This window comes from Rhizophagus irregularis, chromosome 12 (genome assembly GCF_026210795.1).
Source record: "Rhizophagus irregularis chromosome 12, complete sequence".
In the NCBI taxonomy this organism is placed as follows: domain Eukaryota; kingdom Fungi; phylum Glomeromycota; class Glomeromycetes; order Glomerales; family Glomeraceae; genus Rhizophagus; species Rhizophagus irregularis.
Genome location: NC_089440.1, coordinates 1480290 through 1583812, shown reverse-complemented (window position 1 = coordinate 1583812; position 103523 = coordinate 1480290). Strand labels below are relative to the sequence as shown.

Here is a 103523-nt window from a genome sequence, read left to right as displayed (position 1 = left end):
TAGATCCCAGTTTTACATATATTTTTTAGGGGTTTGATTGAATAGATAATTTAAAATTAATAAAATGTATATTAGTAAATATAGTGTTGGTAGTTTTAATTTTTATTATTATGATCGTATATAGTATATAAGCTCATCGGGAACATTTGCAGGTCGAGTGGGGTTAATGTTTATGATTACGTAAACTTATTACCATAATTAAATAACTAATTAAATATCGATCCCTATGAAAAATATTAGTACTGCGGGATGTGACTTTTTCTAGATTTATCAAGTGGAAATGATTTGCAATAAGGTCACGTGTCAGTTAATTTTTGAACGCGCGTGATCGACGTAAGATCTTGTGTAATAAAAAAAATTTTTTTGATTATCGAAGGTTAAATTATTTCAGTCATCGACATTTATTTAATTATGGCTTCTAAAGAAGTAATGTTAACAAATAATCCTATGGACATAGATACTGAAGAAGAAAAGTATACGATGCATGAAATCTGCTTATATGATCCTTTAAGCATAAATATGAAAGTTGCCTGTCAAAAATTATTATCAAAAATTGAACAAATCAATCAACAAAATTCTTCATTTTCTTCAATTATTTCAGAAGGACAATACGAGATTTTGAATTCTTATATAATAAATGATAATAAGAATGAAATTAATAATACTAAAAAATTATTAGATTGTATATCAAATTTACTTCTAATTCCATCATTAACTCTTAATATAGCTAATTTATTTCGTCCAATTTTAATCGATCTTGTTTCGCGTTGGTTATTATCAAACAATAATGATACTATGGAAGTTGATTATGATGTGATGTCTAAAGTTGAAAAAGTTGCTAATGCATTTAGTTTATTACTTCCAATTGAACCCCAGCTTTTAAGGTAAATAGCTTTTAAATCTAATTTTTTTCGTTTCAAACTAATTTGATCCTCTAATTTTCTTAAATGATTACTTTAGTTTTGCGGTTACATTTTTTTCACAAACATCCTCATTGCTAGAGAGACTCAATTTATTAAATCAAGAAGATATAAGCAATGAAGTATACGAATATTATAATTATAGACTTTATAATTAATTGCATTATTTTTTATTTATTTTTCTTTATGATTATCTAGAATTCCCAAGATTTGCAACGACTTTTATTAACAGCTTATCGACTTTTAAGATTTTCTGGGAGCACTTTTATAAAATTGTGGAATTGGTCACCACTTTTTCAATTGTTGATTCATGTTAATATAGCCATACGATATTTAACAGTTTTGTGTTTAAGTATTGTATTTAATATGAGTGATGAACAAAGAGAAAGTGCGTTTCATTATTGGGTTGGTGCAGATAATGAGATGATCTCAATTGAATGGGAGAATGGGAATACACAAGACATTGGAATGTTGTCGTAAGTTTGTTATTTTTCTTCGTTATTGTAATTATTTAGAACATACAATTAATTGATTATTATTTATTAAGACTTTTGGAACAAGTATCTCTTGCAAAACAACAATTAAAACTTTTACAAAATGATTTTATAGATCAAAATTCTTCTGAACTTTTTCAAATTAGTGAATTAGACTTGTCTCCATTGATAGTCAATATTTCTGGAGTATTATTACCAAAATCATTTACTTGTTCAGAGAAATCTTTCGTATCAAACAAGCAAAAACTTGTTTTGACAGATACAACTAAAAATAATTTATATTCCATATGTTTGGCAATTTCAATGGGCTCACCAGTTTTGCTTGAAGGTATTATTGGAGCAGGTAAAACTGCCTTGGTTGAAGAAATTGCAAGAGTAACTGGGCGTGATGACCTTGTGAAAATTCACTTAGGAGATCAAACAGATTCTAAAGTTCTTTTAGGTACTTACGTTTCTACATCCACTCCTGCTTCATTTCGTTGGCAACCCGGTGTCCTCACAACTGCAGTTCGTGATGGACGGTGGGTTTTAATTGAGGATATAGATCTTGCACCTATGGAAGTTATATCAATTTTACTCTCTTTGCTTGAAACGCGTCAGCTTTTTATTTCTAGTAGGGGTGAAAAAATTGACGCGAAGCAAGGATTTCAATTATTCGCAACAAAAAGCTTGTTGCCGATTGATGGAGGAAGAAGATCAGTACATCAACGTGTAAATGACTCGAACTTTGGGGAAACTTTGTGGACTCGGATAAAAGTCAGCCCGTTAAGTGTTGATGAACTTACTTGTGTTGTCAGAGATCGTTTCGTTGTTTTACAAGAATTAGTGCCAGATATTATGAATGTGTTTAATACTATAATAGCGATTCACCATGATTCAACATTTTTATCGAATTCAGGTCGATATATTTCGACACGTGATTTAATGAAATGGTGTGAGAGAATGAGGGTTCTTTTATGCTCAAGAAATAATATAATCACAACCCAGGGAATAACACAAGATATAAGAGAAGATTTGTTTAAAGAGGCGGCTGATTGTTTTTGCTCAATGATTTCCGATTATGAAAGTTGGATTGCGATTTTGGAAAAGATTGGTGATGCGCTGCAAATATCAAAGGAATGGGTTCACTTGTATGTGAATTCATATTTACCTGAAATGAAAATTGATGATAAAATAATATCTATTGGAAGGGTTAATTTAGTTCTATCAGATCGGAAAGAAGATATAACTAGACCAATACGAAAGAGACCTTTTGCTGTTACCGGTCATGCTTTGAGATTATTGGAACAAATTGCTGTGTGTGTCCATTTATGCGAGCCTGTATTATTAGTTGGTGAAACTGGTACAGGTAAAACGACAGTGATCCAACATCTTGCAAAAATTATGCATCAAAATCTTGTGGTTGTGAATTTATCACAACAAAGTGACAGTAGTGATCTTCTCGGCGGGTTCAAACCTGTTGATGCTAAAATTCTTGCAAGTCCACTTAAAGAGGAATTTGATAAACTTTTTGAAAAAACTTTTTCTATTCGACGAAATGTGCGGTTCTTGGAAACTGTTCGAAAAGTATATATTGCAAGAAAATTTGATAAGTTTGTGTCTCTTATGAAACAGGCTATTAAAATGGCGGGACAAAAATTCGATGAAGATTATAACCATGATATGGATGATCAAGATAGTAATTCGTTGCAAAAACATTCTTCTCGAAAGTCTTCAAACCCCGAATTACGGAATCGCTGGAAATTATTCGAAAACTCTATTATAGAGTTTGAAAGTCAACAGGATCAAATACGTAATAAATTCGTTTTTAGTTTTGTAGAAGGTTCGTTGGTAAAAGCTGTGACAAAAGGCGATTGGATACTTTTAGATGAAATTAATTTGGCATCTACAGAGACATTGGAATGCTTGAGTGGCTTGCTTCAGGATTCTCAAGGATCTTTATTATTAACAGAAAAAGGTGATATTGAACCAGTTAAAAGACATCCAAATTTTCGTGTCTTTGCCTGTATGAATCCTGCTACTGATGTGGGTAAGCGAGATTTACCTCCAGGATTAAGAAATCGATTTACCGAGTTTTATGTTCATTCACCTGATAAAAGACGAGATGATTTATTAACTATAGTCAAACAATATTTAGCTGGTTGCGTTCACGGTGATGAACATGCTTGTACCGATATTGTAGAATTTTATATAGCTGTCAAAGAATTACAACAGCGACATATAATTGCTGATGGTGCAAATCAAAGATTTCATTTTAGTATAAGGACGCTAACTCGTGCATTAAGTTATGTAGTGCAAATAACACCATCTTATGGATTAAGACGTTCTATGTATGAGGGATTTTGTATGACCTTTTTAACACAATCAAATAAAGAAAGTGAAATTTTGTTGAGGGGTTTAGTAGAGAAATTTTTGCTAAATGGTGTCAAAAATCCTAAAAATTTAATAACACAAATTCCTAAACAGCCTTTAAATGGTAATTACATCCAATTTGGATACTTCTGGCTCGAATTAGGAGATTATCCTGAACATATGCCCCATTATATTTTAACGTCATCTGTTAAAAAGAACTTGGACAATCTTTCAAGAGTTGTAATGAGTGGGAAATATCCTGTCTTAATTCAAGGTCATACATCTGCTGGTAAAACAAGCATGATTCAGTATTTAGCCAAACGTTCTGGGCATCGCTTTGTGAGAATCAACAATCATGAACATACCGACATTCAAGAATATCTTGGAACTTATGTTTCTAATTCTGAAGGAAAACTAGAATTTCAAGAAGGTGTATTGGTTGAAGCATTAAAGAAAGGATATTGGATTGTGTTAGATGAATTGAATTTGGCACCAACAGATGTTTTGGAAGCTTTAAATAGGTTATTAGATGATAATAGAGAGTTGTTGATTCCAGAAACTCAAGAAATTGTTAAACCTCACAAAGGTTTTATGTTATTTGCAACTCAGAATCCTCCCGGTTTATATGGAGGTCGCAAAGTACTTTCCCGTGCTTTTCGTAATAGATTTTTAGAACTACATTTTGATGATATACCGGAGGATGAATTAGAAGTTATTCTTTCAGAGAGATGTGAAATTGCTCCATCTTATTGTAAACGACTTGTACAAGTTTACAAGTATTTAATGGAAAGAAGACAAGGAACAAGAATTTTTGAACAAAAGCACGGATATATTACGTTGAGAGATTTATTCCGCTGGGCAGAGAGAGGTGCCATAGGATATCAGGAATTAGCAGAGCAAGGATATATGTTATTAGCCGAGAGAATAAGGAAACCTGATGAAAAATTGATCGTAAAACAAGTTTTGGAATCAGTTATGAAAGTAACAATCGATGAGCAAAAAATGTATGACTGTTCAAATATGGATGAGTTTAAAAAATACATATCCTTGAGACATGGCAAAACGGATATTGTTTGGACTAAGGCTATGAAACGTTTATTTACTTTAGTTACTCAATGCTTAAAATTTAATGAACCGATTTTATTGATTGGCGAAACCGGCTGTGGGAAAACAACAATATGTCAAATGTTGGCAGAAATAAAGGAAAAAGAATTACATATTGTTAATTGTCATCATAGTACTGAGACAGCTGATCTGCTTGGCGGCCAAAGGCCATTAAGAAATAAGGGAAATCTAAATAATGATCTTAAACGCGATCTAATCGACTTTTTAAGAAAATATGCTCCTCAAGAAAACATATGTTTAGAAGAGATAGATCTGAGTCAGTTGATCACTCTATTCCAAGATTTTTGTAAGGATGAGAAGTGGAATACATCCCCAACAGTATCTGATGAAAATATCACTGACTTAGTAACATCATTACGTTTAAGATGTAAGCAAGCTCGCACATTGTTTGAATGGCATGATGGTCCATTAGTTCAAGCCATGAAGCATGGCAATTTCTTTTTACTTGATGAGATATCCTTAGCAGATGATTCAGTTATCGAGCGCCTTAATAGTGTCCTTGAACCAAGTAGGACTTTAGTGCTAGCAGAAAAAAGTGGAAAACATGTCGAGGAATTAGTTGCGAAAAATGGATTCCAGTTCTTAGCAACTATGAATCCTGGAGGTGATTATGGTAAAAAGGAACTGTCACCAGCATTGAGGAATCGATTTACAGAAATTTGGGTTCCATCTGTTACAGATCATGAAGATTTATTACACATAATTGAAGAACAATTTTCACATGATAGTTTAGCAGGATATGGTCACAAAATTCTTGATTTTATAGAGTGGTTTTCACGCTCATTGAACAATAATCGTACCATCATTAGTTTGCGAGATATTTTATCATGGGTTTCATTTATGAACTCCACAGTAGAACAATTGGGACCGCATGAATCTTTTGTTAATGGAGGAAGTCTTGTATTTTTGGATGGTCTTGGTTCCAACGGTGCATCGGGGTCATTGTTATCCGGACAAGTGTTGAAGGAATTTAGAATGAGATGTCTCGCAAAATTATTGGAATTGGAGGGTGATGTTAAACAAGATAATGTTTTTAGCCAAAGCTTTACCAATGAAAATGAAAAAATTCATTATACAGAATCATTATTCGGAATCCACCCATTCTATATACCTAAAGGAACATTTGGCAATTATCAAATTACTTTTACTTTGCAAGCGCCAACGACATTGGATAATGCAATGCGTGTACTTCGAGCTATGCAATTAAAAAAACCAATATTATTAGAAGGAAGTCCTGGAGTAGGAAAAACAAGTTTAATTACAGCATTGGCCGCAGCATCTGGACATAAGCTTATTCGAATCAATTTATCCGAACAAACGGATTTAATGGACTTATTTGGTTCTGACCTTCCCGTAGAAGGTGGTAGTAATTGTGAATTTGCATGGCGCGATGCACCATTTCTTCAGGCAATGAAATCTGGTGACTGGGTTCTCTTAGATGAATTGAATCTTGCTTCTCAGTCGGTTTTAGAAGGTCTCAACTCATGTTTAGATCATCGCTGTGCTGTATATATACCCGAATTAAATAAGGAATTCTTTTGTTCTAATGAATTTCGTGTTTTCGGTGCTCAGAATCCTATACATCAAGGTGGAGGAAGAAAAGGACTTCCAAGATCCTTTATCAATCGATTCACACAAGTTTATATAGAACAACTTACTAAAACAGATATGCTTTTCATTACTAAATGTCTTTTCCCTCAAATTGAAGATTCATTATTGGAGAAAATTATAGAATTTAACGACCGAATGTACGAAGATACAATGATTAAATGCTTATTTGGTAGAAAGGGTTGTCCCTGGGAATTTAACTTACGCGATGTTTTTCGTTGGTTAGAACTTTTAACCAATGATAGAGGTCTCGGATTTAATTCAATTCCTGATCAATATCTAGACCTAATTTATTTGCGGAGAATGAGAACTATCGAAGATAGAATTCACGCTATTAATTTATTTAATGAAATTTTTGATAAAAATTATCAACAACCAAAAAATCCTTATTATCATATTAATTCGCGTTATATTCAGATCGGACATTCTCTTCTTCAACGTCAATCAAATTGTGGATATAAATATATAGAAAATTCATTTCATATTTTACATTCTCAATTGAGGCCTTTAGAATCCCTAATGAAATGTGTAGAATTCAATTGGATGGTAATTCTTACCGGACATGAAGCAACTGGGAAAACAAGTCTTGTTAGACTGTTGGCTAATTTAACTGGTAATCATCTTGAGGAATTTGCAATGAATAGCTCCGTTGATACAATTGAATTACTTGGTGGATTCGAACAAGTAGATTTAGCTAGACATCGACAAATAGTTATCGATGAATTAAGACGATTATCTATTGAAGTGACAAAGAAAGTTCTTATTGTTTCACATTCGAGCAATTTATTTAAGGATAATGATGCATTACAAGTATTGAAAAAACTTAATGATATATTATTTACTTTGGAAAATCATATTAAATTTAGTATCCAAAATTCAACAACTAATCGTTCTTCACTTCAGTTAGATTATACAGTGGTTGACCAATTGTTAGATATTCTACAACAAACAATGGCCAAGTATAACTTGTGCTCGCTCTTTGATAATGAAAAAAGCAATCTACTGGACAAAATCACAACACTCAAATTTCTCGAAAGTGGACCTATTACTGGTCGGTTTGAGTGGATTGATGGGGTTCTTATAAACGCACTCCAAAATGGTCATTGGTTGTTGATTGATAATGCCAATCTTTGTAATCCATCTGTATTGGATAGGCTTAACTCATTGATTGAACCAAATGGAGTCTTGATGATTAACGAGAGAGGTCTTATAGACGGTGACGTAAAAATTATTCAACCTCATAAAAATTTCAGGTTATTTATGACTACTGATCCGAGAAATGGTGAATTATCTAGATCTATGAGGAATCGTGGCGTAGAAATAGCCTTGTTGAAGACAGAACTTTTTGAAAATCAACAAGATATTATTAAAATTGCAAACGGACTCGGACTTCGTGTCTCAGAACTTGTTTCTTTTACGAATAATCCTCAGTTTAGTATAGAAGGAAATTCTTGCATGTTGTCTTTAAGACAAAATATGAGAGAATATATCTTATTTTCTCGATTCATTGTTGAGATGCTTCAACGAGGCGAAGGACTACTACAGGCTTTACATAAAGCTTTTCGACAAATTTACTTCATTGATTGCGTACCGAATGAAATGATGAAGTATCTTCAAGATTTTACAAAGAAATTCAATATGGTCAATGAAGAGAACTTAATCTGTACCTTATCTCCTACATTTAATGAGGGAATTTTTATTAAGGAGGAGGCAAGACTGTCTATGGTCCATCTTCAAGGATCTTATTTGATATACCTTTTATTTAAATATGGGGTTTCTAAATTAAACCATAATGACTTGTTGTCGTTTTCCTCATTACAAGAATTACTTGTATCTTGTGATTATTTTATTGAGAATATTTCTCTAGATGATGTTTCTTTGAGGAATCGCTGGCTTGGCTTTGTTTCTTATTTAATTCGGTCATTTAATTTGGTGGGGATTCATGAGATAAATATTTTAGAGTACATCAAATTCATGAACGATACCTTGATTGGTCATCCACTTGTTTCTCATCTTAATGAAATTAAAATTCAATTAGCTAAACTAATTGATCTGAATTTATCTTATATAATGTCTCAGGTGAGAGATATTCTGTCTTTACTTTAAGTGTCTCTTCTTTTAATAACATTTTAATATCTTCTTTAGCCTCTTGATATTACTAGCAATTACCCTTTGGTTATGTCAATTACTCGCTTCGAAAATAGGAAATACAATAGTGATAAGGATGAGACGATATATAACTTATGGAATCAATATTCTCTCAAGATTAAAGTGTTTAATCTTATGAAGAGACTGCAAAGACAAGATTATATTGAAAATTTATCTTATGAAAAGGCGACACGAATAAAAGTATCAAAGTTGACTTTATCCCAACAGTCATATTGTTATCATCACGGTAGAATATCGGATAACCAATTAAGTCATCTCGTTGTTGCAAATTTTTTTCCATTCTTACAAGAATTTAAAAATTTCGTAAAATTATGGATTAATCAAGGGAATTACGAAAAATCTGACGTGAGATCAATTATTAGCCTTGAAAAGATTTTTTTTTTTTTTTTAGAAATATTTAAAATAATTATAATTTTTGTTTAATTTATAATAGATTGTATTATTTGATAATTTACTTGATTATCATGAGTTCTTATGGGAATTTCTGCAACAAAACTCGCTTGATCTCGGTGAATTATATGTTTGCACCAAAATGGTTAAAAAAGCTCTGAGACACTTGATTGATAAATTTAAAGAACACGCGAAAAATTTGCTTAATATATGTGATAGCATAACTGAGGACACAGTATTAACGACAGGAAAATTCATGAACATTTTGTGGAAACATTTTCATCATATAACACTTTCAAGAATCGATCTATTTAAACTAAAAAACGAATTATCTGAAATCAATTTTAATACGAACATCGAATGTCAAGGTAAAGCATTTGCAATTAATTATATAGAAATTATTCACTTATTATTTTATTTCTAATTAATATATTATTGGTAGATAATAAAAAAATACAGTCACATGAGATAGATGTAGAGTTGAAAGTAATGTTGATAGATGCTGTTGCAACATTGTATTTTATTGATGAAAATCAAAATTTTGAATCAACGGATGAATTGTTAATTTCTATACAAAAGATTCCTCAGGCAAATATTGGAAATTTTATTTGTCGTTGGTTTATTAATGTGAAATATAATGGTAATTTATATTGACTTTATATAAAATTTTTATTACTAATAGTATATTCGAAAATATTTACGAAGTACGCAGAAGCCCATAATTCAAATTAAGCCTCTACCTTTAATGGACTATTTTAATTTAATTCAAGAGATGCAAATTATTTCACAATTGCAGTTAGCAGCTTCACAAGGAACCGATTTGAACAATGTAAGTTATCAAGAAAATGGTACATCCAAACAATTTCCAATTAACATTTACTTATTCATTTACTTATTTGTATCAAGGAAAATTGTCGAGCGATTCTTAATCAAATCTCAGAATTTCGGGACTTTGCTTTAAAAAATTGTTCCTGGTCTCCACTAGATTTTGTTCCTTATCAACAGCTTTTATGGATTTATGGACCTGGATCTAAAGGTTATTATAAAATATGATAGAAATGATATAAAAAAAAAAATATTTAAATTATAACGTAATAATTTGTTGTTTTATAGTACCGGATGACAAAGCCAGGGTCATATTCAACAATATTTTACAGGATATTATATATGGATGGCATAATAAACTATGGAATAATATGTTTAACAATTTATATATAAGTGAAAACAATTTAAGCGCCAATATATTTGTAGAGGCAATCTTTTTATTTTTTTTATATCTTTGTTATAATTTTTAAATTGCAATTCTATTGTTGATGTTAGATTATTGATTATTAATTTCAAATGTTTATAGAATACTACAGGGCCTGGGAGGATATTCCAAAGCGTTTTAAGCTTTTATTATTTTAATTATACGTAAGCGAAAAAAACCACATTTGATTTTTGGCAGATCGAAAAAAATGGTCTAACCTCTAAATTTCGTCTTTTTAAGTCGCCGAATACAATCTATATCTGTCGGTTCTTTTGACACTGAACTAGCACAACTTGTAGAATATGGAAAATTTGCGGGAGGTGATTCGCTATTGATTTATAAAATCAATCGGAAATGTTTAGACTTTATATTCCTCGTTCAACAAGTTAAACAAGTAAGTCAATAAATTTCATTTATTATACATTTGAAATAGATCCATCTTTATTACTTTGTTATAACAATCTTTTTTATAAACTAGATATTTATCCCATTAAAGGAAAGATTTTCACAAGAAATTTTTCGTGGAATTAATGAAAAACTTGATACTGTTATTAACGTTGTTAATTCTTTATCGAATAATGGCGTCATTAATAATGATTCATTATCACCATCGATTGCTGTAGAATCTCTTTACGTTGTGTCTAGTGGCTTGAAAGAAATAGTTGATCCCGCTTTGCGAGCTGTTTTAGATCGATGGATTATACCATCAATTCATTTACTGGTTCAAGTATTAGAAGAATATAATCCGTTACAATCGAATGCGGATGTTTATCAGAAAATAGGCAAAATTTGGGTCTTTCTTTCTCTGGGTTTTATTTCCTTATACATACCGAATTATCCACTTGATCCAACAGCCGAAGCACGTTCAAGATGTCATTTTCTTCAACTTAAACAATCTAGCTTAGAAATTGAAATTGATATTCGTACAAAAATTGAACAAAGTTTCACTGGTGAATGTGATAATCATAAGATAGAAGACTGTAAAAAAAGGTTAGAAGAAGTTAAATTACTTATCGGACGTACGTCGGTTAACTTATCTTTAAGACCGGAACGATCACAACTTAATGAACTTTTTAAGCATATTCATTATATTTGTAATAATGTTATAGACGAACAACATATATTTGGGTTATTGAATGATTTTGAGAATGGAAATGATTCAGCTGTTCTTCAACGGGAAAATTTGTTTCAAGAAAAAATATTTCAGTTTATTCAACGAATGACATCGAATTATCCCCTTTACCAAGATTTACTGCAGCCATTGTACGTCGCTCTCTTTCAAATTAAATATGGAGTTCGAATAATAGCTTCTTCATATAAAAATCTCGTTTCTACACGAGACAAATTAATATATAGTGTTATAAAATCTTTAGTAAACATTACCAAGCTAGGATGCTCCAAGAAATGTATTGAGGTTATTACGGCACAAGAATCATATGTAATTGTCAAAGATCTCATTTTTTCTCAGCAATCAAGACCAGATAAATGGGATCAATATCTCAAATATCTTGTCGTTATTTTGTATTGCGTATATTATCATATATCAAAACGCGGGAATATTATTTTCGAAGATTTTATCTCTATTCAACGTATCTTTGGTGAAATAACTGATATCTATGGCGCTGCCGAAGAGCAAAAAAACAAAATTGCTCAAGAGAATGAAAGTTTATATCGAAACAAGACAAAATTATACAATAAAGTCAATGAAGAACAATATTCTGAATATGAATTTAAGCAAATGTTTCCAGATTTTAATCACGAATTCGCAGATATAAGTGATGATATAGAAATTAATTCAAACAAAGATTTTTCTCAATTTGAGGAAAATATCTCAATTCTGAGTGAGGAAATTCTTTTTGAGATAGGCAAGTTATTTACAAAGCTTGTGACTGATTTCTATTTGAATTTACCACGGAAAATTTTAAATTTTGAGGTACCAACTACAGAAGTTTTCTGGAAATCATATGTCATGGCACAAGATTTATCGTTATTTGCTGGTAAAATCTTTCCAGAGGAATTTGATGAAGCAATTGTAACTTCCCAAATTTTAGGAACGTCTCTTTTGAAAAAATGGTTGATTGATGGTATCGAACCTGGGCATGATACCTGCAATATTATTAAAAATGCTGATTTGAGAATGTATGATTTTTATAATGATCAAAACATTATTGAAGCCAAGAAGTTGGCTCCAGTAATTTCAGATCTTCAAAAGCATGTCAAAGAATTACTTGAAATGTGGCCTGAGCATGCTATTCTTCAACAAATCGATAAAATATGCAATAGAATTCAAGAATTCACGTTAAACTCTCCTATTGCAAAATTTCTCACTGGCTTAGAAATCTTATTACAAAAAACAGAAGACTGGGAAGCTTATGCTAATCGGGAAGTATCGATAAAACTTCATAGAGAAAAGATTACTAATCTTATTGTGCAATGGCGCCAATTGGAACTAACTTGTTGGCCAAATCTACTTACTGCTCAAGACAAATATCATGAAAGAACTGCTTATAAGTGGTGGTTTCATCTCTACAATTGCATCGTTCATCCTGTTGATTCATTGTGTATCAAGGTTGCTACAAAAGAGAGGATCGATCAAAATTTCAAGGATCATATATCGGAAATAGTTCGAACACTTGATCAGTTTTTACAATCTTCAAAAATAGGCGATTTTAAGGCACGATTGGATTTGATACATGCTTTCTATGTATATCTTTGCATGAAAGATTATTATCGCGTGAGAAATGCTAGCGATCAATCTGCTTCACTTTACTCCAAAACTGCCGATGCATTATTAAATGTTTACAAGTATTATGGTCAATTTTTGGATCACAATACTAACACCTTAAAAGAACTTCGTAAGCCTATTGAAAAAGAATTGAAACAATTTGTGAAGATTGCTAGCTGGAAAGATGTTAATATTCATGCACTGAAACAAAGTGCTCAAAAAACCCATAGGCAATTAAATAAATGTGTTCGAAAATACAAAGATATCCTTAACAAACCGATCATGGATGTAATAACAGATTATCAGATTAATATGACGACGACGATTCATCCCAGAGAAAAGGATGTTATTGAACAAGCTATGACTCTTGAGAATTGGATTTCTAATTGTGAACCGGTTGAACCAATTGGAAGAATTTTAGAATTGCAAAATTCGCTTAACAGACAAAATTTTCCTGTTCCTGAACGTTTCTTAAATATTAGGAATACTTTGAAGAAGCTTCGTTCGTATTGCCAACAAGATATTTATACTAAAATAAATTTAACTTACAACCGAGCTCTTGATACTTTTACTACCGAAATAATTTTACGTATTAAAAAGTTTCAAGATGAGACGCCACATTTAATGAATGAAGAAAATAAGAACATTATAAAGAATCAAAAGTTAATTAAGAAAAAAACCATGGTAGACCTTTTGAGAGAACTGAAGCGTCTTGGATTATGTTATTTTCCTAATAAGAATATAATCGAACAACAGCAAAATATTGTTGGATATGTACTACAGCTTCGTAGAGTAGAATTGCAGAATTCTTTACCTATGATTAATGATTTTGAAATTCTTAAAGTTCCATCATCTGTTAGAGATGATGTAAGAGAATCCATTTCTACCTGGAAGAAAGCTGATGAATATTATTATAAGATTATTGCGAGAATGATTCATCTTCGGAATGTTGCAGCCAGTTATTCAAAGGATTTAACTTCACAGGAAGTTCAAAAAGGACTTGGCTTTTCTGAAGATTTGTTGTATCTTTTAATTCAAGAACGCAAAAATATACAAGCTCTTGATAAACAATATGTTAGACTTCTAGGAGTATTGATTCAATTCTCAAGAATTTACTCTTCACATAATGCTCAACATTCCTATTCAAAAGTATGTGAATATTTATCATTTTGCTCAATCGATGAACGTACAGTATGGAATTTCAAAGAAATTTTGGATGACTTGAATTCATTATTATTTCATTCATGTGTAATTTTTGATATACAAAAACAAAACGAACAGTCTAATTACTTAAGTCATTACGAAGAGATCGGTACAAAACTACACGATTGGCTTGATAAAATTTCTACAGTCCGTAAGGATTTTGTTCATTTGTTCGATCGGGAAATTTTGCTTCCAGAATATACAATAGGGAAAAAAGCACTAATCACAAAGGATATTATAAACCTAGTTAAAGATAATATTGTTTTGATTGATGGTCTTTATCAGTTTGCCAGAGATTATTCTTCTCGAATTAAATGTTTCTCTCATATCTTGGCACCAATTTGTGATTATATAAAAAATTGTATTGGAAATCTTTATTTAACTGAAACGGTTCATAATGAAATGAGCTTGAACAGTCAGACGACGACGGTTCTCGGAAATATTGCTAAAAAAGTCAATGATTTAATAGATGCAGTCCTTGTTGCTATTCAGGATTTACAAAAGTCATCTGCCGAACCAACCAAAGACGAAGATATTGATGATGATATACCTGATGGATATATACGCCAAGAACACGAACACATATTAAACCTCGGAAAACATTTACGTATACCTTTGGTTCTTGAAAGATTTATCATTCTCCATGAACAACTAATTAATTTAACGGATGACGAAAGGTTTAATAATTTGGATTGCCAAAATTTAATTTCAAATTTGTTACAAAGAATATTTCCATTTATTCAGCAATACTATTTAGTCGTTCAATATTATTTGAATAGCTTTATCTATCACCATAAGTCATTATGCAAATTAACCTACGTACTTTGCAATTCGTTTACTACAGTTTTCATGAAAGGTTATTGTATGCCACAAATGGAATCAGGTGATGATGAAATAGGAGATATCGAAGAAAATGCTCAAGGTACTGGTATTGGAGAAGGTGAAGGTACTAAAGATGTAAGTGAAGAGATTGAAGATGAAGAACAAGTATTAGGCAATCAAAATGAAATGAAAGACCATGACTCAGCTAATGATCGGTTGAAATTAAAGAAAGATAAAGGAATTGAAATGGAAAATGATTTTGAAGGAACAATGGAAGATGTGGAAGATGATGAAAATCAAGATGAGTCAGATGATGAAACTTCGGAAAACATAGAACAAGAAATGGGTCAATTTGATGATAATGATCCTGATGCTGTAGATGAAAAGATGTGGGGGGATGATTCTGCAGATGATGTAGAAGAAAGTAGAAAAACAACTAATACAAAACAAGAGTCTGGAGCTCAGGGTGAGACAGATATTGTTGCTAAGGAAGATCAAGAGACTACTATACAAGATTCTCAAGAAAAAAACATAGAAAATGGGGAAATGGATGTAGAAGGTGATAATCAACGAGATTCTATGGAAACAGAATATCAAAGCGATGATGATGATAACATAAACGAAGAATATGATAATTATGATAAAAGTGACCATTTTAATGTCGATATTCCTCAAGCTGAAACATTAGAACTTCCTGAAGATATGATGATAGATGACATAGAAGGAAACACAAATGAAGAAGAAATAAATAATAATGATCTTCCCTCAAATATGGATATTGATGAGTCAGAAGTGCAGGCAAAAGATACCATGGATAATACTCAAGATGGTTTTAATGAAGCAGCTTATGATGCAATGGAAACAGATGAAATCGATGATGATTCGATTTCTAACGAAACAAAAGATGGAAATAAAATGGGCGTTGAAAAGATTGAAAATAATGATGAGATTTCTGACGAGAATCAACAGGAAAGTTCTAAGGGTGAAGTACCAAAAGAACGACCTAATCATAAGGTTCAACTTTCTACTGATGATAATCAATTAGAAGATATGAATATTGAAAATGAAGATCAAAAAACTTCATCTAATCAAGAACAACCAAATTCTGATGCACCAGCAGAAAATTTATTTGGTGTTGATGGAGAATCAGGTAAAGCAAATATGGCATCATCTAAATCATCTGGAAATGGATCTGAACAATCTTTGCAAGAAACTGAGAATCAGGACTCTAATAATAATTCACAACGATATAAGTCTAAAGGTGAATCTAGCTCGAATAATACAGATGAGTTAAAAAAAAGCGAAAATACAATTGAAAACCAGAGTAAAGATCAAAGTAAAAAAGACGCCAATCCACATAGAAGTCTTGGTGATGCTTTGAAGCAATGGAAACGCCGTCTTGACAATATTGTTAAAGGAGGCGAAAACACATCTGAACAAGAGAACAATCTCGAACAGAATCAAATCGTAAATGAAGATCAAACGTTCGAATTTCTTGAAAATGATGATGATTCTCATGATCTTCAAACGATGGGAGCAGCAGCTGAGGATCAGATTGGAGCGATTGATAATAATGAACAGCACTACAATTACGAAACAAATTATGCAGTTGAAGAAAATGAAATAGATTATGATAATTCTCAGAAAGATGAAATAACCGATGCTCTTCCAACGAATGATTATAATCATAATAGTGAAAATGAAAAAGGAGCAATTCTTTCCCGGAAAATTGTAAAACAGGATGATGATCAACAATTGTTTGATGAAAAGTTTAATCCTCAGAGTATCTATTCTTCTCACTTCACACACGAACCTTTAACTCGGGAAGAAATTGAGAGTTTACGTCAAGAATTAGAAATCAAATTAACAGATTGGAGACAGTCTGGAAGAGATATTACTAAGGCTAGAGAATTGTGGCAAAAGTATGAAAACCTTACTTATGATCTAGCAAATGGACTCTGTGAACAATTAAGATTAATCCTTGAACCTACACTTGCTACAAAACTTAAAGGTGATTATCGAACTGGAAAACGACTTAATATGAAAAAGATTATACCTTATATTGCTAGTGATTTTAAAAAGGACAAAATTTGGCTTCGTCGTACTAAACCAAGTAAAAGGCAATATCAAGTCATGATCGCTGTTGATGATTCGAAATCAATGTGTGAAACTCATTCGATTCAGTTAGCTTATGAAACTTTGGCACTTATTTCGAAAGCACTTTCGCAGCTTGAAGTAGGAGATCTTTCAATTGTTAGTTTTGGTGAAAAAGTTCAATTACTTCATTCTTTTGATCGCCCATTTAGCAGTGAAGCAGGAGCTCAAGTACTACAACAATTTACATTTGAACAAAATAAAACATATGTTCGATCTCTCATGGAAACTTCTATCACACTTTTAGAGCATGCAAAGAATAATGGTACAAAAAATAAGGAATTATGGCAACTTCAGCTTATAATATCAGATGGTGTTTGCGAGGATCATGAAAGTCTTAAAGCTCTTGTCCGAAAAGCTGCTGAAGCACGAATAATGCTAGTGTTTATTATCGTTGATAACAAGCCGGGAAAGGATTCAATCATGTCAATGAATCATGTAAAATATAAATCTATTAATGGGCGCATGACAATACACATGGAAAGATATTTGGATACATTTCCTTTCGATTATTATGTAGTTTTAAGAGATATTAATGCTTTGTCAGAAACTTTGGCTGATGCGTTAAGACAATATTTTAGTATTATCAGTCAAAATAGCGAATAAAAATTATTTTGTTTTTTTCCGTAATAAATACTTTTTTTTTATTTTTATTTTTATTTCTGTGAACAAAGTTACAGTAAAATTACATAGATCCTATATACTAAGACCGAAAGTAACCCTAATAACTGATAACCAAATCGCGTTCAGCCCTTGCGAAACTGAGGCGATGCCACCTTGGTGATCAATAGGATAAGAACGGGTGTGAATCAAACCCACTGCCGGACTTTTCCCGTAATAAATACTTATTTCTCGATTATATTATGTGCACATTTCGTCTTCGTCACGTGATCAAGTCATTGATTGGTTAACCGTTTATTGACTTTCAAATGACTGGTCATGTCATTTGAGGTCATTCAAATAACCGATGCAAGATTATCCGCTAAAGATGAATTTGATTCAGTTGCTGCTCGAATGCTGAGGTTTTCGTTTACAAATACAACGAAACTGTTAAAATTAATAGCTTACTTTTTGACTTATTAGGGCAACTTTATTATTGTATATTAATGTCACGTTGATCATAATCAATTATATATAGCCATAAAATTTTAAATTAAGAAAATGTATTCAAGTAGAGAAGGCCAACAGTGGTTTTCAAATGATACTATATCAACAAATAGACGGTACTTTGCTCGAGGAATAAACACTGAATCGAGTAAACATCAACTAAGAGGAATTATTAATACTCTGAAACATGCCACAAAAACTTTACCTATTGAACAACAACTTGTTAAATTTTCTGAAATTCCCAAAACACTTGATGAAACACCTATTCCTGACATTATACATGGTACTTTATTGTTTTTTGCTGAACGGTTCAAAGATTGGTTAATATCCATTTCTCTTAATTGGTCATTTATCACGAAATTTAAATAATAACTAAAGATAACACTTTTTTAATGATAGTGATCATAATGTAATACGTCGATGTATCCTTAAAATCCTCAAGGATAGTGAAAAACATATTTCGCAAAATTCACAAAGCTCAGAACTTGAACAAACTATAAGGAAAATCTTTTTCTTATTAGAAAACCAAAGTAATGATCCTATTGCTCGTGCCCTTACGTTAAGGTTGAAATTTCCTTTAATTTGCCACTATTATGACTTAAATGAATTGATTATTAAACTAAAATTTAATTAGATGTCTTGGTTATATGTCAGTTTTATTAATAGAAAGACTTGATATACAACATGGGTAAATTCATTCACGAGAACATTTTTGATGAGATGCAAAACTTATAATCCTGATATGATTTCTATTTTTACAGAATACTACAACGTTTAGATTCGTCTGTTGAAATTGAAGCGAATGCGGCTATTTTTGCTGCAGACAAATTATGTTCCAAAACTGAAAAATTCTCGGCTCTTGCCTATGAGAAATTTGTTACATTACTTCAAGGTATAGTTATTGTGAAGAATATATTAATAAATAAGTATCTTTTTAAATTTAATTCTTATTTTTCATCAAAAGCTAGTCATGTTTCCCTAGCCTTTAAAACAAAGTTGGTGCGCATATTTCGCCACATGCACTGGGATATCAATTTAGCTCGTAAAGTAAAGTGAAATATTATCTTTCCATTTTCATCATTTCTTTATATTATGTAATGTTATCATGTTAAATAATTTATAACCTATAGACAAGAATTATATGCCTTCAATTACTTGAACAATGTTCTGATGATGAATTTGTTTTGACCATATTGAAAACGTTGACGTTCTTATCAAATCGCGCGCTTGTTGATAGAACTGATCAGGTGAGAAATTTTATATATGAATTGTTATTGAGTGAATTACTTTATAGGTGTTTATCTAAAAAAGAAAAAAGAAGAAGAAAGATTAAATTTCAAGATTAATCCTCCTTTAGATTAATTTATTGATTAAATATGCGCAAAATGACCCTCGTGGACATGTTAAGACAAGTTCGTTAGCATATTTGACTAATATTGCACCAAAAGATTTGACTTTTGAAATTTCACATATATTGGTAAATGTTTCTCTTATTAGATAATTTCAAATAATTATAATTTAATTTAATAATAGTAAAATTGGTATTAGATATTATTGAGTATTGTAACTAGTGCGAAGGAACTTAATGTTAAAGCTAAGGCATTATGTGTTTTGACTATATTGTTTCAACAAACAAGGCTTCTTTGCGAAATTGCATCAATAGACACAGAACAAGAAACTCGTTTAGAAGTACTTCATTATATTCAACAATGTGAAGACTTGATTCAAGATAAAGTCATTGAAATAAATGTTATTACGGTGAAGTTGATGTCTGTAATTATAATCGAATCAAAACGAATAGAGTCAATATCAAATATTTTAATCAGTCCAGAATGGGGTAGGATATTACAGTAAAAGTCTTTGTGCGTGCAGATGTCCTTACACTCATGAAATGTAAATTTAATTTCAAAAGAAACATATTTTAGCGAGCTCTCTAAAAGAATTGCAGAGTTAATATTGTCGAACACAAATCAATTGATAGAATTTATATCCATTAATCAAACTGAACGCGATAAATATATTAAACTGGTAATTTATGCGTTAGCATATTGGTTTTGCAATTCTTTTTCTTTTAACACAATAATTTATTTAATAATAGATGCAAGAATACCTAAAGTGTCTATTTTCAATTTGTTTGTCGGATAACAATTTAATCAAGGATACGTCAAAAATGATTATTAATATATTACAAGAATATATTGATATAAGTTATGGTAAATTCTTAATTTTAACTTTGAAATTCAAACGGTTTGATAAGTTATATCTATTTATTTATTTATTTTTGCTTAAGATGATGTATTTGCTCAGTTGTCCAAGTTTCTTCTTAAGATTTCCGAATATAAAGAATCAATAATACAGGAATTTAGAGAGGATATATTTTTTTTTATGAAATCTGAAGAACTTATCAATATGACTAATTCATTTGTAAGTTTATATTATAATTCTTATTACTTATATTTAATTTACACATGTAATTATCATTTTCTCGTTTTTTTTAGACTATGCTAGCAAAAACAGTCTTAAAAGCACGCCCTGAAAATGTGACTCAGGCGAAAGAATTTAAAGAATCGTTTATGGAAAGAATCAATCAATTTGGAAATTTCCAGGATGGAAGATATACACAAAATCAATGGAATATTTATTTAATAGGGTTAGAAGCCGGAAAATCTGGATGTTTTTCAATTATGGGTGCAATAGTAACTAATTTTGTAAATGAGGTTAGTTTTAGCAACTGATTATTATCTCTTAGATTCTAACGAATTTATTTTGAGAAGTTTTTTAGGTAGATGTTGAAGCACATCGCTTTTGGCTTAGAGCATTAAGTAATGCATCAAATGCAGAACAAATGATTTTGGAAAATATTGAAGGTATTCAAATGCAGCTTGATTTATTCGATGAAGGTGTTAAATTCTACTCGAAGTGTGATACCGAGTTAAGTGTAAGTATTATTGTTTGTTCATTTATGTTTTGTATTTGGTTACATTAATTCAAATTATTTTTATAGGGCTTGATGTCTTTGATTGACAATAGTGGAGTCCGTGTATTTGGAAAATGGTTTTGTCAGCTTAGGGCCAGATTTTTTTCTACTATGAAACTTATTTTAGCTCAGTTGAACTTCTTGTCTTCAAGAGCACCAAAATTACTTGATCCTGACGTTGTATGTAAATTCATTATAATATTATTGTTTATGAATGACTAAATAAATCCTTTTATAATTCAGGTAAATATTAATGAGTCTTTGATACTCTTGGCTCGTATGCATGATTTCGTTGCACATTCGTTTTTGGATATTGATGCCGAAAGTTTAGCAATCTTAGAGTCGTATCAGATATGCTGTTTGGTATTAGCGTATGCGATACAGTGTCTTCTCATTCCTTCATTTCAGAAGTATGTTTTAATTCAATTATTTAATTTATGTAATTTATGTATTAACTCGTTATTAATTTTTATTAGAGAAGAGTATATTAATCCTATGTTACTTCCATTGATTCGGCTTGCACATCGTGACGAGAATGATTCTATTCTTACAGGGCAGTATAACGATATGAATTCGCGAAAAAATAAAGTACAATATGTATTACGGGCAAGGTGCGTTGAAGTTTTAAGATCTATAGAAAAATGTCGTACCAGTGGAACATCAAATGTAAGAATTAAAATATTAATTCAATTCATTTGTTGGTCAATTAACTAAATATATTCTTTTTATCATAGAAAACTGCGACACAATTAAGTCAATTTGTTCTTTTCATTTTGAGTGTTCCAATAAATTTACCACCATTTTTCTTCGAAAACAAACAAGGAACTCATCTTAAGGTATTATTATTTTATATCGTATTTAATCATTAAAATATTTAAATTTTCCTTTTGCAAATAGTGGAGTAAAGTGCCTGCATTAGGCTGGAGTCAATCTGGGAGTAGAGTTTCCTCAACCGCTGTATCAGATAAAGAGAAAGTAGTTATCAAATTGGAAGGAGTTGTACAATTATCTAAAAAATTAGGTGAATTTAATAATATTTTATTCATATTTTATTTGATAATTTAACATTATAATAATTTAGTTTCCTATTATTATATTAGCTAAGAAACATTTAAAGAGTATTCAATTTATTATCTTTGGATCAAAGACTGATATATTTGAATTTGATGAATTTGAAGAAACTTTACAAGGAAATTTTAAATTCTCTGATTTAGCGTTGGCATATAAAGGAAAAAATATAAAACAGAAGGTCTTTATTTTTTTTACTCAATTTAATTATTTTTATATGAATTTTTTTGAATTTTTTTTTTGAACAAATAATATTTTTACTAGGATACTTCAGAAGCGAATTATGTTGCCACTACAATAGTACCTCTTATCAATAATTATTTTGCTACTACCGCACTCGTCCAATTTCCTATGGATTCAGATGGTACTGGATTTCTTAACATTCATACCAGAATCGTTGATGATAAAAATATTGTATGGACCATCGGCCCTGATTTGTAAGTTAAAAAGGTTCCTTATTTATTAGTTAAATGATATATACTTTTCTAAAAATTGTATTATTATCATTTATTATAGAATAATATCTTCTCCTTCAGAATATCAAAATAATCAATACATTTAATAGAAATTTGCTGCTTAGTATACTGAATTTTGGCTGCCATAGGTACCATTAAACAATATTGACCACAAAATCTGCGATAATGAACCTCATTTACTGTGTATCACATAAGATAATACTTCAAACATAAATAATTTTTTTTAACAAATTGCATTTATTATTTGTAATCATAAACATGATTTTTAAAGCGGTTTTGTTTTTATCTTTAAACTAAATAGGTTAAAATAATTAATGACAATTATTTTGCTCATATTCGGTATACCATGAAATTATAAAAATGATAATTAATCATGATCATAAAGGCTTGTCCGTTTTTTGAGTAGAAGCTATATCGTTATTCTCATTATCGTTTCCATTTCGGCTGGACGGTTTGTTGTTTCTGGGTTGTCTTTCAACTTTGACGTAGGTGCAAGCGTTGGAGTATTTCTTGCAGTTCGCGCAAGGGTTCCTGCCATCACATTTTATCTTGCGCTGACGACAAAAAGAACATGCCATCTGAACACGTTGACGTTTGATGAAAAAAGGATCATCAACCCATACAACGGTAGAGTAGGAAGAGAAACTCATTTTTTATGGTTTTTTTGATGAAAATATTTCTCTTTTTCATAAACTATTAAAGTTATAATTATTTAAAATTATTGTGAGAAAGAAAAAAAAAGGGAGAAACAGATAAGCCGAGATTTTGGGGTAGGGGCTACATCGATCACCTCAATATTAAGGATAATCAGTGTCCAATATGTTATGTATCACCCTATTAATTAATTATGTCTGCCGCAAATCAATTTCTAATACTGTATGTAAGTCAAAAAATATAAGTTCGTATTCTTAATCACCTATAAAGAAATTTCTAAACATACCTTTCAGGTTTCGAAATTGAAAGAAGTGACTATATTTGGATCTTATTTCAAAAACACCGAATCCCAAAATATCTATCTGACAAAGAGTCATTTAAAGCTACTATATACCATTCACATTTCATGAGTAAGTAACCCGATTTTGAACCGAATATGGTCTATATTTTTTGGCTTTATTGACTTTATACATGACAACTTGTTATATAACACTTGGTTTTTTTAAATTTATTTTATTTTATTTTCACAATTCACCGATACAAATAATTCTTAAATAGTTTTGGAATAATTACTAGTTATATTAATCAGTTACTAATTACCTACTGAGATAGTTGTTTATATTATTTTTATTTTATCTTATTTTACTCTTAGATAAAGCTATTTATAGTTTTGAAAACAAAAATCTATAGCTCATATGCTGTTATATCTATATTTAAAATCCTTTTATAGAAAGAACCGAAAGTCTGAAGTAAAAAAATTTGTTTTAGAATTTATACATAATAAATATAATCATATAAAAAACAGGAATTTAACTAATATTAGTATCTTAGTATTAAATATCCTGCTTTCCAAATATATATGTCATATAATAATTAATTTAATACATTTTATTTATAAAATTATAAATTTGAATCCTTAAATCACAATAATTTTGAACCTTAATACCATAAGATTCAAACATTTTCACTTCATCTCTTAAAAATAATAAATCTCTACTTTCTTCAGCAAAATCTTCTTTAATAGCTAAATATTTAACTCTCTTCTCTTTCATAATATATTCTTTTATATAAGGTAAAATATCTTCACTTCCTACTTGCATTTCATTTCTTATTAATAATTTCTTAATAAAAGTTCTTTGAGAACTTTTTAAAAATATTTTAAAATTACTTGTACTAGTCATAATAGATAAATTTAAATATTCTAATTTAACAGGAAGTAATTGACCTAATCCTTGTAGTACTAATTGATTATATATATCCAAAGAGAGGTAATTAAGATTATTTTCAGCATTTTCAATTAATTTAAATGCCAAATGAATATTTTGATCACAAAATCCGGGTAAATCAAAAAACCTGATTCTTGTACAATATTTTAAAATTATTTCGAATAATTGTTTTTGATTAAATTCACTACTTATTAACCCAATATTTTCTAAATAATTACCAGACTTTTGTAATAAGTATTGTAATGTTTCAATTTGAAATATTTCTAATTCATTAATAAATAAAGATTTTAATTTAAATGGTTTAGTGATCTTGATGATTTGTTGAATAAAATCAGAATTTAAAGAAAGGCAATAAAGAATATGAATAGAATCTAAAACATTTAATTGTTCAAATACTTCATTTAAGCCGACAATATTACTAAAATTAACATTATGAAATATGATAGTTTTTAAAGTATTTAAACAATTAGAATTTTTTAATGACAACAATGAATAATATAAAGGAAATTCATTAAAATCAAATAAAACCTTTTTAAGATTTTTTTGTGCATAAATTATTTGTGAAGAATATTTTTCAATTAATTTATCATTAAAATTCTTTTGAAATTGAAAAAAAATTGTTGAAATTGAATTGCAATTAGAATATAAAAATTTTAATAGGGAATAAATTTTTGTCAAATTCGAAACTTTTTCAAGTTTTAAAATTTTAATATTTCTAATAAAATTTGGATTTTGTAACAAAAATTCAAAAGATTCATTAAAACATTGAAAATCTATAACCCTATTTAATATAATTTCAAAAGCATTTAACCTAGCCTTATTCTCAACAAATACTTTCAACAATAACTTATAAATTAAAGTTGGTGAAGTCGAATAATAATAAATTGATCTTTTTTCAATTGGTGCAGCAACCCACTCTTCAATAGCATTAACAATTTTATGCGTATTTAAACATTTAATTAGACTAGGATAATTGAATAATGTATTTGAAGAAAAGAAGTTATTATTTTCATATTTATTCACATCTTTTTTATCATAATCATTTAAATTATGTAAATAAATTTCAATACAATTGTAATTTTGAGTAGGGATTGAAAATGGATCTTCCCATAATAATGGGATTGCTAAACGACACCATAATCGGTTAACCAAAACACATGAATGTAATGTTGAAAAGTCATCATAAAAATATTGTATAATGTCGTTTAATAATTCAGGTAAATCTCCTGAAAGTATTTTTGAACATGCCATGTCTATTTTGAAGGGAAAAAAAAATCCAGAAAGTACTTATATGACGCACATTATTGTTACACAATACGTAACAAACCTCATTATCAGATAATCAAATTGATCTACCTTTGGTAGATCGAATTTACGTGAAAATTGATTTAAAGCAAATAAGCCATGATTTATCATAATATAGTTAGTTTTCGATAAATAAATTAAACAAAAACCTGTTGTTAAGTCACACTTATCGGATATATCATACTATATAACAAAAAATCCAAATTTAGGTGCATACTTTCTATACTTTCTGTGTGTCCATATACAGTATAATTTATCTCTTTAATATAGTCTCTTTATCAACTGATATTGTATCGGTACGTAAAATATTCGAGCTTAACAGTAATGCGTAAGTTGATAATAAACTAGGTACATATCCTATCTTTCTCGTGGCTTCAGATCATTGCTTTCTCTACGAGCATAATAAAAGGGGTTGTTATACGTAATCGTGAGTTAATATTAGATTTTATATTTTGATTGAGAGTCGACAGTGTTTTCAAAAATTGTACTATCCATTATTACAATAAAAAAAATTTGGTTTGAAATTTTAAATTTTAAACTTCATTTTTTCATTTAGCAAAAATTGAAATTCTATTTTTTAGGTGGGTTACACAAAATTCCATCAACCGATTTATAAGTTTTGTAGCCCCTAACTTTTAGACATTAATTTTACAACGATTTCCAAATTTTCTCTAGCTCGCAAAAAAACTGGTTTTTGATAACTGACAAAACGAAACTGGATATGCAGTAAAATAATCACAACTGTGATTTAAGATAAAAAAATGCTGAAAGGTAATATTTCAATTTCTGATATCATTAAAATAACTAATCTGAATAATTACATACGATACATTTTCTTAACCTTTTTTTTTTTGATTAACATTTTTGTAAATAGCGGGATCCATCAGTTTTACAATATATAATTTGAAGAGCATTCTTGTTCCTATTGAAGTATAATTTAGATAACATAATGTATAATTCAACGTAAAATTTAACTCAATAAAAAAATGCGATTTTTCATAAATTTATTAACTTACAAGAAATATAAAATAATAAATAAGGTTTTTCTTCAGCTTAAGAATTTAATTTACTAATCTATAAAATTTTGTATCAAATCAACTTTTCATAATAATTTAAAGAAAATATCATAAAGAAATAATGACTAAACACATTCATAAATTAAAATCTGATTTGATTGGATTAAGCCTCAATTAGATATTAAATTTTCAATCCAGGAGACAAGTGTATAAGTTGCATATTTAAATTACATCAAAAGAGTCATGAATTTTCAACTAAGAAATTTAGTGATTTTTCAAAATCATAATTATTTTGTTCGAGAGCTTTAACAATTCTATCTCTGCTATAACCCATAACTAAAAGTCGTTTTACATCGTCAATATCATCATCTTCAATAGAGTTTGCAGGAGTAGTTGGCTGTAACTTTGGCTGAGATGATGTTGAAGCTTTTATTGACGTATTAGTCGTTGATTTTTTATCAGCTGGCATAAACTCTGAAAAGGCATCATCGAAACCAAAGTCGTCGAAATTTGTTTTAGAAGGTTCCGCAGAGATACCACCAAATGCTGCGTCAAGATTAGCTTTGGGTTTATTGGAAGATGGTGCGTTTGGTGGAAATGGATCAAAATCATCGAATAAATTTTCGTCTTTATCAAAATCTAGTGAAGATTTCGCAAAATTGTTAGTTTTAAAAGATGTAAGAGTATTGTTATTGCTAGTTGAAGATGATTTTGTAAGAGTTGTAGGTGTATCGAACGTAAAATTAACATCTTCTTCAAAATCCGCATCATCAAACCCAGTATCAAACTCAATTGGAGGAGTTTTGGTAACTTTTGCTTCAGTTAAATCACCAAAAGCTGCATCAAACTCATCTTGCGGTGCGAAAGATTTTGAACTTTCTATAGAAACCCAAGCATCAGGATCCTGAAGTGGTGGGAAAGCAGTTTCAGCAGATTCTGTCGAATCCGCCAAAATAGAAAAAGGTGATTCAGATTCCTTGTTAGAAGTATTGTTTGTATCTTTGTTATCAGTATTGATTTCCATATTATTTACCGACACAGCTTCCGCAGTAGTACCAATAGAAAAAGTATTGTCCGATTTTTCATTTTGAATCGTTTCCATCAAATTATTCACATTCATTAAGTTATCATCTTTTTTTTCATTATTGGTTATTAAACTATTAAAATTGTTATCAAACCCTGAATTAGATGCATTAGTCATAGAAGCTTCAAGTTCTTCTATGGAAGGAAATTCCTTTGTAAATGAATCAGAATTTAAATCATCATTATTCGAAACAGGCTTTCCGGGTGTTGGAACGTTATTTATATTTGCAAACGGATCTGCTTCACTTTTTTCACTTTCTTTAAATATGTCTTGCTTTGCCGTACTTTCTTCAGTATTTTGAATTGACTTATTAGTTTGATCATTACTAACCACACCAAAAGGATCATTGAAAGTAGAATCAAAGGGATTAACTTTATTATTTTCAGCATTGGCTGTAATCTCTTGTGGAGTATTCAATATTTGATCGCTTAAAAAGTTCTCGAATTCGGATGGTTTAGAACTTGCTACCGTTATAGGTTTATCAAACGAAAGTTCATCAGATTTGTTATTATTCAAAGGTGCTGATTTGATGCTTGAAGTTCCTAAAGTCGAATTAGAAGCTGTGGATGTATTTGACATTGATCTTTTTACACGAGATCCACTTATTGAAGATAGAGACCCATGGTGGCTATGATTAGATGGTTTTTGAAAATCATTGAAGTCAACAATCGGTTGAGAAGTTGAAATTCCTGGCCCTTGCGTGGTATTTGATGGATTAAATGCTAGAGGTGTAAAAGCCCCATTACCAAATGGATCATTAATTTCATCCGATGATAAGTTCTTGTCTTCGAAGCCTTGCAAGGTTTTAAATGCTTTTTCCTTTTCTCCTTCAACAGCCGATAACTGCTTCCTATTAATATCCAGAATTCCCTTTTGTTGTTTTTCATCTTTTTTGTACTTTTCTATCTCAATTTTAATTGACACAGTTTCCTCTTCTATAATTCTCATTCTTCTCTTGATATCAAGTGTTTCATCACGATCTTTCTGAATATTAGCTTGCAATTGATCTCTTTCTGATTGCAATGCTTTAAAGGCATTTTCTGCCTGTAAAAGTTCTTGTCTAGCCCGCTCGACACTTTCATGTTCTAATTCATATTTGGCTTGAACTTCTCGCATAGCTTTGGCTTCCGATTCATATAATGTACGAATTTGCGAAAGCTGTGTCATCATATCTTGCTTTTGCGTAACTAATGAAGAAATATTAGAGTCTACATTCTCCCGATTAGTTTTAAGATCGGTAATAGCTTTGTTCAAATTTTCGGACTGTAATTTGTAATTTTTTATTTCACCGCTCTCGAGTGCAATCTTGGTACTTATATCGGTGTCACCAAGCAAATCAAATTCGTTCCCGCCTGTCACAATTTGAGAAAAATAAGTATATTATTAAAGCTAAAAGTTACTTTATTAATTTAATATTAATAAATATGATAAGGAATATTTTACTTTGAGAAGCTGTACTTGAAAAAAATGGACTAGGTGAGGCAGCGGCGGTGTGTTGTAATGATTGTAATGATTCAAAAAATAAATCCGATTCACTTGGTTGAGAAGTATGTGGTCTACTTGGTTTATTACTCATCGTTGTTGACCTTTTTAAATCATTAAATGGGCTCGCTATACTCGGAGAAAATAATGAACAAATTTATACAAATATTAAATCTTGTGTAAAGAATGATAATGTAAGACAAAAACTTTATAAACCATTACCAGTCACAGGTCGCATTGATGGCGGAATTAGACTATCAGGTAAACGTGTAGGTAATGGTACACCAGCCATTTTTTTAGTAATTAAATGCATAGCGACTGCAAATTCATCTCTACTGAGACGACCAGATTTATTAATGTCTGCAAGATCCCTTTAAAAAGATTTAAATAATAAATTTTAATTTTTTTCTTTTTTCTTTTTAAATGATAAAAATAATATCAACCATATCTGAGCCAACTGATCGTGATGCAGTTTTGACTTCATAAAGAAATTTGCAGCCCCTTCACCTGTAGTATTTCATATTTTTCTAAAAGTTAATTAAAATACCCTAGCTTTTGCTATTCTTAAACTCTTAACCAAAGAAAAGATAGCACGACATAAAAACCTGTAATATAGCCATTTTTATTTTCTTCATCAAAAAGCCGATCAAATGATGCTTTCTCTCTTTCAGTCACATCCCATGAATTATCCTGAAAAATAGAGGGTGTTATTGTACCTGAATCTAATGTCATGTGTCTTGTAACTGGAGATTGTCCTGGTCTAGGTGAACTCAAATTTCTAGCAAAAATCGGCGGAGAAGCCGGAGTGTTTATTTCTGTCCCTGATGCCATTTCATAAAATCCGTTGGGGAGTTCAGAAGGAAGTGTTTTAATTGAACCCTTCATAGTTTGTTGTATAAGGTGCATAGCTATAATAAACTCTGGCAAATCCAATTTTCCGCGCACTTTCGTATCGGCCAATGTCCTTAATAATTAATTAAATAAAACAATTATTCATTTTAATGAAAAGAAAGTAATGCAACACTAAAATAAATACCAAATCTGACCAAGCTTTTCAACATTTAACTTTGATCTCATGAAAAATTCTTTAGCTTTTCCACCTGAATAATAATAGTGTTAATCAATCAAAGACAAAATAATTTACATATTTAAAAAACTGAAATACCCTCTAAAATGCCATTAATCGGATTAAGCTTATAAAACATGTCTTTATATTTTTCACGATCTTCATCTGTAATAATTTGTCCCGGCTTTTCATATGGTTCAATGTCAATACCCTCAAACCGAGGGACAGGTACTTCTAATATATAAACAAAAAAAAATCAAAATTTTATCGTATGTGCAATTATAATAATAAATATTGTCACAGTATTCTTATTTACCGGCGTTAAGGTTAGACGGATCAGGCGATTTACCACTTTGTACCTGAGCGATCAACTTTAAAGCAACACTAAAAGTTTGTTGTGTTAAAAAACCTTTATTTTCATTATCGGCAATTTGCCAGATCTATATGAATTTTATTGATAATCAAAAAAATTTTTTAGTCAGAAATAATTAAAATTGCATCAATTATATGCTAATCATTTACATACATTGCTAAGAACTGATGATGGCAAATGAGATTTCACAAAGAGTTTAACAGCATTTTGTCCAGAAATCACACCTTTGTTCTCTTCATCAGCAACTTGAAAAAGTTGGCTATATACACGTTTTTCTTCACTTGAAAGAGTAATTTCTGGCCCTTTTTATTAATAAAAAAAGAATTATAATTCAAATACTTTTCTTGAACGCTTGTTAATATATAAAAGCATTGTTTGTTAAGAAGTTATTCTTTTTCGCATACCCTTGGTTTTAATAAGGGAAGGAGACCGAGAAAGATCCATAGTAATATTATAAACGATATATTGTTTCGATCTTTATAAAAATGTTAATAAGCTTCAATGCCAAAAAGTAAATGTTCAATTATGATAAAAAGCTTATTGTTTACTTGCAATAAAAGAAAGTTGTAAGAGTTGGATTATGTAGTATAAAGATAAAAGTTTAAACGTCCTGATCTGCTCAAAATTTGATCGTCGACAAATTTTCTAGAATCTCGACTCAAAATGGAAATATTCTAGTAAACATTATAATTTAAGTTTAAAATCTAAATCAGTTATATTTTATGCTTTCATTATGGAAGGAACCAATTTTTCAACCGAAAAACTTTTACGTGGCAAATTACAAACTTTTCAAAACGATTTAAAGGATAACGTTGCAATAAAAGAATATTTTGTTCCTACTGGGACAAAGAATTCAAAAAGAGCAAGCATTTCATTGAAAGTCTTAGTATCTCATTTTTCTACATTTCAACCACAGGATGATTTGAAGCTAGATAATAAACAACAAATTTATTTACTTACAACAATTCAAAAGTTTATTATTTCACTTTTGAAAGGTTATACTATTCAGGACTTTTTTGATGCTATTTTAAAGAATGAAGAAGTTGATTTAAGAGTAAGATATTCGAATTGGAAAGATTTTATAAGTTTGATATGTTCTATACCTGAAAGATCCGCGAATTTGATGGCTTTGGATAAGAGCTCAGGATACACGGAAGAAAATAATTTTCTCAATGAAGCGTATCCCGTTAGATATTCAAAATATTTAAACAAAATAATTTATTTTATCTTTAATGTTACGAATAATAATCTGATAGAAATTTATTTGATAAGTTTACGACTGATAGTGAACTTCTTATTTATAATAAAAGTGGAAAAAGTGATTTGGAAGGCATGTATTACAACTTTATTGAAAATCTTGATTATGTTGAATCAATAATTTCAATAAAAAAAAAATCTTACCTAAATTTTTTCGTTAATTTTATGGACAATAAACTTTTAGAAGATGAGACTAAGTTATTAGTATTTGCATGCAGTGAATTATTTTCCAAAATATGCAGAATTGGACACTCAAGTGTGAAATTTATTTGGGAATTTGTAATTTTTTTTTTTTTCAAAAAGAGAAAGCATTTACCAATTACCATTTTTTTATAAAAATTTAACTAACAACAGAAATTCTCGCGCAAATGGTTTATTCTAAGCTACTAATTCGTCTTCATAATTCCACATCTCATATATATTACAAGATCTGGAGAAACATCATTTCATCATTTTCGTCACATACTGTTGAGCTATTTCTTACTGCTTTTCTTCTTAATTCTCAAAGTCAAGATCTTTCAAAGATTACAAATCCTGTATCTATTGCAGATAAATCGCGTTATCTAATACGCAAAGTCGCTACTTTGCTCAGTTTATTAATTGAAAGGGATAAAAGCGAAAATATATCATATTTAATTAAATTTAAATATTTTATTGGAGGAAAATTATTTCATATTAGCATTGTAAGAGTTCTTTGTTGTTTCTTGAGTTGGGGTGAACTTCAAGATCAATTCGATGATATGTTACGAAAGATTATTTGTCAAACAGACAACCTTAAATTAAATGTTAATGATGGTATATATTACTTTTTTCTTCTTAAAAGAAAAATTTTTATTATTTCCGAGCGTAATTTTAATTTCTCTTAATGTTACTTCTGAAAATAGATCTTACACAATTACTTAAGACACTCATATCATCTTGGTCCGATCCCACGTTTATTAAGCACGCGTCGAATTCCACGCAAATATGTATGTTTATCTATTTAAAAATGATTAATAGAATAATAATGTTAAGTCAAATCTATTTTCTTAACAGACATTACAAGCGTCATTCTGATAATCTTTGGATATCTTCCAAAATATACTTTGATAAAAGCCGCTATTTCAAGGGAAATCACACCTGGAATCACTCAATGGTTACAGAGTACATCTGAGGAATCGAGGAAGCTAGGAATGGTCCGTGTATAATTCATCTTTTGTTTTCTTATATAGGCTCAAATATGGGTAATTGAGATTTACGCGTTTGTGACAAGTATCATACAGATATAAATAAATAACGTGTTTTTTAAAATGGATAAATAGGTTACTGCAGAAATGTTATCAAAATTAATTGATGTATCAGAAAATGTTTTAGACTTTGAATTAAATCCTGAAGATAAAGACGTGAAATATTTAAGACAATTGGTTGAACTTAAGGATGGAATTGTAAACCTGCCCGATATCGACTACGAAGAAAATGTTGAAGGTATATGCTTTGTATAATATATCTACTCTTCTACCTTTCTATCTTTTCATTTTGAAATATTTAAATATTTATTTTTTTCTGATAATTTAAACGACGAATCGATTTTAGAAAAATTCTCTTATCAAGAGAATGAAAATACAATCAATAATGAACTCGAATCGGCTACACATCAAAATGAAGTCAAGAGCGGGGTCTCCGTCAAGATTGGTTAAAATAATTTTTTTTCTTTCAAGAATTGTTAAGCAAAAATAAATTATAACTATTGACGTTGTAATATATTCTATGAAATAGAGAATATTAACGAAAGTGTAGTTGATTCTGATGATGAAGACGACTTTGTTCCCTATCCGATGAAAGAGGAAAGTGATGATGATGATGATGACAATGTTGAATCAATGCCACAAACAAAGAAGAAAAAGATACTCTCACCAGTGTATTTGATGTTTCTTTTTTATTTTGTAAAAACTTGTTGCGTTTTATATCTCATATACAAAATTCAAATTTTATATAGTTATATTATAGATCTATTATTTTATCTAAAAGCTTCAGATGACCCGGATAAATTAGAGGTAGCATTAAAGGCTGCCGAAAATTTGATTAGGGAAAAATCAGAATTTGGAATGGAGTTAGGTTGCATATAGCTTCCTTCATTTTTTTTTTTTAATTTATTTTATTCTGCTAATAAAAACAAATCTATTATTCAAAGATGATCATGCCGTAGAATTAGCCAGGATCCTCATTGGATTGCAAAATAACTTTGATTTGAATAGATTTGAAGAGAACAGACACGCAGCGATGGTCGCACTTATATGCGGAAGTCCAAAAATTGCTGTACCGTAAGTTAATTCGATGCAACGTTCCAATTTGTTACATTACTTTTCTGTTAATTTATATATATATATATATATATAGCTATATTATTCAACAATTTTTCGAAAAGAAATATTCTCTTGCCGAAAAGTATATGATTTTGTCAGTATTATCAACAGGAGCGAGAGAATTAGCTGGACTACAAGTAAAAAAGGTTATTTAGGTTTATTTTTTGTCTCATCATACTTTATCGTTTATTAAAATATTTTAACTTTTATTCAAGAACATTGAAGATAAGAAAGAATTGGATACTTTGTCTCAAGAAATTAGTAAACTTAATCTTATTCCTCTAAAAACTTTAAAAAATGATAAAGTTCGCAGGTTTTCCAGTAAACCTTTGGTCGAATCAATGCGTACAACTTCTGTTAATAGGTTTAATGAATTGGCGGCAAAAACTTTCTTTTTCCCACTGACGACTGGATTTTGGAATCTTGCACGTGATAGGTAGAAGATAATATCAACAATTTCAGTATGATGAAAAATTTTTAATTTCCGTTGACTCGTCTTTTTTTTAGGAGTCGTGGTAATTTTATGAATGATCCTACTTTAGTTCAAAGATATGTCACTACGTTAGGTATGATTGTTCAATGTTCAAGTAAGTTTTCTACTTTATAATAATAAAAAATATTTTTTTGAAAATTTTAATAACAAAACTCACTTTCTTCTTAATATAGTAAACACTATTTCTCTTTCACAAATAACGCGTGAATTTTGGGATTTGATATTTTCTTTGAGATTTTTTGATGATCCAGCTGTATTGTCTTCATTATTGTTTGGAATAAGTGCGATACTTAACGTATTATCAGAAAGAGAATTAGCGGAATCATTCGGTAAAGAATTGGTTGAATCACAACAATGGGTTACAAGTAGGTTAATTCTTAATCTTCTTATAATTACAATTGGACTTATTAATATTAATAATAATTTCGTCAAAAATTTTTTTTAAAGCTATATTTGAAAGTAAAATAAACGAACAAGTACAATCAATGGCTGCGTGGGTTTTAGTTAAAATCAAAGAAATTATTAAAGAATATCAAGTATTATTAATGGGAAACTTATTACCAATTACATAATTAATAATTTAAAATTTTCGAATTATTACAAGTACAAATAAATAGCATAATATTTATTCATAATTTCCAAAAATATACTTTTTTTTTTACACTTACAAATATTACACAATATGTTATCACAATGTCTAAATACAGTTGTTGGACACAAATATATCACAGAAATAGCAATAATTTAAATTTATTAACTTCTACAAATCCATCTCAAAAGAAAAATCCTAACCAAAATAACTTACGAAAGGAGCAATCATTATAGTAAATCCAACAGTAAATACCAGTATACAAATATCTTCCCAGAGACTATTCCAAATTAAATTATATCTTAATAATACAGTAAGTACATCAGAAAATGGTGCAGGTAATTTACGTGCAAATTGAACTAATGTCGAACTTTGAAATACTCGATCCTATTATATAATATTAAATTATGTTAAGTATATACAATATTATGTCTAAGTATTGATGAATTTAAAAATTATTAATTATTACCTGTTGAAAGAATATTCTAGAAGATTGTAATATAAGTTCCACAGTTATAAAATACCAAAATGCGCCCTGTTTTAATAAATTAATGTAAAAATTATTCAATATATGCACAAGAAAGTCTTTAATTACAGATTTACTTAAAAATACTACCATAGATGGAATCCTTTCAGCAGCGATTATATCTTCAGGTCTTTCATAATTTAATAAATAAAATCTGTTCCAAGCACCTTTTTCTCTCAATGATTCTTTCCAAACAATTAAACGACCCAACAATATCATTGCAACAAAATGTATAACTTGCCATAATTTCGATTGTAAATCCAAATTTTGTTGTTGATTTGCACTTCCAAATGGACTAAAAAATTGTTGAAAAGGAAAAGGAATTTGTTGTAATTGCTGTTGTTGTTGCAAAATATCTTGTTGAACATATTCATCCTGTGCAGTTAAAAGTGGATTATATTGACATTCACTACCTCCAATAGTTGAAGCTAATGAAGTAGTACTGCTATTTCTTCTCTGATAATTTCCTGCATTTAAGTTATTAAAAAATTGACGAATATGTTCATCTTGATCAATGTATCCATTTGGTTCATCTTCACCTAACAAATCGGATGTTGTTGGTATTGTTGGTATTGTTGGAGAAATCGAAGTTGGTAGAGAAAATCTGGGTTGTGTTATCGGACGAGCTGATTTATTATCCTCCTGTGAAAAATTTTGCGGTAATGGTCCTCCAGACCATTCTGGAGGGTCGGCATCGCTACTAACTCTTACACGAGGAAATGTTCTTTCAGTAGCTATACTTGCATCTGATTGAGTCGACGTTAAAGGTTCTACACAAGAACCAACCATTTTTTAATGGATTCGATGTTTTATAGTAAGATCATCATAAATAATATTAACAAAAATTTTTAAAATTAGAAAAAAATGATAATTTATTAATATCTGAAAATATTTACAATTTTTTTACAACTTTTTACTATTTAAAATTTTTTTTTTTATAAAGTAAAAAAAAAAATATCTTGATTCAAAATTCAATTATTCTATCCTTCTAAACACACCATTATGAATCTATCCTTTCGCAATCTAATTTAAAAATCACGTACCAAGATTTCCTGTATTCCTTCTTCTTGGAGAGAATGGATTTTCTGGTGGTTCAATACTAGTTGGAGAAGATTTTAGACTAGGTTGAGGAGACGATTTCCTACTAACAAAAGGTGAACTTAAAGTAGAAGAAGTTTCTCCTAATGTATTTAAACTAGTACTATGAGTGGCTGTTATACGATGCAATCTACTACCAGCATCATTTAAGATTTTTCTTTCTCTTCTTGCTCTACGCCTTTCAGCATCACTAACAGATCTGCTCTTTTTGGGTGGGTTAGGTTGTTCATTTTCATTAACATTTGAAAGATTTTCTACATTTGAACTTTCTTCTGTCATAATTTTACAAAATTTTTTTTTTTTTGAAAAAAAAGTAAAAAAAAAACTATTAACAAAATGAATTTTTATTGCCTATTGTTTTCGAGAATGAAAAAAAAATTTTTTAAATTTGAAATCATATGATTATTGTGGCTTAGCAAAAAAATTTATTTTAGCTTCCAAGATCGGAAATTATTTGTGTCCGATCATTATACACAAAAACAGCTGAGTGTTTCACAAAAGAAAAAATTTTTTTATATGAATCACGCGTTTAGGAAATAAAGTTTACTAAGAAATCAAAAGAAAAATTGATGAATCTTTATTTTGTGTAACAAATAAGTTTTCTCTTTTTAGCGCCACAGTTTAAAAATTCTAACTAAGTTAAATCGGCCCAAACATTTTTGGTTGATTTAAACTCGTAAAATTCCATAAAAACTTGCTAAATGCTTAGATAATATTGCTCGGGAACAAAACAACCGAGATTAAATTAATTCATTAGATGAATCAGGAAATTAATGCTTACCATATTTCTTTTTGAGACATTTTGGTTAAAATCTCAGAAGGGAAATCTGGGAATGGTAAACTTGATATCATAATAATTTATATGGTAAGATGCATATAAATAACTTGATCAGATATATTATTAACAAGAATTACCTGATAAATTTAAGATTTTATGTCCAAATCCTTTAAGAACATCATTCTTAATATTTATAGGTAGCATTATCCATTCGTACACTGAAAATATACACAATAATATAATTTGATTTTGGATAATAGCCTTAGATCCCACAATCAAAGGAAATAAGGACGAACTTACACCATTAATTTAATTGAATTGAAAAGATAGTGATCAAATCGATTAGAAACGTTCAGATATATTGTTATTATTAATGAATCTCGAATTTTGTTGTTTGTGGGTAAGGGAGAGGGAGGGAGAATAATGCCATACAAATTATTCGCTGAAGTACAAAAATAAACCCCTTAGTCTACCAAATTATGAAAATAATAATAATAAAAGAAATGATAGAAAAGAAAAAAAAAATTAAAAATAAAAATGATTTTGTTTTTGCCTCCAGAATGGATCGGCGGGAATACAGAAATGTCTATCAATGAGGATGACGCGTCTTTTTTTGGTGATGTAATCTAAGAATCCAAGAATGATGAACAATTGCGGATGGTCGGAGCTTTTGTTTTTCATCGGCGCTTCCTGTTGTTCTGACAATAATAACCCCGACGAAAAAGGACCGTAAATGTGCAAATCGTAATCTTCATCAAACAAACGTAGATTTGATTACTATATGCACAAAATGCACAAATCTTAAAGAAAAAAAAAGATGAAACACGGACATTAAAATCCATGTATATCGTTTTTTATCTCGTAGAACTGTTACTTTCAAACCTATGAGAAGTAAATTTGTACAAGAAGATTCTTAACAATAACCCTAGATCCTTGAAAGAGCACGAAACTGCGCCTCCACAGCCTCTAGTAACTATCACCACTGATTCGTCCTAAGACCTCTTTGAAATATCAACACTTTTGGTTTACCCGTAGCGTTAATTATAATCGCTAGCCAATCCAAAGAGTTAAGTTGCCCAAATTTACACTTGAAAATACCACAGAAAACCCCTATAAGCATCCAGCGAACATAGTAAACAAAGCCTCCAATTTCCCACTGCCCTTACGTATTACTCGTCATAATCATCATAGTCGTCGATTTTTTCAGCGCAAATACAGCGTCTTGCACGACGACATTCCGGACTCCACATAGCGCCGCATCTTTTCTTCTTTTTGATAACTACTTCAAATTCGCTTTCTTCTGAAGCATAAGAATCTGAATCTTCAACAGAAGAATCAGAATATTCATCTGAGGAAGAAGAAGAAATGTCTGCTTCATACTCACTATTGTCAACTTCCGAAAACTCGAGTGTTTCAATCGACTCAACTTCTAGTTTATGTGGAGCGACTGATTTATTGAGGTCCATTTCTTGAATATTATTATAATCAGCTATGATAGGAGTTTCTGTTGTATAAGGTTCAGATAAATTGAAGGGGAATAACTCCAAGAAAACTTCCCACTCATAACTGGATTTTTGTCTCTTTATTGGAATTACTAATTCCTGCAAGAGTTGGGGTTCAACTTGTTCTATACTTCGTTTTACTTGCATATTAAAGCTTGCTTTAAAAAAAAATTATTTTAAAAAAATTTTTAATATATTTAAAAATACTTTTTTTTTTATTAATAAAACAATTTTCCTTTTAAAACTCTAAAAAAAAACGCGGGAGTAAAAATGAGGGAAAAAAATTTTTTTTCAGTCGGATTTTTTTTTTGGGAAAATGAAATAAAGACGAGATCATCAATTGATTGGTTGTTCAAACAGGTTACACGCACTGAACCGATTTTAGTTTACGAGGTCAATTAATCAGCCTCGAATTTCATCATAAGTTCTTTGATAATCTTCCTCATTAAAAAGTTCTTTTGGATAGTTTTACTTATTTAAAATGGGCAAATCAAAAGGTCAGGGAGGAAGTAGTAAAGGAAAAAGTAATAAAAAAACCGCGGATACTGAGGGTATGTTTGCGTTTAATTCCTTTTAATTCAATTTATTCTTTAATTTTAATTAACGTTTCAATAGAGGAAAGTTCAGGAAAATCTAATAAATTAAAAGCCGCAAACAGTGTGAAAGTAATTAAAATTAAATTTACCACAGCAAGTTTAGCCAACTATCAACCATTTACTTATCCTTAAAATGGAAAAATTGTTTTTTTCATTGCAGGTTAGACATATATTGTGTGAGAAACATTCCAAAGTAACTTGTGAACATTTATTTTTTTTTATTTAATATAATTTTGCATATAATTCAATTATTTTTCCTTCAATTCAAATTTTATAGATCATGGAAGCTTTAGATAAATTAACGGTTGAAAACATGCGATTTGATAAGGCAAATGTTAGACTATTATATCAATATCATAATTAAGACTTTTATTATATAATCGTTATCTTATTCTTTATTAGGTTGCGGAATTATATAGCGAAGATAAAGCGAAACAAGGAGGTTAGTAATATATTAATGAATAGTTTTAATTGGGTCACATGAAAACTTTGGGGATTTTTGGCTTGAATAATAAATAATATTTAATGATTTCTAGGTAGTTTAGGTTGGATGAACCGCGGATCGATGGTAGGAGATTTCCAAGATGCCGCGTTCGCATTACAACCAAGCACATTAGGTACATTAATTGTTTATCTTTATCAATTATAATTTATTAATTTGCAGATTTATCTCACATTTTAATAATATTTATTATTAGACAATCCAATTTTTACAAATCCACCGGTATGTGTATAGTAAAAAATATTAATATATAATAATATATAATGGCTGATCTGTATTTCTATTTGTTAATAAACAGATAAAAACAAAATTTGGATACCATATAATATTGGTTGTAAGTTATTATATGAAATATGAAATATAATATAATTATTTAATATATTTTTAATTTTTTAATTTTTTATTAATTTGATATTATTAGGAGGGTCGAAAATAGTAATTTAATATGTATAATAATGTACATCTTACCGCGAAATATATTGTATGTAAGGAATTTTTGGTCTTCGAAGATCTATGATAATTCACGTGAGTTTTATATTCAAGCATCAACATGTGAAAGACTGTTATTCTGAAACTGTGTTCCAAATAAACCAGAAAAACGGTTAATCACGTGATATATATTAGCATTACATAATATTTTATTTTTCCGAATTTATAAGAATTACAGTTACATTAAAGGTTTTCGTGACAAAATAATTATTTAAATGGGGTGATTTTTCTTTTCTTTTCGTTTGCTTAAAGCTTTTCGAATTACTTAATAAATTGCTAATAAATTTCATAAATCAATTCAAGTCAAATGATAATGTAAAAAATGCTTATCCATATTCGTTTATCTTAGTATTGAAATTATTTAATACAAGAAAATAATACCGAAGAAAATGAGAAAATGACGAGCTCAATTGTTGTCATTTACACAGATATCATGGGGTCCAAATATACTTCCACACATGACCTCTAAGACTGCATCATCATTTTATAGTATCACCCATGTAATGTACCCCTCAAATTCGATATATTATAAGCCTTTAATTTACACATGCTAAATTATTTATCTTAATGCGCGTTTGATTGTCAGCAATCAAAAAATTCTGATGTATGCACTCGAAAAGCCAAAAGTCCCAAATTAAATGAAAAACCTTGGGAAAAAATGATCCTTTTATCTCCGTTCATCCAAATAAAGAAAGAAGATTCTATTATTATTTATTATAAACCAAAGTATATTTTTACATTATTTCGAGAATAAAATTTAATCGGAGACAATAAAAAAAGAAAACATCATTGTTTAATAATTTACGTTATCAGATATTTCATTTAAAATATGTATTATATAAAGTAAAAGTATCATCAAAGGTCATCAAAGTTCAACGATGCATGCATGTTAAAATTAATTTAAACTTATTTAACTAATTTAAAATTTTTGAGATTATCTTTATTTTTAACTTCTTTAAAAAGAAAATTTTTTTTTTTTCTTAAAAAAAAAGAAATAATAGTATCGATTTATTAACCGATAAAAGAAAATTTCATAAAACCATTTTTTCTTTTAGGTAAAATAAGTTGGTCATAAAATTTTATAATGTAGTGACTCACTTAATATGCGGAACGCTTGTACCTAGACATACATCCTTTAGACATACCTAAACATCCGGTAATATTAAAATCGAAAAATAAAGTTTATTTAAACAAAGCCCTTCAAATTTATAAGATATTCATGAGATTTTTTTTAAAACTTGATTTATTGATTATATTAATATGCTTAGACTAATGCTTTAACTTATGCTCGTAGTTTTTTTTATCATTGATTTATGTTCGCTATGCAACAAACTCAATATGTATTTACTTTTTAAAGCTTCATAAAATAACCTTATTCAATCGCAGAAAAAAAAACCAAATTTGACATCATACATTTAGCTACATTGGGAGTTTATTAGATAATCTCAATTTATTATATATATTGAGCCAAAAAACAAATAAATAAAAAAAAAAAAAAAAAAATCTTAAAAAATTTCTTTTCCTTTTTTTTTTAAAAAAAAAAATCATAGTGTTGTTAACTCGTTGATTTATTATTAAAAAAAAACATGAAAGACATAAATAATATTGAAACCTTAAATGATATGTTTATGAAAGATGATGATGAATTATCATTGTTGTCGGTGGATACGGAATTTTCATTTTTCGCAACATCGAATCATACATCAACAAATTCGAATTCTCTTACATCGATCACAACGCATGGGATAAATGAACAAATGGATAACATTGAATTACATATATTTAAATTAAATGATCCATCAATTATCAATATGATGGAAAAACAATTATGTAAAGTGAATGGTATAGAAAATGTTGAAATTAATTTTGCAACAGGAAATGCTCTAATAAAATATGATAAAAATTTATTAGGAACAAGAGATATAATAGAAAAAGTTGAATGTTTGGGATTAAAATGTAAATTCATTAATAATGTTAAATTAAATCAATTGGAATATTTTACTAGAAGAAAAAGTATTTTAAAATGGAGGAATGCACTTTTTTATTCTTTATCATTTACTATACCAATTATTATCATTTCCTTGATACAAAGTATTGTCGATATAGAATTATTTCATGGTTTATTCATTGGTGATTTAATCTCATTTTTATTAAGTATTCCTGTACAATTTGGATTTGGAAAAAATTTTTATATTAGACCATTTAAAGATCTTAGATATGGAAAATTTACTACGGATATGTTGTTCATAATTACTACTTTATTATTATTCATTATTTCTTGTGTCTCAATGATTTATTCAATTTTTAGCACGAATTCATCACATCCTTTGATAATGTTTGATATATCTACCACGTTAATAACTTTCCTTATGTTAAATCATTATTTAGAAAATATGATCAAAAGAAAAAGTTTGAAATCTATAGCAAGATCATTATCCCTTATTCCTGAAATAACAACTATTATTTATATTAATTCTAAAACTGGAGAAATCACTGGAAAAAAGACCATTCCAACAGAATGTTTACAAGTAGGTGATATAGTAAAAATTACACCAGGAACTATTATTCCTTCGGATGGGAAAGTTATATCAGGAGTTTCTGACGTAGATGAATCAATTATAACTGGAAAAAATATTATTAATAAAGTATTAAAAAATGTTCGTCGTGGTGATGAGGTTTTTGCTGGAACAATTAATGGATCAGGATACTTTGAAATGCAAATTGTACGCGTAGGAAATGATACTATTTTATCACAAATTATTAAATCTGTTAAAGAAGCTCAAACGAATAAAGCACCCATTCAATTATTTGTGGATAAATGTATAACTTATTTTATTCCTATAATTATATTATTAGGAATCATTTCTTTTATTTTATGGGGAGAATCAAGTATCTCAATTATAATTATGGCTTGTCCTTATATATTAACTTTAAGTAGTTCAATAATTGTTATGATTGGTACAGAGATTGGAACTCAAAATGGTATATTAATTAAAGGAGGAAGAATAATTGAAGTTGGATCCAAAATAACAGAAGTAGTTTTTAATAAAACTGGTATATTAACTCAAGGAAAATTTGATGTGGCTCACTATGAACTGAACTTATCAGAAATCACTCCTGAAACATTTTTTACAATTATTGAGGCTGCAGAATCTTCAAGTGATCATCCAATAGGAAAGGCTATAGTTGAATTTAGTAAACAATTATTAAGTTCAAATGAGAATGAATATGATATTGATATTAATAATTTTGAATCCATGCCGGGACATGGAATTAAATGTGATGTTTTACTTAATACTTCCGCTCGTTTTTCATCTTACGCTACATCAAAAGTTTATAACGTTTTAATCGGAAATATTGAATTTATTTCACAATTATATCAAATTGAAATTCCTCAATCAGCTTTGATAATTAAAGAAAAACAAGAATTATTAGGTAGAACAACAATATTTGTCGCTATTAATGATTCTTTTATGGGTTCATTATTTCTATCGGATTCAATTAAACCTGAATCAAAATTAACTGTCGATGCATTAAAATCTATGGGATTAAAAGTTTCTATGATAACTGCAGATCAAAAATTGACTGCTCAATCGATTGCTTCTAAATGTGGTATAGACGTTGTTTATTCACAACTTTCATCAAAAGGAAAATTAAATATTATTCAATCATTACAATTGTCAAATGAAATAGTAGCGATGGTAGGAAATGCTGATGATACAAATGATTCTTTAGCATTATCAAAAGCTGATATTAGTATATCATTATCTTCTTTAACCACGGATTATAACATGGATTATTCTGCTGATATTATGTTCATGAATGGAAATTTGTTAACTGATATAATATCTTTATTCGATTTTTTAAGAAAATTATTTAATCGAATGAAATATAATTTTATTTATATCGGTTTATGTAATTTATTATCAATACCTATAAATTTATTATTGTTGTTGTTAGGTTTTTATTTAAATCCTATTTTGGCTGTTATCTTCATTTATTTAATTAGTTTGCCTGTTGTATTTTCTAATTTGTTATTAAAATCTTGGGAAAAACCTCTTTGGATTAGAATTTCTGAAGATAATGTTGTTAAATTGGAAAATAGAAAAAATTATATGCCGGTAAATATCAGTAATAGTAATAGATTAATAGATTGGTTTAGAAACAAAAAGTTGAAGTTGATGGAAACGATGTTTGGCACTTGTAATGATTCTAGAGTAGAAAACGAAAATATTATTCGGGTGTAAATGTTGGATTTTAACTCAAAATTTTTTTGGTTTTTTTTTTAATAAATATTCATAGAATACTTGTACATTAAAAATTTTAAAATAATAAAAAGTGTAAAAAGATAAAAATGATGTGACTTGATTTTTAACCAATCATATTGAAGGAAGAAAGATAAGACAGATAAGACAGGTTAATCATTCAAAATCATCATTCCTGAAAAAATGTCCTCTCAAAACAATGATGATTCTAAAATTCAACGTGCTCCTACTAGTGAAGAATTAAAAAAATTTGAATTTATTCAAGTCCTTAATGAAGGTGATTATTAAAGTTGGTCTAAAAAAATTAAACATTTATTAAAATATTATTTTTTTTTTTTTTCGTCAAAGACCCTCGTACAAAAGGAGTATGCATTTTAGGAAAACTTAAATCTTCATCATCATCTGAAGACCCAAAAGATGCAATATTGTTATTAGAAAAATTACATTTTGGCAGTCAAGAACTTCCTAACCTTTTAAAGGAAAGAATTCTTCAATGGATTTCCACAGATAATAATGACATATACCATTGGTACAATGGTTTATTGACAAAGGACGAAAAATTTCCAGATTTCAAAGCTACGCTTATTTGGCCTGCTACTGAAGCGGTAAACTCTTTTCTTTTATCATTGGTTAATATTTACTTTTAATGATATGTATAAATTTTCAATAGCATATACGAAAATACAGTTTTCAACCTCGTTTCTTAATTCGAGAAACTCCTCATATTTACGAAACAATCGTTAAACCTTATATTGAATCTATACCTACAAGCAGAATTCAATGGGTTTACAATATTTTGTCCAAGAAAAGTGAATCTGAAAGGATCGTGTTAGAAGTTGAAGAAGAATCAACTGGATTTATTTTATTACCGGATATGAAATGGGACACTGTAACGTTGGAAAATCTTTATCTTGTCGCCATTGTACATAGAAGAGATATTCGTTGTATACGTGATTTAAATGACACGCATTTGCCATTGCTTAAGAATTTAAGACGTCAAATTCTTCATTTCGTTCCACAAAAATATCCTGGAATAAGATCTGATGAATTACGCCTTTTTGTTCATCATTTGCCATCATATTGTAAGTATATGTACGCGAGTCTTATTTTTTTTTTTGAACCGAGTTAAAAAATTCTTTTTATTTCCCTAAATTACAGATCACTTTCATGTCCATGTTACACATCTTAGAAATGATACTATTACTGGGGGAATAGCAATTGCTAAAGCATACCTATTAGATGACATTATAGAAAATTTGGAGAAGTTTGCTAAGGATTATTATAAGAAAGCGACACTAACTTATGTTTTGGGTGAAAATGATCCGTTATTTTCTCAAATGAATGATATTGGAGCAAGGGTTACAGCTGATACTTAATATTAATACAAAATAATTCTTATTGTATTTTTTAATATTATTCAAATTAACAATCTAGAAAGTCAGCTGTCATAAGTAATTCTAAAGCTTGATTTGGTTCAATTTGAAATTGTGGTATTTCTGTCTGAGATCCGGTATATCGAACTTTATAATATAAATATTGACATACTTTCTCCAAGATCACAGCTCTAATTATAAAAATATATAACAAAGTTATAGAGTATGTCGTTAAATCGAATTATCTCGATAAGAATTAAAAAAATTTTCATACGTAATATCTCGAAAATGAACTTCGTTCTGTTCGGATTCCATGAATTGTCCTAAAATAAGTTAACAATACTTTAAAAAGTATTTAAAAAAAAAAAGAATAATAGTTCAATTTTTATTTACCAGGACTTGATAACATGTTCTTTATAGTACCGGAGGCTAACGCAGCATTTCTTTCAATAATAAATTCAAACCCGTCTTTACTTATAAGCTTTACATAATCTGTTGAAGGCTTGTCTGTCCGTGACATCGTTCCAGAGATCTACAGTAAATACGGAAAGGAAATTGCGCAACACTATTTCCTTTATAAAGTAAAATCACATGATTTTAAATAACTGTGTAACGTAATTTAAGCTACTATTGCTATAGCGACTTCTATTTTATTAACAATCTAGCAAAATAAAACATAATTCCTTATCAGTTATCAGAATTATTGTAATAAATAACAAAAAAAAAAATTAATAAAAACTTTCTATCTTTTTTAAATTAACTTTCAAATCGAAAGAACGATTCGTACCAAAATATACTACTTTAGCAGGACTAATTTTATCAATTAATTCAACATTATATTTTCTAAATAATAATATTAATAAACATTTTAATATAACTATAGCCAATTTTTTTCCTGGACAATTTCTAATTATACCATCACACCAAGGTATAAAACTATTTTTTTCTTTATCATTTTCTTCTTTATTATTATTACTATTATAAAATCGATCCGGAATAAATTTTTCTGGTTCATACCAAGAAATTTTATCTTTATGAAGTTTTTCTTGGTGTAACCATATCGGAGTATCTTTTTCAATTATATGTCCATTAAGTGCTGTTTTAACATGTGTTTGACGTGTTATTAATGGATTTAACGGGATTATTCTTTGTGTTTCTTTAATTATTGCTTCGAGGTATTGGAATTTATTTAAATCTTCGAATGTTATTGGTCGTAAAAAATCGTTGCCCAATACTTCAAAGATTTCTTCACGTAAACGCTGTAACACTCCAGAATTTTTGCAAATATTATAAACTGCAAAACAAAATGTACTAGCAGTCTAAAAAAAAAAATAATAATATTGTATGTTAATTATATTATTAAATTTTTCAACAAGAAAAAAAAAATAATAATTTTTCTTTTTCTTTTTACCGGATCTCTGCCGCCAATATCAATATCTAATATAGTTGCTAGAATTTCATGATCAGTCATTGATTTTTCATTATCAAATTCATCAAATCCAAATCCGAACCCGTTTGGATCACGTGGAGTATTTATTGTTAACAAAATATCCAAGAGATCCGTTGAATTGATAGGTTCATTTTCTCTCATTAAATCGATTTCTTTTCTTCTTTGTTTAATAATTTCTAATAAATTATAAAATAACCATTTATTATTTCTTCTAAATTTTTCTGATAAACCTCTAAATCCTGGTAAATAATTTCTAATCAATTGAGGAATTGAATTGGAATAAATTAATGAATTAAAATAAGTTTCAATTGAATTAAATAAATTTAAAGAATTGATCATCTTTTCTCGTGTTTTACTAATACGTTTATCATTATCCTTATTATTATTATTATTAATTGCTTTCATAAAACAATATGATGATTCTTTTGTTGATGTTGATAATATAATATCTGTTAAAAAATGTCTACTCCAAACTGATAAATCTAATGAAATAATATCATTATTCCAATTTAATTCTACTTCATTAAAAATATTTTGAATAGATTTTGTTAAACCTTTTAAAAAATTTATGGAACAAATAGATTTTTCAAAAACTCTTCTATAAATTTTCCATTTTTCATGATCATTATTAAATATAGCACCATAATTTATAGTAATATTATCTAAATCTAATTTAACATCTTTATATTTTGTAAAATAATTTATTGAATTATTATTTTCTTTATATAATTCTTGTATTAATCTTGGTTGTGATATAACAATATTTCTTTGATTTCCTATATAAAATTCCCAGAAATTTCCATGTTTTTTGGTCTGTTCATTAGCAAATTTATTAAATCTTATTCCGATTTGATGTAAATTTCCTATAATTGGTAAAGGTATTGGCCCGGGAAGTGAATTTCTTTTTCCTATAAAATATCTAATATAATATTGTAATACATAAAAAATCAAAAAGGAAATCAAAAATTTCAAAAAGTTTTTTAAAGAAAAAAACTTTATATTTAATAAAAAAGGATCAAACATTATAAAATAAAAAAAGGAACTATAAAGAAAAATATATTAAAAAGAGTTAAAAAGAGAGGTGTATATATTTCCGTCGTTAAGTTAAAGATTTACTCAATTAATTTTATTGGTTTATTTGAAATTTATTTTGTAACACGTTGAAATTAAATGCATAATATAATATAATATAATTAAATTCAAATTAATACAGTACAAATAATGCAGTAGATCATTTTTATACCAAAAAAAGCCATGAATAATAACTTTAAGTAGTAGTAGTAGTCTTCTGTAATTTATCATTATTTTTTAAATTGTCTCCAAATGTTTTTATTTTTACGGAATATTTAGGTTTATTCTCTTGAGCTAATCGTCGTTCTTTAGATTGTTTCAAAGCTTTCTTTGAATCTTTAACATCGGATTTCGTTATACGATGTCGTTTTCTTGAGAATTTCATTGATTGTAATGATTGATGAATGATCGTTTCACAATTTGATTTCATTTCGAGTGCTTCTTGAATATTTAAAAATGTCTCCGATAATCTATAACTGTTTTCATATTTTAATAAAGTAAATTAATAAATAATCATATATTTATTTATTAAAAATGAGACCTATACATGAGAATGTAATAATTCGGCGTAATGGTGAAATATACTACACCAAATTATGATTCATATCACACTGCTGTAATGCCAAATTGGTGTAATGTGCCGAACCCAATTCATCCCCATGTATAGGTATGTAAGACCATGGAATCGTACCTTAGCCACAAATATAACATGATTATACGATGTTTCAATTCAATATGAGATAGACCCAACGTATCTTCTGGTACTTTAACATCAAGAGACACGACTGAATTAAGTGAAATTGGTTTTCGTTCACTGTAATGTTTCGCAAACTATTTATTAAGAAAAAAAAGTAATTTAGTATTTATAAAAATTAAAAAAACAAATGTCGATATTTTTCGTAATACCATTTTGATAATAGTGACAAGTTTTGGATCTGATATATTTACGGGAGATGTTGCGAAAATAAAACGTTCAGGTATAGTCAAATCAACGTGTTCAATCGATTTAGCAATTGCCTAAAATATAATTTATTTTTAATTATTTTGATTTAAAAAAAGAATAAAAAAAAACAACTACTTAATTTACCTTCTGAGTATCAAAATTACACAAAAAAAATTGTCCATCGACACGAGATAAGTCTTCAAATTTTTCCTATATATAAAAAAAGTAAAATAAACGAATTTAAAAAATCTTTCAGGTTAAGCAATAACAATTCAAAAACATACCAAGAGCTTTTCAAATTGTTTAATATCGGGCAATTGATGAGCAAATTGTTCAACCATTTCCATTGTAGGTTGCAATCCTGCAACCTTATTTAATTAGAAGTTAACATAAATATTCTCTTAAAATGACAGAAAGTTTTAAAACGGATAATAAAATAAATACCTCTAACTCAATAGAAGGTGTGACCATTGCTTTTTGGACATATCTCAAATCTTGAGATTCCAAACTATCAAATAATCGATTGTATTAATATTTATTATTATTATTATTAATATGGAAAAAAAACTCTCCTTACGCAGTAACTTCACCAACTGAATTTTCAAACCCATATCGCCCAGCCCGTCCAGCAATTTGTTTAATTTGTGGAATCGGAACATATCCAATATCCTTCCCATCATATTTCCTTACAGTCTCAAACACAATTCGCCGGATATTACTGAAATTCCAAAGGTTGAATTTAAATCTAATTCGTGAATATAAATTCAATCCAGAACTCAAATAACAAAATCTCACAGATTTAAGCCCATTCCGACCGCATCGCTAGCAACTAAAACATCATATCCGCTATTTGGATCATTGAATAACTTAGCCTGCATTGCTCTAGTCTCTTAAAAGTTATAAATATATATTAATATTTTTTTAAAAAAATAATGAATTACATATAAGTATATATGTTACCTGGTGGTAAAGCACCGTAAACAACAGCACATCGAAGACCCGTAGCTGTTTCAATTTCATGTTTAAGACCAAAAATCGCCTTTCTAGAAAATGTTACCACACAATCTCCTTTCTGAATTTTCTTTATATCCCCATTTAGACTTTCATTTGCTACTACAAGTTTTGAAAGTCTGTTATACTCTCTAACTTCGACATCTTCGTTTAAACTAGCACATATTGATTTTACTAATTTAACAGCTGAAGCTTCTCCACATAAATGAATTTCTTTTGCTTGCAAACCCAAGAGTGCCTGAGTCCATGCCCAACCTCTTTGCTGATCAGATATCATTTGAATCTCATCTATTACTGCAACATCTAATGGAGTATTTAAATTAGCCATTTCTATAGTTGAAGCGGTTAAAGGGACATGATCTCCTAATAATGTCCTTCTTTCTTCTCCTGTTACAAGATTACATGGAATACTTTTGTTATTCATCCTATCAAAAATTTCATGAGCAAGTAATCTTAGGGGTCCACAATATATGCCTGATTCAGCTTTTTCTAACTTTTGAAGTGCGTTATATGTTTTCCCTGAATTTGTAGGTCCAACATGCAGGATGATTTTACTATCAATTTGATACATAATTGTTATAAGACTTCAATATTATAGAAAAGATTAATTTATTCATTGTATGAAGCATACCGTTGCATAGCTCTTGCAGACGGATGCCATTCTGCAGGAAAACTCAAGTCACTTAATTGTTTTAGTGAATGATATTTTTCTTTATCCTGCTCTTCCATATATTCTGGAATATACTCCAAAAATGCACTCGTTAATGCTCTTTTTACTCCTTCTTTCTAGATAACAACAATAAGATTAAATCACGAATATATATACTTTCTTTTGATGAATTTGAAAAAAAACTTACCCCATTAGCATTATAAGCAGATTGTAAAGTTTCAGTTTTACATCTGGTAAGTTTATTATCCCAAACTTCGCCAACAAATTTTTGCATTACTTTTTTAAATTTACTAGGTGATAAACCTAATTCTAGAGATTTCTTCTTAATTTCAGTTGAACTTTTAAATCGTAATAATAAATCAGATAGTAAATCTGCGCTCCATTTTACTTTAAGGCCCAATGCTTCTTCAAATAATGATAAATAACTTCTTTTTGTATTATGCTCTTCCTTTTTTTGTCTTGATAGTGTTTTATATAAAGTATTTGATAAGTTCTTTATTACGCCATGGTTTTTTGGTGGATTTGGAGAAGCGTGACGCGATAAAGTTTTTGATGTCGAAAAAGGAGTTATAATCCTATTTTGAAAATAAAAAAACTCTATATTCGGCAATTTTAACTTTGATGTTATTCGGTATGAATTCACGTTTGAAGAAGAATAAAAAACAGGTCTCATTTTTTTTTGAAATAATTTTCCGAAAATCTGGTATCTCAAATAAGATTATCAAACCACCCCCATATTAGGTTATAAGCGTAAACGCAGTATCACACGAGAAATAAATTTTGCGTCGATCGATTTATTATAAATATTTATCCAAAAAACATTCATTTATAACTAATTATCGCTCTTAAAAATGTCCATAAAAACACCGACGAAATATGGGTTTAATACTGACTTTAGTTCTACAACTGATGCGGATGAACTTTTCATAAAGCACAGTATTCCCGAACTTCGGTCCCTTGAGAAAAGAACAAGGTTTGATATTCGTTTACATACCATTTTTTTCATTTTATTTCGCAAATTGTAATTAAATATAATAGATCAGATATCGAGGAAAAGAAGCAAGAATTACGACTTATGGTCGGGTAAGTGACATTGTTATTATCGCGAATTGTTTACATAATCAGAATTAATAAATGACTAAATTATTGCAATTTCAGTGAAAGATATCGTGATCTAATAGATGCTGCTGATAGCATAGTTAATATGCGTAAATGTGCTTTGTCAATTCAAGAAGAATTGCATCATATGCAAGATTCTTGTGATGTTCATGCTTTGAAAAGATCCGTACGAACTCAAGTCAATGAAGACAACAAGGGCACAAAAGGTAGAATGTAAATCTTTTTCTTTGCTTGATTTGCCATAGAAACTTACTGTAGTGTTTTTTATGTATAAAGATGAAAAAAAACATCACCTATATTCTTCGGCTGCACAAATCAAATTACTAGTAGACGTACCTGAGCAGGTATATAATTATTCCAATAAACATTAAAATGATGTAATCATTTTTTTATTCTAAAAAAAAAAAATCTTTTTTAATAGATTTGGAGATCATTGGAAAGTCACAAGTATTTGAATGCAAGTCGTTTATATCTTATTGCCAAGTTAGTGTATAAGAATCTTCAAGCTCATGACGACACTCCATTCAACGTTTCAGTAATTATTTAATTTAATCTTATGTATATAAATAATATTATAAATTTAATTCAATTACCAATCAAATAAATTATTTGTAGGTAACTTTTCCTGTTGTTCAAAGACAATGGGATGCTGTGAGTCATTTTAAGTCACAGATTCTTCAAAAAGCTAGACATTATTTAAAAATAACAGAACAATCTGAGCAGGTAAATTATAAACTAGTATAATATATTTTTATTTTTATAAAATTTTAAAATTCATTACTTACTATTTTAATTCTCTTTTATATAAGAGTCTAGCAGAAACTTTATGTGCGATTATGTTGTTGGATGATGTGACTAAAAAAGATGTATTTCAATTGTGTCTAGATGGGAGAACTTCAGTGTTGTCGCAACTTCTAGAGAAATCAATCACCAAAGATGTGAAATCTTTAACAGAACAATTTAAGGAAATGATTCATATAATTAGAAGCAGTGTTTTTCATATAGGATTAGTTTTTATTCGAACAGGAGATGATCTGTCATTATTTGAATCTTACCTTCACCAGCTTCAACAAGGATTTTCTGTTAATGAGGATAATTTACATACGCCGTCCTCAGTAATGTCACCATGTGACTCGAAGGTTTCACTTACACGGTTATATTCTTCTTCAGCTAACATTCATCTCCTGATGCGTTATTTGCCAGAATCAATTCAGACCTTTACACCATTTTTTCATATGTCAGGGCCCCGTGGAAATTTTACACAAGATGACATTCATGAACGTATGAATGGATGGTTCGATTATATAGTACAATTATTTCGAGAGAAACTTGGAATGCTCCTATCAAAAGTTACATGTGCTCGAGATTTAAATGAATTAAGAAAAAATATATGGAATATTTTAAAGGATGATGAAAGTTCAAAGGAGGAAGAAAAATCGACGACCATTAAACACCCAAGCAAGGTTCATAGAACTAGTTTAGGATTTATATTAAACATTCAACGAACTGCTTGGTCTTGGTCTTTTGTGAGTAAATTCTTTGTTTTAATCAGTGCTAAATTAGATTATTAACTCTGATTATTGTAACCCATTTTAGGCTTGTAATCTTGTTTTCAATAATTATTTTTCCATTTGGAATGATTTGCTAAGACAAGGTTTTAATAAAAGATTTCAAGATATTATTCAATCTTCATTTGCTGAATTATCTAAGCAACCCGAAAAATTGCTTAAAAATCGATTACATAAATTAATTAATCCAAATAATGAAGGTAAGACTTCCGCATTTTTTCATATAAATAATGTATTTATTTACTTAACTATCTATCAATTAAAAGAACGTCATTTGGGAAAATTCATCTGGGCACATGATTCCATATTTTCTAGTGCAAATGTTCAAGAAAACATGATATCAAGTTTTAAACAAAAGATTGAATGTCTCGTATTAGCACAAACATCCATTGTCGGTGAAGCAAAATTAACATTTGACAAGAATTTGAGAGATATTCGAGATGACATGGAAATTGTCTTTGCATTAATTAATAATCGTACAGATGAATTATTTTACGGCAAAAAGTTTAATGGAAAATTATTTAATGCTCATAGGTATTTTAAGTTTCTTTAAATATTTCAACTAGAGTGGACAAGCATTAAATAATTCCTTTTATTTGTTAGTGACACTGAAGATTTGTCTAGTTTTTTTCAAGAAACGTTAATGAATTCAGTTATTTCTTATCGTAATCAGCTAAACGGACTAATAGAAGAAATTGACATACTCGAAAAAACACAGGAAAATAAATCCATTTTAGAAAATAATGGTAATTATTTAATGGTTTTCTAATTTTTATACTGGTACGTTTCACACTAAAAATTTGATTATTTTTTGTCCTTTTTATTAGCAAAACGTTTGCTTATTGCCCGAATTTCGCAAACAATTGCTTATGAATCCTTGGAACTTCCTACACTTTTACAAACAACTACAGGACGTGATAAGCCAAATTATTTTAGTTCTCGTCTGTCTTCAGCTCCAGGTATAAAAATCATCCCGTAGAAGATTCTGATTTGCCAATAAAATATAATTAATAATTCACATATTGATCTTTAATATAGATCCACGGTTAGTAAATTTGCGGCAATTATTAATGGAAGTTTATTTTTCAGCACATAAACCTTGGATGCAATGGATTACTAATAATGCTCAAGATGCTGTGCTTAAAATGTTATATAATTCACCTTGGAATGAATCAAATATTCAGACTTTGATTTGGGAAGGTAAACATTATTCATTATTAGTTGTTTAATTTTGCATTCTAAATTTTTAAAATTTTTAACATATTGTATTATCATTAGAAATATCCATGCAAGATAAAGCAAATTCTAGTGATAATGAAGGTGCAAAGATAACTTTACCTTCACAATCCTCAAATGAACTTTTAAGGTGCTTATATGATATATGTAAAGAATTAAACAGAATTGGTAGTCCAACTTTGCATGAGGTTAGTCTAATGTATATATATTTAAAATTCAATAATTTAATTTTCCAACTTTACATATGTAAAACCAATAACCCGATTTTTTAAATGATCTGAAAAGTTCACTAATGGTAATAAATCTTTATAATTTTATTAGGACATTATCAAGGATTTTTTTGCAGAATTATCTCTGAAAATAATCGAAAAGTATAATTCTTTTACATTAGATGAGGAAAGTTTTACAAAAGTGTCTGAGAAAGGAGCTATACAATTATTATTTGACATTAAATTTCTAAGAAAAGTGTTTGAAGGGTGCTGGTCATCGGACCAAGATGAAGAAGATGACAATAAAGCATATCAAAATAAAGAGGAAATGTTTAATCAATCATTAAGAGCTATAAAACAAAAGGTATTTGTATAATAACATCTAATAAATATAATTATTTTTAAATATATTAATTTTATTTATGTCTTATTTTTATATAGATTGACCCTATTGATTTGACTGTATTTGAACCATATTTGAATAAGAATGTTGAAAGACATTATGCAAGAAGTTCTATCATGTTGGGTTTATTGTTTCAACTAAATCCGAAAATTACCGATATGTAAGTAATAATTATTTTAATTGAAGCCACATGGTTGTAATGTTTATTAATCTTACTTTATGATATGTAGGAGACGTAAAAGTATTACATTACAAGATTACCATAATATAATAATGCCAGTTGTACCACAAGCTGCTAGATTTACTTTATTACCAATTAGTCATAAATCTAGTGGAGGAAATTTCAAAAATTCTTAATGATAGTGATGATCTAAGAAATAAGTGGGTTAATGGTTGCCATGCTAAGATGTAAAAAAAATTATTTTTTGATAGTAATATTTATCGGATAATTAAACTACAATATAATAATTAATTAAAAAAACTACCATTACCTCAACATATAGTGAATAAAATATGTTATGGCATTGGTATATAAAATTTATTTGAATAGAATACACCACTAGACATAATCATAAAAGCTGATATATAATAGAAATTAATAAAATTAATAGTTTTATATGTTACAGTAATTACAGTAATAAAGTTATACTAGGAAACGGAATCCGTTATTAAGTCCGAAGTGCCATTTAGTTTTTTTTGTTGCACAATGCCACGTGCGAAGCAAAAATATGATTCATACAGTAAATTTTATATATCAAGAATGACATTAGGCGGGACGACTCCTCTCCAGTTGGATCAACTCGCATTCGTTTAGTTTAGCTTCGTCTTTGTAATTCGAACTTCTAGCATTTGCTTGTAATCCCGGTTCCTGTCTATATCATAAAAATATCAAGAATGACACTTTTTACCGGACACAACTTGCGTAGAAATATAGTCCTTCGTTACACTTCGGACTAATTAATACTTACAGGAGGCATTTAGCCACCATATCTTGATAAATAACAGTATAACAAAAAATTTTCTTTGTAAATAAAATTTATAAGTCTAAAAAAATAAATAAATAAATTATTTATTTACTTTCATTATTTCATTTGTTAATTTCTTAATTTAAAATATTTGTATTTACATTATATTAAGTATCTATTGTTAATAAACATAATTTTCTTGTAAAAGGCAAATAAATTATCATCACTTTCTAGATATAATGATTCTGTAGTTTTGATTCCCGAATCCTGCACCTCAAATCATCCATCATATCTTTTAATTCAATCTTTAAGACAGTATGATCGGATTGTAGTTTCAATTCATCTTTCTTCATCTCGGTGTTTCCAACATCCACTGTCATAATTTCAATATTAATTTTACATATCCTTGGGTAAGAATCCCAAAAGAACTTTGGCTTCTGGTAAATTTCGAACCTGATTTGGAAGATTGCCGAGTGTCAAAAATACTGAATGACCTGCATCACTCCAATGTGCGGGCATTTTTAAGAAAAAAATATATAATAATAAAAAACAACGACAGCAAATTTGACTATGGGAAAACCTTTAAGTAATGATATAAAATTGCGTGCTGAAAATTTTCCAAATCCATCAAAAGTTGATGTGTCAGAATACAAAATGATGGATAGTAGGTGGTTGAGAGGTGGCAGAGTCTTTTCTGCTTCTAATGTAATTTGTGGAATAACCTGTTACCATACACCCAATTTTAATTTACATTCACGTTCTGCGAATTTATCTTGAATACAATAAATTACAAGTATCAATAAAGAATTTGACAAGTAAAAACATCTTAAATAACATGTCTGAATGCAGGAGAATGGGGAAAGTGGGATAGTTGTATGAACTTTTATATTGTAACAAATTGCAATATCTTTAGTTCATTTGTACTTTGGAGACAGATCTTTCTGGTTTTTTTTAGCAATATAGGACAAGAAATTCTTAAATTATAAACCAATTTCTATTTACAGACCACCTCACCAAATCTGACATGTACATTATGGCCTTTCCTTCATTAGGGTGATTTGAAAGATTCTTCTGAAACTTATTGTCCATATTTCGAATTCCAGAGTGGATTCACTAATGAGACTAACTCCATTAATTTGATCTAGCAGACATTCCCCTTCTCTCATCAATTAAAACTCTGATCTCCAAGGTCATTCCACATTTTTAAAATATTTAAATTTGTTTGAATTTGTCAAGAGAAATGAAAAATTCAATAAATGAAATTTTACACTCAACCCTCAAGTCAGTCAGATCGTTAGCAACACTAACTATTACATAAAAAAAAAAAATTTTTTCCCTATTTTTAAAATAAAATTACTACTATTAATAATGAGCATATTATAAATTTCCTTCTTAACTGTTAATCTGTTAATTACTTTTTATTTTTTGAAAGAAAAAAAGAATAAAAGGTTGCAGTGATGCACGAATTGCGAAACCGCTATTTTTTGTAACACGCGTGATTGTAGATCATTATATTCCGGTTAATTCGGGCGGATCATGTGAGAGTGGAAATTTTAATATTAACTTTTTTTGTGAAATATTTTACAAACTGTAGTAAAAGTGCAATCAAGAGAGATATCCACATTTCGAACAATCCTTACTCATCTTCCCATTCATTACTATTATAAAATAAATAACATTATAAATAATAATCAAATTATCTATCATATTTAGTCACCACTAATTAAGTGTAAAATTTAAGAATAATAGTATAATGTTTATACAGTTATAGGTTACTGTAATAAAAAAAAAATTCCCATACTTAATCATCAAAAATTCCAAGTTGAAAAAACGTTTTTTTTTTATATAATAATATTTTCTTAATAAAGTTAATAATATTATTAAGCTTTTAAGTAATAAAATAATTTCTATTAATATCCGATAAAATTAGTTTCGGAATCTCCTTTTTTATTGAATATTATATTTTTGGGAATTTTTTATAGCAGAATCTAGCATGTCCAAGAACAATAAATAATCTAGGTAACAGAGACATGATGTTAGATTTACTGCATAAAAACTTCCGTGATTATAATATAATGTTTAAAAGTTAACGATGACAGATACATGTGATATTTAAAACTTCGCTTATTGGGTTAGCCGGCTTATCATAATTCCTTAATTGTCAAAGTCAATTTGTACACGTGAATATTTTCAAGTCAGATTTACCCTTACCTAATTTCCATTGACGAGTGCCTAATTTGTACAGGAAATAAAAATAACATTCGATGAAAAAAAAGTTTTTTTTTTTAATTTATCATTTTTATCACTGGGGAAATAAAAAAAATTTCAAAATGTGAGAAGTTTACTCGTCAGAATGACGTCCCTTTATTATTTGATAATAGGGGAGCATGTGAAATAAAAATCAACCAACATGACTTGGATCATTTGGTTTACAAGTGATTTTTGATCCCTTGCCAAGAAACCTTTTGTTATTATAATCATATGATTTAACGACATGACAATTTTTTTGCCAAATTTTGTAATTTCAAGAAATTTCATCTTATTTTTACTTTTTTTTTGATAATTTGAAATGCGACACGAAAAAAAAACCAAAAAGTAATCCGTCAAATTTCAATTTGGGAAAGGATTTTCCGGGAATCGAGTTTTTTTAATTTTTTTGATTTAATTCATTGTATGTGGGAATAAAATTTTCATCGAATCTCTTCTTACATTTTCATAATTTAACTCAATTAGGAAAGGATAGTGGAGTTTTTGAAAAATAGCGCCACAAAAATTAGACAAAGTTGGTGAATTACTGATGCCATAAAAGAGAAATCAGGATCTTTATCGTGGCCAAAGCACATTACACAAGATTCTAATTAAGAAATGATCTTAAAGGGGAAATCAAAACCCATTTGCATCATGATGACGACATTTAAATATTCTTGGATTTTCTTGGTTAAAAAATTGTAGAAATTATGCCATCTGTGTTTTGATAAGAAATGATTTATTTATTAACCGAAAAAGGTCAAAATAAAATACATAAATTTTAGGTACCAAAATGTTACCGAATAGTTCAGGGTCTTCCAATCCCACAATACTATTTCATTAAACTCAGTGTTTATGAATTCATAAATTTCATCATAATATCATAATTGATCCTTTGGTTCTTTTATTACTTTATTACGAAATCATTATGATCAAAATACCCGTGCCAAAATAAATGTATAAAAAAAAAATTTTTTTTTATTATCATCACTTTTAAATTGTTGTAGATCATGACGATTTTTTGATTTAATAAAACATTACATCACAAATAACCTAAATTTTTTTTGATCGGGGAATTTTAATTTTCCAATATATAATGTGGGTTTTCTTTGTTCTCATTCTCTCAAAAAATTTTTTCTTTTTGTAAATCTTGAAGAGAAGAAAAAGAAAAAAATTTCGTTCTGTAGAAATAAATAAATAAATATATATAAAATATATATATATATGTATTTTTTTATTTGAACTTAGAAATATAAATAAATAGAAAAAAAACTAAAAAAATACGGTTAAATAGATAAAAACTATATTATTTTCTACAGTCCTATATATCATTAATCATGCAGGTCAGTCCTCAAAACCCTAAGGGTAAATCAAACATGGTTTATGATGATGAATTTAAAAGACACCCTGGAACTGATAAATGGATGGTTTCTATAGTTATTGAACAAGGTAAATATACAAATATACTTACAAAATACACATATATATATTTTTAATGAGTAAGAATTTTAATTCTAATAAATTAATTATAATTTACAGGACGAATATTATCAAAATTCGAATATAAAATGACGTCATATGATCCAAATACATACCGAGCGTTTTTCGAACCTGTCAAAACAACAAAACCAATGCGAATATACGCTTCTAATTCAAAACGTCACAGACCACAAATAATATCAATTACATTACTTGAATACAATCAAGGTCGAATTACAGCTGAAGAACAAATTTCTTTACATCCACTTTCATTTTCCGTTAATGAACCTGGGACATTTTGTTTATTCCGAGATAAATCATTTTGGCATATGTTTGTTCAAGTTACAATGGAAGAGCATTTACATGAATTTAACAGAAAAAGAGATCCTCAAAGATGGGTTACACCTTTAGGATTCGAAGTTGAAGTTGTCATGGATGATGGCTTCTCAGATGAGAAAAGTCCAAGTGTTGTTGTTGAAGAGTACGTTGAAACCGATGATAACGAACCAAAAAATAAGAATGTCATTAAGAATGTAATTAAGAATGAATTTAGTCCAGAAAATGTTACAACACCACCACCAATTGCTCGTTCAACTTCCTCATTTCCATTTCATAATCGCACCTTCACTGAGTGGTGTGTACATAAACCACCAAAATGGAGAAGAAAATTGAAAAAACTCGGTAACAACGTTCGTAATGCATTTAACCGAACAAGATTCTAAAAAAAAAGATTCATCTCGTTTTGTAAATAATCATGACACAATTTGTTCATATATCTTATCCTCCCCCCCAAAAAAGACATTTTTTTCTCTTCTGTAATATTTTCATATTATTATCAAAAAAAAAATTTTTTTTTTTTTTTTGCCTTTTTTGATCGTAAATTACGATTCAAGTTTCATCGAAACGAAACGTGTTCCTTTAAATTAGATGATACAATAGTTCTTCAAAAACGTAGAGAATCCTTTAAAGACTTCTCAAATTATCACATATCACCACCATAAGCTTTTTTTATCACCATATAAAACTCTAAGCAAACTCTTCTCAAATTAAGATTTATAAACCTCATTTTCCGTTATTACATTACCCGAATCTAATTTTAAGATTTCTTTATATGTATTATTAGTTTATATTTATAATTTATAATTTATTATCATCATATTTTATTATCGTTATTTTATTATTATTTTTTCTTTTTTTTTTAATTATTAATTTTTTTTTAATTAATAATCATTTTATAAAAAAGATGTATTTTTTTTTATAATCTTAATAATTTTAATTAACAATTATGCTTAAAATTGTGATAATTTGTAGAAGTCTGTGATTTTTCTTATTCACTTTTGTTTGTAATTTTATTCTAGAAATTTGAATTTGTATATTTTTGTATCAGTAATTTATCATCTTTGTTCTTTTTTATTCGGCAAAAATAAATAAATAAATAAAACTATTGAATTTCATTTAAAAAAGTTTGTTTGTTTGTTTGTTTTTTGAATCACTAATACCGAATTTCATTATAAGCCATTAGTTAAATTATACCATAACTATTCATAGGTCCTTATTTATGTTACTGAATTTTTTAATTCTATGATCTTCGCGTATTGAAATATGGTCCGAATGACTTTATATTGTTTCATCCTGGTAAAATCATATTTTTAAAGTTATTATTAGTGATCAAACCTTAATCAAATAGGATCTTATGACTTTAACTTGCCATTGGAGATTTTAAGAAATTAAACTTGGGAGAAAATAAAACATATTGTTATTGATGTTCTTGATGAACGAATTTTTCAAAGATTCTCCCAAAACAATACATCCATATTATCATAAAACCAACCAAAATGAAATTTCAGGATTATCAAAAAACAAGAAAATTCCATATGCTTTTATGAAATAGTATATGTGATTTTTAATTATTTGATTTTATTTATTATGTTTATTATAATAGGATTCAGAATATTTAATATTAAATTAAATATAAAAATTTGTGAATGAAATAAAATTTTTAAAGAAATTTAATGAAAATTTGTATAATGTTATTTCATATTATTTAGAATTATTGAATTTTATTTAAATTTTGTTTTTTTTCTTATAAAATATTTTATTTTACATTTTAAAGTAGGTATCAATATTTTTTTTTGTTTTATAATATCCTAAAATTTATTTGAAATTTATCTTCATTATTTTTAAATAATATTTATACCTTTATTATCTTAATATATTACTTAAATATCTTAAATTTCATTATTTTTTCTAAATATAAATATTTTCTGAATATTTCTGAACATTTTCACTGCAATTTTCAAATATTTCTTTTTTGTAAAAAATTAACAATCTAATTATAAAGCAAATATATTAGTTAATTTGCAATTTATTATAGTAAAAAATGTGGCAAATTACAATAATTTTATTAGTAAGTGGAATTTAAATTACTTAGTAAATTCATGAAATAAAATTTTTATTTTATAATGAACTATTATCAATTCAAAGAAAAATTATTTTAAATTTAATTTTAATGTTTTATTTTATAAATAATATTTTTAATTAAAAGGAATAAAAACTGTAAAATTATTATATTTTACACATTTCCAATTTTATTAATGAGACATGTTCAATTCTAATAAAATTCATTTAATTGGAAATATAAAAAAATTCAAATCCAAAAATTCCTAATACTTAAATTATTTATTTCTCAATTTAAATTAATTAATCAATTTCTTACTTTATATTCAGTTAAATAATTAAATTAAATCTTATTTAATACCTTTTAAAATATAAGAATTTTCCGAGATTCTTAATCTGTAAAAAAACAATAAATGCAACCTTTAAAATTTTATCAAGTTCATTATAATTGGTTGGAATTTCTAGCTATTTTAACTTTAATTCCATTGGCTGATAAATCATTTTATTGCTGATGACTTATTGCAGCTTTATTAACTTTATTAGTTTTAGTTCGTCATAAACAATAAATTAAGGTAACCACTAGAAATATCCATATGGTCCATCTCTAAGAAGAATATAAAAGATAATTTTATTTAATATTACCATAAATTAATAATTTGTAGCGAGTTTTGTTAATAATTCTGTATGATGTAACTAACAGTTCCAGTTTTTAATATAAATTCGTTTGGATAGCTACATTATTGGTTCTTCTTGTGCGCATATATTTGTTTTGAAATAATCAATAACACAAGATGATGTGCCGTGTTTTTAGTTTTGGTAGCATTTTAATTTATCAAATCATTGGAAATTATAAATGGTAATTTCTTTACCAAAAGAGATTTTTATAATGAAGAAATACTTGTTCGGATTTCGGGAAAATATAACGCTTAATGCTGGCATATTTAATATGTTTATAATACAAATATTCGTAAGGTAGGACAAATTTATCAAAATTTTTAAAATTTCGCAACATTTCTCCTTTTTTCATTTATTAGATTCAATAAACAAGTCAACAAATTGATATCCTTATTAATTTTTTTTTTAGGTGGTTTTTTTTCTTCTGATTTTCTGATCTTTATAGATTTCTCTTTCTTTTGAGGATTGGAAATTGCTTGAGGGTTGGAAAAATATTTAATCACATGATCTTCACGAATTAGCTATCTATAAATATTTCTCAAGATCCATTTAATATTCAATGCCAATTGTTACATCGATCAAGAAACACAAGCACCAAATCTACGTATTGTTTTTTTCGTTTTGATGGTTACATAAACATTGAGTAATTCTTTGTTTTGCATAAATGCTTTTATATGTGTGAATTTCACTTTTAGAAGATGTTTTTTTCCGATTGATTTTAATATAATTAGTGATACATGTATATTTTTTTTTAGAATTTACATAAAAGGATACTCATTCGGGTCTGGAACGGTCTGGCTTACTTTTATTCGAAGATATCTTTGAAGCAAGGAACAAAAAAAAGAAAAAACATCAAAATTATCGTTTTTTTTTTTATAATAAATATTTATTAAAAAACCTTTTAAGGTAACACTCATTTATTTAAACATGAAGGAAGAATTGAAACGGTCAACTATGTGGTCAGGTAAATTTTATGTTTGTTTGTTTTAATGTAGGCATCTCCATGCCAAGTTTATTCTTTCCTTAATTATGATCTTTTAAATTTTACGTAACATAATTAATTATATTTAATAGTAATATTACTAACTGATAATTTGTGTTTGTTTATAATATGAATGATATTTTAAAAATTTATATTTAAATAAAAAAAAGACTTTTTTTGAATATTTTCTTTTTTTTTTATCATCAACACGATAAAATTTAACTATATACTGTATATCAATAAAAAAAAATATTATAAAATACATTGATTGATTCTTATGCTTTTTTAAATAACATATATGTCAGTACTAGGAAAAGAAAGCCCCTATGCCGATGAAGCTCCAGTTGCTGACCTAGTCCATTCGTTTGACTGGTCAACAACTCCACTTGGAGATAGGTCAACGTGGCCACCCTCTTTGAAAACTATCGTGGTATGAATTTAAGCATGCGAAATCATGTGACATCAAGATTGTCAAGATTTCAAGATTTCAAAATTGTCAAAGATTGACACGTAAAAAATTATAAATAAAAAAAATGATAAAAAAATTTCATTAAATTTTGTCAATTTCTAATTTTGATTCTTGATAAATTAACCACAGGACCTATGTTTACATTCAGTTTTTCCGATTGCCATTTTCTATGGGCCCGAATTAAGGATGATATATAATCAAAGTGAGTGATATTAAAGCAGAAAATATCATATGTCCACATATCGGTATAATACTAATTTTATTCTAAATACGTATAGTGTATCGACCCATATTAAAAATGAAACATCCGCAAGGTATTTAAAGATACTATAAAATAAGTTACATAAGTTACATAAAAAATTCGTTAATTAATTAATTCATTATATAGCAATGGGACGTTCCTTTAAAGAAGTATGGTCTGAGACGTATGATGTCATGGGACCTATATTTGAAGAGTAAGACAATCATTAAAATTTTGCGTCTATCGATTATATCTTCAATTCTTAAATGAAATCGACTTCCCTTATTAATTGAAAGTTGGTCAGCAGGGTCGTAACTACTTGTATATTAATTTTTATATTATCATTCATTTTTCAATTTGTCCTTTATAATTAGAGTAAATTTAACTGGAATAGGTTCATTCCAAGATGATATGATGCTTTTATTGCATCGTGATGGTTATGCTGAGGAATGTTATTTTTCATTTACTCTTAGTCCAGTATTTAAGGAAGATGGAACTATTACTGGAGTTTTTAATGCTGTTCAAGAAACAACGCAAAGGGTATTAGCAGTTAGAAGATTAAAAACTCTTGAAGATTTAGGGAATAGAACTCCAGGTATATTTATCTGATCGCGTTCATCGAGTAATCTCATATATCAGAATATTATAATATCATGTAATTAAAAACCATATGTACATACGGATTATTTTTTCCTAGGTGCAAAATCAGCTGAGAATGCCTGTCATTTGGTATCATTAGCATTACAGGATAATGATGATGATATACCATTCGCAATGATTTATCTTTTAGAAGATGATAATCGTACGTGACCGGATATTTCTCATATTCAATTCTTTATTAACGACATAATTTATATTTATTTATTTTATTTTATTTTATTTATAATGAAATATAAATAATAAACCAGACCAAAAAAATATTAAGAAAGTTAAATTAATTGCAACAACTTATGACCAAACATTAATGACAATTAAAGGAGATGATGAAATTGAAGAATTAGCTTTTGTTAATGGAATCTCAAAAAGAATATTGCCAGATTTTTTGTCAGAAGAATTTACCAATGAATTTATCTATGATGGCAATATAATAATGGACAAAAATAATTCAAATAATAATGATATTTCCCATTGGCACTTACAAGAAGTTATTACAAGGAATTCTCATGTCATTGTAACGCTTAAAGATGATTCCAAGGCAATACTCTTACCGGTACTATCTTCATTTGCTGGAGAAACTAATACAACAGCCATCATGGTCTGCGGACTTAATCCAAGAAAAGCACTTGATAGAGATTACATGGAGTTTTTACGGGTAATTAAAATTTTGTGATATTTTAAAGCCATCATAAAATAATTGATTAAATCTATGGTAAATCATATTAGCTTGCTGTTAGTCATGTAAGTACAAGTTTAACACAAGGGAGATTAAGAGAAGGAGAAAGGAAACATGCCCAACTTCTCGCAGACCTAAATAAGCAAAAAATTAATTTTTTCCAAAACATAAGTCATGAATTGAGAAGTAAGTTTTTTCTTTTTTATTATGTATGTATTTTTAATTAATTATACTAATCTTACATTTTTATATTATAGCTCCTCTAACTTTGATGCTTTCACCATTAGAAGATGCAATAGCGTGTTGTCCAAATAATTCAGACGTTTTATTACATCTTCAAATGGTCCGTCGTAACTCTCGTAGATTACTTAAACTTGTTAATACATTGTTACAAGTAAAATTCCTTTTATTTTTAGCTTATTATTTATTTATTTTTATTTATTTAAAGCCGAATATCAAACATGCAATTTATTTTTGAACTAGTTTTCTCGGATTGAAGTTGATAGCATAAAAGCACAATTTCACGAAACCGAAATAGCAAAGTTAACCGCAGAACTTGCGTCCAGTTTCGAGAGTATGGCTAAGTCATTTGAATTAAAATATGTCATTGACGTGCCAAAAGAATTAAAGTTATCCCGACGTATCTTTATAGACCAGAATATGTATGAAAAGATTTTATTTAATTTATGTAAGTATAAAAAATTTTACGTTGATCTTAAATATTTTATCATATTTATTTATTCATTTAATTTTTACAGGTTCAAATGCTTTCAAACATACTTGGACTGGAAGTGTGACCGTTCGGTTATATTCCGAAAACGAGGATGATAAAGAATTTATTGTCCTCGAAGTGATTGATACCGGTGATTAATCTAGTTCTTGGTTTTAAATTTACGTAATATTCCTTGACGTAGCATATATTTACACATTTTGAAATTTTAGGTGTCGGTATCCCAAATGATCACATTCCTAATTTATTCAATCGCTTTTATCGCGTTGAATCACGTCAATCACGTAGTTATGAAGGGACCGGAATAGGTCTTGCTCTCGTAAAAGAATTAGTTAATCGACACGGTGGCGATATATCTGTAGTCTCTGTTGTTGATAAGGGTTCTATATTTAAAGTTCGGTTACCAACTGGATGGGAGCATTTGCCACCGGATCAAGTATACTTTGATGATGAGTACAACACTAAAGAGCATGTTGTTCATGGAGAGAAATTATATTCAAATTGTGATCTATTTCTGGAAGAATCAGCACAATGGATTCAAAAGAACAATATTGAAGATTCTGATTATAAAGACATGGATTTGGATGATAATTTAACTACTGAAGGTCACACTATTCCGTCTTCATTGGAAGACAATCCCTTAACTTTTGGTGAAAACTTTACAGTGCTTATCGTCGATGATAACACTGATATGAGGTAGACATAAAGTTTTTTAATAAAATTGCGAGATTAAATTTAAATTGAAATTATTTTTTAATTTTAGGGATTATATATTTGGGGTTTTAAAAAAAGATTTTGATGTTTGTTGTGCTTGTGATGGTCTTGATGCTTTGAGAACCTTAAAAAAACTGGACAAACCACCAGACTTAATTTTAAGTGGTAAGGATTCTATTTATTTAACCATCTTAATTAATGATACAAGTTTAACATATTATTATCTTCCTTTATTTAGATGTTATGATGCCTAATATGAATGGGTATGATTTATTAAAATCATTGAAAAATAATAAATCAACTCGATTGATTCCAGTAATTTTGTTATCCGCTAAAGTTGGAGAAGAAGCCAGCCTTGAAGGTATTCATTTTTTAAGGTTTTAAAAAACAAATTTTTAGTTTATTAAATAGTCGATACATTTCCTTAAATAGGGCTGGAACATGGAGCCGATGATTATTTAATTAAGCCGTTTAGTGCTAAAGAGTTGATTGCGAGAATACGCGTCAACATTAAACTTAGTTGTCTTCATCGACAACTTTTCTTGCAACAAAAACGACATTTAGAGACAAAACGACTATTGTTCTCGATAAGTCGATCAGGATTAAATATTCAAGAAACTCTTTCAACAGCTGTTCAAGAAATTCATCACGTCCTACCATGTGATAGATTTTTTATTGTTGCTGTAGAGAATGAAGATTCAAGAATAATGGCATTTTCATCAACAGACCAAAGTGAACCAAACCTACAAGGAAAGTTGGTCTATTTTCCAATTAAAGAAAATAATCAAACTGAAAATTTGAATCAAAATAGCCTTGAAGTAGTAAATGAAACTCTTGAAGTTGTAATATTTCCAAATTATTATTTATTAGCCGTCCAAAATTTAGTTTCACTAATTGCCCTTCCCATTAAAATCGATTCAAAAACATGGGGATGGGTAGTTGCAAATAGACCTCCAAATAATACTTGGTTAGACAGCGAAAAAAGTTTTTTGCAACAAATGTCTAACCAGATTGGTTTAGCCATCAATCACTCTATACTTTTAGAGGAAAAATTAAAGAAAGAAGCGCAGATGGAAGCGATGGAGGCAGCAAATGAAGCCAAAAGTCAAATTTTGGCTAATACTTCTCATGGTTTGTGTTGTTTATGTTTATTTATTGTTTGATAAAAAATATTCTAATTATTTTATAATGTTTTAATATCGTAGAATTGAGAACACCATTAGGAGCAATTATAGGAATTTTATCAGCATTCGAAGATTCTCAACTTTCAGAGGATCAAAAGGATATGGTACAAATCATGACGAGAGCATCTGATGTAGTATTAGCAGTTGTGAATGATATTTTGGATGCAGCAAAATTAGAGGCGAATAAAGTTGCCTTGTTGAATAGTACATTTGACCTATTTAGCTTGATGGAAAAAACAATTGAGCTTTTTGGTGAAAAGGCTGGGGCCAAAAACATAGAATTAATTTTATGTTGCGAACCAACTTCTCTGCCAAAATTTGTAAAATCAGATCCCGAGAGGTAAAAGAATTAATAGTTTTATTTATTTATTATTACGTGATTTACGTACGTAATTTAAATTATTTATTTGGTTTATCTAGGCTGCAACAGGTTTTGATGAATTTGTTATCTAATTCGTAAGTATTATTATTACTTTACGATATTCTATCGATTTTATAATCAATTCTGAATACTATTTTTCATAACATTAATTGTCAAATTATTTGATATACGAAAAAAAACTTTTTTGTTATATTCTTCATTATAGTATCAAATTTACCGACAAAGGGGAAGTTTGTCTCAAGGTTACAATGAAGAACGATAATGAAAGTAGTAAAAATACTACAGCGAAAAAATCGACATTATTTGTTGAAATAATTGATACCGGCATTGGGTACTTGAAGATATTTAACTTGTGTTTTCCAATCAATCATTTATATTTATTCCAATTTTTTTATCTTTTAATCTTTTAGTATTGACCCCCGGTTTATGAAAGTCATTTGGGAAAGTTTTTCTCAGGGAGACGCTTCAATGACAAGACGTCAAGATGGGACCGGATTGGGTCTCCCAATCTGTAAACAACTTGTAAAGATTAATGGAGGCGAAATGGGTGTTCAAAGTGAATTAGGAAAAGGAAGCCGATTCTGGTTTACTTGGTATTCATTTTTTAATTAATTTAAATATTTTGATTAATTCCATATTAATATATATATATATATATTTTTTTTTAAAAAAAAGGCTTGTCGAATCTTCTTTATCTTGGTCACCTATACCTATTACATCTATCTCACAGACTCCGCCTGGATTAAATTTACCCACTACTATAAGATTAAAACGTGTAGTAGTAATTGACCCCGTTGAGACAGCTAGAAATGCTTTAGTTAAATTGATTGGATCAAGTGTAGAGAGAATTGATTCATTTGATTCCTTTAGTGAAGGAGTTTCAGCGGCCAAGGTTTGGCGTGAAACTCATAATGGACCATTATATGACATTGCATTTTTTAATGTCAATGAGGACAATGTAGAGGAAGTTAAAAAAGCTTCTGAAGAATTAAGATATACCTGCGGAAAAGACCAACTTTGCATAACACTTATGGTATATTGGTCTGCAAGCGGACGTGCTATAGGACAGAAACTAATCAAGGACATTGGAGGACCAATTGTAACATTATGTAAACCAATAATGCAAAAAAGGTTATTGGATTGTTTACATAATAGCAAAATATTTAGATCATCCTCATCCACACCAAACCATCATAGACGTAATTCCGTTAAGCCTTTAGCGGATATAAGAGTTGAAAAATATTATAATGACAATCGACATTTGTCATCATTACCGGTAGAGAAAGAATTAACAATTATAAGGCAATCGCCAAAAGATAATAATGAAAAATTATCACAGGCATCTAGTAGAGATAAGTTGAAAAGAACAGCATCTTTTAGTTCAGAACCTACAAAGAGGACAGCTTTAAAAAGAATGGAACCTAGCGGAGAAGATAATAATCAAATTGACAAGAATCGGGCTTCAAAGTCTCTTAGATCACGCCCTATTTCAAAATCAAAACGTATTTTATGTGTAGTACGTTCAAATATTTTTTTTATTATTTTCTTTTTCTACAGTAAATATTATAATAGTATTTTAACGTTATTTTATTTAATTAGGAGGATAATCCTATCAATCTAAAGGTATTTATTTACAAGAATTTTTTTTTTGTGAACGTTAAAAGTATTATTTATTTATTATCATTCGACTTTTTATAGGTTATTCAACACCAACTCAAAAAACTTGGGTACCCATCCTTATCAGCAACAAATGGACAAGAAGCTGTTCATTTGATCCAAGCAGAATATAGTGGGGAATCCTCGAATTTATCATTGTCTTTAGCAAAAGAAATTCCAACAAAAATTTCTTTAATATTAATGGATTGTGCTATGGTAAGTTACATTATATTTAACATTTATTTCAATTATGCATTGATTATTGATTTCTATAATATTTTTCTTTTATTAGCCCATTATGTCAGGATTTGATGCATCAAAAGCTATAAGAACTATGTCAAATATTCCTATAATTGCTTTAACAGCATCAGCTATTCCAGAAACAAGAGAGAGATGCTTCGAATCAGGGATGAATGATTATTTAACGAAGCCATTAAAAATTGGACAACTTAAAGATAAATTGATTCAATGGCTTGGAGATGATAATTAATTAATTTTGAAAATATATATATATATATATATATATATATAGACGTAACTAATTGACTGTAAATTTTTATGTATATAGTATATTTTTAATATATATAGTTTATATTTTATGATTTATTTTATAGAAAAAAATTTATCAGTAAAATGAAATCATTACACATTTTTACAATAACTAATAGTACAATCTTTTTTGCAATTTAAATAATGCAAAATTTTTTTTTAACTTGAAGAATCTAAATTTTACAATTATTTTATTGTAGAAAATTCTTTATCTGGTATAGTTCAAAAATAGATACTTTTTTTGTATTTAATTAATAATTTATATTATAAAATTTTTAATTTATCATTTATTTTACCATAAAACATATTATTAATGTGAGTAAAATTAAAAAACAGGAAAAATCACATAAATAATATATTGGAATAAATGGCATATAATTAAAAAACTAATCAATCAATCCAAATTAGATTTTATATTATTTATATTTGAAATTTATCTTATTCAAATTTAATTTGAATGTATTTCTTTAATAGGCCACTATATATTATTTAATAGTCTTTTATAAAGATAATAATAAATATAAAGATATATCTAATTTGAAAGATACAATTCAAAAAAATGGATTTTATTTTCAAAAAAAAATATAGGTAAAATTATTAATAAAAATATCTTTACAAATATAGTAAAAATCAAGAATAAGAAAAAAGTAATGATATATAAAAAGTTATATTAAAATATAATAGTTTAAATTTAATTAATCATTTATATAAATAAATAGTTTTCTGAAATATAAAATTTATAATAAAATATTATATTAATCTATTAACAGTTTTTTAGTTGATAATAGAAGTTAATTAAAAATATATATATTTTGTTTATTTTGTTTTAATTTATTTTATTTATTATTTTTCTACAGATAGTATTTTTATATATAAATTAAATAGTTATAAGAAGTAAGGTTGTTTACTTAAATTTTTTCAAAATCTTACGATTAGTTTCTTTAAGATTTTACTATAGTTTTATTATAGTTTTTCCAAAATTTTAGCAGTTTTAGTATTTATAATAAGTCTTATCAGATTTTACTTTCTTTAGAGTTTCATTAACTTTTTAATAAGACTTTATATAGGACCCCAGATATCTAATATAAAGATCATAATGGACTTTGGCCAAAAACACCCTTTTTGCTAAAACTCAAAAAATCGTTTTTTTGTAAATATCTCAACATCTAGTGATTCAATTTTAATGAACTTTTGTTATTTTGTAGCTCCAAATTGGACCACTGGATGCTGAGATATTTACAAAAAATGATTTTTTGAACCCTGAAAAATGGGCTAATTTGCCAAAAGTGTGACTTATAACCTGTTTTGGAGATATCTGGGGTCCTCTTTATATAATTTCAGCAAAGTTTTACTATTTTAGCATTTTGCCAACTTACCAAAATCCTTTAGTTTTCAGCTATTCAGCAACCTTAATAAGAGTACTTTAAATATCTTTCATTTAACTAATAAATACATATAGTTAAATTTTAACTTATAATAATTTAGCTAATATCAGTACTAAAAATGTAATTTTACTATCATTAGATTTTTCTTATTGAAATAAATTCAATAATATAAAATTTATTAATTTATTAAAATCCAATTAGTAAATTATTTAAAAACAAGGGTATATAGGATAAGAAAATTTGAAAAAATACCTCTGAAATAAGCAACTTTTGAAAATTTTATATGATCAATAAGTAACTTTCACAACTAGCCTATCCATATATTATTTAGAATTCTATTTAAACCTTTGAAAATTGAAACTTTTAATTTAAAATATTAAAATTTTTATATTTATTAAAGTAAAACCCATTTACTTTATAAAATAAAATTTATAAATCTAAAATATTATTAATTATTATATTAAAGTTTGAATATACTTAATATACATAATAATCATAAAAAAGCTTTGATTTTTTTCTTTTTAGATTAATTAATCAATAAAATTACTAATTTTATAATATAAAAACTTTATAATGCTTAATTTTAATGAAAGTTTATATTATATAAAATAATTAATTTGCATATTTTAGCATTTTTTGATTTCAGTTGTTTAATTTTGCAAATTTATAGAATTTTAAATATTATATATAAAATTTATAATTGATTTTCATTTAAATTAATATTCTTGGGTATTGCTAAATATCACCAGTGGTGATCGTCACCACACCACTTAATTCTGGCCGAAATTTATAATTTTGGCCAGAGTTAAAAACCACATTGTAAATTTTTTTTCAAAAATTTCAATTTAAATAATAAATGTGTAAAACAAACCTGAGTAGATACTAATCACACTAAAATTTTGAAAATTTGACTAAAAAAAATCTTTTTTAAAACAAAAAATTGTATTTTGCTTATAAAATCAAACTTTCCTATTTTTCTCAAAAACTATCTAAACAACAGCCTTTATAATCTAAGGCAAACTTGTTCTACCCATAAATTTACATATAGTAATGATATTTATATTATAATTAGAATAATGTCACAGTCAAAAATTTTTGAAAATTCAAAAAATATTTTATATGTGGTGACGATCACCACTAGTGATATTTAGCAATACCCAATATTCTTTTAATTTATTGCAATTATGATTTTGCCATTTAGTAATAAACATTTACAATTTAAAAAAAATTGTCTAGATTGGACTACTGTCTACTGGTTGGTAAAATAATATTTTAATTTGTTTTTTTTATTAATAAAGTTTCAATTAAAAAGTTGTATTAAAAATATTTGAGATTTTATATTTTTAATATTTAATAATTTATTTTTGTTATAATTTTTAAAGTTAGATATAAACAATGGCAATATAAAAAACCTTTGATTAGAGTTATTATTTTGGAATTTACCTATATAAGAATTTTCTGGAGTTCTGGGTTTGGTGTTTCAGTTTTTAATTGCTGAACAAAAAACTTTCTCACTATTAACACTATTAGCTATGGATTGGTCTTGGATGATGTAATTGCTAATTGCTTCATAGATAATTACTTATTACTGCACTACTTTACTGCGCCTACACCTCCTTCAAAATTATTCAAATTAGAAGCATGAATGTAGGTTTGGAAATCGTATACATGGGGACCGGCGGCAAAATAGAAATGTATTACGCCGCTGTAATGACGTGCCGTCGAATTGCCAAATTGCCATAATGTCAAATTGCCGAATTATTGAATTCTCAGACTTATATGATAAATACTTATGTAAAATATGTTTTTTTATTACATACAATACTCATTTGTTTATTTATTAACTATTTAAGCAATTTACCAAATTTACAATGCCTATAATTGTAAAAAAACTTGTAACCATAAAGAAATTTCAGCTATCACGCTATACCCGATTTTTCGCTTTTTTTGATGTGCAACTATTATGACTAATATTACGGTTACGGTAATTTTTTTAATTCAATTCCATTATTTATTTTGCTTTTTATTTTATAAAATATTAAATTTGAAAATTAATATTTTAATTGATATATTATAATTTATTAAAATTATTTTAAATATATCAATTAGAATTAAGAAAATAAAAAAAAAATAATCCTTTATTAATTAAAAAAAATCTATATATAAATTTACAAATTAAAATTCTAATAATTTTTTTTTAATAAAAAAAGGAATAAATATTTAAATAAATTTGCTTCAAGAATCTTGAATATTTTTTGTAAATACTTCCAAATTAAATTGACCTTGTTCAATGTCATTTTCTTGTACATCTTTTGCTTTTTCATGTTTAATAAAATCTATTACTTCATGTTCTTGATAAGGATTTTGTGGTTGAGTATATTCACTTATTTGACTTGGTATATTACTTTGTTGTTCTCCATATTTAATATGCAAATCGGTATATTCATTAGGTTGTTTGTCATAATCACTCAAAGCACTTAAAGATTCTTCATAATCATCCGCATTTTGGCTTCCAAATTCATTTGTTCTTCCCAAGTATTCATTACTTCCATACTCGCTTGTATTCCCATATTCACTAATTCCATATTCGGTTGTTCTACCAAAATCATCATTTGCTTGACTATCATAATCATTATTTGTCTGATCACCATAATCATTGCTTGCCCGATTACCAAAATTATTATTTGGTTGATTACCGTAATCATTGTTTGCCTGATTATTAAATTCATTATTTGGTTGATTACTATATTCATTATTTGCTTGACTACCATATTCATCTGTCCTCTCGCCATAATCATAATCATCATCATCATCTATATTACCACTATAATCTTCAACCTGATCATAATCTTCACCTTGACCGTCATATCCTTCAGTTTGACCATTATAACTTTCATTCTGAACAACAATGTATTCATCATTTCGAACCATATATTCCTCATCATCATCATCATCGTCATCATCATCGTCGTCATCTTCTTCCTCGTCATTTTGATTAACATTTTCATCATAATTATTAGTCGATTTACCTTGATTTTTATCAAATATTCCGCTAACAATACTTGTTTGTTTATTATATATTTTACTGATATTAATATTATCACTAACTTGTTTTGTATTTTCTTTGAATTCTATATTATTATCTTTAGCTTGATCGTTCTTTTTGAAAATTTGTTGTGAGGTGATAATATCTTCCATTGGTTCTTCTTCATCCTCCATTTCAGGACTATTTCCTACAGATGATTCCATATCATGTGGTGTATTATTATTGTTTGTCGTAATTGTTTCTCCAGGAGTACTAACTGATGTGAATGATGCTTGTGATGCTTCACGAAGCAACGATGGTGCTTTTGGTATTGATAATAAATGTGGCAGTGGTCTCAAGAAATTTGTAGAGTCAGGTTCGGTCTCTGATGGTTGAGGTGTTGATGCTTCTGTTGGTGGTTGTATAATTGATGCAGTTGGTGTTGGTGTATCCTAAATTTAATGTTATTAATATTAATATAAATTTAAAAGACCGTCTAAGGCTTTATAAATATATTATTTTACCTCAATAATTGGTTGACGAGCTGGTGTTGTTACACCTCCTAGATCATCATCATCATCATCGTTAAAAGTTATTTTTCTATCAGCTAAAATCAATACAAAAAAAAAAAGAATCTTGAATTATTATCCCGATTATTCGAAAAGTAACTTGAATTATACGACAATAATGATTTAATCATCATTCGTCAAGATAATTTGACATTTTTTTTTAAAAAAAAAATTGATAAATTCCTTACATTTAACCCATTTCATTATTTTGAAACCTTTCACTCCATTAGAAGGATATTGCCACTTCCTTTCCCTAATATATCAAATAATAAGATTTGGTATTAGATATATAATATAATAAAATAATTCAAAATTGGGAAAAAAATTCATCTTATGATACCATGATTGAACTGGTTGTAATAATGAACGTTTTAAACGATCATGGTCCGCTGCACCATATCCTCGAAATCCATGGTGGCGTGAAGGTCTAGTTGCTGACATTTTTGGTGTTTTTTTCTTAGAAACTTATTTAATTATTAATATTAATAAACTTTCACTTTACGATAAAACCTCAAGCTCTAGAATAAAAACAAACTTCTAAAAAAACAAACAAGTGCATATATGGTAAAGTCACGTGATTGTGAGCACATGTTTAACAAAAAAAGAACGAATGATGAAAACCCCGATCAATTTTCCTTAACATTTCGTTTGTAACGCAGAAATACTTTGTCAACGTGGCATGTGAAAACCAAAAGAGCAGGGAATGACTTTGTTAATGAAGAGTAGTGGTCGTTGTGTTCTATCAATTTATCTATAGTATTAGGAAAGTTGAATATTCTAACGTAAAGATTCAGGTACCATTCCACCATAGCGAAAGTCGTTTCTCAAGAAAAAAAAAGCATAAAATGAATAGAACTCAATAATAATTCTTCATTCATCCAGAAGATGTCCTCGTAACTTTAATAGCAAAGATGAATTAATTGTTTATTAGTTCTTGGGATGTTAATTAATCATATAATAAATTGGATGTATTTGATATTCACAACAATGTGAGAGCGATATTTTCGTTATTGAAAAAATTGGGTGAGCTTGAATATAGTAAACCGGTTAAACTTTAAGAAATTTTATGTTTTCGGATAATAAAGAATTAAATTATAACTTGAGAATTTATCAATTATTTTATTAATCTTGCATCATTAATTTGCAAAAGAATCAGTAAATTATTTTTATATGCTGTGTATATATCTTTTTTGTGAGTATAATAAGAAATAAAGCTAAATTTACATAAAATAAAGAAAAACTAAACTAATAAAATTTTAAATAAATTCAACTTTTTTATTACAAGAATAAATGACAAAAATTTTACTCATAAATTTGATAGATACTTTTTGTCAGCAAAGATTTAAAATAAAATGCTGGGAAATTAACCAGGTTAGTAAAAGGGAAATAAACTATGTACATAAAGTAAAATTTACCTATTAAATATCTACTTTCAACTCGCAAATCAAATGCACAAACAGTATATAAATGTAACGATTATTATTCTAGGGGATATTTTTGCTATTGAAATTAAAAGAAAGAAAAAAAAATAATAAAAAAGAAAAAAAAAAAATAACAATGCGTAATAATAATAAAAAAAGCCCAACTGTCCAACTACCAATATTAAATAAGAATAAAAAATCCTTAACTGTACGCATTAAATACAGCTTCAGCTTTCTTTTTCTTATTGGTAGAAGAAATCTTCGATCTTCTTTTTTTTATGATTATTGATTTTTATGCTGCTTTCTAATTATTTCATACGAATATTATTGAACGTAGATTACGACCCTAACCCTAAATAAATTGCTGGAACTTGAATTTTGTAATGTGAGTATAATCTTATTTGTCTTCCAATTTAACCAAAACAGCTTCTAATTCTTCTTCAGGTACAACTGGACCGTTGCCTGAACACTTTGCCTTAGCTTTCAGCGCAGAACAAAGTTGATCGATTTCATCACCCTCTAAATCGTCAAACTTTGGGTGCTGCTGTATTCTTTCCCATACCTTATTACATGATAAAAATCTTTTATTACTAATTTCATCCAACGATGAACCAAAATTGCCACCTAGAGGATTTCTGTGTTCTTCAGATGGAGTAGCCATTGGTTCGAAAGTTCCAAAACCTTGGAAATTATCTTCGAAAAGCGGCGGTAATGGAGTAGATTCGGAGAAAGGATTATCAATATTAGGAGTAAACGGTGTTGGATCCCGATATTGTGTGAATGCGGATGGTAATTTACTGGATTCTCCCGTTGAACTTGATTTTTTATTTTTTTCTTTATCTTTGCAAAAACTATCTGTAAACTTTTCACAAAACTCTTCTGCACTTTGAGGTTTAGAAGAGTGTGACTGTGAAGATGATGGGAGGGGATTGATAGTTGTAGGCTCTATTTGGCTAGTATCAGGTACTTGTTTAGGAGAATTTCCAGCCGATGTATCTCTTATTTCCGAATTATTATCTGAATCCCCAACAGAACCTGTACCAGACGGTGAACTTGGTTCTTCATCGCTCTCATTTGAGGATGGAGGTGTATATGATGTAGGGATACTTAATGTACTTGTCTTTGATACCGATGTTGTCGCAGGCGTTGATGCAAGAAGTTCACTAATGTCTTTGTCAAGGGGCGTATCATTCACTTTATCAATTGGGAAATCAAAGGTGAAACTTGTTTGTTTTAATATGAAATTTTCAGCCTGTAATTGTTCAACAAGTGTTTTTAATTGTTGGTTTTCTTGAGCACTTTTTGCTGACACAGATTCAAGTTCTTTGATTTTATTTTCGAGTTCTTTTACATAACGTTCCTTTCTTTCTCGAAACGCACGTTGAGCAGCCCTATTTTGTGCCTTACGTTTCTATGATATAAATAAAAAAATATTTATAAATAAAATTGTAAAAAAATAAATGTATTATTATACAAATAAGAAACTTACTGAGCTAGGAGTATTAGTTAATGGTTTTCTACCCGGTTTTTTTTTCTGAGGTTCAGTCGATTGTTCAGACTGTACATCGGAACCTGTTTTATTAACTTCAGCTTCAGCTTTTATTATTATTAAATAAAATGTCAGTCTTTTATAAAAATTTAATCAAATAATAATAGGTTTTTATTTACTTTCTGCTGTAAGATCTGGATGTGGTACAGAAGAAATATTTAGATTATCTAATAAAGAACAATAGAAAAAGTTTGTAAATTAATATAATTAATATTAAAAAAAAATAAAAAAAAATAAAAATTTTTTTTATATTAAATCTCTTAAGAGATTCTCGATTAAGAGAATGTACAAATAAAAGAATTTTCACTATTACTTACGACTAACTTTTGAAGGATTTTGTTGAACAACGTCTTCCAACATTTCTAACTTTCGTTTTTGGTCGTCGTCATATCTATACTGATCGTTGTGTGCAATAGCAGCAGCCAATAACTTTTGCGCTTCTAAATTATCTTCGAGAGTAAAATCCCAAGGAAAGTTGTTATCATTCATACTGAAAACAGAATTTGAATTATCAAAGTTTGTTGAAGCAGAGAAGAAAGGATCCATAGCGTTAAAAAAAATATAGATTTAGTCAAAAAAGAAAAGATTCTGGGAAAAATTTTTTTTTTTTTTAAGAATGACGAATTTTAACTCTATATAAAGAAAAAACTCATGGGAAATTTTGATGGTTTTAATTGGTTATGGGGAACACGTCATTGTTTAATAAATATTCCATATTTGTATGTTTATGTAGTATCTAAAACTTTTTCGTGATACAAATTCCTAATGATATCAATTTTAACTGTGAGTGACTTAATATAAAGTAATTTAATCATTAAATTTGTATCACGGAGAATTTGAATTTGGCAAATCCTCAGAGAAAAAAAAAAATAGTAGTACAATGATAACTGATTTTCCTTCAATGTACTTCTATGAGCAAGGTTGAAAAAACGTGGTTTATCAAAGAAACATTATATTTCCAATGTATTCCCGAAGTTTGATTCTTTGGTAGTTACGTCATAGACAAATATCGAAAAAAAAAGATGAAAAAAAAAAAAGATTCTTATCAGAATCCATGAAATTCATATTATATTTAAAGATCTGTGAAGATACTGTGAAATTTTCTCATATTCTATTGTCATTCCGCAGTTTAGTGTTCATCAAAATTTGCCGAAGTTCCGAAAACGGCAAATCAAAAATTTTGAACCGGTACATCATTACTATTTTAAAATAATTATCCGATATAAATAAACAAGATTAAAAAACGTTATCAGATAAACCTGCATATCTTAAATAAAAGTGGATATTTAATTCAGGATATACATAACTCTTTCTAATGGATTTTAAAATAGTTATAGTTTAAAGCTAACTTATTATGGTACCTTCCTTATTTTTCTTGAACAACAAATCTGCAAATTGATTCACTGAGAGATTCGCGCGGCAATTCGCGGCAGACTCAATGAATTTTAAAATAATAAAGACGTCACATGAACAAATTTCTGTAACAATCCTCTCGTTTCAAATGTATGCAGTGTAAAATACGTAAAATACTTGTATTCACCGCAGTAGAGGATGAAAATCATTACCTTAACGATAGTTCGTCATATAATGCTAGAGAAGACTTCTTTTAATGCATATATATACGCCATACCAAAAGTAAAAAGTGAAGTATCACATGCATGAATAATATGCAAAGACGTAAAGTGATCGAATTTGTGATTTTTGAGTCACCAATGTGGGAGTTAAATTCTGAAATGGTTAATTAAGGAACGCCTTTTAAAAAATTTAAGGAAATTGGATATTTATGGTAGTATTTTTTTTTGGAGAGATGTACATCTTATCAGAAAAAAATTAAAAAGAGTGTCGCAGTATCCTGATTGCGTAATACCTATTTTGTGTACCTTATTGGTTACTTATGACATTTAACAATTGTCAGCAAATATCAAGTCGATTAATAATAATTGATGAATAATGATGATTTAATTTTTTATATATATATAGTAAGTTACTGACACTAAACAAGGGTCTAATTTTTTTTTAATGCCAAAATTTTATTCATTTGCTAATCGATCAAATTATTATATAAATCCGTTTAGTTTTTATGTCAAATTTACTGAACTTTATTCTTTAAATAGACTTTGTAAAGCCAATTTTGAATTCATTCGCGCTATGTCCACCCTCAAGTAAAAAAAAAAAATGTTTAAATTATATAGATTATCTACATCTAAAATTTTATCTTATTTTATTTTTTTTTTCCTTTATTTATATAGTAAGGACCAACCTGAAATTCTTAAATGGGCCTCACCTGATGGTGAATTCCGCAGAAAAGCCTCTTCATTTCGTAATACAATCAGCAAAGACCCCAATGCAATCTACACTGCTGAAAAGTAATTTTATTGTTTATTATTTTTAATTAAAAAAAACTTTAACCCATTAACCATAATTACCATAATTCTTTTTTTTTAAAAAAAAAATACAGAGACAGATATCACTTGTATGTTAGTTGGGCTTGTCCTTGGGTAACTTAACTTATTTATCTTCATTTTATTTTTAATTTTTAATTTTTTAATTAAAGTTAATTGATTAGGCACATCGAACCGTTATCGTCCGTTCACTTAAAGGTCTTGATAATTTGATAGGGTTGAGTGTTGTCAGCTATATTTTGGGCGAAAAAGGATGGAAATTTAACACCCCTGAAGAAACTCCTGGTGCCATTCCAGATAATGTTAATAACGCTCAATATCTTAGAGAATTATATTTCAAAAGTGACCCCAATTACGGTGGAAGGTAAATAGTTCACATTGTGAGAAAATTTTTATCAAAATACTAAATTTTATATTGTTCTTTAGGTTTACTGTACCTGTTCTTTGGGACAAAAAAACTCAAACAATAGGTAAAAAAAAAAGTGATTTCTATTTTTAGATTAATCGACATCGTATGATTCTTATTTCACGTGACTTTTTTGATAGTTAATAATGAATCTAGTGAAATTATCCGCATTTTTAATGATGCATTCGATGATTTTACTCCGGAAACCAAAGGAGTAACTTATTATCCCGAGAATTTACGTACACAAATTGATGAAATTAACGAATGGGTTTATGATACGGTTAATAACGGCGTGTACAAATGCGGTTTCGCTACGACTCAAGAAGCTTGTAAGCAATTTATAACAGAAGATGATTAATTATCAAAATATCTCAAATTATTTTACTAATTAATTATTATTATTATTTAGATAATCGTAATATTGAACCACTTTTTAAGTCATTGGATCGATTGGAAGGAATCCTTTCAAAAAATGAATTTCTTGTAGGAAATACTTTTACTGAAGCTGATATTAGACTCTGGACAACAATTATTAGGTAATTCCATAATTTTTTGATCTTTTTTTTTTTCTATATTTATAAAATTTCACAATAACCGACGACGTATTCATAATAATAATTATTATTAGGTTTGATCCCGTATATCATACACACTTTAAAACTAACAAGAAAACAATTGCACATGATTATCCTAATATTCTTCGTTGGGCTAGGCAAATTTATCAAATGCCAAAAAGTTAGTAATAAATGATATTTAAATTTTTTAAATTCAAATAATTTTATAATTAACTTTTTCTTTTTTTTTTCAGTTTCTGATACCGTTAATATGTATCATATTAAGCATCATTACTTTGAAAGTCACAAACAAATCAATCCAACTGGGATAGTACCCATTAATAATGGTCCAGGTAAATATTATAAGCTTGATAATTATTATCATTCATTAATAATTTTCTTTTATTAATTTATTTTACTTTAAATTTTCTACAGATCTTGCTCAACCTATTATAGAATCCAAAAATGTTTAGAATACTTTATATTTATGTATTTTATATATCGTCTGAAATAATATATTAGTTTGTTTCACTTATGAACTTGTTTATTGCTTCCACATATCCTTTGTGTACATATGTATCCATATGTAATGCTTTGTCAAAATTAACCCATATCTTCTTTTCAGATTTACCAGCCAATTTGTATAATTCCAACATTTGTTCCTGAGGAACAATTTCATCATTACGCGATGATAAAAATAATATTGGAGCTGTAACTTCCTGAATCACTCGAGAATTTTCCCATTTATTCCAAAGTACAAATGGTAAACGTACAAGATATTTATAGGGCAACCAATTTTGAGGATAAATAGTTGTAACCATATCTTTTATAGAAGTAAAAGTATTCTCAATGATAATTCCTCTCAAATCTTTTTGAATATTTGATTGAGAAACCAAATAAAGTCCAACAGCACCTCCCAAGGAATGACCATAAACATAAAGAGGATTTTTTGGGAAAAGTTTTCTCACAAATTCATAAATTGCTATTGCATCCTTTTGAAGCCCATACTCAGAAGGTGAACCAGTTGAAAGCCAATAACCTCTATAACTTATAGCGACTATATACAAATTTGGGATTGAACTTGTTGGAGGAAGTAAAAGACGAGAGAAAAGCGGTAATCGAAGTAGTGTATTACCAGCATTACTATTTAATATGACCGAGTAAATATATCAGTTAAGACCACTGATGAGCTGATGATCAAGTTATTAAGTGATTTAAGTCCGCATGAACATATATGTAACTTACCCTTGAAAATAAATCATAACTGGAACATCGTCTCTATAACGTACATCAACTTCTCCTTCCACAGATTTTGTTAAAATAATTCCAGCTAATTTACACTTATCAATAGTTTCAACTGTTACTTGTTTGCATACCAACCTTTTATCAATTAATGACTCATCGAATGGGAGCTTACGTCCATCCCAAGGTAAAAATGGCATATATATCAACTTATTTTGGAATAACGTTAATACAGTACACTATTAAATAGAAAATAAAGTTTTTTTTTTGATTCATTTATTAAAAGAATATCACCAACATACCAAACCTTATAAAGGTATATTCCCAATGGAACTCCAAAAACTAAATATAACATAGTTTTCCATGAGAATTGTTGTATCGTTTCATTGGAAGATAAAAAAGTAAAATCTCTAAATTGTGACAAGTTTCGTTTTTGAACCGTATTCACCATTAAAGGTTTAAGTTTATTTAGACCAAATAATGATTTCTTTCTAAAATTTGAATATTTTGAATGAAAAAGCGCATTACGAAAAATTAGTTTTCGCATTATCAAAAAATGCTGATAGCAAAAAATTTTTATTTCACGCGTTACAATAAAATGTTAATCAGTTATAAAATGTATAACATGCTTACACGGATCACGGATCATGGCGTGCTTTTAAAAATGAGTTTGCTCTGTTACGTCGGTTATAATGAATATAGTAAGGTTGTTGAATATATTCACGTCTTTATTAAATATTTCAGAGCTGATATTTAGCCAGTATTAATTTCCAACGCTGAGACGACAGACTATTTGACAAAAAAAAAGAAAAAAAATTTAGCTTAAAAATATAAAGAACTGTGTATAAAAGACAATGTAATGAAATGGTAATAAAAAGTCGTGATATCATTTTTAATATATAGGATATTGTACACTAGAACATACATATTGCTGAATTTAATTCAACAAAATGTATTGTTTCTATAAGAATTAGCTTATTAACCAAAGCATTTAGTGCAATATAATGGCAGTCACGACTTTGGGTACCATATAGACAAACATCTTATAATTTCCTAAAATTTTACCTATTTTTAATTGCTATTCCTAATAAAATAAAATGAATATTTTATGAATCAGAATCATGGGAGATGATGAGATGATGGTAAAAGAAAAGGCTTAAATGGAATCAAAAAAAACCAGAGGAACCCAAACAAACAAACATGAAGATTATATATATAGAAACATGATCCGGGAAAGACAATTTCAATGATCTCGAAAAAAATCACCAAGTTCTTTTCCAATATTTTTCCACCATCACCAAGATTCCTAGAACTATCGCTGAAAAATAACATACTACTAGTAATTATGTAGGTGATCTGATAAGATGAAAAAAAAGTGGTAAAATAAATTTTACCAAAAAAAAAATCGGGACATTTGTATTGGTTATATAATTTTATACTGTACACTACTAAATAATAAATTATTCGTGACTTAATATAAATCTTTAGAAAATAAAATAAAGAAAAGAACTATATAAAAGTAATACTCATTGTAAATTATATTTCTGTAGTTAATCTCTCAATGTACCCAATTATACAGTTATCAAATTTATCTATAATTCACGTGAATAAAATTACTCCCATAACGAACATTCATTCATGCATTCGATGCATGCAATTTGCCATAAGTAAAAATTATTGGGTATTTTATTAAGAAAATTGTATGAATGGTCACATCAAAGATTCATTCACCTAATAATGGTACACTACCAAAAAGCGATTACTATAATGCAACATTTTTTTAAATTAATAAAAACAAATTCCATTAATTTAATAATTGTTATCAAACAATACTTTCGTTAAGATCATAAATAAAATATCATTAATTTTTTGAATTGATTGACCATAACTTTTTCCAAGAAAGATCACAGACCCTTCTAAAACTAAATATATCATCATTGTATCTATTGTATCTATTGTATCTATTGTATCTATTGTATCTGCAGTTTATCTATTATAGAGCCATTTTGATACGATTACCTATCTGCAAATATAATAATAATAAGAGGATGATCCAATTCACCAATTCACTGTCATAAAATTTCCGAATCAAGTATAGATCTCTCGATGAGACATTCTTTCCAAAGAATTTTCACTGCCACATGGTTTTCAAGTTGGATAAGTCGGTAAGTTGGTGCGAAGTCATAATATCACCTTGTATAAAGTTTTCAATAACGTAGGTTTGATAACCTAGATAAATAAATTCAAAAAATTAACACAACTATTAAAGTATTTTATTCTTGTTCGTAATAAATTTGAACCTTAAATAAACTTTCACCTTTTTTTTCTCTTTGATTTCCTGGAGGTCAATTACGCTTTTCAAATATTCCGACCATTTATTTATTTGTTTATTTATTTATTGTTTTTTTTACTTTTTTTGAAAAATTATTTTTGTAAAATGAAACTCGTTTATGATTTCAAAGTTTAAAAATTAAAGCGGAAAGGTTAAAGCAAAAAAAAAAAAAAAAAAAAAATTCTTATTTAAATACAAGTCAAAAAAAAACCAAGGAAATTTAACATGAATCAAAATTGTGTGAAGGGGGGGGGGGGCACTATCAAAATTTGACAATTTGTCAAATGACCTGTTTTCGATAAAAGTGTTCGGGATTTTGACACGTCTAAAAAAAAATTTTTTTGTACAAGTCCCTGAATGTTTTTTTATAACTGAACTGACAGGGGATGAAAGGGTGAAATTTGTCTAATAATTCTAATACTATAAAATTTGTACTTAGAATTAATACCGTCAAAAAAAAAAAATTATTTTTTTTAATAGATATATATATATAATATGTAATATATATATAACATATATATATATATATATATATAAGTTTTTCTAAAATGTTGTGCCGAATTTGAAAGAAAAAAAAAATAAATAAATATTTGTAATAAACAAAATAAAAAAATTAAACAAAATTGGAATTTAGAAAACTCGTGTTCTGTAATCGGTGGATCATCAAAAAAAAAAAGAGGATTTTCATTGTTTGTAATAATTAAAATTGGAATATTTTGGATGAGAATCAAAAATTAAGAGCGTCAATTTTTTTTATTATTCTTTTTATAGATTTCCTTATTATAAATAGAAACTAATTATTAATAACCTGTCAATTACTTGACAAGGAAACTTGATTGATGTTGATTGTTGATGATCTTATAAAACTTTCTACATTATATAATATGTGTTTGCATGTATTAAATGTATGATTTACCATTTATGAAAGTGATGTCAAATGAAGAATTTTGACGCTGGAAATTTGGTGAGACAGTCATCACTTCGTCACCGTTTTAGAACAAGATCATCATCATCAAAAGCGAATTTTTCAGGATTATCATTGGGAATACAATTTTCTAATACTTTTATTCGTCAATTACGGATATACGAATATATAATTTTAATGAAATGAATGAAATGTAAATGATTGGTAATCGAAATTCAAATAATTATGACAGTATTTTTTTTTTAATAAATGTGAATATATGTATGAATAAAAGTCATAAGTCGTCGAGTCGTCGAGTCTATAAGAAGAAGGAAAAAAAAAATTTAAATAGTAAATAATTTTTTTTATGAAAAATGATTATAAAAACTGTCAATATAAGAATATTCTAATTTAATTTATCTATTTATTTATTTATTTATCTGATTTTAAAAGTCCTATAATAGGTTAATTGTTTAGATTGTTCTTGTTTTGTTTCTATTGATGTAACTCTGATTTAATAATTTTTTTTTTTTTTTTCAACGATCGTTTCTTTAGTTGTTTTAATGCTGAAAAATCAAAAAAAAAAAAAAAACCTAGAAAAAAAAATTATTTGATAAAAAAAAAAAAGTGTCAGTCCGGAATTCGAGACCCAAATACTTTTTGCCAAAACCCTAAAAAAACATTTACAGTAGAGAACCAATAAACAATAAAAGATCCAGCCAAATTTCCCAAATCGAAAGTAAAATAAAATAAAGTTTTTTTTTTTCTCGAGTCTGAAGTTAATATAATGATGATAATCAAGGATTGTTACGGTTTTAGTGGTACACTCATTATTATTAATATTTGTATTCCAATAAATAATAAGAGAAAAAATTCGGATTACCGCAAGTCCGGAACACAAGAAGTCCATTAAAAATTCTCACATTCTAAAAAAAAAAAAAAAAAAAAAATTTCGTAATATTTCATAATTAATTTATAGTCTTACGTCAAATCAGCATATCAGAATAATCAGATATATCAGAATATCAGAATATCTCGGCAACCGAATTTTCAAACATTGATTATGATGATTATCAATTGTCTGTTGATTTTCTAAAGATCAAGGAGATCAATGCTTATCATATTAGAAGAATTATACGTAGTTATGTAATATAACAAAAATACGTGGGTGATACGGTTTAAAAAAAAAAAATTGTAATGATAATTGAATCTTGTAAGTCGTAAAAGAGACTTTCGCGTTTGGAACCTACTTTGTTTAAATTATATTGAAAAAAAAAAATTATTACAATAAAAGAACTTTCGAATTTTTAAAGTTATACAATAAAACGCGCAATATCTGTCACGTGTATACCGACTCAAAAGTTTACATGACGAATATTGCGCGTTTTTCGGGGGGTTTCCATTTTTACATGGCGCCTTGTAATTTAGAGTTATTCTAGTTATTCTTCCAAATTAGTCCATATTTGTCCTACAAAGTTTTCAGTTATTACTTGTCTTTCAAAAATGGATAATATTAAACCTGTTTTTTAAAATTGTGGTTTGGGACAAAGAAAATTTATTAACTTTAAATTTTCTTTTTTAGAGAATAAATGAACCATTAAACGATTACCTGGGAGCTTAATATATTTGTAATATCATGTCGCGAAATATTATTTTTAAAGAGTTTCACCACATGACTATTCGTTTAACTTGGAATTATTTCCTCGTGTTTACTTTTGAGAGTCTTTGTCCACTCGCAGATAATACCCTATAGAAATTTTTCTTTAAAGTTCGCGACACTGATTTTCCAAAAAAATCAACAAAGAAATCTTATCTATTTGTGAAACCCTCACATTTTTACTTTATAAATATAACAACAAGAAATTCTCACATAATCAACTGTTAAATATATTGTATAGTTTGATACTGTATCACTCATCCAACTGTAATTGCATGAGATACCGTTTCGAAAATTACACCGATTTTATGTATATTCTTGTACTTTTTGTTATGTCGGCGGTAAATGTTTACTAAGAGAAAACAAGAAGATTAACAAGTTATCCGATTTTTAAATGACTTAAAATTTAATTTACTAATATTTACATAGAAATTAATAGAAATTATCGAATTTCTCTAATTAGCTTGATATAAATCATATAATGGTTCGATGAATTATTGCTAATTCAACATCTAATAATTATCAAATCTTTATCACATTTATTGCTTTTCATCAGACAAAGAGTATTAACGGTACGGAGAAGGATACACAAAGCGACGAAACATTGAACTGCATTATCCATCGATTATATGCATGCGGTTATCTTTATAATAGATTTTTTTTTGTTAACAAAAAAAAAACTTTAATTTTTTTTTGGGGGTTGGGGTAAGAACAGAAAAAAAAAAATTGGTTTATCGAATCAATTCATTAATTATTCAACATATCATGCAGATGTTTGGTATACTATTCCGTTAAAGTAAAAAAGTTCTCGTGTGGCAGTTGTGACATTATCGAGTTTTTTTGTAATCTATTAAAACTTTTTTTTTTTTTTTTGTTAGAAGTTCATTTTAATTCTTTGAGACTTTTTTTTTTTAAAAAAAAAAAGCACCAATTAATTTGTGGCTGTCATTCGGAGAAAAGTTTAATCGAGCTTACGTTAATAGTTTAATTCACATGATATATATATATATATTATACTACATCAAAATTGCATCACATGATTCTTTAAATATAAATTTAATCCGACAAATCTGATACAAGAATTTTTTTTATCAACTTTCTTTTACGCGCGATCAAAAAAAAGTATATAATCGATTAGATAATGCATTGTCCATCTTACCAAAATCGAAAGAATCCGAAAAGGTTTAAACCACACAAAAAAAAAAGGGGAGATGGCTGGTAAAAAAAAAAATTTTTTTTTTTTTCCAATAGAGAACGCACTGGACCTAATTCGCGTGGCAAAATCAAGTTGATGATAAACCGCCACTTGTCTAATTATAGTACGCGTGGCCAGATTTATGAATATTTTTCTTTTTTACAAGAAAAACAAATTATTACATCTCACTTTGGAATTTTTCTCGACTCTTCAATTTAAGAATACATCTTCGACCCCTTTAAGAACGCCTAAGTTACCGGATTATGCAAAACGTTAGTAATATCACAGTATTTCTATATTTAGACAAATTACATAAACCGGAACTGATTCAAGAAAGTTCATAAAGAAGATGAACTTTTTAATATAATACCGAAAATTTCCGATTTTTTTATTGTATTATTTTAATTATATTTGTTTTAGGGATTGATGTTCATAATGATGAACTAGCTTGACTGGAGCTAGATCAACATTCTTTAAAATAGGGAGTTACTAATTTTATTTATATTTTGTTAGGAAACAAATTTATTTTATTTTTATAATTTAACGAAAGAAAATGATTTGTGCGTACAAATGGGGAAGAAAACGATATAATTCGTTAAGTTTTTTAATATTTTAACTCACTAAAATTATCGAAAATAAAAAAACTTTTTTTATTTATTAAATAAATACGCGTGGACAAGACTATAAACGTAAACAGGCAAGATTACAAGAAATTTTGTCAAAGATAATACAACAGATGCATCCCGGATTATTATGTTCGGGCAATATTTTATCAAGTTTGAAACAAACCATCGAGAAAGAAATTGAAGTAACATTTGGTAATATTTTTTTTTTTTTTAAAATTTAAAACAATATTTTGATTTAAAACCAACATCTGTTCGAGGAAAAAAAAAAAAGAAAAAAAAAAAATTTATTAAAATATACTGAAAGCTAGTCTACAATTAATTAATTTGAATTATTTTATTTTCTTTTTCAAATAAAAATGTCAAGAAGGTTCAACTGGAAATATTTAATACAAATAATAATTGATTTGTTTGGATCGTCGTCGAAAAATAAAAACGATCAATTGGGAGAAGATTTTTTCCGAATAATAAATACTAGCCTCTATTGTTAGTATCCATAATTCGACGTGGTTTCCAAGCATATAAATGAACAACAATTTGGATTTTCGTGACATTTACTAAATGCTAATTGCTAATCCTACTTTTTTATTTCTTTTAAACATAAAAAAAAAAAAAAAACTTTATTTAAAAGAGTTGAAAAAAATTTTTTTTTAATTGAAAAAAAAAAAACCTGTTTTTAAAACTACATCTAGTATATTTCCAGCCACTCCAACTTTTTTGACTTTTTATTTCAATTCAAACAAAAAAAAAAATTTTACAATACAAGACTATCACATGTTTGATAATATATTTTATTTATACTACGAAAAAACTACTTCCAAAAAAAAAAAAAAAAATTATTTATATCTAATTATATTGATGAGAAAAAAAATTTTTTTTTAAACTAATATATATATAAATAATAAGATTTTGGGTTTTTAGAAAAGAGAAGGGTACCACATAAGATAAAAAAAAATAAATAAAAAAAAAAATTTTTCTTGTGACGGAAATTGCGAAAATTGGGGGACAAAAAATTTTTATTTATTATTTATATGCTATTTATTATAGTATAAAAAAATTTTGGGCCCTTTTAAATACAGTCCCCTTAGATTGAAAAAAAAAAATCTTCTGAAAAACGGATAAATACACTTGAATTCATCACCGTCTTGAAGGTTTTTTCTTCCTACACATCCTTTTTTCTTTTCTGGCAAGAAAGAACGATAAATAATTTTCACCTCATAAACCATTCCCTAATTTGATCAATCACCAATACTTTTCCTCCATAAATTTTTCATAATTCTTCCATATCACGGTTTATAACTTCCGCTTTTCCGTTTAATTTTTTAACGATTTAATATAATAATTTAGAAAAAACAATTATAGAATAGAAATTAAAAACACCATATCTATTCTATTTAATAATAATAAACAATAATCAAAAAAAGTAACTTTTTTGTGTGAGAAAAAAGAGCAACTTTTATCTTATTGTTATTAAAACAAAAACACCCTCGTTGCTTATCTCCAAAAAGAAATTATTTCTTACGTTTTTTGTTTTCAAGCTTTCGCGCCAAAAAAAAAAAAAATTTTATTCAATATGCATCACCAACAGCCTTTTACTTCCGCCTCCACGGCTTTTGTTTTTCCACCTGAAACCGTTGTTCAAACTCCCGTGGTAATCAATTCAGGTACTATTTCATTCGTTTTATATAATTTTTGGGAATATTGTTACGCGAAATTCGAGAAAGTTTAACGTTAAAAAATGAAACAAAGAAGTGTGCCAAAAGTAATTGAGTTTCTGAAAAATAATAAATGTTTTCTTCGGGACAAAAGTTTATGTTTTTTTTTGACATTTTAAAATATTTCTATAAAAAGTCTTACCCGAAACTTATGATAAATCCTATCCTAAATAAAGATTTTTTTTTCTCGATGTTCTATTTAAAAATATGTCCTCGTGAATTAGATTTTACTTTCACTTGTCCACCACCGGCGTCAGTACCTACGGTTCCAGTATCCTCGGTTACTTTTGCTCCTCCACCCCTTCCATTGAGCATGAATCCAACTTTATCATTAAACATGTATTCTATTGATAATTCACAACCATCACAAGTCTCTCAAATAATTTCTCCCTCTCATTCACCTTCATCACCACTTTCGTTACTTGAATATCGTGATTCTCCAACTGCTGATGAGTTGGATGTTCCAGAATTTTTTCAATATAGTAAAGAAAAATATGAAAGTGCAAAGTCAGGTTGTAAACGACGGAGAAAATCAACACGTGATGAGCAATGTGAAACATCGTCGATGGATGGTGGTGATGATGTTGATGATAATGTAAGGCAAGTATCAATTTCAAAATTTTCTTGGACTTAAAAAAAGATATGACGCGACATTTTCTGTTGTAAATTCTTTGTGATTTCACATTTTTTTTTTCTCTTTTTCAATTAAATTATAGTTGCAATCATCTAATATTACCTTGTACCCAAAATAGTACAATGTCACAGGTTGAGTTTCGGCGTCAAATACATATTCAATCAGAACAAAAACGACGTGCTGAAATCAAAGATGGATTCGAAGAACTTCGCAGACAACTTCCGACAACTTATACTGGTCGTAAATTGAGTAAAGCCGTTTTGTTACAAAAAGGTATTTAATTTGAATCTACGCGTTTCTTTTTTATTTTGGGCGTGTAATAATAAATATTTTTTTATATATAGCCGTTTCACATATGAAAAATATGCAAAGAAAGGAGTCATTTCTTCTTGATGAAATCAATCGTCTAACTCAAACCTGCGTATATTTGAACGCGGAATTAGAAAAAGAGAAAAGGTAAATATGATTGATTGTTCGTTTATACATTTATTAAATTAAAGAAATATACTGACTTTCGATTTCATCACATCTTTTTTCATAGAATGGGTACACTTTATCGACAAAAACAAACTCTTGATAAAATATACGCAATTGGTCTATGAGCATTTAGGGGAGGGTTTTTTTTTCTGCAAGGACATTCATTTCTTTCCAAAAAAAAGTACTTCTGAATCCAGAAGATACCTTTATTTTTTGTTTATATAATCTAGTATGATATCTATCATTTATTCTATCTCTCTTTTTTTTTTTTTAATTTTTAAATAACTTGGGTTTCATTGTGAAGATTGTGTTATATCGGATTTTTCTTATGAATCTTCTTTGTATATTTTTTTTTCTTCTACATTAGAACATCTTCCTTGAATATAACATTTTTATCATTATAACCATAATACTCGCATTTTTTTTTGCATATATTACTTTAATCATATTCACGCGAGTTAGAAAAATCACCTTTCATTTTTTTATCATTCAATTTTCCCCTTATTTAGTTTTTTTTTTCATTGAACTTGTTAACCGTCAAAAAAAAAAAACAAAAAAAATTCCATTTTTTATTTTTTTTTCTCTATACTTTTTTACGGGTTATTTTCGGTTAGCGATTCTTTTACTTATAAACTATTATTCGGGGTGTTGGTTTTTTTTTATTTTATTTGAAGTGTTGTGGCGCCACTGGGTTGGCGAAAAAAAAAAAAGTTGGACAAAAAAAAAACTTATTCTAAAAAAAAAAAAAACAAATAAACTAAAAAAAAAAAAGAGAGGAAAAATATTTTCATTGGTTTTTTTTTAAAAAACAATATAAATTTAAATTTTTGAATGTTTTTTTTCATTTAAAAATGATTTTTTCATGATATAAAATAAGATTGAAGTTTCATAGGTTTTCGATAAATTTGGTTGTACGACTTGAATTTCTATTACGGTAAAACAATGTACTAATATTTTTTTTTTCTTTGGTCGCGTTTACTAAACTTTACGCGTAAGAATTTTAGTTGGTTTCACTAGAGTCCAATTATCACGTGTGTAGAATATTGCGCTAAATTCTATGTGAATCACGTGCAAGTCGTTACTATTATGCACATATATGGTTAATTTTTAAAAATTTTGTTCAGTTAATTGCTAAAAGATTAATAGATTACGGTTTTTAAATTTAATAATGAAGATTACGAAAAATGAAAAGAATATTTTTTTTTAAAAAAAAACGCCAAGTCCTCAATAATTCATTTTTTTTTTAAATTTATTATTTATTTAAAAAAGGATTCTTTCAAAATCATTTTGTGCAAACTGATTACTAAATGAAAAGGATAATTTTGGATTTTTTGTGATACTCTTAGGGGGAAAAGGATGTATGAGATTAAAGTTACCGTAAAAATCTAGAATTCAAATAATTTAAAACGCGGGTAGAACAACTCAATCCTTAAAATGGAAATAATATTTTTTTTCTATGATAGAAGTTCACGGAATTATAAAACCGATTAAAACTGATTAAATAAAACTTTATTTTTATTTTTTTTTTTTTGTAACATATTAAATAATTTATTCGGTTCATGTGAATTTATTCCATATCAAGAACCAAATTTGGGAGATTATTATTGTTGTTGTTATTATTTTTTTTTATTATTATTATTATTATTTTTTTTTTTTTCTAAAGGGTTCAATCTCTCCTTTTGTTAGTTTTGTCATTGTTCAAGGAGTCACAATTAGAATTAATTATTAAGAATAATGGAAACTTTGGTGGCTTATGTATTAAATAAAAAACGGGAATTACAACTTGTTAAAAATAAATTTTTTTTTTTTTTTTTTAACATTTGATAATAAAAAACAATGATTGTTAATTTTATGATGTAAGTGATCGATAAAATATAGGTATTAAGATAAATTAGGTATTATGTTTATTCCAACGGTTTTTTTTTATTTTAAATAGATGATAACTTTAAAATAATGTTAACTGTTAACAAGATGATAAACTGATAAAACTTACAAAAAAAGAAATTTTTGTTGGTGAAATGTTTAGTTACCAAAAAAAAAAAAGAAATCTTTTTAAAAAAAAAGAAATTAATTTTTAGGAAATGGTTTTAACTATAATTTAATTTTTTGTACGATTTGTACGATCATGATTTAGTAAATATAGAAAATATTATTACATTATAATATTTATTACATTATAAATTACATTATAATATTATTACACTGATTATAATATTACATTATAATATTACATTATAATATTGTTATATATATATATATACGTATATATATGTATATGTATAATATGTATATATATATATGTATGTGTATAATATGTATATATATGCATATATTATATATATAAATATATATATATATATATATATCATTTATTTATTTATTTATTTATATGATTATACATACTCATATAATCGTGGCGCATAACATATCCCGTGCCACAATCAAATGAATCAAATGATCTATTTCGACTAAAAGAACATTACGACCATTTTTTTTTTTTTTAAATACAAAATGTCATAATTATATCAGTTTATCATTTTAATCAGTTAAAGAGAATAAGGATATATAGGATATATATATATATACATGTGTACATGTGTATGGTTATTATATAAAATTTTTTTTTTTTTTTTTTTTTTTGTTGTTAATCAGATTAATTGTCGTCATTCAGTATGATTATATGACCCAGCGAAAGTAAACCCGGTTAATATGGTAATGTGATAATAATAAAAAAAACGAGATTTATTATAATAATAGAAAAAAAAAAAAGGGTTAAATTCAAAAGGATTAATGAATTTAACACAACATATATATAAATGTTTGAAATATTTGCAGTATTTTTTTTTTTTTTTGAATTTTCTATTTAACTTTTCGTGTGAAATTGTTTTGAATATCGAAAAGTACAAGAAGAAAATAACATTCGATTATATGTTCGATACTGTGTACATAATATGATTCTTTATTTGCGTTCGAAATAAGGACCAAGAAAAAATACTTGGTTTTTTTCATCATTATCGTTTTTAATGGTAATATTATTTTTTTTTTAAAAAAAAAATTTTTTTTTTATTAAAGGGGTGGGAAATTGTTTAAAGAAGATATCTTAAATATCTTAAACAAATATCTTAAACAAGAGATAAAAGTAAATTGTTTGGTAAATTTGGCTTAACATGTTAAGAACTTGTGAAATCAAAAATTTAATGATGAATCATGCTTTCTTGTTGACAATATCTCGTGTTAAAAGTTCATATTTAAAAATTTTTAAAACTCCCAACAAGAAAATAATTATTTAAGTAACATTTCAGTAATAGATTATCAAAATCATTCGTATAATTGAAATAATTGAAATAATTAGTTTTACCTTTAATACTTTAATAACTTTAATACTTTTTTTTTTTATATAATTTTAAATAATTTCGCTTCGATTTCCTGTTTTAATTACTCGTAGAAACGCAGTAAAAACGAAAAAATGACGAATGACGCGACTTATAATTCAAGCCACTCCCTTTTAAATATCTCAAACTAATTTAAGAAATTTTGAATTTCAAAAAAAAAATCAAACTAAAACTGATTAAGTCATCGATGATATAAATAATTATATATATTCGGATTTTTTTCAAAATGTTTTTTTATTTTTTTTATTATAATTAAAGAATTTCGTGTTAATCATATGTTTTTATATAATGATAAATTTAAATACGATTGTTTAAAGTAAAGTTACTAATTCTTTTTAAGAATTTTTTTGTAATTAAATGACATCATATTGTTATTCGTAAAAATTTATATATACCAAAATTAGTTCAATTAATTTCTATAAACTCTCTAAATCAAAAAAATTAAAATTTGTTTCCAATATTTATTTAAAAATGGTAATATTAAATTTATTAAAATTGGTCATTTTTTACCAAAAAAAAATCAAGATTTAAACGCGATTTTTTACAAAAAAAGATTATTTTTGTAAATTAAAACAAACCAATACAAGAAGATCGTCATTATCATTTACTGATGTTTTTGAGGAGTTTTAAAATTTTAAAATTCCAAAAATGAAAAAAAAAAACGCGGATGTTTGGTCAAGTGAAAATTTTTAAAGGCTTATAACTAATTATACTAATTATACTAATCGGGCTCAATAATCCCCCTATTTTTGTGCTATTAAAAGTGGCTATGTTCGGTGTTTTACGGGAATTCCAAACTATTTGAAAAAAAAAACTCTTGGCTTATGTATTGTATTGGCTTATGATTTATTTGTTGACAAAAATGAATGATTTATTTTTTTTTTTTGCGCCGCATTTTGGTTTATACTTTTTTTAATTAGATCAAAAAAAATTATATATATACCAGGATAAAGTGAAACAATCCTTTTTTTATCCTTTTTTTTCTTTTTTAATTATTATTATTACTTTTGTGGTAATGTTGGGTTACGCGATTGAGTTGACAATAATAAATTAATTACAAACAGATCAATTCGATAATGTTATGTAACAAGTGTATCAAGATATTTTTAATTGTTACAAGTATTTTAAATTTTACGAATTAAGAAAAATCTTGAATTTGGATAACAAATAAATCTTTTTTTTTGTGAAATAGATAAGCCATGGGAAAAAAATCATAAGAAAAAAACTTTTTTAAATAATCTAAATAATCTTAGATAGATTTAAAAAAGATATTTATATATATATGTATATATATCTGTGCGTGTATGCGTTATTGTATTGTACATAATCTGCATCAACATAATTATATATATATATATATATACATCATATATATATATATATATATATTCATATACATAATATACATATACATATATATGTATATCAATGTCTAAATTGAAAAATAAATAAATAGATCGTGATTTCGAATTCAAGAATTTTTTTCTTATTTATGGTTTTATTTTATCTAAAAAAAAAAATAAAGTAAAGAAAGGAAATTTTTTCCGATCCGATGCCTTTTTTACTTAAAATAATGATTAACAAAACGCGTTTTCTTTGTTGATAATGTATATAATCGGTAATACCTCATTGTAATACACCGAATCTTTGACTTTTTTAAGTTGAATTTTTTTTTGAATTGTAAGAATTACAAATTTATAAATTTATCCTTGTAAGATTGTAACTCATAAACTTTATAAAGTTTATAAAAGTTTCAGGTTTTTTTTTTTTAAAAAAAAAACCTAATGACTTATGAGGGAAATTCGGCTTGATAAATAATAATCATTAGGTTAAACAAATGATAAATTGAACAAATTACATTAAAATATTAAAATTATATTATCGGATATTCGTATACCCTTTTAGGATGAAATCCCAGGTCGACCGGAGATTTCTTTAATGAATTTATCATTAATTGAATATTTAATCGTTATTCGAATTTCAAAAAGTTGTGTAAATAAATAAAAAAAAAAATTCATATATGTACATATTTATATTAATATATGTTACATAATTAAAGCTGCGGGACTTAAATTTATCCTTTTGATAATCAGTTGTGTTCTATTTTACGGAGAATCCGGTCCCGGTTATCATACAAACGACCCCAAAACTGGTTATACATCGGAAATATTTTAGGGTAGTACATGTTCATTGTTAATTATATAAACTAGGCAACCACAATAAATAGCAAAATTAGTAAGTATACAAATATTCACTCTAATTTAATAATAATACTTCTTTTTCGGGATGACAAAAAAAAAAATATGTTTATGCAAAGAAGGGTCTTGTTTTTTTTATTTACCACTCATGAAAACGAAAGTTATTTGAGATGAATAATTAATTAATGAAATGTTTTTTTTTATTCTTGGTTTTCCGTCTAAATTATTTAATTATTATTATTATTATTTTATTTTTATTTTTTTATTTTTATTTTTATTTTATTTTATTTTATTTTATTTTTTTTTGAAAGCATGATTAGTGTTTCTTTTTACGGAAAATTTGTGATAAAATATTGATGAATTAAGTTTTTTTGTTTATATTGAAAAATGCAGTAAGTAAATTTTGTGATTTCATATGGCGTCATTTCAATCATTGTCATCATTGTCTTTTATCCGTTTTTAATTTAAAAAAAAAAAAAATATTTTTTTTTTTTTTTTTTTTTTGACATATTATTAATTATTAAAAGAATTTATGAATTCTTAAATTCTTTTGTGGCTTTTTTTTTTTTATATATTTTATATTTTTTTATTTTTTATTATTATTTTGTTTTAGTTTTAGTTTTTTTTTTTTTTTTTTTTTTAAGCCACACATAAACATCACGGAGGACGGAATTACCCTAAAAAATCAAATATTTCGTATAATAAATATTAATAATATTATAACAGATAATAGTTAAAAAAGTTATTAGTATTTTTATCAATCTTGTACAATTATTAAAAATATTGATGTAAAAAATTCTTTTTTCTTCCGAATCTCTGACCTTTGCTTCTTTTTCTTTTTTCAAGCTTTCCGAATTACACGAGTATTCGAAGTATTGACAATATCGCAAATCATTTGTGTGGTGTGGGAAATCTGTGAAATCGATATACATTTTTACTAAACCCATAAAATCAAAGAGTATATCCGAATTATTAATCGAATTCGAATGAGTGAGAAATGAGTTATTAAACTTTAAAAAAATTTTAAAGTAATAAAGTATTTAAGTTTATAATAATATAGTATGAATAGTACGGTGACTCGGGAAGTCGGTTGAGTATGGTTTGGTGAGTATGGTGATTATATACAACTTATAATTTGGTGAGTATAACTTATAATTTGGTAAGTATAACTTATAATTTGGTGAGTATAACTTATAATTTGGTGAGTATGGCGATTATATATAACTTAACTTACTTATATTAAATTATTTTTATAAGTATCTTTGTAAGTCCCAACTTATTTAACTTATAACTTATATTACTTATAACTTACTTATTTTGACCATACTCTTCATACTCTCCATGCTGACGCTCCCCTATATTTTTTAAAACTCCGTCATAAAAAAAAAAATACCGATTTAAAATAATACCGATTAAGATTTTAAAATATATAACTTTTTTTTTTATTTTATTAATAGAAGAAAAAAGGTTAATTCAAGTGTAAATAAATAATAAACAATAAACATAAAAGACATGTTAAACGTGTTTTTTGTCAAACCACGAGAATCAAGTCAAATCAATGAATGATCAAAAATGATCAAAAATGATCAAACATTTTTTTATTAAATGTTAAGAAAATAATTTGTTTGTGATGTTTTTTGTGATGGATAATGATAATAATAATAATTTTTTATTATTTTTTTTTCTTGAAATAAAATAAAATAAAATAAAAAAAATAAAAAAAATAAAAAATAAAAAATAAAAATAAAAAAATAAAAAAAATAAAATTAATAATTATTAATAATAAAATTTATGTGATTACAAATTTTGTATTCTTGTTTACTTCCATTGAAAAAATGAAAAAAATAAACTAACATGAAAAATAAATATTCATTTTTTTTAAAAAAAAGAGAGTCTAGACCTTTTTTTTTCCCCTTAACAATTTTTCTTTATTAAAAAAAAAAAAATGTGTGACGTTTCGTGAAATTTAAAAAATTTAAAAAAGATAATTCTCTTTTTCTTTGTGGTGAATACAAAAAATTTTAATAAGGAAAGAGAATAAGAATTTATGGAATGAAAAAAGAATTGTTTAAACGAACGATATTTGTAATACAAAAAAAAAATTTTATTCATTTTTGATCACAAGAGGAGAAATAAACAATTTCCCCTATTAGAAACACAAAAACGTGGTAAAAACTCGTGGCGAAAAAACGTGTGTAAAAAAAAAAAGGACCGTAAACATTTTATATTTTGCTAACTAAATAAATGCAAGTGATCGAAAAATTAAACATTATAATTGGAAATTAGGCTACCATTGTTTATAGGTTTTAACCCATAATAACACGATCGGTTTCCATTCTTATTTTAGAAGAAAATCATGATTTTTTTTTTTAATTAATTTAGAGAATACTTTTGTAAGTTTATTACGTAAAATAAAAGATTCTAAGCCATAAAATTACTTGAATAATATCTTGAAAAAATTTTTTTTTTTTTTATTAAAAAAAAAAAAAGACTTTAAAAAAATTTTTAAACAATTTTTTTTGATGATTATGGAAATTAAGAGGAGAATCAATTTAATTGACCAATCAGAATTGAATTTTGCGTTGTACAACGGAAACAGGAACATTTTGGGACTGAATATGAAATTGCGTAATGTGCATTTAAAAAAAAAAAAATAATCTCAAATCTCGTGTTTCTAATAATTTGAGTCGCGATAATTCGTAATCATAAAAATTTCATTCTGTCATTGTTTTTAACGTTGCCATATGAAAATAAAAAAATGTATTTTTCTATGAAAACGTTATTATTTAATAATTCACGGATCTGCAAAAAACCAGTTTTTATACTTTTTTTTCTTTTTTTGAATGAATGAATTATTTGTTAAAAAGAAAAAAAAAGAGAAAAAACGTGTAAAATCCTTTGTTAATGTATTTCTTTGTTAAAATCTATAGAAAAAAAAACGTGTCCGTTAATCCGCTCTTTGTCCACCCCGAATGTACTTAAGATAATATTACCCCAGATTATTTATAATAGGGTTATACTGTATTTTTGGCAATTTGGCAATTTAGGAATTTGGGCAATTTGGGCAATTCATTTTGTATTTCTAATTGTTTCTAATTGTTTCTAATTGGTACATTCGGTACAGTTTTCGATTTTTTACTTTGGCCCATATAAAGAGTAATGGCATGAGAATGTTTCACAACGTTCCGCATTTCCGCTTAAAATATATAATTTATATATAATATATATATATATATATATTATATTATATTATATTATATTATATTATATATTATATATTATATATTATTATATTATATATATAT

At 27.5% G+C, this 103523-nt stretch overlaps 22 protein-coding genes across 26 annotated transcripts; 12 read left to right on the top strand and 10 right to left on the bottom strand.

Annotated features, from left to right (window-relative positions):
• Positions 1-411: 411 nt before the first annotated feature.
• On the top strand, positions 412-17869 carry OCT59_003902 (uncharacterized protein; the record flags this gene model as incomplete). The annotated part of the gene is made up of 13 exons (XM_025331612.2): positions 412-884; positions 961-1042; positions 1119-1396; positions 1468-8578; positions 8645-9013; positions 9102-9426; positions 9501-9646; positions 9741-9887; positions 9965-10094; positions 10172-10311; positions 10410-10471; positions 10548-10701; positions 10786-17869. 13 exons carry the CDS (start codon positions 412-414, stop codon positions 17815-17817), a joined length of 16449 nt encoding a protein of 5482 aa, XP_025184876.1. The 3' UTR covers positions 17818-17869.
• A 503-nt stretch (positions 17870-18372) lies between these two features.
• Positions 18373-22925, top strand: OCT59_003901 (uncharacterized protein; the record flags this gene model as incomplete). 2 transcript variants are annotated; one of them, XM_066147932.1, is made up of 21 exons in its annotated part: positions 18373-18638; positions 18718-18882; positions 18953-19006; positions 19080-19210; positions 19283-19365; positions 19449-19565; positions 19676-19795; positions 19867-20155; positions 20231-20346; positions 20417-20531; positions 20609-20742; positions 20817-21035; positions 21101-21256; positions 21323-21475; positions 21539-21705; positions 21772-21961; positions 22030-22131; positions 22193-22316; positions 22396-22544; positions 22628-22800; positions 22880-22925. In XM_066147932.1, 21 exons carry the CDS (start codon positions 18373-18375, stop codon positions 22923-22925), a joined length of 3069 nt encoding a protein of 1022 aa, XP_065996581.1. The 2 variants fall into 2 exon arrangements, with proteins under 2 accessions (XP_065996581.1, XP_065996580.1); XM_066147931.1 differs by lacking the exons at positions 19449-19565; positions 19676-19795; positions 19867-20155; ... (11 more) ...; positions 22628-22800; positions 22880-22925 and having other exon boundaries at positions 19287-19300.
• On the bottom strand, positions 22394-23598 carry OCT59_003900 (uncharacterized protein). The gene has a single exon (XM_066147930.1). It carries the CDS (start codon positions 23487-23489, stop codon positions 23217-23219), a length of 273 nt encoding a protein of 90 aa, XP_065996579.1. The 5' UTR covers positions 23490-23598; the 3' UTR covers positions 22394-23216.
• Positions 23599-24371: 773 nt separating this feature from the next.
• OCT59_003899 (uncharacterized protein) lies at positions 24372-25970 on the bottom strand (the record flags this gene model as incomplete). The annotated part of the gene is made up of 1 exon (XM_025324676.1): positions 24372-25970. One exon carries the CDS (start codon positions 25968-25970, stop codon positions 24372-24374), a length of 1599 nt encoding a protein of 532 aa, XP_025184878.1.
• Positions 25971-26994: 1024 nt separating this feature from the next.
• Positions 26995-31489, bottom strand: OCT59_003898 (uncharacterized protein; the record flags this gene model as incomplete). Its single annotated transcript, XM_025314505.2, has 10 exons — positions 26995-29476; positions 29568-29735; positions 29829-29977; positions 30050-30113; positions 30212-30570; positions 30643-30706; positions 30772-30906; positions 30989-31112; positions 31199-31347; positions 31450-31489. 10 exons carry the CDS (start codon positions 31487-31489, stop codon positions 27282-27284), a joined length of 3447 nt encoding a protein of 1148 aa, XP_025184879.1. The 3' UTR covers positions 26995-27281.
• Positions 31490-31776: 287 nt separating this feature from the next.
• On the top strand, positions 31777-35802 carry OCT59_003897 (uncharacterized protein; the record flags this gene model as incomplete). Of its 2 annotated transcripts, none has more annotated exons than XM_025314507.2 (15): positions 31777-32375; positions 32487-32558; positions 32657-33097; positions 33187-33270; positions 33338-33477; positions 33604-33766; positions 33875-33973; positions 34058-34199; positions 34278-34396; positions 34473-34602; positions 34679-34790; positions 34860-35080; positions 35152-35231; positions 35311-35502; positions 35585-35802. In XM_025314507.2, 13 exons carry the CDS (start codon positions 32671-32673, stop codon positions 35707-35709), a joined length of 2034 nt encoding a protein of 677 aa, XP_025184881.1. In that variant the 3' UTR covers positions 35710-35802. The 2 variants fall into 2 exon arrangements, with proteins under 2 accessions (XP_025184881.1, XP_065996578.1); XM_066147929.1 differs by having other exon boundaries at positions 31779-32224; positions 32302-32558.
• On the bottom strand, positions 35721-37662 carry OCT59_003896 (uncharacterized protein). The gene is made up of 4 exons (XM_025314508.2): positions 37296-37662; positions 36343-37022; positions 36196-36261; positions 35721-36113 (listed from the first exon to the last, which is right to left on the bottom strand). The coding sequence occupies exons 1-4, from the start codon at positions 37627-37629 to the stop codon at positions 35925-35927; spliced, it is 1269 nt and encodes a 422-aa protein (XP_025184882.1). The 5' UTR covers positions 37630-37662; the 3' UTR covers positions 35721-35924.
• Positions 37663-38373: 711 nt separating this feature from the next.
• On the bottom strand, positions 38374-39777 carry OCT59_003895 (uncharacterized protein; the record flags this gene model as incomplete). Its single annotated transcript, XM_066147928.1, has 5 exons — positions 38374-38877; positions 38959-39010; positions 39128-39238; positions 39345-39449; positions 39513-39777. The coding sequence occupies 5 exons, from the start codon at positions 39775-39777 to the stop codon at positions 38718-38720; spliced, it is 693 nt and encodes a 230-aa protein (XP_065996577.1). The 3' UTR covers positions 38374-38717.
• Positions 39778-40040: 263 nt separating this feature from the next.
• OCT59_003894 (Peptidyl-prolyl cis-trans isomerase pin4) lies at positions 40041-41430 on the top strand. Its single transcript, XM_066147927.1, has 9 exons — positions 40041-40181; positions 40246-40295; positions 40387-40419; positions 40504-40554; positions 40629-40668; positions 40763-40843; positions 40925-40950; positions 41027-41062; positions 41150-41430. Exons 1-9 carry the CDS (start codon positions 40112-40114, stop codon positions 41162-41164), a joined length of 402 nt encoding a protein of 133 aa, XP_065996576.1. The 5' UTR covers positions 40041-40111; the 3' UTR covers positions 41165-41430.
• Positions 41431-42501: 1071 nt separating this feature from the next.
• OCT59_003893 (uncharacterized protein) lies at positions 42502-45464 on the top strand (the record flags this gene model as incomplete). Its single annotated transcript, XM_066147926.1, has 1 exon — positions 42502-45464. Exon 1 carries the CDS (start codon positions 42804-42806, stop codon positions 45462-45464), a length of 2661 nt encoding a protein of 886 aa, XP_065996575.1. The 5' UTR covers positions 42502-42803.
• A 189-nt stretch (positions 45465-45653) lies between these two features.
• OCT59_003892 (uncharacterized protein) lies at positions 45654-47140 on the top strand. Its single transcript, XM_025314514.2, has 4 exons — positions 45654-45759; positions 45831-46087; positions 46153-46564; positions 46641-47140. Exons 1-4 carry the CDS (start codon positions 45666-45668, stop codon positions 46856-46858), a joined length of 981 nt encoding a protein of 326 aa, XP_025184888.1. The 5' UTR covers positions 45654-45665; the 3' UTR covers positions 46859-47140.
• OCT59_003891 (uncharacterized protein) lies at positions 46594-49328 on the bottom strand (the record flags this gene model as incomplete). 2 transcript variants are annotated; one of them, XM_025314515.2, is made up of 6 exons in its annotated part: positions 46594-47046; positions 47130-47178; positions 47249-47387; positions 47656-48174; positions 48267-49224; positions 49300-49328. In XM_025314515.2, 6 exons carry the CDS (start codon positions 49326-49328, stop codon positions 46905-46907), a joined length of 1836 nt encoding a protein of 611 aa, XP_025184889.2. In that variant the 3' UTR covers positions 46594-46904. The 2 variants fall into 2 exon arrangements, with proteins under 2 accessions (XP_025184889.2, XP_065996574.1); XM_066147925.1 differs by having other exon boundaries at positions 46594-47155.
• Positions 49329-49572: 244 nt separating this feature from the next.
• Positions 49573-52713, bottom strand: OCT59_003890 (uncharacterized protein; the record flags this gene model as incomplete). The annotated part of the gene is made up of 11 exons (XM_025314517.2): positions 52188-52713; positions 51962-52116; positions 51280-51884; positions 51115-51208; positions 50897-51037; positions 50764-50827; positions 50604-50687; positions 50464-50529; positions 50283-50393; positions 50068-50207; positions 49573-49852 (listed from the first exon to the last, which is right to left on the bottom strand). Exons 1-11 carry the CDS (start codon positions 52671-52673, stop codon positions 49573-49575), a joined length of 2226 nt encoding a protein of 741 aa, XP_025184891.2. The 5' UTR covers positions 52674-52713.
• Positions 52714-52851: 138 nt separating this feature from the next.
• OCT59_003889 (uncharacterized protein) lies at positions 52852-57205 on the top strand (the record flags this gene model as incomplete). Its single annotated transcript, XM_025314518.2, has 16 exons — positions 52852-52973; positions 53039-53083; positions 53159-53325; positions 53396-53463; positions 53541-53654; positions 53735-53842; positions 53929-54645; positions 54716-54887; positions 54954-55221; positions 55291-55433; positions 55515-55646; positions 55726-55887; positions 55966-56111; positions 56245-56496; positions 56574-56695; positions 56766-57205. 16 exons carry the CDS (start codon positions 52852-52854, stop codon positions 56890-56892), a joined length of 2865 nt encoding a protein of 954 aa, XP_025184892.1. The 3' UTR covers positions 56893-57205.
• Positions 57206-57297: 92 nt separating this feature from the next.
• OCT59_003888 (uncharacterized protein) lies at positions 57298-58956 on the top strand. Its single transcript, XM_066147924.1, has one exon. The coding sequence runs from the start codon at positions 58071-58073 to the stop codon at positions 58275-58277; it is 207 nt and encodes a 68-aa protein (XP_065996573.1). The 5' UTR covers positions 57298-58070; the 3' UTR covers positions 58278-58956.
• A 2128-nt stretch (positions 58957-61084) lies between these two features.
• On the top strand, positions 61085-62065 carry OCT59_003887 (uncharacterized protein; the record flags this gene model as incomplete). Its single annotated transcript, XM_025314519.2, has 2 exons — positions 61085-61196; positions 61287-62065. The coding sequence occupies 2 exons, from the start codon at positions 61085-61087 to the stop codon at positions 61946-61948; spliced, it is 774 nt and encodes a 257-aa protein (XP_025184893.1). The 3' UTR covers positions 61949-62065.
• A 3513-nt stretch (positions 62066-65578) lies between these two features.
• Positions 65579-72827, top strand: OCT59_003886 (uncharacterized protein; the record flags this gene model as incomplete). Its single annotated transcript, XM_025324677.2, has 23 exons — positions 65579-65710; positions 65879-65951; positions 66028-66063; positions 66138-66204; positions 66365-66585; positions 66688-66792; positions 66899-67302; positions 67374-67509; positions 67581-67717; positions 67807-68011; positions 68082-68186; positions 68266-68749; positions 68817-68932; positions 69006-69128; positions 69200-69898; positions 69973-70291; positions 70372-70407; positions 70539-70664; positions 70744-70926; positions 71009-71849; positions 71933-71956; positions 72032-72205; positions 72282-72827. The coding sequence occupies 23 exons, from the start codon at positions 65579-65581 to the stop codon at positions 72477-72479; spliced, it is 4944 nt and encodes a 1647-aa protein (XP_025184894.1). The 3' UTR covers positions 72480-72827.
• Positions 72828-76023: 3196 nt separating this feature from the next.
• On the bottom strand, positions 76024-78048 carry OCT59_003885 (uncharacterized protein). The gene is made up of 4 exons (XM_025324678.2): positions 77858-78048; positions 77706-77770; positions 77473-77555; positions 76024-77400 (listed from the first exon to the last, which is right to left on the bottom strand). The coding sequence occupies exons 1-4, from the start codon at positions 77956-77958 to the stop codon at positions 76159-76161; spliced, it is 1491 nt and encodes a 496-aa protein (XP_025184895.1). The 5' UTR covers positions 77959-78048; the 3' UTR covers positions 76024-76158.
• A 563-nt stretch (positions 78049-78611) lies between these two features.
• On the bottom strand, positions 78612-81033 carry OCT59_003884 (uncharacterized protein; the record flags this gene model as incomplete). Of its 2 annotated transcripts, XM_066147923.1 has the most annotated exons (5): positions 78612-79308; positions 79501-80349; positions 80428-80534; positions 80607-80654; positions 80805-81033. In XM_066147923.1, the coding sequence occupies 5 exons, from the start codon at positions 81031-81033 to the stop codon at positions 79291-79293; spliced, it is 1251 nt and encodes a 416-aa protein (XP_065996572.1). In that variant the 3' UTR covers positions 78612-79290. The 2 variants fall into 2 exon arrangements, with proteins under 2 accessions (XP_065996572.1, XP_025184896.1); XM_025314520.2 differs by having other exon boundaries at positions 78612-80349.
• Positions 81034-82488: 1455 nt separating this feature from the next.
• On the top strand, positions 82489-84388 carry OCT59_003883 (uncharacterized protein). Its single transcript, XM_025314521.2, has 10 exons — positions 82489-82649; positions 82737-82853; positions 82946-82985; positions 83054-83253; positions 83316-83359; positions 83436-83624; positions 83705-83831; positions 83924-84030; positions 84104-84202; positions 84285-84388. Exons 1-10 carry the CDS (start codon positions 82507-82509, stop codon positions 84320-84322), a joined length of 1104 nt encoding a protein of 367 aa, XP_025184897.2. The 5' UTR covers positions 82489-82506; the 3' UTR covers positions 84323-84388.
• On the bottom strand, positions 84250-85638 carry OCT59_003882 (uncharacterized protein; the record flags this gene model as incomplete). The annotated part of the gene is made up of 3 exons (XM_066147922.1): positions 84250-84992; positions 85095-85330; positions 85399-85638. 3 exons carry the CDS (start codon positions 85636-85638, stop codon positions 84368-84370), a joined length of 1101 nt encoding a protein of 366 aa, XP_065996571.1. The 3' UTR covers positions 84250-84367.
• A 7737-nt stretch (positions 85639-93375) lies between these two features.
• OCT59_003881 (uncharacterized protein) lies at positions 93376-94753 on the top strand (the record flags this gene model as incomplete). Its single annotated transcript, XM_025314523.2, has 5 exons — positions 93376-93466; positions 93742-94117; positions 94270-94424; positions 94496-94607; positions 94693-94753. 5 exons carry the CDS (start codon positions 93376-93378, stop codon positions 94751-94753), a joined length of 795 nt encoding a protein of 264 aa, XP_025184899.1.
• Between the last annotated feature and the right edge of the window lie 8770 nt (positions 94754-103523).

Excerpts from the sequence above, each read along its gene's own strand:
- OCT59_003900 (XM_066147930.1), bottom strand. The coding sequence starts at position 23,489 with ATGAGTTTCTCTTCCTACTCTACCGTTGTATGGGTTGATGATCCTTTT.
- OCT59_003896 (XM_025314508.2), bottom strand. The coding sequence starts at position 37,629 with ATGACAGAAGAAAGTTCAAATGTAGAAAATCTTTCAAATGTTAATGAA. Across the intron at positions 37,023-37,295 it reads AAGGAATACAGGAAATCTTG|AACCTTTAACGTCGACTCAA; the intron begins GTACGTGATTTT and ends GTTCTTGTGTAG. Across the intron at positions 36,114-36,195 it reads CTAGAATATTCTTTCAACAG|GATCGAGTATTTCAAAGTTC; the intron begins GTAATAATTAAT and ends ATTATATAATAG.
- OCT59_003894 (XM_066147927.1), top strand. The coding sequence starts at position 40,112 with ATGGGCAAATCAAAAGGTCAGGGAGGAAGTAGTAAAGGAAAAAGTAAT. Across the intron at positions 40,296-40,386 it reads AAGCCGCAAACAGTGTGAAA|GTTAGACATATATTGTGTGA; the intron begins GTAATTAAAATT and ends TTTTCATTGCAG. Across the intron at positions 40,555-40,628 it reads AAAACATGCGATTTGATAAG|GTTGCGGAATTATATAGCGA; the intron begins GCAAATGTTAGA and ends ATTCTTTATTAG.
- OCT59_003892 (XM_025314514.2), top strand. The coding sequence starts at position 45,666 with ATGTCCTCTCAAAACAATGATGATTCTAAAATTCAACGTGCTCCTACT. Across the intron at positions 46,088-46,152 it reads TTTGGCCTGCTACTGAAGCG|CATATACGAAAATACAGTTT; the intron begins GTAAACTCTTTT and ends AATTTTCAATAG. Across the intron at positions 46,565-46,640 it reads TCATCATTTGCCATCATATT|ATCACTTTCATGTCCATGTT; the intron begins GTAAGTATATGT and ends CCTAAATTACAG.
- OCT59_003888 (XM_066147924.1), top strand. The coding sequence starts at position 58,071 with ATGGGAAAACCTTTAAGTAATGATATAAAATTGCGTGCTGAAAATTTT.
- OCT59_003885 (XM_025324678.2), bottom strand. The coding sequence starts at position 77,958 with ATGTCAGCAACTAGACCTTCACGCCACCATGGATTTCGAGGATATGGT. Across the intron at positions 77,556-77,705 it reads AATAATGAAATGGGTTAAAT|CTGATAGAAAAATAACTTTT; the intron begins GTAAGGAATTTA and ends TATTGATTTTAG. Across the intron at positions 77,401-77,472 it reads CTCGTCAACCAATTATTGAG|GATACACCAACACCAACTGC; the intron begins GTAAAATAATAT and ends CATTAAATTTAG.
- OCT59_003883 (XM_025314521.2), top strand. The coding sequence starts at position 82,507 with ATGCCAAAATTTTATTCATTTGCTAATCGATCAAATTATTATATAAAT. Across the intron at positions 82,650-82,736 it reads CGCGCTATGTCCACCCTCAA|TAAGGACCAACCTGAAATTC; the intron begins GTAAAAAAAAAA and ends TTATTTATATAG. Across the intron at positions 83,832-83,923 it reads CTCTGGACAACAATTATTAG|GTTTGATCCCGTATATCATA; the intron begins GTAATTCCATAA and ends AATTATTATTAG.